Raw genomic sequence first — 138,047 nt, forward strand, 5'->3', positions numbered from 1 at the left:
CTATGAAGGAACTCTACAGAAGGAAAAGCTTGTTTGCTGAAATATGAATTTTTTAAAAAAAAATAAATGGAATTCTTACAAAAAATCTAGTAGTAAGTAAGATTATGGTAAATGAAAATTTGACATTATTTTTCTATAGAATTTTATAATAGATTCTTTTTCTAGATCAGAGGGAATGCACCAATTCAACCATTAATTACGTTGATAACAAGAATCAAACTTTTAACACAATCAATATTTATGCCAAAACATTCAAACCATATTCCTTTTGTCCAAACACCAATTGCAAGAGAATGAAGGCAAAATCTCCCATCGTTTCTTTGACTTTTCTAGTAGTGAAAACACTCTTCTTCTCTTTATAAATGAGAAGATGCATGAATAGGTGTGATTGCTTATATATAGTTTCATGCTCATTCTAAATATCTATACAGATTCAATGTTGAACTCTTTGCTCATCCAATCATTCAAATACTAAATCATATGGTTTAGGTTTATCACACGAAGTAACCTTCATAATTGAGAAATAAACTATTACAAATCGACTTAATTAGAATCTTACTCTATATTCCTTGAGATTTCGATTATTTCAGTTTATTTATATCGTCAAACTTTAGGAGGAAAAAGATCGACGCTAAATTAGATTTTTTTTATACATTTTAGATAAATTTATATACAAGCCTTATATTAAAAAAATGCATGAAATCTCAAATCAGATTATTAATATAGTAATTATGATACGAATTGTATTAAAAATATACAATGAAATCTCAAATCAGATTTATTACTACTATTAATGAATGAATATATTGTTTCCTTTCCTAGGTAGAAAAATTATTATAAATAAGGGTGCATTGTTGAATTAAGCAAGCAAAAGCAGAGATGAATCACAATAATGGTTTTGATTTGTTTAGAGAGCTTCCACTAGAAATCACTATCGATATACTCTCCAGACTTCCGATCGGAACCGTTATCCGGTCCAAGCTCGTCTCCAAGGCATGGCGTGACGTAATCAAGTCTCACGAGTTTGTCGAGGCACATCATTCTAAACGCGAACACAGACACGAACACGACACTTTCTTTGTAAAGACTAGCTCTGGAGGTTCGGAAGCATACAAATTGTTAGAAGGATACGGAAGCAGCACCCCCACCACCACCACCACTATATGCCGCACGGGCACGTTGGCAAAGTATAAGCCCCTCCTCCCGTATAGCTCGTCGGTCATGGGCTTGATGTTGCTTTTAGGCCCTCGTTCCGATGTCTTTTCCATATGCAACCCGGTTACTCGTGAGTATGTCAGAGTTCCCGTCCCTCCGCCTCCTAAGAGTCTCGATCATCTTTACGATATGCGCCTCCCTAAACTTTATAGATGTTTTAGTTACGGAATCGGGGTGAGCAAAAAAAGCAAACAATATAAACTAGTGTTTATATTTGGGTGTCACGGATGCCAAGTATACACTCTAGGAACAGGACAGTGGAGGGTGGGCCCGAGCCCACCCATAACCGAAGATTATTTCTCTGGTGGGGGAAATTGGGCATCCCTGGACGGGAAGCTTTACTGGGTAAAAGATATGGAGAATATTTGCTCATTCGATCTTGAAAGCGAGGTTTTTACCAGTTTCTCGGCCCCGCCTTGTCCCAACCAAGTTGTAGGTGAATCTGTTCATAAAGGTTCTTTCTTGAGGAGAGTGTGTGTTTTGGAAGAGGGCCTGTGTGTATGTGATGCTGCACAATCCTCAACACATGATCTGGATATGCTAATATGGATAATGAGGAGAGAAGGAGTTTGGAGATTGCAATGTAGGATAGTTAAGGCTAACATTAGGGGAGATATGCATATGTCTCTCCCAATTAAAGTGTTGGGTAAGGGAAAAACAATCTTGTTGGCATCCGAAGAAGGCTGTGGAGAACGATATTGGTACGGCACTAACAACGCTTCAATCACTCAAAACCAACAATATACCTATGCATGCCCTTTCACTCAAAACCTTGTTCCAACACCAAGACAAAGATATCATTCACTCCTTTTGATTTTAATTTCTAGGTGTTAGGGAAATTAGTGATTCATTTTCTTGTTAGATGGAATTTATGATGCGTTGCTATTTAATTATATCGAATTAATTATTGAACTTCCATTGAAGGGTTTTATTTTATTTTATGCTCTATTTCATGTGGCAACCATATTCTAATTTGAATATTTTTCTGTTTAATTAGGTGACATTATTTAGCATGAGATTTTCTAAATTATTGGCTTCAAATTAAAATTACTGAATAAATTCCACCACAAATTTCAAAATAAATTTTACACGTACTTAACATAATACAAGAAAAAGTTAAACAAGTAATAAAAGGAAACCACTCAAGTACATTCAACAAGAGATGTCTCATTATTATTATTCATATAAAATAAAATTCTGCTTGTGGTAAAGCATGATCCCACTAATGAATATAAATATACAGGCACCCCTCAGACAAATAAAATAAAAGTATAGGACCTATAAATTATGGTATATGTCTCATTGTATAGTCTTATAAGTTATAAGTATATTACTCCATACTCTACTATATAGTGTAATTGATTTCAGAATTCAATTTTTTCAACTACTGATCTATCTCTCTCCACAAGTAAAATAATAATTTTGTACTATAGGGAACTAAGTGAAACGTATTTTTTTTTTGGTACGTCCCAATTTAAAGAAGACTTTTTTTAACAAAATTAACCCACTTGTCTCTCCTACTTTATCATCTCTCTTATTTTATTCTCTATTTATCTTTCTTACTTTAATCTCTTTCTTATTTTATATATTTTACTATTAATAATTTAATTCATTTAACACCACTACTAAATTTATGTGCCAAAATAGAATGTCTCATTTAGATTGGGACGGAGGGAGTATTTATCGGTGTATAATGGTTATTTTGATTCCTGAAGTGTGAGATTTCAGTGTTTACTTAATTATTTCAATATTAATTAAGTTTTTCTTTTCACAATACTTTTATTTAATCCGCAGTTGTTCCCCAAAAAAAGTCTTTCTTTTCACAATAACTATAATCAGAATAATGTTAAAATTTGTTATAATTAACCAAAGTATGCAACTAATATTTATTTTAAGAAAATTTATAAACGAAACATTTATCAGGATATAATGAATATTGAAATAAATAACCAAAACCACAATTTCACCCATCATGAATCAATATAACCATCACACACTGATAAACATAAAATTACATGGATAAATCTAATTTTTACACGAAAAATCTAGTACTATAATTAAGATTAAGAGCCTTGTAAATGAAAATTTGACATTATTTTTCTATAGAATTCTAAAATATGATACTTTTTCTAGACCAGAGGGAATGCACAAATTCAAGTATTCAGCCATTACTAACAAGAATCAAACTTGTAACACAATCAAGATTTATGCCAAAACATTCGAACCATATTACTTTTGTCCAAACACCAATTGCAAGAGAATGAAGGCAAAATCTCCCATGGTTTCTTTGACTTTTCTATTAGTGAAAACATTCTTCTTCACTTTATAAATGAGAAGATGCATGAATAGGTGTGATTGCTTATATATAGTTTCATGCTCATTCTAAATATCTATACAGATTCAATGTAGAACTCTTTGAACGTCTAATCACTCAAATACTAAAGGGAAATTGGTCTCTAAAACCATGAACTTTGCCCAAAATTTGGTATTTCCCATGAACTTTGAAATTAGTATATAATATCACGAACTTTGCATTTTGTTTGGTATTTCCCATGACATGTTTATTACTATATTTGACTAACTTACGAGGCTTTTATCATACTTGACACAATTAAATCAACGTGGTTTTCAACGTGACTTTTTATGCTACATGTTATGAAATTAAAAAGTGGTTTCAAATATTATATAACATATCACGGTTGCCTATGTTAAATAAGATTTTGATGAAAATATCTTATTTGAGTGAGTTTGGGAAATACCAAACAAAATGCAAAGTTCGTGATATTATATACCAATTTCAAAGTTCATGGGAAATACCAAATTTTGGGCAAAGTTCATGGTTTTAGAGACCAATTTCCCAATACTAAATCATATTACTATGTTTTTGGTTTATCAATTGAATCTAATATATCACATCATAATTGACATATAAATTATTACAAATCGACTTAGAATCTTACACTATATTCCTTGAGATTGCGATTATTACAAATCGACTTAGTTTATTTATATCTGGAGGAGGAAAAAGAAGATCGACACTAAATTAGATTTTTTTATACATTTTAGATAAATTTTAAGATACACATTATGTTAAAAAAATGTATGAAATCTCAAATCAGATTATTATGATAGTAATTCTGATACGAATTGGATTAGAAATATACAATGAAATCTCAAATCAGATTTATTACTACTACTATTTAATGAATGAATATATTGTTTCCTTTCCTAGATAGAAAATTTATTATAAATAAGGGTGCATTGTTGAATGAAGCAAGGCATAAGCAGAGATGAATCACATTAATGGTTTCGATTTCTTTGGAGAGCTTCCACTAGAAATCACTATCGATATACTCTCCAGACTTCCGATCGGAACCGTAATCCGGTCCAAGCTCGTCTCCAAGGCATGGCGTGATGCAATCAAGTCTCACGAGTTTGTCGAGGCCCATCGTTTGAAAGGCGAACACAAACACGAACACGACACTTTCTTTGTAGGGACTAGCTATGGAGACTCTGTAGAGACTAGCTGTGGAGACTCAGAAGGATACAAATTGTTAGAAGGATATGGAAGTAGCATCCCCACCACCACCACTATACCCTGCACGGGCACGTTGGCGGAGTATAAGCCCCTCCTCCCATATAGCTCGTCGGTCATGGGTTTAATGTTGCTTTTTTGCCCTCTTTCCGAAGTTTTTTCCATATGCAATCCGGTCACTCGTGAGTACGTGAGAGTTCCCCTCCCTCCGTCTCCATCTGGTAAGATTCTCGATCGGGTGGGTAGAGTTCTGCACTTCCCTAAATTTCACGTTACATGTTTTAGTTACGGAATCGGGTTGAGCAATAAAAGCAAGCAATATAAACTAGTTTATATCCGCGGGTGTTACGGATGCCACATATACACTCTAGGAACAGGACAATGGAGGGTGGGCCCGAGCCCACCCAAAATTGAAGGTTATAGTCATTTCTTTGGTGGAGGAAATTGGGCATCCCTGGACGGGAAGCTTTACTGGGTAAAAGATAAGGAGAATATTTGCTCATTCGATCTTGAAAGCGAGGTTTTTACCACTTTCTCGGCTCCACTTTGTGCCCGTCAATATTTAGGTGTTCCTGTCGGAAAAATTTGTTACTCGAGGAGAGTGTGTTTTTTGGAGGAGCGGCTCTGCGTATGTGATGTCGCAAGAACATATGTGGATATTGTTATGCTAATATGGACAATGAGGGGAGAAGGAGATTGGAGATTGCTATGTACGATACGTAAGGATGTGTTTAAGGGAGATATGTATATGTCTCTCCCAATCAAAGTGTTGGATAAGGGTAACAAAATCTTGATGGCATCTAGTGAAGGCTGTGGTGAGCGATATTGCTACGACATTAACAATACTTCAATCACTCAAATCGGCTATGTCGCTGGCGACTCCCTCGATCAACAATATACCTATGCATGCCCTTTCAATCCTACTTTTGTTCCACTCAAAACCTTGTTCCAACACCAAGATAAAGATATCATTCACTCCTTTTGATTTGTCTACTACTTTTTCTTAATTTCTAAGTTTTAGGGAAATTCACTAGATGGAATTTATGATTCATTACTATTTAATCATGTTTTGTTATTTATATCAACTTAAGTATTAAACTTACATTGAAGGGTTTCATTTTATTTTATGCTCTATTTCACGTGGCAACCATATTCTAATTTAGATATTTTTTCGGTTAGGTGACATTTTTCCACCACAAATTTCATAGTTATAAATTTTGTACATACTTACCATAATACTTCCTCACGTCTATAAAAATATGTCCTATATTTATATAGTACTCTAGTATAATTGATTTTTTCTGACTACTGATCAGTCTCTCTCCCCACAACTAAACCAATAATTTCGTACAAGGAAATTAATAACATAATAATATTCTAACCAAGTAAAGATGATCAGCTCCAAAATTCGATTTCATCTCTCTATTGCTTCCTTTCATAGTTAGATGATTTTTTTTAATTACTTGAACCAAACCGATTGAAATCACCACTAAGCAGACCACGTCATGTGGGCCACTCTCTCCCATGTAATAGTATTAATTAATGTAATTACATAAAAAGTAAGTTTTAATGGAGTAGGAGTATATTTTTTCACTAATTATTACACCTACAAACAATTAATTTTGTATTAGTATTATTCATAACAATGTGTAAAAAACGCAGCAATAAGGATTTCGAACGCAATACAGGAGCGCGGTGGTATGATTTGATTTAGTTTTGCTTCAGGTAATTAATGAGGAAAAGGAATAAAACTAAAATATGCACAGTTTGGCGTTTCATTCAAATACTAAATGAAATAAGATAATAAATGGCGGGAAGGGAGTTGTATATATGGTGTAGGAAAATATTTCTAGATTTCTTCAAATTTAAATGGTCATGCATGATGCTGGCCTTTGTTAATTGTTTCTATATGTAAAATAATTAATATTATATTTCGATTTTTGATCATCACGTGTTAGTATATTTTAATTGCCATTATTAATACTATTATATCTAAAACAAAATGAAGTGAAATTAAGTTGTTCATGATTTACATATTATATAGCGAATCCAGTGCGCAAAGATTAGATGATCTTCATTGCCGCCGTTGACAAATAGCAGCTTGTTTTAGCCAACAAGGCGGTGGTTGAGATAATTTGAGGCGATGAGAACTTGAGGCGGCAATATGTCCGGCATTACCACCTCCAGCAGGAAGCGGAATTCAAAATTTTTCACTGATAAGATGAGAGAAAACATATTTTAAAATGAGATACAAGAGAAGCAGCGCAACAAGCATGTGCGCGGGTGCATACAACTGACCGCACACAAACAATTCTCTTCTAACTAACTTTAACTAACTCTCTTCTTATTTTCACGAGCACACTCTTCCACTTTATATACTATTTTTCAGCAATTATATTTCAATACATCGAATCAAAAATCTCATACCATTTTTTTCTCCACACCTCAATTTCTCTGCATAATCTCTCCAATGGCTGGAGAAGCTAGCAAATCTGCAGCAACCGGTGAGGGGGGTGAAGGAAAATCATCTGCGGAAGGAAAATCGGGAAAAGCAATCCAAGGTGAAGAAAAATCTGACGTAAAATCGGGAAAAGCAATCGGAGAGGCTTGCAAATCAGCAGCAACTGGTGAAGGTGAAACCTATTCTCAACATGAAGGAAAATCTGAAGTAAAATCGGGAAAAGCAATCGGAGAGGCTTGCAAATCAGCAGCAACTGGTGAAGGAAAATCAGGAACCGCTGAAGCAGAAGCAATGGGTGAATTTGGAGGAAAATTAATCGGCGAGGGGAAAGGGGAATCAATCTGTGCTGATCAGGTAATTTACAGTTATATACTAATTAATTGCAGATTAGTGTAGATTGACGCAGTACAAAACATAGTACCGATTGATGCTAGTTAATTGATTGCAGATTAGTTAATTGATGCTAGTTAATTAAACAGAGTATTGATTGCAGATTAGTCTAGATTGCCTCTGTTTTACCGATTGATGCTAGTTAATTGCAGATTAATATAGATTGACTCATGCCTAAACAGAGTATTGACTGCAGATTAGTCTAGATTTACTCTGTTTTACCAATTGATGCTAATTAACTGCAGATTAGTATAGATTGACTCATGCCAAAACAATATGCTAGTTAATTGCAGTTTACTATAGATTGACTCAGTCCAAAACAGAGTATTGAATGATGCAGTAAATTCATGGTTTTGGGCTGGGCCAAATCAGATGGTCATGTTTGGGCTTTGGTTGGGCTAATATATCAGTTATTGTATTTTACTATTGTTTAATTGCTTGTACTTTGTTTTATATTTTGATATTACAGGGACTTGATCTCATTCCAAATGACATATTTGTCAATATTTTAGAATGCATTCCAGCATTAATGTTATGGAATTTGAGATTACTAAGTAGAAGGTGGAATGATACAATTCAAGATAGAGAATTCGCTAGGCATCATGCTGATAAGAAGATTACACCTCCAGTACTAGCCGTAAGCCTATGGAAATCCCCTCATAAAGGGAAAGAAACAGAGCGTCATCGGGAGACGCTTTTTCAGTTTCGCACTATGAATCCGGAATGTATTAGGAAAACTTGGGATTCTATTAATGAAGTACAACTACAGTTCAGGGTGCCAGGAGTGCATCACATAATATACTCAGTTGATGGATTTCTCATGCTAGCCACAGGTGAGAATGGGTTTAGTCTCTTAAACCCATTAACCCATGAGTTGGTAACGGTTGTTTCTCCTATTAGTAACTGGGACAGGGTTGGATTTGCAAGACTTGGGGATACTTACAAGATTGTGTTTGTGGGTGATTCTTACTGTGCAATCAATCAGTTGGGGACAGATCAGTGGAAATACAAATCTTTTGATAACACTAGGTTTAGTTATGACAAGTTCAATACCTGTCTTCTGGATAAGAGACAATACTGGGTTGGACATGACACAAGCAAGAAGGATGCCATAATTCTGGTGTTTGACTTTGAGTCAGAGGAATTTTCTACTATTTCTCCCCCTCCTCTTATCAATTATCCTGATGGAGTGAGTATACCCGAGTGCAGCCAAATCTCGGAGCAGGATGGGAAGATCACTATTTGTGGGGAACTCTCTCGTGGAATACTCCAAGTATGGGTTAGAGAAGAGCTTGACAAGAATGAGTGGACAAAAGTGGCGACCCTGGCCATGTATTCTCGCTTAGGGCACGATAATGAGGAACATAACTACCGCTTGATTAAGATTTTCGGAGAGAAGGATGAGGGGCAGAGAGATTCTGATTGTTTGCTATTGATTCGTAGACCTGATGTGTTTCACTTTTTGACTGACTTACCATATGTATGGGTATTGAGATATCCTTTCGATAAAAAGCTTGATTGGGATAGCTTCCTCCATCCAGCCCTCCATTCATTCTCCATGAATAGACTGTTTGACATGTGAGTCTAATTTGTTAAATAGAATAAATACAAAGAAGATGTGCTAATGATCTTTTCACTATGCAGGCCAAAGAAAGAAAGAGATTCTGGGAAAGGCTGTGAGTGATTTAAATACTGAAATAGATTGGAGTATGGGTAAGTCTATTTGCTAAATAGAATAAATATACATATGATTGTGCTAAATGCTAATGATTTGCTTCATATGCAGGGCAAAGAAACAGATTCAAGAAAGAGATTTCACAGAGGCAGTGAATGATCAAGAAAGAGATTCACAGAGGCAGTGAATGATCAAATAATTGGATATGACATATTTTGGCATATTTTAGGCATTGTTTTCGAATTGTTTTCGAATAATTGGTTTTTGCTATTAATCAAATATTGGATTTAGATCGAATAATTGGTTATGACATATTTTGGCATATTTTAGGCATTGTTTTCGAATAATTGGTTTTTGCTAGTACCTTATACTTCCCTATGGATGAAGAATAGACCGTTCTTAGATGATAATGCAATTGGTATTGGGAAATGGACTAACACCTGTGGAAGTAGAATGGACAGTTGTCAACTTGTCATTAAGAATAGAATGAAAATATTTTGGGCAGCGCATGATGCAGGGGTTAACGCTACTTGAAAATTAAAATCGACTGCACAGCTATGAAATTAAATATATTCAATATTTATAGGTTTCTTTATTAGATCCTTCAATTTATATAGTACTCCACTAGCCGTATTTAAATTGTACTCCACTAGCAGAAATGCTTAGTCAATTTAAATTGTACTCCACTAGCAGAATCCATTGGAAGATAATAATAATAATAATAATTGTAATTATTTTTTATTCTCTTCTTACTAGTCAATTGACAAATGTGGTATGTGGATTCCATAAGGTTACAGACCAAACAAATGAAACATGATTTCAATATATTTTTGTCAACCACTTTAAAGCATTCAATATAAACTTACAACATTAAAGAAGAGTGGAAGAAAGAAAGACGGATTTTCTCTAACCCTACCATACTTCTTTTCTTCTTGATATAAACAACTACTCTGATCACATTTTATGCCAAAAATCGAGATTAGGGTAAGCGAACTTGATGAAGAAGTGCTAACAACAGCCAAGTCATATTTGGATTATAGCAAGCAAAAGCAGAGATGAACTGCATTAATTAATGGTTTGGATTTATTTGGAGTGCTACTATGAGAAATCACTATAGATATACTCTCCAGACTTCCCATTGTTACCCTTACCCGGTCCAAGCTCGTCTCCAAGGCATGGTGCGACACCATCGAGTCTCACGAGTGTGTTGAGGCCCATCTTTCTAAACACGAACACCAACACAAGGCTCCCTCAACCAACAACATACCTATGCTTGCCCTTTCAATCCAACTTTCTTGATCCAATTTACCTTTGATTGAAGGCTTTAATTTATTTTTAAGCAGTTTAGGTAACATTATTTAGCACGAGATTTTCAATAAATTTCGATCACTCTTGAACAGAGTACAAATGTTTTTTTAGACAAATTTCGATCACTCAATCAAGAGATCCTATATGTGTTAGGGAAATTAGTGATTCATTTTCTTGTTAGATAGAATCATAAATGGACTAACTAATATTAAACTCGTTTGATCATCTAATCCTTCAAATACTAAATCTTATGTTTATCAATAGAGCGAGTATATAACATTAACAACAGCTAAAATTGCCCAAATATATATACTTTCAGTCTATTTTCATAGTTTAACATATACTAACATTTACATACAACAAAGTGCACATTGCATTCTTTCTCCAACTGAACTATATGCCAAAAGTTGTATGCATTTATCTATAAATAACACTCTTCAAAAATTATAACAGCTCTCACACAAAAGGAACGTTAGACCATCAGATGTTAAATCATATAGCAAGCTACGAAGCACAGATGATAGCAAGGGCCAGTGGCGGACGCAGAAAAAAATCATAGTAGGGCCTGAACTATATACTTACTTCGTCCGCGAACAATGGTCTCATTTTTACTTCAATAAGTAGTCTACACATTCCACTAACTCGTCTCAATCACGATTTATTATTAAACTATAACTCATATTCCACTAACTTTCTTTATTCATTGCTAACGTAATTCTTAAAACTCGGACTAAATCAAAGTAAGACACTTAATCACAGATAAACAATATAATTTTTTAAGTACTAATGAATAGCTCAAAATATTGTTATAAGTAGTGGGAAAAAAAAGGTAAAAATATTACTTGAGACAACTACAAAATATTCGATGTGAGCACGTTAAACTTGAAACAAACTATACGTAGAATCCTATATGAATTAAACTACACGGTCAATGCATGACATTTTTTTCATATTTTCATTCTTAATTTTTTTTTTTTAAATAAATATTTGTATAATGGAATTGTAAAGAAATAAAGGAAAAGAAAAGAAAATAAAAAAGTAAAAATTGGAATTTACAATATTAAAGCCACGAAACCTTTTTTTTCCACATAGGTAATTAAAGAATATAGGAAAGGGGATGTATTCAGATTCATAAGTTAAATAGTGTTTAAAATTAAAACGCTTGTAGTCCATTGGATCATGAGACAAAATTGACAATACGTACGACTGAGTATTTGTAGGATTACATGAATGTGCAACCATGGTTTAGTCTATGTTATCTTTATCTAACTATGCGATGACCCAAGGTAGGCACTCCCGAAAAAGAGAAGAGACGAGCATAGGCATCTTTTTTAGTTTTTGAAATGTGTGACTTCATATAGACTGTGACTTCATATATTTTCATGATCATTGCATAAATCTATACAGATCATTACTAATCATTCAAATTCTAAACTATATGGTTTATAGGTTTATCAATTGTATCTAATCTATCACATGAAGTAACAATCATAATTAACATATAAACTATTACTAGTACAGATTATATCGACTAAGAATCTTATTATTTGTTCCTTGAGATTGCCATTATTTCAGTTCGAAATCTACAATGAAATCTCAAATCAGATTTATTACTACTAGTTAATGAATGAATATATTGTTTCCTTATTTTTGTAAATAAGGGTGCATTGTCATGTCAGATTCATTACTAATGAATAAATGAATAAATTGTTTCCTAGTTAGAAAAATTATTATAAATAAAGGGTGCATTGTTGAATGAAGCAAGCAAAAGCAGAGATGAATCACATTAATGGTTTCGATTTCTTTGGAGAGCTTCCACGAGAAATCATCATAGATATACTCTCCAGACTTCCGTTCGGAACCATTATCCGGTCCAAGCTCGTCTCCAAGGCATGGCGTGATGCAATCAAGTCTCACGAGTTTGTCGAGGCTCATCATTCTACAAACACAAACACGACACTTTCTTTGTAGAGACTAGCTTAGGAGATTCAAAAGCATACAAATTGTTGGAAGGATATGGAAGCAGCGCCCGCACCACCACTACTATATGCCGCACGGGCACGTTGGCGGAGTATAATCCCCTCCTCCCATATAGCTCGTCGTTTAATGTTGCTTTTGTGCCCTCGTTTCGAAGTCTTTTCCATATGCAATCCGGTCACTCGTGAGTACGTCAGAGTTCCCCTCCCTCCGTCTCATAAGGTTCTCGATCCGATTGGTAGACTTGACCCCAAATATTGGCATATATGTTGTAGTTACGGAATCAGGGTGAGCAAAAAAGCAAGCAGTATAAACTAGTTTATATCTTCGGGTCTTACGGATGCTATGTATACACTCTAGGAACAGGACAATGGAGGGTGGGCCCGAGCCCACCCATAACCGAAGATTATTTCTCTGGTGGAGGAAATTGGGCAACCCTGGACGGGAAGCTTTACTGGGTAAAAGATATGGAGAATATTTGCTCATTCGATCTTGAAAGCGAGGTTTTTACCACTTTCTCGGCTCCACGTACCAGTCAATTTTTACCTATTCCTTACGGAATAAATCACTCGAGGAGAGTGTGTGTTTTGGAAGAGGGCCTGTGTGTATGTGATGCCGCAAGAGGATATTGGGATATTGATATGCTAATATGGATAATGAGGGGAGAAGGAGATTGGAGATTGCTATGTAGGATACCTAAGGATAAGCTTATGGGAGATATGCGTAGGTCTCTCCCAATCAAAGTGTTGGATAAGGGTAACAAAATCTTGATGGCATCCGAAGAAGGCTGTGGTGAACGATATTGCTACGACATTTACAACGCTTCAACCACTCGAATCAGCTATGTCGCTCTCGGCTCCCTCAATCAACAGTATACCTATGCATGCCCGTTCAATCCTACTTTCGTTCCACTCAAGACCTTGTTCCAACACCAAGATAAAGATATCATTCAATCCTTTTGATTTATCAATGTCTTAGTTAATTTCTAGCTGTTAGGGAAATTAGTGATTCATTTTCTTGTTAGATAGAATCGTAGTAGATGGACTAACTAATATTAAACTCGTTTGATCATCTAATCCTTCAAATACTATATATCATATTGTTTAGGTTTATCAATAGAGTGAGTATATAACATTAACAACAGCTAGAAATGCCCAAATAAAGATATTTTCATAGTTTAACATATACTAGTAATATTTACATACAAAAAAGTGCACATTGCATTCTTTCTCCAACTCAACTATATGCCAAAAGTTGTAGTCTCTACACTTGATGCAGAATTCTTGAATGTATTTATATATAACAGACACTCACACAAAAGGAAGGTTGGATCATCAGATGTTAACAAGCTAAGAAGCATAGATGATAGCAAGGGCTGCAAATACATACACAAGCGATTTTAGGGCGTTCGCAGCATCAGCCTCCGTGGCCTCAGCTTTACCTCCGGTTATGTTGTTCTCTCAGGCTTCGCCCTCTCCTGTACTCAATCTCCGCATCAGAATTGGACGAACCAAACGGATACTTCCGGCTGTTTCTAGGAGCCCCCATCTTCGAGTATATGTCTTCATCATCGCTTGGGATGTGGCTACTTGGCAACCCTTGCTGCTTTTGCGGGGCTTGATCTGAGAAAAGAAAGAAAAGATAGCAATTTTCTTGTCAACAAGGCATCATTAAGAGGTGGCGTTGGATCATTTTATACGATAAATTAGATTGACAATACGTATGATTGAGTATTTGTAGGATTAAGTAAATGTGTAACCATGGTTTAGTCTAAGTTATCTTTGTCTAACTATGCTAGTATGACCCAAGGTAGACACTCCCGAAAAAGAAAAGAGACGAGCAAATTCACACAACGAATCGACCATGCACGGTGTAATCGAACCTAGTCAGCATCCAATGAGGAAACATAGGCATGTATGACTTCATATAGACTGTGGCTAAGTGAAGATACAAAGAGGTAAGCATATTTACCTTCGGGGCTGTTGTACGAGCCGGGATGAGTCAATCCTGCATCTCCAAGCTGCAGAGCAGGAAAGCCTTCTTGCCTCTTGCCTGTCTCCGTCCCCTCTCTTGATGGTGCATTTAAGATGTTTCCTTCCCCGGGGGGTTTGTCGGGGGTTAGCGGCGTCATGCTGAAGGAGTCGTCCGACACGTTTGATATCTCAACATAATGTGCTGTGGTGACAATTTCATCAGCACTGAACCCGAAAGAAGCCCTATAAGCCTCCAGTTCCTCGGGATCAGGTTTGGAAACCTTCGCCTGCCTGTTTTGGTGCACGTTTCCTCCGTTCGAGTAAGCATCCGATTCTCGGGAGATACTTAGCCTACCACCGGATTGAGAAAGCGAGGACTGGTCAAGATAGAACTGCGCAAATGTCTCGGGACAGAAGAAATTGGAATCTTGCCGCGACTTTCCACCGCCATCAGCATCAAGCCCGATATACTGGCCCGGCCCGGATTTCGAATACCCAGGCTCTTTTGAAGGGGTCGAAGGACTCCACTGAGAGGGATACTCTTTCTCTGGCGTCATAGAAACCGGCGACCTGAGGGCACTTGCCGGGCTTCCTGGGTAGAGCGAATACGTAGCGTGCAGATCATTTGCAGCGAAATAACTGTGCCTATCAGCGCCTTTCATATTGGTGGAAGACGAGAGGAAATGGGCGTAAGGCACGTCGGGAGAAGACGGGGTGGTCAAATGCGCCAACTCCGGCGGAGGTGTATAAGGAGCTGTGGATGGCTCGGTTGTGAAAGTCGAGAACACGGGAGGGGATACCAGCTGCGTCTCGTGGGCATATGGGCCCGTGACGAACATAGTAGACGAAGGACCGCTGGGAGAGTTAGCAGACAAGAAACAGTTGGGAGACGGAGCTGTAGACGGGAGTGCAGAATTCGAGAAAGAAGCAGGTGAAGATGGCGGAGCATAAAGAGACTGGGGGATTCCGGTCGTCTGATTAGGCAGCCCAATGGCTTGGGGGCCGTTCGGCTGATTCGATACTTGGTTCCCTTCGGGCATTCTTGATGCGGGCACGATCCGTTTTCCGCCTTTGTTTTTACCAAAACAAGAAAGTCCAGTCCAACAACCTCCCCACCTCTTGCGCTGCAAATAAAGTGATACCATTAGCAACAATGTTCCATCAAATAAAGAGATGCTTTAAAAGGGAAACACAATCCTAATGAAAGAATCAAGCAAAGAATTTGGAAGAGGAGCCATAGAAAACAGGCGTTTTTCGAGGCATGGATTATGTAAACTTCTAATAATATGAAATGATATGGTCACATAATAATTATGTGAAAGTAAAGTAGAAGACTAGAAGTGATCAAGAATAAATAACTAAGTCATACTAATTGATAGATTGATGCATGTTCAAGAACTTATGGCCGTTTACATCACAAGAACTCGGATTTAAAAAAGATTAACTGATGGATTAGCAGTGAAATATACATCTATCATCGCAGTACAATGACAGTTGATATATCATACATCCGACTACTTAAGCCACAGCTGCACAGAGTCACGCGGCATAAGTTAAAACGACTATCTCTAAAACCGTGCACCATATTAATATCACTTACCAAATCAGGATGCCAATCAAACCTGAGAAAATATTTTCTTCTTTTTTGTATCTTTATGAGTTTAATATCTCAAACAAGTTAACGATTAGGCCATTGGCAGTTCTACAGTATCTAACGCAACACCATATCAACGTCCCAAATACTAAAATGGATAAAAGCATATATGACACTCCACCAAGCTCAAGATCACTAAAGCATCGAAGCAAGACAGTCGTAAATTCCACCCCAGGCATGCAATCAATCACAGGCGGAGACGATAAAAGCTTAGGGTTCATAATGCAATATACCCGGGAAGCCGGTGCTTGCTGTGGCTGCAGAAACCTAATCTGCTCTGACGCCATGGCCAAGTTGGGTTCGAAGGCACAACACAACCAAAATCTTTCGTCTTAACTCCTAATAATGGGAATAGAATCCACCCAACTCACAAATTGTTGAGGACACTTTGCAACTCTTTTAATATCTCCGCTCTGTTATTCAAAACACAAGAAACCAATATTACATATGAAGAATGCACTAAACAAGCATACTTATTTTCAAGAAAACCAATGCTAGTAAGATAGCCTCTATAAATGTTACCTAATATAAAGAATTGGCCAACAAAGACAGTTCTAAAGAATCATTTTTTTTTTTACTTTTTTTAAAAAATTTACTTTACACCTTGAACTCCCACAATAGAAGCTCACATACTTCCAATTCTAACCCATCCAGATATTGGAACTTGTCATTGAGTTTTTGTCAGTTGTAACAACAAATAATTCCATTCCAATTTTGGACCCAAATATATGCATAATTTTTTTGTTTCAAATATGCTGAAAGCGACCCCACTAGAAATTAAAAGGAATAAAATTGTTGTTGCCACTACTGAGGTTGACAATATTCACCAACCTCCCAACAAATTCTCCACAGCATCACATCATTATCCAAACAGCACCAACAAGAACACACACACTGAGTAAAACTCCAAGCTTCAAACTTGCAACAGAAAATAGTAAAATGAAAGAAACCCATTACAATCAACACGAAAATAGCAAGGCCCATCAAATTAAAACTACCAAATTGGAAATATCAGAGACGAATTTCAGTACCTGAGCTAAAAGAAAATGCTCACATTTCCATTGTTGAGATCTGCGGAAGCTCACTGATGAATTAATCAGCTAATGAAGGAAATTCTGTGTGTGTGTATGTGAAGAAGGTATGTGTGAAAGGCAAAAGGAAAAGCAATGGCTAGATCTAATCTGCAATCTGATTTCTTTCTTTTTCTCTTTCTTTTTGTTCTTTTTGATGAATTGTCTTAGTGTTTGGGAAAACTGCTTTGCTTTTACTTTTCTTTTTGTAAGAACAAAAATTAAAGTGAAAAAAAGGTAAAGACAAAGGGATGGATGACATAACGGCGTTACTGAATCTCTACCTTTTTCTACGTTGGTGGGATAATGAGTGACGTGGCAGTTCATGATTGGCTGGTTTTGTCTGTGGAGAATCATCTAGTACATGTTTTTTAGCCTTTTCTTTTTACTCGTGGATTATTTTTTATTTTTTTTGGATGATTCATCGTGAAACATTTTCATTTCGGTACGAGATATTTTGAGTATAAGAAATACTCCGACATTCAAATGAGATGACGCATAAAAGAAATCGAGTCACTATAAATGAGACGAAGGAGTATATCTGATATGCACATGTCAATATTTTTTGGCAAAATACATTCTTAGGTCCTTATACTTTAGTCAAAGTGTTCATTAAGTCCTTGTACAATTTTTTCGCTTTAATAGGTCCTTATACTTTTTACAATATTTTTATCAAGTCCGCGTACAATTTTTCGCTTTAGTAGGTTCTTATACTTTTATCATAACTTTCATTAGGTCCTTGTACAATTTTTTATTTTAGGGACTTTTTTACATTTATCTTGGATAATAATCTAAATTTAATTAAACTTAATGAACTTTTTAATATTCCATTATTTAACTTAGCATAGTCTATAAAGATAATATCATCTTGTTATCCAATAATCTCTATAAGTTGTAGAGAATAATAAAAAGATTAACCGTGATGATTGAAGATTAAAATCGAAGTTTTTTTTAGAATAACTATCTGAATTTTCAATTGATTATTTATATTTACATTGAAAGATACATTTTCCTAAATATTTATAATTATAAGATAAGTTAAATAATAAAATTAAAAGGTTTATTAAATTTAATTAAATATAAATTATTATCTAAGAAAAAAGTAAAAGAATATCTTAAAAAAAAATTATATAAGGACCTAATAAAAGTTATTATCAAAGTATAAGGACCTACTAAAACGAAAAAATTGTACGAGGATGTGATGAAATTTATGAGAAATGTATAAGGACCTATTAAAATGAAAAAATTGTACGAGGATCTAATGAACATTTTAATTAAAGTATAAGGACCTAAGAATGTGTTTTGCCATATTTTTTTCTTAGCATGCATACAACAAATCTTAAATGCTCAAATATGGCATACAAAACACCACAATAAATGTATGTTATGCAATGCCAAAAAAGGGAGTACAAAGTCTTTATTAGAGTGATATTAGATTGAGCATGGCAGTTCACAAAAGACATCAAAATTAATTGAAGTCGTGTGATATCTTTACACTATTGAACATCGAAAGTTGACAATGAATATCTGAATAAGTCAAGTATTCCCTCCGTCTCACTTAAAATGAAACATTTGGGAATCGGCACGGGATTTTATGCAGTGTTGTTGTGTGAGTTAATGAAAAGAGAGTAAAGTAAGAGAGATGAAAAAGTAGAGATAGAGTTGTTTCCATTTTAGGAAACGTTTCATTTTTAATGGGACAACCAAAAAAGGAAAACGTTTCATATTTAATGGGACAGAGGGAGTATATGATATCTCTACCGTACTGAAACACTTGATAGTAGATATCCGAAATAAATAGAAGTTTATATAATGCCGGATAGGGGAGTGATCAATTGCTAACTCATCATTTAATTGCTAACTACAACTAATTCAAGGCCACATGATTTTAAAAACGTGTGGTCTACAATTTGCCACGTGTAATTTGCGTTTTTATTAATTAAATCGAAAAAAATTTAAAAAAAACGTCAAATTAGGGTTTTGGATGAAAATGTCAATATAGTGTTTCAAAATATCAACACAATGCTTTGAAAATGTCACTATAGTGTTTCGAAAATATCAACACAATGCTTTGAAAAATACGAAAATTCTAATTTTTTTTTCAAATTTTGACGTCGGAACATATGCATGTAGTATATCGTTGGAATCCTTATAAAATTATCTTTAATTTGATATATGTTATATGAATTTAAAGTTTTGGAATTTCATTTAAAAGTTAATTATAACTAACTTGACATTAATACCCCTATTGATTTTTATTGGAATTTCTATAGCCTTATTGACGTTTTTTGTTGATCGTATTGACATTTTGTGATTAATGATCTAGGCCTTTAATTTGAATATCTAATGGCTATTATTGAGTTGTAGTTAGCAATTAAGGATTGAGTTAACAATATAAGACTCCCCGTGCCGGATATCTTTACAACATCGAAATAGCCCTTGAATCTTGATATTAGATATCGAAATAAATTGAACTTGTAATCAATATTCATCTCTAAAATTAGTTAACAATGGTCACGCAGCTCATGTGGGCTTGGACCATAGGAGTATGATTTATACTTGCTGGCCCATTTAGGCCCATTCATTTAAGGCTGAGGCCCACAGTAAATTCAGAACGAGGCCCAAACCAAATTCAAAGGGATACGCAAAAGAAGCGCGCATTTTCAAATTGAATTTTCCCGCCAAATTGCGCATCTCTTCTCTCTTTCTCACTTTCACACGCTCAAGCAATCGCCGGATGCGAAAATGCCGATCTCTTTCATCGCCGTCCAGTGTTTCGAGTGCTCCACCATGCAGGCAATCTCTCCCTCTCTCTCTCTCTCTATCTATCTGTTGTTGTGTGTGAAGATGAATATTAGAGAAATTTCAAAGCAGGTGAAGCAGCAGAAGAAGAGCAGCAACAAATGGATCTGCGTGGTGTGCAATCAGAAGCAATCCGTTCAGAAGGTGTTCGCGCAGTCGTTCATGGCGAAGGATGTGCGAAAAGTCGTCCAGAATTTCAACATGTCTCGCCAAATTGCCGATCAGCAGCATCCGATCTCCGGCGAAGAGCCTCAGATCACCGGAGACTCTCCAAAAAAGGAAGAACAGAAGAGGAAAAGGAGCGATTGGACGGAGTACATCGACAACGACGATCAGGAGGAATGCTCTGCGAAATTCGAGCTAGGGGTGAATTCTGCACAAGGTGTTCGATGAAATGGTTACAAGAGCAATCGCTCGATCTGTGATTTTGCTGTTTTTTTGTTTGTGTTTTTTGATGTTTGAATTTAGCAGGGGATGGTGGAATCGAGCCATTGGTTGTGACGGAGATGCCGAAAGCGACGTTCTCGAAGCCTAAAGTGAGGAACTACTCTTGCAGAGGGGAAAAGCTTTTGAGACCTTCGTTTCCAAACAGAAGAGATGGCAAACTGCAGCAAAATGAAGGTAAATTTAGTTAAATTCTTCGCCGTTATGAATTTTGAGATGGAAATGTTAGTTATTCTCGTTATCATCTAATGATATGCAACGGAAATAAAGAATACTATCCATTAGATGGATTTTTGCTCTATAAAACTGCAGTTTTGAGTTAGACTTTTGAGCAATTGATGTTTTTGTGCAGATTTGGGAAGAAATTCCAATGTGGTAAATGCTAAAGAAAAGGGTTTGGATTTGAAATGGAACAGTTTCATGGCACAAATTCGAGAAAAACGCGATTTAGTTGGGGGAGAGAAACCAGAGAAACGCGATTCAGCAGGCAAGAACACGGTTTCAAAGTGGAGTAGCTACATAACTGCAGAGGACGAGGACGAGGATCATCAAACCTCGAAGAGTATTGAGAAGAGAAAAGATGGTGAAGATCATTTCCAACAGTTGTGGATGAACGATGAGAGATTAGAGGAAGATATCCACCCTGATTTCCTCTGAAAATTCATCAACATTCAACATTTTAAACATCCTGTTTGCTTATATCTGCTTATTTTAAACCGTTTTTGGAGTTCAAAATATGCTGTGAGCCTTGCCCGGAACCGATACGAAACAGGTAGGGAATTATGTGATGGTTGAGTGAATGATGCCACGGACGAGATGAAATCTCGAAATAGTATAAATCAATAAACTATTTCAAGAACGAACATTTTGCTATAAGTAATCGAAATGGCGTATGCAAGCATAAACTTGACCCAAAACACATGAACTAGTTTGAACTAGTTTTGATCATAGATGAAAGGGAAATTAATATATCTATCTAGACAGGGACTAAGGCTAGGTAAGCAGCATAAAAAAAGAATTTTGAGTTTAGAATAAATAAAGACCTTAGCAAAGGCAAAAAAATGGGTGGTTTGCTTATTGGTTTTAAGACAAGGATCCAAGTTGATCGCTGATGTCGGACCCGCTCGATGCCAAACGGAGCACGTTCATCGCCTCGACGACTTTCTTCTTGAGGGCGTCCGGTGACTCTATCAGGTGAAGCACCTCAGTTTGGTCCATCTCCAGCAGCATGCCAGTGACTTTTCCCGCGTGGTTGCGCTCAAGACGCTCGACCAGAGGGTAGAGTTGTTCGCCGAGCATCTGCAGTGTTTGAATCTATGAGATGAAAAGGGTAAAGAGAGGAGATGGTGCGATGGAAATGGACTAACCATGCGCTGATTTTCCGGTGATGCAGACGCCAAGGCTGAGGCGAGGGTTGGTCGAGGCAATGGTAGTGATATCGGGACGTCTAGAGAAGCTCCCGATGTTGGAGATGATGCATCGAGAGGTAGTGGCATCATTGGTCCCATTAGGCCTTGTGGAACCATGGAGGGGTTGACGCCGTTTCGCGCATTCGGCATGTATCTGTTGAAACCTTGATTTCCGTACACCTGCACACAAACGCGCGCACACATCACATTAGTACAGATATACGAACGAGCCATCATTGAAGAGACACGTGATGGACGAAGAAACCTGTTGCTGAGGCTGTGGAGAATTTGCACCTCTCCTAGGATCCGGGCGGGGACCGGGCTGAGTTTGCTGCTGAAGTTGGAATGGCAAGACGAAATTTGATGGGACTCCCGGCTGTAGAGCGGGCATGTGCTGCTGCTGAAATCCATACCCGGGCGTCTGAGGGATGAGCCCGGGACCAACTTGACCGAAGTAAACTTGCTGATGAGCAAGCCTCGGTGAGGTGGAGTGGAACCCCGGCATAAGTGGAGACATGCTGCCAGAGGATCGCGTCTGAGCAAAATGTGCCTGAACAATCGTAATGAAAAACGTCGTGCAAATTTCAAACTCACTTCTACATACGGACAAATGATCTTGCAACGAGACTATCATACACGAAAAGTATGCATACTATGCAAAGGTAGTGATTAGTGAATTTACCTGCAACCAAGCTTTCCTTTCATCTTTTCTTTGAGCCACTGCAACATATAAAGGTTTCCTCCCAATAATCTTCCCATTCATTTCATTCAACTGCAATTGAATGAAGAGCTCTTAACAACTCAAGAAAAAATAAACTGAAATGTAATGAACTCCAATAAAAGCTTTAAATCTAAAAACACAAGATTGAAGAATGGCCTTACAGCTTTGGTCGCTTCTTCAGGACTCGCGAATGCCACAAAACCCGAGCCCTTGCTCAGTCCATTCAAATCACGCACGAGCTAACACAGAGGCAGAAAACATATCAGCAACATTTGAAACAATAATATCAAATCTAAAAAGTACCTTGCTTGATGTAATGTTTCCAAACTCTGAAAATAGTTCCTTCAGCCTCTCTTCATTCACACTATCATCAAGATTCTTCAAATAAAGGTTAGCACCCTTTAATTTCTCGAACCGACTGTTCCTCTCCTGCTCGAACTGAGACTTGAGTTCCGCCTCTCTTTCCGCCTTCTTCTCAGCCCTTGCAACATACAACACCTTATCATCCGATGAGGATCCGTTCAGATTCTCAACTGCAGCAGCTGCAGAGTCAGGGCTCTCGAAATTCACGAAGCCAAAGCATTTCGACTTCCCATTGCCATCTCTCATGATCACCGCGCTAGTGATCCCTCCAAACTTTTCGAACATTTTCCTAAGGCTCTCATCCGTGGCACTCTCGGGCAGGTTTTTCACGTAAACGTTCGTGAATTTGGGCGATCCTTTCCCCCGGTTTCTCTCCTGTCGACGCACAAAAATCCCCACGTAGACTTTCTTGTCGTTTATCAGCATGCCATTCAGCCTTTGGATGGCGTTTTGCGCGGCTTCCTCCTTGTCGAACTGCACGAAGCCATAGCCCCTCGAGTTCTCGTTGTGGTCGACCGCGATCTTGCAAGAGAGCACGGTTCCGAAGGCAGAGAAGGTCTCGAAGAGCGCCTTTGTGTCGATTGCTTGATCCAAATTCTTGATGAAGAGATTAGCATATCCACTCTTCCGGAGGCTAGGATCTCTGTGAGAGTACATGATCCGGATTGGCTTTCCATTGACATGAGTGAAATTCAAAGCATCCTTTGCATTAGAAGCTGCACATTGTCACAATTTTAAGCCATCAAACATAAAACATTTCATTCAGGATATTTTATCTAAGCTAAATGAGAATCATAAGGAAATACGAATTGGAAAATTGTACGCACACAATTCGGGGTAAATACATAATTCACACAAAATGTTTCACATTTGTTTCAGATTAGTACAAAAAGTTTGAAGTGTACATATATCCAATAAAAGTTTATTCGTGATTCAATTTAGTACATTCCGTTTTTTTGTTTAAACGACTCTAACTTTGTACTTATGTGGCACACCAACCATAAAACGATGAAATTTTTTGAACCAATGTAAAACAGTGATAATACTTTTTCTACTAACATAAAACAATTATGAAATATTTTGTAAAGAGTTAACGTCGTTTAAACAAAAATTGTTTATACAGGAATATACTAAATTAAACACGAATGAAATTTTTTGAATGATTTATGTAAACTTCAAACTTTGTGTACTAATATGAAACAAATGTAAAACATTTTGTATGAGTTATATATTTACGCCCATACAATTCAGATTGGGGATCCGAATAATCAAATCACACCATCATCACTATTAATTCAATCATATTCCAAAAAAAAAAACGTGGAGGAATGAATCGGAGATGCATGCTAATGAAAAACAGAATGAATTGCGATCACCGTCGATCGGAGAATTGAAATTGACGTAGGCATATCCGAGCGACGATCGGCGCGTGACATCTCTGCAAATCCTGACGGAGGCGACGGGCGCCACGTGGCTGAACAGATCGTAGAGCTTGCTCTCGTCCACCGCGGCGTCCAGATCGCCGACGTAGAGCGACGAGTTAGGGAAAACAGCGCCCGGCACGGCCACCGCCGGAGCTGCCGCCATCAACGCCGGTGGCGGAATCGCCGTCGCCGCCATGCCGAAAGCCTAACTCTTAATCTAGGATTGCGATCGACAGCTGGTAACGGTGTAGGAATCACATGTGATCTAGAATTCCGATCGATTCGAATAACAAGCCTCTCATCTTTCTCTCTCTAGAAATTCCAAAATTTGAAGGCGAAGGAAGAACGTTGTGGTTGGTGTTTTATACGGTTGAGTTGCAACTAACTGATTCAAACAAGAGGCTGGGGAGTGATGACATGGCATTCTGTTATGTGATTTGTTTTTCTATTGATATAGTCAAAATATGATTATTACTCATTTTACACTAGATTTTTTTTGAATAAATTGGGTTAATCATTTTTTCATAATATTTTCAGTTTTAAAACTCTTATCAAATCTATTAATCAGATAAATCAGTTTCTAGTATAACATTGATGATATTAAATGAAATGTGGCATGATATGTCAAAAACAAAATTGAAGAAGATAGATTTGATAAAAGATTGGATATAAAATTGATAGTGTTTTACAAAGATTAGAGTAGATTTGAAAATAGGGAAATTGGCCCGTGTATGATGGAACTTTAAAAAAAATTGGGCTTTTTTTCACGAATTTTAAAATTGGTAATAATATCAAGAACTTTATCCTGGTTTATTATTTTCCACCAACATAAAAAATTCCGTATATATTAATGGATTGAAGAATAATTTTGGAGGGTGTACTTCAAGAAAAACTATTCTCAAATATTGAAGAACTTAGAACTCTCAAAGTTGTCTAGAAATTAGGAAAAGTATCAGTATCATGATATTATTTTCCATAACTTTTTCAACAGTGGAAATAACAAATTTGAGTAAAGTTCATGATATTATTTGTTAATTTTAAAGTTTGTGGAAAAAATTCAACTTTTTAAAAATTTTATGATATTACGGACTAATATCCCTTGAAAATATTGTAAAAGATCACAAATCCCTCTAGCTAGCAAGCAATAAATTCCTTAACACTAACAAATAAGACAAAATTTGGGTAACATTTTACATGTGTCCCTTATGAGTAATAGCCACATTACTACTCATATAATTTTTTAAAAATATACATAAATCAATAATTCTAACAATAGCCAAAATCTATTTAATTATTCTATCTTAAAAGGAGTAAATGAACTCTTTGTGTTCAAGCAAAGTTTTAAGCGAAACAAAGGATGGCTTGAAATGGCATGCAATGCTATCTTGATTGAAAGAGCCAAAACCATGGCAAACTCGAGTAGTTTTGGTGGTGTTGTCGTAGCAATATCGTTCTTCTCTAGCCTCCATCAAGATCATGTCATTACCCAACGCTTTGATTGGAAGAGACCTCTTCATATCTCTCACAACCATATTCTTAGGTATCACAAATTGCACACTCCAATCCCCTTCTCCCCTCATTATCCACATTCTTATCCCATCCTGATTACAATCACACACACACAAACAATCCTCCAAAACACATAGTCTCCGAAAGCCATTGGAACGAGGCGGAGCTGGGAAACTGGTGAAAACCTCGCTTTCAAGATCGAACGAGCAAACTCTCTCGCAATGTTGTAGCCAGTGAAGCTTCCCGCTCACGGATGCACAATTTTGTTTACCTATGATTATGGGTGGGCTCTGGCCCACCCTCCAGTGTCCTGTCCCTAGAGTGTGTACCTGACATTTTTGGCCTTGGATTATCCAAACTAGTTTAAATTGCTTGCTTTTCTTGCTCAATCCGAATCCATAGTTAATGTCGTAGCGCTCCACCTGACGTCTATGGGTGACCGGATACCTAACATTCGCAAATGTACACTGATGAGTTCAAACAAATAAAACAACGGATATTGGTCCATAAAACCTTAAACTTTGGTGAAATTATGGTATTTCTCGTGAACTTTATTATTTTGTCTAAAATATCACAATCTTTACACCACATGTCAATCACCATACTCGATTAACGTATGTTACTTTTTTTATCCTTTTTGGCACAAATAAATCAAACATGGCTTTCTACGTGGCTTTTTATATTACGTAGCACAAACTTAAAAAGTAATTTAAAATACCATATACGTTTCATGGTTGCCCATATAAAATAAGTTTTTGCCGAAAATATCATATTGGGTCAGTCTGGTAAATAACAAACAAAATGTATTGTTTGTGATATTTTAGACCAATTTTAAAGTTCATGGTAAATAACAAAATTTATCCAAAGTTTATAGTTTTAGAAACCAATATCCCATAAAATAACGCCAGCGTGTGGAACGGGGGCAACGGGACGGGGGTGGCGGTGGTGGTGGTGGTGGTTCCGTTTTTCATCAAATCCACGATTTTGAACGAGTGTGAGCCGGTGTGGTTTACGAGGACGTGGCCGTGCTCGGGGTCGTGGACGACGTTGCGCGACAATTCCACGCATACGAAGACAGTGTCGTGTTCGTGTTCGTGTTTGGAATGATGGAGCCCGGGGAAGTCCCGGGATTCGACAGCGTCACGGAATGCCTTGGACGCAAGCTTGGATCGGATGATGCTACCGTAGGGAAGTCTGGAGATTATATTTATAGTGATTTCTTGTGGAAGATTTTCAAACACATTGAAACCATTGTTGCGTTTCATCTTTGATTGCTTCTTTCAACAATAAGCCTTAACTTATTAATAATTCAAGTAACTATATATCCGATTTTAAATTTGAGATGTAATATATATAATAATATACCTTATTCTAATTAGGAAACTATATAAATATATACCTATAGAATCTAATTTGGAGTTGATCTAATTTACTTGTTTAGAAAATCATATTTCCATTTTACGATCGTGCATCGAGAGTGATTAGTCATTATGTTTATTTTGTTTTCAATCTATATTCCCTTATTTTAAATTGGATTGAGATAAATTGATTACAATAAAAATGATCAATCCTTAGAATTATTGAAATCAAATTTAACTCACTCAAAACAGTTTAATTAAATCAATCTTCTCGTCCAAGAAAAGAACATATTTATACCTTGTGTATATGAAACTCGTCATCCAACAAACTTACGTATTTCTCTCTCGAATGTATGGGATTAAAAAGATGAACTATTTTGGAATCTACTTTTTATAATATTTCAACTTTGTCATCCAGAATTAAAGAGCATTGTTAATTAAGGGTCCAATATATATAAAAATATCAAAAGTATTTGCATTAAAGTAAATCAAGAAGTTAGTGACAGAAATATGACAGAATTCATACGTGAACAAATTCGGAGTTTGTCTTCTTTACTTGAATAGAATTTTTATTACTATGTTATTAGTTTCCTTGTGAAATTACTAATTGCTTTTTTTAGTCCATTTCCTAAAATTAGAAACTCATATTTTGAGAATTTTTTTCTTTCAAATAAAGTGGAACATATTTTCCATTAACACATTTTTTTCTCTCTCTTCTACTTTACCAATTTTACATTAATTCATATTGTTTCAAATATTTCTATTTTTAAGAAACGGAACGAGTATTAATTTACTTGTGGGGTGGGCAATAAGCCAGCCTTCCGCGCTTCACACTATGCGCACAGTACTTACCAGTCAATCCGACTACCCACTCAGACAAGGTTGTAAAGGTATGCAATGGTTTCTTCATTGAAAAAGCCAAAATCATGGCTAATTTGATTAGTTGTGGTGTTGGGATCCTTCAAGATTATGTCACCCAACAATATTATGTCACCCAACACTTTGAATATGGGAGACATACCTCTCTCATCCTTATCCTTAGGTATCATAAATTCCAGACTCCATTCTCCTTCTTCTCCACTCATCATCCATATTAGGATATTGTCTTCATCATCATAATCACATACACACAAACAATCCTCCAAAACACATAGTCTCCTCTTGTAACAATGCTTTAGATATTGAGGCGGAGCCGCGAATCTTGTAAAAACCTCTGTTTCTAGATCGAAGGAACGAACTTTCTTACAATCATGCAGCCAGTAAAGCTTCCCGCCCGCGGATGCACATTTGTTTTGACCACGGATTTTGGGTGGGCTCGGGCCCACCCTCCATTGTCCTGTCCCTAGAGTGTATACTAGACATTCGTGATGACGGAAGATCCAAACTATTTTATATTGCTTGGTTTCTCTGCTCACCCCGAATCCGTAATTAACATCTCCACACTCCACCGGAGGAACGGGGACATGCATGGATTTACCGGTGGTCGGATCGCTGACAATCATGGATAGGGGACTAATATACCCCGGAGGAGGCGGAGGGATGGCGACTCTCACGTACTCACGAGTGACTGGATTGCATATGGAAAGGCTTTGCGATTGCGGGCTAAACAGCAAGATTAGGCCGTTCACCGGGGAGCTATGTTTGAGGGGCTTATACTCTGACAACGCGTGCCCGGGGCACATGGTGGTGGTGGTGGTTTCATCCTCTTCTATTTCAAGGATTTTGTATGATGACTTTCCACCTACGAAGAAAGTGTCGTACTTGTGTTCGTAGAGCATTGCATCGGTGGTGTATACGAAGAAAGTGTCGTGTTTGTGTTTGTGTTCGTGTTTAGAGAGATGGGAGTCTGCGAACTCTAGGGACTTGACCGCGTCGCGGCATGCCTTGGACGCAAGCTTGGAGCGGAGAATGCTACCGATCGGAAGTCTGGAGATTATATCTATGATGATTTCTTGTGGTAGCTCTCCAAAGAAATCGAAACCATTAGTGTGATTCATCTCTATGTTTGCTTGCTTCATTCAACAATGCACCCTTTATTTATAATATTACCATTTATTTATTCCATCTAACTAGAAAAAGGAAAAAATATAGAGATATGGAAATCGAAATTTGGAGTTGATCTCCTTTACTTGATTAGAAAATTCATTAGTCATGGAAATTAACATATACCGTATATTCGTTATTTTAAAATAAGAAACCTTTCCTATAAATTTATGATCATAGGAAAATATATGTAAATTATGCATTGACCGCAACTTTTTTACCCTTATTAATTAGTTTCACTACATTTTATTTTAGGAGAACTATGAATATATGTAATATAGTATTACAAACGGAAATTAAAACATAAAGTGTTGATAATAAGTCCATTTCCTCGCATATAGTGATAGAGATTCTATGTTTTATATATGTGAAAGAAGAAGTTTTACTTTGGTCAAACACTAATCTCAAAAAAATCCACTTTTTATGGATTTCTAAACAAAATTTGCACAATGTCCTTGTTGGGTATTTATTTTTCATCTCCAATAAATGCAATTTGATCTAACTAGGGAAAGGGAAATCTTCTTTACTTGATTAGAATATTGTTATGTTATTAGTATCCTTGTATGAATATATTAGATTGCTTGTGGAGTGGACAAAAAATTCATTAGTCATGGAAATTAAATTTATATCCTAATATTGTACGTATGTGTAAATTACTATATGTAATACTACTATTATTCACCGCAACTTTTTTACCCTTATTAATAAATTTCACTACATTTTATTTTTAGGAGAGTTACTAGTATTACAACTGGAGATTAAAATATAAAGTGTCGATTATAAAGTGATGATCCAAATAAAAGAAAACAGTATTTTAAATTTCAAAATCATAACAAAGGCATCATGCATGACCATTCATATAGGGAAGAAATCGAGAGATATATTTGTGCACCATATATACTGGTAGTAGTTAGTTTTTTTTACCATCAATTAATTAATGTGGCTATGAAAGTTGCGGTGAAGCATAAAATATGTATACCATAAAATAATGAATATATTGGGTGGAGTGTAATTCCATTTCGTTTTATAGAGTTCTTGGAAAGAAGACGTTTGATTTTTGTTGAGTTTCAGTGTAGTATTTCTAAGTAAACTTGTAATAGTTTATATCTCAATTATGATGGTTACTTCATGTGATAGATTAGATTCGATTGATAAACCTAAACCATATGATTTAATTAATATTTGAATGAATAGATGTTCAAAGAGTTCAACATTGAATCTGTATAGATTTATACAATGAGCTAAGCAATCACACCTATTCATTAATCTGGCTCCAAGTAAAACCACAGAATTATTGCCTGTAGTTAATGGGTATACCTCTTTCATTTCATTACAAATATGCATTTCGAAGTTCATTTGTAGATTTTGAAGTTAAAAAAAAAACATGATTAAATAGTATTGCCTCATAAATTCCATCTAACAAGAGAATGAATCACTAATTTTCCCTAACACCTAGAAATTAAAATCAAAAGGAGTAAATGATATCTTTGTCTTGGTGTTGGAACAAGGTCTTGAGTGGAACAAAAGTAGGATTGAAAGGGCATGCATAGGTATATTGTTGACTGAGGGAGCCAAGAGCGAGATAGCCGATTTGAGTGGTTGAAGCGTTGTTAGTGTCGTACCAATATCGTTTACCACAGCCATCTTCGGATGCCATCAAGATTGTGTTACCCTTACCCAATACTTTGATTGGGAGAGACATAAGCATATCCACACTATATTGTGAGGATTTTGCAACATCACATACACACAGGCCCTCTTCCAAAACACACACTCTCCTCGAGATATAAACTATTTGATTGGGACAAAGCGGGGCCGAGAAATTGGTAAAAACCTCGCTTTCAAGATCGAATGAGCAAATATTCTCATTATCTTCTACCCAGTAAAGCTTCCCGTCCAAGGATGCCCAATTTCCTCCACCAAAGGAAAAAAACATTGATTATGGGTGGGCTCGGGCCCACCCTCCATTGTCCTGTTCCTAGAGTGTATATGTAGCATCCGTAACACCCGTCCATATAAACTAGTTTATATTGCTTGCTTTTATTGCTCACCCCGATTCCGTAACTTAAACATCTATGAAATTTAGGGAGGTGCATATCGAAAAGATGATCGAGAATCTTATGAGGCAGAGGCGGGGGAATTCTCACGTACTCACGAGTGACCGGATTGCATGTTAAAAGGACTTCCGAACGAGGGCCCAAAAGCAACATTAAGCCCATGACCGACGAGCTATATGGGAGGATGGGCTTATACTTTGCCAACGTGCCCGTGCGGGATATAGTGGTGGCGGTGGGGGTGCTGCTTCCGTATCCTTCTAACAATTTGTATGCTTTTGGACCTCCAAAGCTATTCCGCACAAAAAAAGTGTCGTGTTTGTGTTTGTGTCCGTGTTTAGAAAGGTAGGTCTCGGCAAACTCGTGAGACTTGATTACGTCACGCCATGCCTTGGAGACGAGCTTGGACCGGATAATGGTTCCGATCGGAAGTCTGGAGAGTATATCGATAGTGATTATGATTTTTTCAACCATAAACAACCTTCAAAATCTTATCTTAAATAAAACTTATGAAGCATTCAGTAGAAACTTACAACATTAAAGAAGAGTGGAAGAAAGAAAAGAGGGATTTTCTCTAACACTATTATGCTTCTTTTTTTCTTGATATAAACAACTATCACATTTTATGCAAAAAATTCAAGATTAGGGTATGAACAGCTCGATTTATGAGAACCGGGGAAGGGGTTGTTGCGCGAGTGAGTCCCTTCTCGCCTTGATGAAGAATGCACTAACAACAGCAGAGTCATTTGGACTGTAGCGACAGCCGTCTTGATGAACACCTCCTCAGCGTGTTGAACGAGGAAGGAGAGGAGTCTCGTACGAGACAGCCCTCCTTCCTTCTTCTTTTGATGGTTCTCGTTCCACCCGAATTTCTGGAGTACTCACGGGTTGAGCTCGTTGTTTCTCTCAAACCTGAACCATTGCCAGTTAGCATAGAGCTTCTCTTCATCTCCGAATGGCAGGCCGTCCACAGGGAGGGCTTCTATCTTTCTTTTGGTGGAGACGGTTGCCATCCTCCGTCTGTACTTCTTCGCCATATCCTCAGCTTCCGATAATACTTTCTGCACGGAAAAGAAAGGGATTATCGACAAATGCCTCAAGTTGTTTTTTTCTTCAGAACATAAAAATAATACCTCCTTGTTCGACAGGAATAGACCGGGCTCGCTTTCGAGATCAGCAATGCTGCATGAAAAAGATTCAATATAAGAGGATAAAAGAGAAGAAGCTAAGTACCAATCGTGCAAAGAAAGATTCCAACATAGAAATCGAGCATTGTAAGTACGACTTTTGGACGAGGAAATACGACTCCTCAATAGAAAAGCTACCAAATACAACTTCGTCTGGCTCAAACTTAAAGCCTCTCTTTCTCGATTACTAAGGGCTCGTTTTGCTTGAAAGTCCAATTAAACAACTATTAGTGATAATTTAGGCCAATTCGTTGATTATCTGTAATAACAGAATCTAATGAAGCTATGAGGTTTCCTACATCATATGCAACAACAAAGACTTCGGCAAATTGTAGACGTGAAGTAAGAAATGCGGCATACCTCAGAGAAATTTTCCCAGGAAACATTGACTTTATAACAAGAACTTTAACCTCGTCGTCAATTGCAAGATAGTCGCTGACAGAAGTGGTATGCCCTCGAGATATGTTTGAAATATGCAGCAATCCACTGCCAAACACGGCAATCATTTGGAAAGAAGAAAATAAATGTCGAGATTTCGAGAAGTTAGGAAATCACATTCAAGAAATATCATATTCAGTAATGCAGTGATCACCTCCTATTTGTATCACCTATCCTTATCTGTGCACCATACGGGAAAATCTTCTTGACCGTTCCATTTAGAAGTGTTCCCTCTTGAAGATTCATCATCGCCTGCACAATTGGAAACGAAGCGGAACAGTATCAGGCAAAAAGTTGTTGCTTCAGAGCAATAAATAAACATTAAAACGAGAAATGCAAACCCAAGCCTCCTTCTCGCTGAGTATCAAGTCGTTGGTGTTTTCATTGATTCTAGTAATCTGCACGTAGAGCCTCCTTCCAACCTGCATCATCGAGATATCTCCCTTATCTTCTAGTAATATAACAATACATGCCAAGAAAAGAGAGTTGTAATTGATCATACATTCTCTTTAAGTTCTGTGTAATTGTTAACTCTGTTGATCAATTCGGCTTTTGGAAGAAAAGCCCTCAGCCCCTGTACAGACAGAAATCATGTATAACCGTTGAATTAGATAAGGTGGTTTCTAGCTAAGCGCGAATCTGAGATATAGACAGATGGAGCTCACCTCCAGTCTTGTAAGGAGGCCGCCAGTATTCCACTCCGTGATTTTAACCAGAATCGGTTCATTTAGTTGCATAATCTGCCAAGAAAGGCCAATATAAACTTCAAGAATGGTGAAGTGATTTTACAGCTAAGTTGAGCTACTGTTCTAATATTGTGATTTAAGCAATACTAGCAATGTGGGTGGAAAATGGACATTTCTCCTCGAAAATGATTTACCACAAAGTAACTACAACAAATAAACAATACACATGATTATGAAGGGAAAGTCGAAGAACTGAGACTCTCAACTAGATGCAGCTAAGCTGAGCTACTTTCCTAATATTGTGGTGATTTAAGCAATGCTATATATATTTGCACAAATCAATAGAGCAGATGAGTTCTTGACAATGGCTCTCTAAGTGAACGAACCAGTATTAATATCGATCACCTAAATATTAAATTCGTTAAAAGACAAAATTTACATTCTTAAGTTCACGTAATGATAGAAATGGTCTAAACTATTATATGTTCAGTGAAAATGAACCCTAATTTTATTGTATTTCGAGGCACCAAACAGCTGACTAGAGATATACACCGATTGCTAAAAGAAGGTAATGGTGGTAAAGTACAAGGTTGTATTAAGCACAAATGGAGTTGTTACGTTTAGAAAGAAAACTAGCGAACCATAGGATCAAACCAGCGAACACAAGAACTAGGGGGCCTGAGCACAGGAGCAATACCCTTGAGACGCCACCTCTCAATTCAGTACTAGTCTTTAGTAATCTAAACATGGTACCAGTACTCCCGATGACAATATCATTTAAGAGCTGTCCATTCTTCTTCCAAATTAGGTATTAACATTACATAATTAATATTCAATACCATCACACATAAGCAACAAACATTGAAAAAGTAAGGTAGCAAAAACTCAATTCCCTAATATTTTAATCTACAAAACTCAGAAACAACATCCAAAATATGCCCCAAAATTCACTTATACATGAAACAATGTGAAAACACAACATCTTGACAACTCTCCATTCTTCTTCCAAACCAGCCATTACTTCAATCCCCCAATTTCAATACCATTAGCAATTTAGCATCACCACTCCCTCTCTAACCCTCTAATACTTCATGAAACACAATCCACAAGCATAAAAAGCAGCAAAAACACAAATCAAGAATCCACATTCTAGCAATCAGATCAGCAAGAAAAAAACCTGCCTCACTCGGTGCCACGCAATCCGCCTAAATAGCTTCCTACACGAAAGCAACGGCCTCCCACCAAGTGTCCTCCCCAAGACCTCAGCAAACAGAACAGTCCCCACATCCACCACAGGCCTCCCCGGCAAAGCCACACCGCCCATCGCCTCGTCGTTCCTCAGAATCCCCATCTTCCCACGAACCAAAAACTCCTCAGCATCCTTCTCCACATCACACAGCAAATCCCCCATCTCCTTATCATACAAAGGCAGCACATCCTTTGTCAGCATTATCCCCAGCATATCTGCTCCCACATTCACATCAAGCTTATTCTCATTGCCAGAAACCACCACCCCCACCACAAAATCCCCTTGCTTAGGCTCATAATACTCCACACCAAATTCCCCCAATTTCCCCTCAATTTCACCCTCAATTTCCCTATCAATTTGATCAATTTCTTCCTCTGGTGACCTAAACAGCTTGTAGAAAGGGGCTAAAATCTCATCAGCATCGACCTTCTTCACCTCTTCCTCTTCCACGGCCTCGAAATCGCTCACTGGCTTCGGAGAGGGCTTGTTGAGCAGCTCAAGCTCTTCTAGCTCTTCATCGTTCTCAGCCTTTTTGGGAAAAGGGGCTTCCTTGGATCGCTCAAAGACTCCATTTTTAGTGCAGAGAGGGACGTGGGCGCGTCTGAGTTTTGGTAATTTTAAATTTGTGGTGGAATTTGAACGGGAGAAGGAGGAGAGCGGGGAAATGGCGGTGGAGAGAGAAGGATTGGTGAAGAGAGATGAGTTATTACAAGAGGAGTGGTGAGTCAGTTGCATCGCTGCTTATCCTGCGCACCTCGTCGACGGCGTATTTTCTTTGCCGCTTCTTTTTATCCGTTTCTAGGGAGTTATTTCGTGCGCCGTGGGTGCATTGCACCCACTTTTTGGATTGGAAAAATGTTTTGTTATTAATTTAGTATATTCTGATTTATTCATTTATATTTTGATTGCCATGCTTCAATAGTACGCAACCCTCTAAGAAATAAACGAAATAAAGATAATAGAATTGTGTATCTAGATTGTTACTACAATGTGTATTTATATTTGGAATGTACCAAATTAGAATTTCAATTATTTGGGACAGATTCATATACATAAGCAAAAATAAAAAATCCTAATTTCAGTCAATAACAGCGATAACCACAATGAACTCACCATTGACCATTGAGTTAGATCATTGTTATTGTTGATTTATTCACTTTACGTATTTGGGAACATTCATTCTCAGATATATTCTTTGTGGATTCTTTGCGGTCAATTTAGTGTTAAAATGTGAGAATTTTCTATAGTTAGAAAGAAAGTTTATTTTTTTTTTGCCACATACGTATCGAATTTATCTTTGGCAAGATTCGACTAATCTTGTTGCTTGATCAGCTTTGCAGATCAAAGTCGAAAAGCCTCCAATAAATGGTGGGGTTTGAACATATGACCTCAAGATCACCAGTGATCACAGCTTCGCGCCGTCAACTTTCTATGTGCATAGATACCACATGGCTATAAAATGGGCTTGGCCCAATCTCATAAATTTACAATGGGTGAGCTAACTCCTATAATCTTGCTGGCTCAATTACTTTATCAAAATAGCCCATTGTATAAATATCGTTTCTATCGAAAAAATGATTTGTCAAAAGTCTTCTTCCATATAGAAACATTCGAGATCGCTAAATGTTAAGGAATTCTTCAATTGAATAATTTACACCAATTGATTTCACTCTTGAAAAACTTATCATAATTATGGTGAAGGGGAGAAAAAAAAATATTTTTTCTATGATTTCAAAGTAATAATAGGATCACGTCGATATCACTAAATAATTATTATCGGAGATCTAATGAATATTAAAATGAAAATAAATAAGGTTACGTTGAATTTCACTTTCACGGTCACCGTCCACAACTTTTCTCCGAATCATAGTCAATACTATTATTCTTCTTTTTTTTTTTTGTCATACTCCTATAAATTTAATTTTGTCTAATTACAAGTTGTAAAATATTAACGTCACAGTAACATATGAAAAGTTCAATTTTTTCACATTTCAACTTTGATTTTGATGTATTTTGTAAATTAATATTAACATAACAATTTTTACTACTAGTATGATGTATCCAAGCTATTTAATTAATTCCCTCGAAAAGAATGACACATCATTCGTAATTGTAGTGTTAAAAAAATAAGTATGTGCATATTTTCAACTAAATATAAACAGCTATAATTAATACTGCCAATAAATAAAAAAGATAAGTATTTTGCATTAAATTAGGGTCTAGTGTTATTGGTATATTTCCTATAAAAAAAATGTTACAACTGGTTCATTTTAATTCTGTCATAACTCAATTAAATCTCATGGTCGTACGCGCGTACTCAATTAAATAATTATCTACAATCAAGTTGTATCTTGTCAAATAGTATGGATAGTATATAACTAATCTCAACTAAATGTAATTCAAATTTTCCAATTTTATTATCCATACTGTTTTTAGATAATCATGCATTAGTAAATAACAAAAAATAAAAAAACTAATTATTTTCTGAGCCGACACAAAAAATCTACAAGCTTAGTCCCAGCTAAGGCCATCCTCAACGCTGTCTCTTATCCGTCTCTTAACCGTCTCATCTCTTCACTATTCATGGACCCCACTGTACTTTTCAGCTCATCTCTTAACTAAGAGACAGCACCTGCATCCCTACATCTCTTAACCATCTCTTAACTATTCATTCAATTTTATTTTTATTTTTAATTCCAACAAATTCAATTAATAAAAACACACTTCATTAAAATAAAATAAATATTACAATTTAAAAGCCTATAAAATAAAATAAAAATACATAATTTAAAATTCTAAAAAATAAAAAAAAATACATAATTAAAATACTCTGAATTAAACCATAAAAACTACTCCGCCGGCGAATCATCATCCCCCGAAGTCGGCGGTGCACCTATACCAAGTTGAGCTCTCATATACACAATTCCGGCCAAATGGGCTGAAACTTGGCCAGGAGTCATTTTTGAAAGGTCCGCCATCGTGGCGACCAGGTACATGGACATTAGGGTGTGCGAGCCCATGCCCGTGCCGGAGCCCGAGCCCTCGCCCGCCTGGCTTGATTCGCCGCGGCCCCTCCTCTCCCTCTCCCTCTCCCTCTCCCTCCTCGCTCTAGCCTCCTTCGCCGCCTTGTTCCCTTGCGGCCGACGTCGTGTACCGGAAGAAGACCCCCCTGCACATCGGTTGGTGTGCCCTCACGTGAGGTATTGCCTTCGCCGCCATCACTAGACGAGTAGTGGCCACGCGCCGTGCTTCGTGCGTTTCGAGCCCGACTCGACACCGCCAGCCCACCTTTCAAGGTGGTGGACTTGCGACCAAACATCGACAAGCTTGAAATCTTTGCCGACGTCGTCTTTGAAGACCCGCAACGCCGCTCTCAGAATGTCGGCTCCACTGGCTCCGCTCTGATAATTCGCCTCTTCTCCCTGTATATCGCGCAAAAAATTTTGACATCTCTGTCGCATCGGTCCCAATGACTGTCGAGCATCTTCACGTTGCGGGCAACGGTATTCTTCGGCCTTCGTGCATTGTAAACTTCGGTGACTTTTAGCCAAAAACACTTGTGGGTTTGTTGATTCCCGACGACAGGGATCGTACGAGACGCTGATCCAAGCGTCGTACAGAGCCAACGTCTCGGCTTGGCTTGTATGGATGACGGGTGCCGTCTCCCACAACCTCTGCCTCCGCTTCATCCTCTTCCTCCTCGGCATTGACGCCGAGCCTGAGGCCGATCCTACCAGAGCCGGAGCCGGAGCCTCCACCAATTGGCCAGTCGGGCAAACTGCGTTCAGGCACCAAAAACTTCTCCGGAATTCGGGATAATCCCGGCAATTGCCCGTACCTCTGGGGGGGAGGACGATAGTATGCATACACATCAAAATGTGGTGTTTGGTACGCCGGCGGGGTGGTCGAGCCTTGGGTGCCCGGCGACGAACCGGGAGTACCCAAACAGTTGTACATGCTCGCCCAATCGTCGAACGAGTTCAAGTCGAACCCGCCGGAGCCGCCGCCGCTGGAGTTTCCATCGCCGGACATTTTTTCAACAATTTGAGAGTAGTGTTTGTGTGTAAAATGGAAGAGGAATGAGAGTAGTGTTTGTGTATAAAATGGTGAATGAAGTATGAAGTATATTTATAGAATAATAAAAGAAATTTTTTTAAAAAAAATTCGACCATTTGTTCCCAACGGTCATAATTTGAATTTTTTTTTTATTAAATTCGAATTTTTCAAATTTATAAAAAAAAAATTTATTACGTCATAATTCCGACGCCCACTCGCGGGCCGACGAGTGGGCGTCACGCAATGCTCCAGCGCGCGCCACGTGGGCGCACGCGTCGTCTCGCCGGCAGGCGTCGCGCAACGAGATGTCTCGTCTCGTCGAGACGAGACGAGCCTCGCAACGCTGTCTCGATGCTGGCTCGTCTCATCGAGACGAGACCGAGCCCGCATCGAGTCAGCGATGCGGATGCTCTAATATTCAGGTATTTATCTTCTTAATTTACTTATGATTTCATTAATCGGTGGCTTGGTTTAAGATGATTAAACACTGATTCTTGAATCAAGAATTTAATTAATTATTAGAGAAGTTTGTATATTCATAATTTGTACTCCCTCCATCCCACAAAAGATATCACACTTTCCTTTTTAGTTTGTCTCATAAAAGATGTCATATTTCTCTTTTTGAAAAAAGTTCTCTCTCATATGAATATAAAAATTATATTTTCTCTCTCCATTTAACACACAAAACAAAACCTCTTAAAATCATGTGTCGTTCAATAAGTATGACATCTTTTGTGAGACGGAGGAAGAATTTGACTACGATTGCGAAGTTCAATGTTTTCTGATATTTTTGGAATAAACAGCTGTACTCTGAAATGGATGCAATATTGAATTTAAAAATTGATTTTAGGGCTGCTTTTTTTTCTTGTTTCTTATCATCATTTCATGGACGAGGTAGCATAACTATGATATCATTTATATCCATATTTTTAGAAAATACATACACTATGTCTGCATGTTTGGATATATGTATGGATTACATTAAAAAAAAAATTGTGTGTGCATAAAATTCAGGTTGATTGTATCATCGAATTATTATTACGTATTACGTGCATGTGCATGACGTGTATGCTGAGTTTTAAATTGTACATTAGTACTATAAAATAAAATCATTCATAGTATATTATCTTAAGTGTAATCCGTAGAATTTTGTTAAGTTGCTATTTTCCTAATTCATCAATATAATATATTAAAAATGTCAATTCGATGGCATTGAAACGCCGACATAAACTTGGTTGATATTTTAATACATTATGCTGACATTTAAAACAATGTATTAAAATATCAACACAAATTTATGTTGTCATTTTAATGTGGTCGTATTGACATTTTTTATACACTATGTTGATAAGTTAGTAAGTTGAAATTTAAGAAAAATTAGCATTATAATGGATTACATAATCTCTCTCTCTCTCAGATTTAGCTTAATAATAATTTGATAATTTCTACTCACGTTCTATAATCTAAATAGTAATTATCATTATAAACATGCCATTAATTGGCTTTTCCACATTTATTAAACAAATAAAAAATAGTTACTTCAAATGATCAATATCTTTTTCTTATTATATTTTAAAGAAATCAGACATGACATATGGTAAAATTATTCAATATTCCACTCATATACATCTAATCAAACACAAGACCCCAGATTTCCATTCTTGTGCCATGAAAAGATGTCACAAAAAAAAATATTTATAAGGACTATTTTCTTGAGGGTTTGAGGAATATGGGACCAAATTTAAATTTTGGCAGAAAACATATTCTTAAATTATTTATAAATTATTAATAAGGACTATTGTCTTGTACTCTTATGTTGGAGCATATGTTTGGCTACATTTCCTATCTAAGGGCATATAGATACAATGATTAATTATTTTTGGTCCAATTATTATTATGCGGCTGCTAAACAATATTCGAAGGGTCAATGATCAATTATATGTACTCATGCATGATTCACTTAAAAATAAATTGGACTAATTATTCATTTGGATTTGAAAAATGTCTCGTCGGTGGAAATTGTCTTTAGCTAAGACAAGATTTATGTTTCAACCTGTTTTTCATTTTCTTTGTTTTGGTTTATTTATTTATTAATTAATCTATTTTGAGACAAACCTTGGGCGCTTATGAAGTCAAGGAGTATTGTCGGATTCTCTGAGGAAATTTGAAGATGGTTATAAATATATGAGAATATTTATTTACAAATTGACAAAATTTAATGCTTAATAATATGAATTAATTAGTTGACGATATTGATTGGTCAATTTTATTTTTTAAATGAAAGATTCTAATTAATATTGGGTTTATCATGTTTAAATGATTAAATTGGATCATATAAAATACAAAAACTATTATAACAAAAAACTATTAGTATTAGACTAAAATAATGGAATACGTTTGTAAAAGTTGTTTGGAGTTTTTATGACTATTAATTAGTAAATTAATATTATTGTTTTTAAGACTAATATACGTGGATGTATGTAGAGATGTAGTTGTGAAATTTATAATGTACGTATGTGGATAATAATGAGATTCCAAGAAAGTATGTGAACATGTAACTAAATGTAACATGGTATGTGAGGTGTTTCCTCTTTTATTAATAGAAGAATAATAATAATGTGTCTCGATCGACATCTTGCGATGATTATTGGACAATTCATATGTATGTATGTTTGTAGGAGTATGATATAATTGGAAGAGATCGAATTGATTTCTCCCAAGAAAAATTAACTAAAATTTGAGTTTATCTTGAACCTATTAAATAAAATGCACCTACTATACAATACCTATTATAAATTTGATAATATATAAAGAGATGACCGAATATAGTAACATATATATTTTTTAATACCTTATATAATAAATTTGGATCATCGATTATCCACGATATTTATATAATAATATTATAATATACTATATTATCATAAAACAATTAATTAAGCCTTATTATATATATGTGAAAATATATTAAGTAAAACTAGAAATTTTTAATTTAAAATTAACAATTACATTTAATGTTTAAATTAGTTGTACTTTCTACACATCCCTATGGTTATAAATACAAGTAACAACACTATTTATTTATTAATTTTTTTTTATTGTCTCACAAATTAAATATATACACGCATAAGTAAGTAACCCCACTTTGCGTAGGATATGCACTATGTGGTGTTGGTGAGTAAAAAAGTGGTCTACCTTTTTAACCAAATACAATAAGTAATTAACAAAATAAATAGCACGCCTCTTTTAGATTAATTATATTAAAATTAATATTCATTTTATATTAAAGTCTTGGGTCACACTCGAATTTTTCTAATGTAAAAAAAATGTAAGTCTTGTAATAAGAATAAACTAAGGATATGTGGTGTACTATTTGAGACCAAAGATCCCAGATTTGAATCTTGCCGACTTTTAAATTTAACTGTATTTACTAAGTAGGGCCTATGAACTCAGCCTGGATCACCTACAATTTTTCCTAAAATATCCTCTACTCCACTCCTTACAAACATAAATAATGGGCCTATTTTTATATTTTATGTTTGTGAGGAATGGAGTAGAGAATATTGTAGAAAAAGTTGTAGGTGATCCAGACAGGGAACTATCCATATCATAAATGAATAATGCATGAAATAACACAAGTTGTGTTAACAAAAAATTAAAGTAATTTACATGTTACTGAGAGAACCATTTGGTTACATTATACTTTTCCTCATTTCATTTCAATTCAATGGAACCATTTTAATCTATGTATTAGGTATAAATATTAGGAATAAATGAAGTTTATGATCTTAATTTTAGAAATTTTGAAATGGCCCGAATTTTTGTTTATTCTTAAATTTTAGAACTTTCTACAATGTTCGAAAGGCTCAAAAGAATAACAAAAAAATCATTGTTAACAAATCCTCAAATTTTGAGTTATAAAATAAACGTCACCCTAAAGTTCCCTTTTCGATCAAATAATTTGTAGCCACACAAAAAACTTTACTAAAGTGCACAATGAATTACTAATAGCCAACGTGAAATATATGTGATGATAAAAAATAGACATCTTCAATTTTTAGGAATATTTATTTTGCACAAAAGTAGGGTAATTTGTCGTTCCCAGTTCCCACTATCACATAAATTATCTTTAACCCACTAATTAGCTCATAACAATACAATTTTCATGATTAATTAAACCTTAAGCTGTCATTAATTAAAATTAATCACTGGGATATTGGAATTTGGAACACTACAACTAACCCACTATAATACAATAACTATATCCTATTTGGACATAGGCACGATTCTAATTTACCAAGAATTCACCAATCACACCAATGCAATGTATATTAGGTATCTTTTTCGTACAAAAGTGTAAACAACACCTCCTAAATTCTTATGCCAAAAGAAATGAGTCTAATATCTTGAGACAGAGGAAATATTTATTGTGAGATTATTTAGTACGAGGGGGTTGGCTCTGACTACTTATCACATGACTATCATTCAGAATTAAGTCATAAGATTCAATCTCATGAACCAAGCATAATACAAATTTAATCATGAGATGTAATTTTGCAAACCGAATACCGTACAAATTACTATTCATTCCGTCTCATCCCAAATGACACATTTTTTTTGGGGACGTCCCACCCTAAACAGTGAAACATCATTCTCCCTATTTTTTTATTGCTCTTACTTTTTCCTTTCTCTACTTTATTCACAAAACAACGTTACATGAAATCTCGTGCCGAAAAGGAAATGCTCTATTTATAGCGCACGGGGGAGTATAATATTAATAATAATTTGCTCTCTATATATAATGATAGATTGTGAGGTGGAGAAAGAAGAGTGAAGATAATAGTAATAGCAAAAGATTTCCCAAATTGTTTAGTGGCGCCAAGCTAACTGTTGAGTGTCACAATTCCTATTTAGGAGTTGTATAAATCTGCTAGCTGTTTCGGTTGCTATATTGGTCCACATTTACACGGTTAGTCATCATAATCCACCGCCGCCCCCACCGAGATCGGCAGCTCAATTCTCCCCCTAAATTTATCATTTTCGATTTTTGTTGATTCAATTCGCATTCTAGAATCTTCAATTTTATTGATTATTTCGATATGAGGAAGATCAACTCCAGAACTCATCATCCGCATCAGCAGCAGCAGCATGAGGTATTATCTCTCTCTCTTCACTCTCTATCTAGCCGGAATGCGAGTGTTTTTTATTTTCCTGTGGTTTTTGGTGGTTACCTGTGGAGAATTGCAGAAAAATTGGGCTGAAATATTGTGTTTCGCTTGCGCGTGCCTACAGCTATCGTGGAAGCGTCTCGTGGTGCGGAAGTGGCTCAACATCGCCACCAGCAACTCTGATTACTCTGCGGATACTGATACCGACTCCGATTCGGAATCAGGTGTGCGCCTCTCCGATCCGTCGTCGTTTTGCTCGCACTTTTTTATGACTGTGTGTAATTTTGTTTTGTATTTGTGCAGAAATTACTGATTATGTGGGAGAATCGCGGTTCAAAAATGAAAAACTGATCGGACTTCAGGTTGATGCTGCTGGTAACGTGCTTCCGATTATCGTCGTTGCGATTTTTCAATTCTCGGTGTTTATTTGGTCAAAGTTAGACAATTTGTTTGAGTCGAAGCATGTGGATGTGGTGGTGTTTCCTACATCGTGAGGCAGAGTATCGGTTTTTATAATATAAAAGTCTTGCTTGGAGTTGGTGCATTACTTTACATTTAATGAATTCTGGATAAGGATTTGGTTGAGTCATAATGACTTGTGCCAAACTACTTTGATAGTTCAGAGAGTTTATTTTGTAATCTACTGGAAATATGTGAAGTCTATATCTATTTTCCTATTGTTCAAATTTGTCTTGTTTATTGATTTGACTCTAGAGTGATGAAGGGTAAATGGTCTCCTCTCCGGGAAACATGTATCAGCTGGAAATATGTGATGTCTAGTTTACCAGCCACTGTAATAAACATATGTCAAATGAGCAGTTTGGTGTCATCTAATTGATCTATCCTTGGCTGTTATGTTTTCCTATTAATAAACAAGAATGGCCTATTTAGGCATAAAATTTGGTATGTGGCATTGACGAATAAGTTATTCTCCTTAGGTAATTTTATGGAACCTACATATTCCAAATCAATATTAGAATTAGATAGATTGCTTCAAGTGGTAAAAAAAACATATTTTGCTATTGCTTTTTCCAGGAATCACTTGGTTGGCTGTTTAGATGATTTTACTGCCTGCATATATGGAAACAGGATTGCTTCTATTAGAAAAATTACACCCTGATAAGCTCTTTATTTGTTTTTGACATGATCTGAGCCGATCAACTTTTTTAATTCTGTTGTCTTACAGTTGAGTATAATACTTGAGATGTTATTGAGTTTGGTGTGTAAACCATCAAAGAGAACATATTTGAGTGTGTGATGGCGCTTTCAGATGCTGAGTTTATGACACACATTTGTAGTTAATTTGTTATAACAAACTTAACAAAGACATGCTCTCTTAGACTGCCTTAAATGGTTTGAGCAATTTTTCTTATTCATGGCAGTTTTTCTTCATCTCATGCCATCAATGCTATTATGGCTCGAGCTTTGAACTAGTTGTTTATAGAGGTATTTAATTGTTCTCTCTGTCACATTTTCTCGATCAGATGCTCTTGACGCTCTTCCCAGGTTAAGAAGACGAAAATCAGAGACATTTCGAGCTCAGTATATAGACACAAAGGAAATCAGGTAGGTAGCTTTTTGCATTTTCTTTGTGAAAGCAGCTTATTGATGTAGCAAACTAATCATCTGCTAATCATAAGGTTAAGTTAGAAATGTGGGTACTGAATTCTATTATCTTCTTTCTTTGTCTTTATTAGAGTATGTGCTGCCACATGGAATGTTGGGGGCAGAATTCCACCTGATGACATAGACCTCGATGATTGGTTAGATATTGATAATCCTGCCGATGTTTATGTAATTGGGTGAGTTCATTATATGCTTTTAAATACGCCTTTTGTTACTTATCCAACATTTCATTATGTAATTATGTAGTCATGACATTTGTCTCTGATCCTTTTGTATATGTTATCCTCCTTATCACATATTGAACAGATTGTGAGGTTTCTGAATTATATCATAGTACAATTTCATTTTGTGGTTCTTTTGCCAAAACGTACCTGTAATGCATAATAGGTGAAATCCTAATTTATGTGAATTTAATAATGTCACATTTGATTTGTTATGCATGTCTAGCCTTCAGGAGATTATCCCCTTAAATGCTGGAAATATATTTGGAGCTGAAGACAACCGCCCAGTTTCAAAATGGGAAAATTTAATCCGTGAAACTCTGAATCAAGTTCCGCCAGCGACTAAGTTTAAGAGCTACAGTGATCCACCTTCACCATCAAAGTATAAGCCATCTGAGGATGCCCCCGACATTGAAGAGGAAATTTTGCTTGAATCTGACAGTGATGTTGAGGAGGAAATCCACCCACTGAATGAAGACCCTAATGTTTTTGAGGAAATTGAGGATAGAAGGGTTATAGGAGATGATTTTGTCTGTGCTGATCCATCTGTCTCTAATGGCCATAACAACTCGAGGAATTCCGTTAACAGAGATTTACAGCGGCAGTTATCCTCTCCAAAGATGCTGGACAGATTGTATTTCTCCAGAACAGGAGATTCTGAAGAAAGTGCAGACGTAACAGATACCAACTATAATAAAAAATTAACGAGAACAATCAGTGGGACAGAAAGGATAGGCTTAAGCTGGCCAGAGCCACCACTTAATCTCTTAGGTCAGCATGTTTTTGACAGACACAACTCCTTCAAATCCTCCAAGTCTTTCAAGACATCCAAGTCTTTCAGAACATATAGTTCTTTCAAATCAACCGCATTCAATGATAACAGAATACGAGCGGAGTTAGCTTCACTAGCAGAACTTGACCTTGAATCTCTAATTAACCGGAAGAGAAGGCCATCATATGTTAGAATTATAAGCAAGCAAATGGTTGGCATCTTTGTTACCATATGGGTTCGCAGGAGCTTGCGGAAGCATATACAAAACTTGAAAGTATCTACCGTTGGTGTTGGTATTATGGGCTACATCGGCAACAAGGTTTGTTCTTTTGATATTTATCTAGCCTTTTGGTAAATACCAGGGTCTGTAATTACAGTTTCTGTATTCACTATTTAGAACACATGTTTGTGAACTTTCAGTAGATCCAAACTCGTACTTCCATTTTTTCTTTTTCTTTACTTCATGTGTGGCACAGCAGTCATGAAATCAATGTGTATGCATATTCCTCTTTATTATTCAGCTTTTTTCTCTTGATACTGTTCATGAATTTTCTCCGGACCATCTCTCGTCTTCAGGATGTGTAGTGCTTAGATCTTCCACTTGCCTTTTTCTTTTGGTGATAGATAGATGTCAAGTGGCATGACTCTCTCACTTTTTCATATAGGGATCGATATCAGTGAGCATGTCTATTCATCAGACATTCTTCTGTTTTATATGTACCCATCTAACATCTGGCGAAAAAGAGGGAGATGCTAACAAAAGGAATAATGATGTGCATGAAATTCATCGACGGACACACTTTAATTCACTTGCTGGTTTGGGGCATCCCAAGAAAATATATGACCATGAGTAAGTATGACTGTCCTTTTTCTCATTCTTTTTTGTTATAGAATTAAGTGTTAAAATTAAATTGGTCATAAAATATGATGTGTAAGAACCATGAACATTATCAATAATTGTTTAAAATAAGCTTGAAGTAATGAGCACAGATACTTGGCTCAAATTGTTTAGTTAAATTGCAATTCCTGATTAATAGCCTGATGTAAGGTTAAATAAGAGATTTTTTTTATGGGATCCTAGTAGTATTACTATGCATTACAGTTCCAAATGGTAATGCATTTGAAATGAATATATGTGACATAAATTCTCACTGGTTGTAGGAGAATAATCTGGCTGGGTGACCTAAACTATCGAATCAATTTGCCCTTTGAGCGGACTAGAGAACTTATTTCCAAAAAGGACTGGTCCAAGTTAGTCGAGCGGGATCAGGTGAGACTTCATGTTCTTACTCTTTCTTCTTTTAAATTTGGTACAGTAAAATACTAAAATCTGACTTTGTTAAGTACCTTCCTTATGTTTTCACCTGTGTAAGCTGTGCCCATAATTGGTTCAATAAGATTTCATGATGGAAACATTGTTTCCCCAAAATTTTCTCAGTCTATCTATTTATTTTACACTAACTATCTATTTATTTTAAATCTAGCTTTCTTAACTCTTATTAAAACCTCGACAAGTAAATCTTATACGTTGTTCTGGGGAAAGATGGAGCATTAGTAAGAGTGTAAACTCTACAGTTTTTTTTTTTCTTTTTAGCTTCTCTGTTTGCTCATTGTTGCAGAAAGTGAAATTGTTGGAATTTATTTTACTGGACTCCCTTTTGCAGCTATCGAAGGAGTTCAGAAAAGGGCGTGCATTTGACGGATGGTCTGAAGGTACTTTGACCTTCGCTCCGACATACAAATATGAATTCAACTCAGATTCTTACAGTGCCGAGGAGCCAAAGGCTGGCAGGCGAACTCCAGCCTGGTATACACCATCCTCTTCAAAAAATTCCTTTTCGTTCATAATATGGCTCTTATATTTCTATTAAAGTTCATTTGGTTTGTTTATTGATACGGCCTTATAATTTCACGAGCGGATCCCGTTTAAGCTTCTATTCTTTCTACGTAGTAGTTTTCAAGTGAAAATACATAAATCTTGACAAGTTGATGAAGAAACTGTGGTTGTATGAAATTTGTATGTCTCTTTTTAGTTATACACTGAAAATTTTGTACTTTGTTAACGTTCTCTATATGCAATTCATGCAGGTGTGATCGTATACTATCATACGGAACAGGAATGAAGTTACTAAGTTATAAGCGGTCAGAATGTAAGCTATCAGACCATCGCCCTGTGACAGCCTCTTACATGGTCGAGGTCGAAGTATTTTCACCTCGAAAGTTGCAGCGAGCGCTCACCTATACTGATGCAGAAATTGAACAAAATGAGATCGTGACAGAAATGGGACTTGGTGCTGATTTAAACCAGTTTCTCTTGGAAGAGGTATATAACTCACCACTCGATAAATCCATAAAATGAACAAAAAACATCTTTTTCTTGATTTGTTTAGTATAAACTCCAGGCAACATATCATCACCAGAAAATGATAGGTCTCGACTTGGTAATATGACTATGAATGAAGTTACATAGTCGTGATGTGTTCGTGTACAGGATAAGACATACTGGGAGCGGTGAAGGGCCTCAACCTCCTGAAGAAACGCGTAATAGAGGTCCCATTGACTCGTGCGAGAAAGTTTCGAACGAGTCACTGGTAACAAACACATCCATTCTTTTGATTCTTTGCCAGATATGTTGGGAGTTTTCTAGTGTGGTGTTTGGTGTGTATATGTATTTTTTTTATGTGCAGTTGTTTTTTCAGTGAGATGAGGAGTAGAGAGAGATAGGATAGATGTAGGCAGAAATGGTTAATAGAGCCAATGCCTCATTCTTCATGTTTGGGATTACAATTCATTTACTGGAATTGATTGTAGTTTTTAAGCATCTTATTTAGTTAAAACTACTGATGAATTATTGTAATTATAAAGAATTATTTTATGTGCAGTTATTTTTAGGTGAAGTATTAACCAATCACACACATCCCACACTGACAGCTCGTTGTAAAGATTCTTTGATTACATTACAACATCATCCATGACTTCTAATTAGAAGATTAATATCAACACAAAAAATATGTAAGTAGATGCCTCAGAAATCATCTGGAATTACTTAATGCAACAGAAAAAAAGGGTACAACAGAAATAGGCAATTTATGAAGAAAGGAGATGCCTCATAAATCATCACATGTAAATTTAAGCACAAAATTGTCTTAAGATAACTATATAGCCTGAACAAAAAAGACTTGTTTGATGAAGCAAAACAACCTCTCAAAATGTTTACTACTATTCCAAAACCTAGTTCATCCTTCTGATGAGCTCGTTGATATAGTCTTCGCGGTTTCCAGCATCTCCTCCTTCGACGTAGTGATTCCTCTTCCTCTGCAGACCACCCAAGGGTGCAGAGAGTTGGAATGGCCAGAGGAAGTTGTTGGCTTCCTTGAAGTGAGGCCCAACTGTCAAGATCTCATGGATAAGATCTTCGATGCAGATGATCCCGTGCTTGCCAAGGGTCTGGGAATGAATGGCAGGTATCAGTGAAAAATTGAAAATAGTCAAAGCTAGGGAGTTGAAGGAATAAGCTACTAACCTGTTCTATGATTGAGTTGTCTGTCAAAGCAAAACGCTGCTTGTTCACTTTGCCAAAACCCCTCTTGTATATCAATTCTTTCACGCTCTTCAAGTTCGGGTAACCAAAAGTCACATATGGTTCGACCCTGTGTAACATGTTCACTGTTGCCTTGTTAACCTTTAGGAACACTCCATTAAAAATCTGCATCCACAAGTTTGAAATTGAAATCGTATTAGAGTTACACAAAAAGGTTCAAAGGCAATAGGTCCAACACAAGAGATATAAACACAAAATCGGTATGCATTGATGAACTTAACGTTTCGAGGTAACACTATCAGAAAATAGCTATTCTGAGCTATTTGAACAGATCACAGACCATCAAGCAAGACATCAATTTATAGAGCTACAGTTTCACAAAAAGGCTATCTATCTAATCAGCAACTTTAAGAAATTGATCATGAACACTAAGTAGAGAGAACCACAACCACGAAACCAATATCTTAGACAGCTGTAAAGGAACATAAAAGAGACGCATCATAACCTGACGCAGACGCAGAAGCTGCAAAATCTTCTTGGTTGTGGGATGCATCGCATTAATACTGAGTGATCAAGGAAGAAAGAAATGTGAGTTAGACAATATCAATCACACAAAACCACTCACATCACTCCACATAACAAAATGTGCATACCCACGAATGCGAATGATGAACAGCAACTTAGCTTCCGGATTCACATAGAATCCTCCTTTCAACCTCGCCTCACGCTTCAACTGAATGAGTTCCCTTTCCTAAGGCACCAATAATCATCACAGAGATAGTGAGCAAAACCAAACAGTAACACAACCCACATCAGATGGCAACAGTCTCTGGTAACACACACCTGTGCCGCGTATTCCTTCGCGTAGTCCTTAGCTCTGTTGTAGATCAGCTTCCTGTTTGCAGATTTCTTTTCCTTGAGAGCTGCAACCTCCTGCTTTTTCGCCAAAGCCCATTCCTCGGCTCTCTTCTGTTTCTTCAAAACAGACTCCGGAACAATTTGTGCTCCCTTCTCAGCCATCTACACCAAAACCAAACATCCCTGATCAGTTCTTCAAATAACAAACACATCTTTTCAAAAAAAATACAGCCTAAAACTCAAACAAGAATGACTGACACAACCTGATGCAGAAATAAACTACTTCTACAGTCAGATATCTATCTATATATAAGGCAATTAGTGTCCAATTGGCACCAAACAGGCACACACCATAAGCAATTTTGCAAGCACTGGTCACTAATTTATAATTTTTTTTATCTATAAAAGCCACTAAATATGATGAAAACTGTTTTTCAGCTGTAAACACTCGTTATCAACAAAATAAAGTATGAGCTATCAAGGAAGAATATGGGAAGATCAGGCCAAAGAAGAAGGAAGGCGATTTATTTCATTTTTCATTTTGCAATAGTCAATCACAGCTATCAAATATCTAAAAAGACTCAACCTTTTTACACTTTGAGGAGTTTGAGCATTATCTTTGCTAATTTCTAGTACAATTTATGCTTCAACTCATGCTAGCCAATATGAATTTCTGTTGCGCCCGATTATTAAAGAGCAATAAAGAACATAATCATGAATCATTTCAAATTACGCACATCGATCATATATTCTATGCAGTCGTTATTCCAAAATGAAATGCACCCAAACAAATCGGAACTGTAAAAGAGGAAAAAAATCTTACTTGAATCGTAGCTGAATCAGAAAAATGCAGAGGAATGAGAAGAAGAAGTAGCTACCGCGCTGCTGGCTGAGTGAAATTAGGGTTTCTATTGTTTCCTTTTAATTTATTGAACTCCCAATAGGCCCTAAATGGCTAATTCATTAAGGCCCAAAAGAGTATATATTTTGTGGGTTATTATTTAGTTTGGTAAATTTATTCCTTTACTATACCCAAAATGAAATTTCTACTTCAAATGTACAGTATAAATATAGTTTTTCAAATTTCGAAAGAAATAAGGTTATAATCGATGATATCGTGTTGTAGTGCTTGATGGGCCTCCTTCTGGTGTATGTCCATGAACGCCTGAAACCGTTCATGTTCGTTGTGCGGTACACCCTGGCGGGCGGACTCAGTTGAGACACCGTGACTCGATGATGCAACACTTGGGTCGTTGGTGACGTCGAGGACGCCTTCGTGTTCATCATCGATGATCATGTTATGCATGATGATGCACGCATACATGATATCGGCAATTAGAATATGACCGTTGAGGAAGAGGATGAAATATTTATAGGGGTGGAAATTAGAATATGACCGTTGAGGAAAAAAAAAAAAAAATTTGATCATCGCCGAAAAATCGCCGAACAGCTCCCCACAGTGGCCGGCGATGATCCGGCGATAGCCCGGCGTTAAAACGCCGCTTGGCGTAAAATCGCTAGGAATTTCGCCGAAAAATCGCCGAACTCCTCCCAATGGCCGGCGATAAGTCGGCGATATCCGGCGAAAAATCGCCGGATTTTCGCCCTGAAAACAAAGGATTGATCACCGCTCTGTCTACGTGGTTGCATATTAGCCAATAGCACCGGAGCTCTATGCTAGCAGTGATGCACGCTATCATTTCTTAGTCTACTCCCAATTCATGGGAAAATCCGATTTTTCAATTCACATTCAAATTCGTATTTCAATTTCATCAGTCGCCATGTTTCTTCTCAAGGTAAAGGAAAAAATAGAAAATTTTAGCTTCCCTTTAATTTAATTTTTTTTAGCTTTGATACATTGTCGTTTTGGTGCTGTGATTGCAGACATGGAGATCAGTAGCATTTGGGGTATATGGTTACCAGAATTTCACCAAAACGGGTTTTTTGTGAGTCCCATTTTCCTAATTCTGTAAAAAAAAAAACTAATCTTTTTTGGGGGTTGTGTATTCTGCTCTGAATATTTAGGAATATTTTAGCTGCGTTTATTTGTTTGTCAACCCTTGATTTGTTTTGTGGAGACTAAGTTGACTCATATTGCTGAAATTGAGCTGTGTTTATGTCTGAATTTATATAAATTTTGGTCTTTTTTAGTGAATGAATTCATGAACTTTTTATCAGTTGAAACTTGAAAGCATCACTGTATTGCTTCATCTAAGGTGCGTGTGTGTGTGTTGCAATTCTTTGTCAACTCTTGATTTTGCTTTATGAAGACAAAGTTGCTGAAATTGAGCTTGTTATGTCAAAATTAATCAACTTCACTTTTACTTGGTAAAATGAGTTTATGATCAAATTTGCTGACAGGTTGAAAGCATCACTATTCTGCTCCATCTAAGTTGGGTGTGAGATCTCTTTGTGAAATCTTGATTTGGGATATTTCTGATTTTGAGCTGTGTTGTGTCAAAATGAATCAACTTTACTCTTTTTAGTAAATGCTCTAATGATCAAACTTGTTGACTGTTTGAAAGCATCATTGCTCTACTCCTTCTAAGTTGTGTGTGAGATTTTAAATTCTTTGTCAAATCTTGATTTGGGATATTTCTGAAATTGAGTTGTGTTTTGTCAAAATTATTTAACTTTGCTCTTGTTAGTGAATGAATTCATGATCAAATTTGTTGACAGTTTGAAGGCATAATTGTTCTACGTCTTCTAAGCTTTGTGTGTATATGTGTGTGTGTGAGTTAACATTCTTTGTCAAATATTGATTTGGGACATTGCTGAATTTGAGTTGTGTTATGCCAAAGTCAATCAACTTTGCTCTTGTTAGTACAATGAAATTATGATCAAATTTGTTGACAGGAGAAGGCATCATTCATCTGATTATCTAAGTTTTTTTTGTGTTGGAATTCTTTATCAAATCTTAATTTGTTTCAAGTAGACAAAGTTGGCTTAAATTGATCACCTTTTCTCTTTTTGGTAATGGTATACAAAATTATACAATCAAACTTGACACCATCTCTTAGAAATATAATTCTTCACCTTAATAATCTTCCTATGCCAGGGAGCATTCTAAAAACTTCAGATCAGAAGACATGCAAGCACGAATCGAAGGAAAGAACTGCGTTGTGACAGGGGCGAATTCTGGCATTGGCTATGCAACTGCAGAGGGCCTAGCTGCACGGTTCGACTTCCTTGCCAAAGATCTCCCATTCCACAGCCATATCATGCATATCTCATGTGTATCGTGTTTTCGTGTTTCTGCAGTGGAGCAACAGTGTATATAGTGTGCCGGAGCAAGGAGAGGGGCGAGGCCGCACGCTCAAAGATCCAGTCTGCAACGGGCAATCAGAATGTCCATTTGGAGGTATTGTATCCTTTTCTGCATCGTTTCCACGCTTGAATCTGCATTTAAACGCCCCGTTTCTTGCAGATTTGTGATGTTTCTCGCATTGGCGATGTGAAAACTTTGGCTTCGCGATTTTCAGTGAAGGATGAGCCTGTGCATATTCTGGTAAATTTTGATACTTCAACCAACTTTGTTACTTTTTAGTCTCCTAATTTTGGATGATTTGATCCATCTTTGAAGGTTAACAATGCTGGTGTGCTCGAGCAAAACCGTCTCACTACCTCCGAAGGGTAAGCCCGATTCATAACTGTGAGTAGCATAACGTTCCTCCATCTACTAAGACAGTTTTTGCCATTTTAAAAATCTAGGCACGAGATGAATTTCGCGGTGAATGTTCTTGGCACGTACACCATGACCGAGCTCATGCTGCCATTGCTAGAGAAGGCTGCACCCGATGCTCGGGTCATCACGGTTGCATCGGGCGGAATGTACACCTCTCCATTGACGGAAGATCTGCAGGTAACTTGACCTAACTTTTGCAACCTTTTACGTTGTCCATGAAGCTCGTGTCCCTGGCTCGTTACACCGGGTTTATCTTCGCAGTTCAACAGCAAGGAATTCAACGGAGTCGAACAATATGCCCGGAACAAACGAGTGCAGGTGGCATTGACAGAAAAATGGGCACAGACGAACAAGGACAAGGGCATCGGGTTCTACTCAATGCACCCGGGGTGGGCAGAGACGCCCGGAGTCTCCAAGAGTCTGCCCGATTTCTCAAAAACGTAGGCTCGTTTTACCGTCTAATCCTCGCGTCACTCAAAGTAACCGCAACATACTTCCATGTGGACTTTCAACCTAAATCGAGCTCGTGCTTGCAGGTTATCGGGAAACCTAAGAACGAGCGAGGAAGGCGCTGATACGGTTATATGGCTAGCCCTACAACCTAAAGAGAAGCTCGTCTCCGGAGGGTTCTACTTCGACCGGGCTGAGGCGCCTAAGCACCTGCCTTTCACAGCCACAAAGGGCTCACATTCTGCTGTAGACTCCATTATAGTTAAACTCCATAGTATGGCCAATTTATAGTGAAACTATATAATATAGTACTATAGAGAGAGGTTTGATATCTCAGTGAGGAAAATCTGTTTGTATGTCCAATTCATCAAAACTACTAACACTAAATGTATGGGATTGAACACTTAAACTATAGTAGCACTATGGGATACACAAATATTGTGAAAAAGGAGTTCAAGAATGAACAATTTCTTGGCTCAAACTCAATGTGGCTCACATATTCCAGCATTTTTAATGTATTTTTCCCACTAGATAAGGATGAAGATGTTTTAAAAATGAAATAAATAGTCTTTGATATTTATGTCAAATTTGACATAGATGTATTAATTGAGAGAAATAGACACACTTTGGTTCGAAGAAATTAGGACCAGTAATTATTGAAGTTAGCTTGTAATTTTTTATGTACTTTCTTTTGCATTCTAATACTCCTACTTAGGCTTTTATGTTGTGTTTTAAAATAGGTGCTATGTTGCAATTTTATTTGATATGCTAACTCAAAAATATGGAAAAAAAAGATAAAAATAGTAAAATAAGTTGAGGTTATTTTGGTATTTATTGCATGTGTTGGGGCTGAAATGAAAAAAAATAATCCAACCGTTTTTAACTGAAAATATAGGATGATGTATCCACGTGGAAGCATATTAGCCAATTGCAAGGAGCTCTATGCTAACAGTGGTGCACGCCAACATTTCTTTCGAGGGAAAATTGATTTTTCCATTCACATTCAAATTCATATTTCAGTTTCATCAGTCGCCATGTTTCTTCTCAAGGTTAGGAAAAACAGAATTATTTTTATTTATTTTTATACATTTTTTTGCTTTAATACGTTGTCGTTTCGGTGGTGTGATTGCAGGCATGGAGATTAGTAGCATTTGGGGTATATGGATACCAGAAATTTACCAAAAAAGGTTTTTTGTGAGTCCCATTTCGATGATTCATCCTTTTTTGGGGCCTTTTTTATTAGTTAATCAAAGCATGGTTTATTTTGTGGAGTCAAAATTGATCAAGTTTTTGTCTTTTTTAGCTAATGAATTCGTGATCGAACTTGTCATCAGTCGAAAGCATCTATGTTCTGCTTCATCTAAGTTGTGTGTGTGATAATTATTTGTTAAATCTTTGTTAATTAACTTCACTTTTAGTAAAATGAGTTTATGATCAAACTTGTTGACAATTTGAAAGCATCATTGTGTTACTTCATCTAAGTTGTGTGTGTGTGTGAGTTCAATTCTTTGTTAAATCTTGATTTGAGCTAAGTCATGTAACAATTTAATCAACTTCACCTTTTTTAGTACAATGGATTTATTATAAAATTTGTTGACAGTTTGAAAGCAGCATTGTGTGTGTATGTGACTGTGGATTCTTTGTCAAATCTCGATTTAGGCAAAATTAAGCAACTTTGATATTGTTAGTTAATGAATTATTGATCAAACTTGTTGATCTTTTTGAAAAATCTCGATCTGTTCTTTTTGTTATTGGTGAACAAAATCATACTTCTCATCATGTCTTAGAAATATAATCATACATGTGTATTTGTGTGTGTGTGTGTGTGAATTGCACCTTGATAATCTCCTATGTCAGGGAGCATGCAAAGAATTTCAGATCAGAAGACGAGCAAGGACGAATAGAAGGGAAGAAGTGCGTTGTGACAGGGGCGAATTCTGGCATTGGCTATGCAACTGCAGAGGGCCTAGCTGCACGGTTCGACATTCCTCTCAAAGATCTTCAATTCCACAGCCATATCATGCATATATGATTTCTCATGTTTTTTTCGTGTTACTGCAGTGGAGCAACGGTGTATATAGTGTGCCGGAGCAAGGAGAGGGGCGAGGCAGCACGCTCAAAGATCCAGTCTGCAACGGGCAATAAGAATGTCCATTTGGAGGTAATGTATCCTTTTCTGCGTCGCTTCCATGCTTGAATCTGCACTTACTCGCCCCGTTGCAGATTTGTGATATTTCTTCCATTGCCGATGTGAAAACTTTGGCGTCTCGGTTTCGTGCTATGGATGAGCCTGTGCATATTCTGGTAAATTTATTGAGTATTAGTATTATTGAAAAACATGCATTCTTTTATCTTGAGAGTGATATTTACCCTAATTCTAAGTCCCACCATTCCATATTTGATATTTACAAATTTTGATGCTTTGAAGGTGAACAATGCCGGTTTGATCGAGAGAAAGCGTCTCACTACCTCCGAAGGGTAAGCCGGTGTAGCATAACGTTCCTCTATCTACTACGACAGTTTATTCCCTTTTGAAAATCTAGGCACGAGATGAATTTTGCGGTGAATGTTCTTGGCACGTACACCATGACCGAGCTCATGCTGCCGTTGCTAGAAAAGGCTGCAGCCGATGCACGTGTCATCACGGTTTCAACAGGTGCTATATACACCTGTCCATTGATGGAAGATCTGCAGGTAACTTGACCTAACCTTTGCAACCATTTGCCTCTTCTATGAAGCTCGCGCCCCATCTCGTTAAACCGGGTATACTTTCGTAGTTTAACAGCAGGGAATTCAACGGAGTTGAACAATATGCCCGGAACAAACGAGTGCAGGTGGCATTGACAGAAAAGTGGGCAGAGGCAAATACGGACAAGGGCATCGGGTTCTACTCGATGCACCCGGGGTGGGCAGAGACGCCCTTAGTTTCCAAGAGTCTGCCCGATTTCTCAAAATGGTAAGCTTGTTTGCCAAAGTGAACGCGCCCTACTTCCAAGTCTCGGGACTTTTAACCTAAACCGAGCTTGTGCTTGCAGGTTATCGGGCAACCTTAGAACAAGCGATGAAGGCGCTGATACGGTGATATGGCTAGCCCTACAACCTAAAGAGAAGCTTGTCTCGGGAGGGTTCTACTTCGACCGGGCTGAGGCACCTAAGCACCTGCCGTTCTTAGCCACAAAGGGCTCACATTCAGCCATAGACTCCATCGTAGGTAAACTCCATAGTATGGCCAATTTATAGTGAAACTATAGTACTATATATATTAATATATATATATAGAGAGAGAGGTTTAATATCTCACTGAGGAAAATATGTTTGTCCAATTCATCAAAACTACTAAACACTAGATATTGATTGAACATTTGTTACATTTGTATCACTATACACACAAATTTTCTATGTGTTTGTGTTTGGGTGTGTGAGTGAAGTCCAATTCATTATCAAAACTACTAAACACAATATGTATAGATTGAACACTTAAATTATAGTATCACTATACAATACATAATTTTTATGAAAAAGAAGGGGTTCAAGAATGAACACTTTCTTGGCTCTTCCTACACATCTCTAGCCGAGTTCACAGGCGTCTCGTCCCCGCCTCCGCCTTTCAAGATTTCCGGCTTTCTCAACCAGTACTGTTCAAACCTCTGCCTTGCATACTCCTTGTAATCAAACTCAATGTGGCTCACATATGCCTGCATTTTTAATGAAAAAATTCATTAGTTTAGTATGAAATCATGCTATAAATCTGTCGAAAAATCAACACGAAAATCGAGTATATACCGAGATCAGCCCCCACAGCCCCCAGAAGAGGTGGTTTGCAAGAGCGTATCTCTCCACATCATCTGCTAGCTGATCTACTGATGCCTCACTTGCTTCTTTTCCTGTGAAAATTCAATGATAAAATTTGGAAATAAATAAATGAAAGTAGATAAGGATGAAGATGTTTTATAAAAATGAAAGAAATAGTCTTTGATATTTATGTCACGTTTGACTATGAATTGGGAGAAATAGACAGACATTGGATCAAGATTTGACATTTTTCTAATGTGAAAAAGATATATCAACAATGACTTATACCTACTTCTCTTCTATTGGTTTATTGAGTAATCTACTTTTTTGATGTTTTTCTTCGACCGTTCGTAGATGCTACACTCGATGAATAATTCCACCATACACGTGTGATTGGACAACGATCGAATGCACCATCAAGATGTTAAAAGTTCGATTCTTGCTACATATTTGAAAATATTGCCTACTTCTAATGGTTTGTTAAGTATTCTACTTTTTGATTTTTTTCGACTGTTCGTTAGATGTTCCACCGGATGAATAATTCCAACGTACACGTGTGATTGGGCACCCATCAAATACAACATCGAGAGGTTTTAAGTTGTAATCTCTTCTACCATTCGTATATGTTACACCCGATGAATAATTCCACCATACACGTGTGATTGGACAGCCATCGTATGCAACATCGAGAGGTTTCAAGTTCGAGTCCTGGTTTATAAATTTGAAAAGAATAAAAATAAATGAAGAAAACCAACCTGAAGAGCTCAGATACTTCCTTATGAATCTCTTCCTCTCTTCTTCACCTTTTCAACAAATTAAATAGAAAAGATGAATAAACAAACTTTTTAAAAAATGGATCTTGATTCACACACAAACACACACTAACTAACCTGGATAATTAGTGTAGTCCAATATATGAGGTGTATCAGTGTGATAATTTGCAGCCATTTCACAAAAATGATTAGCAATGTCATATGCAATAGGATTATAGCTTGCATATTCATAATCCTGCAAATAAATTTCCACAAAAAGTTAACAAAATAAATAAATGCTACTGCTTATTGAAGCTCAGAAACTTTGAAGGGAGACGTACGATTATAGTTATGGTCGAGTCGTTGTCATCGATCATGATGTTCCCGTACTGCATATCGTTGTGGCAGAAGCCGATTTCTTGGTGATCCATTGATATGGCCTCCTCTAGCAGGATGATTTCTTGCTCCAAGATGTGTAGTTTGTACTCGTTGGCGTCACCGGGGGAGCACAGGCTCTTGGCCTCAGAGAGCCAGTTTCTGCACGAGGCGAAAACAAGCAATCAGAACAGGTCTCATGAGGTTTACTTTGCATATTGGTGAGTAGTCACAGATTGTTGGTACCTCAGTCTGTTCCATAGGAGTGGCTCTTTTGGAGGTGGCATTTCGAGCTCGTGGAAATCCCTCATCTTCGCTGCTATCAGGGCGGACGTCTCGGGGTCGCGGAGATCAGCGGATGATAGAGTCTGGACAAGTGAACAGATTTTCAACAAGAGGGAAAATGGTATTCAAGAAATTGCAGAAATCTAAAGATGATTATTTGTTGATTTTAATCTTAGTTTTCTTCTTGATTCAAACTTCTCAGAAAAGATCAAATTATAAGCAAGAATCACTCTCAAAACTCTACTCATTCAACATTTTCACAAAAAGCTCAAAGAAATGAAGAAAATCAAGATCAGAAATTTCTTCAGTGAGAGAAGCTCAAATTCAAAGGCATAAACATGAACAAGAATCAACATCATGAGAAGCTCAAATCGAAGGCGAAAACACGAACAAGATCAATAATTTAGATCAACAATCAGAATTAGGCCACAACAACAGAAGAATTAGCATATTGAATCAAATTGAAAGCTAAAAATGGAACAAAAATAAAGCCCTCAAGATCAAGAATCATGTCAATGAGAAGCTTCACATGAAAAAGAATTAACATCAGGAATAATTCAATGAAAAGCTCAAAATTGAAAGCTAAAAATGGAACAAAAAAAAAGTCATCAAGATCAAGAATCATGTCAATGAGAAGCTTCACATGAAAAAGAATCAACATCAAGAATAATCCAATGAAAAGCCCAAAATTGAAAGCAAAAACACTTCAACCTCAAGAATCACTCAAAATATAAATAAACAAGAAATCACCACATCCAAAAATGTGAAACAACTACATACCCTTGCATAGATGAACTCCTCAACTCTTCCCACTTTGAAATGCCCCAAGAGCTTAGGCCCGTAACCATGCTCCGACAAGCACTCGAACGTCCTAATCTCCTCCTCCCGGTTAAAAAACAGATCGAGCCCATCCCCATAAACCCGAACCAAAACCGTCCTCACTCCACCACCACAATCATCTCCATCAACCTTCTTAATAGGCCAACTAAGTCTATACACCACATTCGTCATCGCACCACTCAAATGAACCACCTTCAAGCCCTCAACATCAAACACTTCGCCCCAATTCGAAGCAAGCGACATCAAAAGCTTCCTCAATCCCTCCGGCCAAATTCCCTCCACAAATCCATTCGTCTTCACCGCCATCTCTTTTCTTCACAAACAACAAGATTCATTGGTCAATTCAGCTCCCAACATTTCCAAAACAAAATCAAAGAATTGAAATTTCACAATCAAAAGAATCCATAAATTCAATTCAAATTAAGGAATTTCCATACTCACATGTTAATTCTTCCAAAAATGCTTCAACTTCTGCAAATTCAGCTCAAGTTAGCTCCCACCATTTTCAATTGATACAAAGAAAATCAACGAATTCAATGAAAATCGCACAAACTAATTACTTACCAATTAAGAAAATATATTAAACCCTCGAAAATAAAATAAAAAACAAGTCTTGGAAATGTTTCAACTTCTGCAATATGAAGGGAGAGAAGAGAAGAGTCTGCATTTATAGAGATGAAAACGTTGAAAATATGGGATAAAAATAATTTAAATAATAATGAAAGAATCAATCATAATACACCAAGAATCAGCTTTTGATCTTGCTATAGTTTCTCCTTTTCTCATTCAAAATTAATTTTAAATATATTTTTTAATTATTTGTGACTGAGATTTCAAAAACGGTTAATTTTGTAACAGCGCTAATCACACGCATACATACGCGTGCCGGCATGTGTCCGCCAATAGGGTGAAGACACGTGTGCAGGTGAGCATTTGCCGGGAAAAATGAACTGCCTATTTTATTCAAAGTCAATGAGCCGCTAGATTATTGCCACGTAGCGGATTCGTTTATTTAGTTTTGATTTTGGATATTTTTGTTATTCAAGATTTTTTGGATAAGATTGTAATAAATTGGTTTTTATCTTTTCTCTTCTAGATATGACTGATTCTGTATAAGAGAATCGGGATAAGAGATTCTCTCTATCGTTATCAAGATTCTAAACTATACATGAAATTATATTGGAAGTATTTATTTTCAATGCTTGAAAATTGAGAATGGTTACGTGGTGTAAAAATTTCATGATCCTTTTATACGCCAATAGCCAATAATTTCTTGACAAATGGAAATAAATAATCCCTCCTACCACATCAATTACACACTAATTCAATTAAATTAATTACACAAAATAAACATCCACTAATTTTGGAAAGTAGAATTATATTACTATTATTAACTTTGAAAATTGCCATCATAGAGTAGGCGTGTAATATACTACTAGTACATATATATATACATGTATATTGTCCTCTTAACATAATAGGAGTAATATTTTACATATAAAAAAAATAATCATATTACTGTACATTTCATGTCAAGAAAAAAAAATTATTATTTGATAGTACTAGTTTGAGGTTTTATTGGTGAGAACTTTTTTTATTTTATATTTATATATATACGAAAACTTTACACAAATAAAAATTATGATTATAATATTATATTTTGTTATCACACTCTTAAGTTATCGTCATAATTTTTATTTGTAAATTATTTTTGTATATATATTATATATAAATATAAAATAAGAAAAAAAGGTCTCACTAATACAATTTTAAAATAGTATTGTCAAAGAGTAGTGTTGTAATATGATTACTTTTTTATGTGATATATGGTAGTATAATATTAAGGAAGTCTATAAATATATATTGTAGAAATAGTATATTGCACGCTTATTATATGAATGTAAATATGTAATCCATATTCTTTGCTACTTTCCGAAATTAGTGGAGGTTTATTTTGTATAATTAGTTTTATTGAATTGGTGTTTAATTGATGTGGCATAAAGGGGCTTAAGTATTTTCATTTGTCAAGAAATTATTAATGAGGACGTGAAGTACATCAAATCACTATGCCAACTTAGTATGAAAGGATAATGGAATTTTTACTCAGTTAAATGATTACAAAACCCATCAATGTGTTTCCATTCTTAGATTACATTCCCTTTTAGCTCAATCTCCTCTAGTATGAAATAATTAAATTATTGAAAATTGACTCGCATTTGAGTAAATTAAGGTGATGTTCGATATGCTTAACAAGAATCTATATATAAAATCATTTTACTTTTTAACTTTTACTTTCATAATTAAGTACTATTATTAAATTATAATATACTCCATATCTCAGTGAATATAAAGATAAGGCTTTAAAATATGTAACGTATATAAATCTATTATGTACCCACCAAAAAGTACTAGTTAAATTATGGTTCTGTTGTGGGAAACATGTATAAACACAGTCCAATTCCAGGAGGTCAAAGTAAGAAAGCAACAAAGTATCGTCATTTATTATTTACTAGTACTATATATTATTCTTGCGTCAATAATTGACTAAAAAAATTGGGAGCAACATTTCTATGTCCCACACGCAAAAAATCAAATAAGTATCTACTTCATTGACTTCTGAGTTTTGATGATTCAATACACTTGCATTAAATATATGTACTTAATATATACACAATTTATACTTTAATTTTTGTTTTTAATCTTCAAATAATTAAATAAATGTAGTAGGTTATCAATGGCGGCGAGTGAGGTGCATAAATTTTCCACTCTTTAAAATCAGCTAAATATTTCGAATTCGTTATTTTTGTGGAATTTTTTGCTAAGTGGAGCATGCACGATTTAAGTTAGATTACAACGTAACTATAAAAAATTTCATTAGAATGTTGTTATATATATAAACCACCCAACTGATTACAAATCAGGATAGAGCTAGTCAAATAAAGAAAGTTTGTATATATGTAGATAGAATTTCAATTTTCAAGATTGACAATTTCAACATGATTAGACAATTAGAGGCATGTAGATCAAAAATAGAATGAAGAAAAAATTAAGAAATTAAGTACTCAAAATATTCGACTTAACATGACTTGTTTATAACCTAAATTAAAAGGCTATAATTCTTTATATGTGATGCAAAATGATTGCTTTTTATTAGTGGTAGAATAACTGTCTTTATTCTAAAGAAACCCCATTAATATAGAAATTATTTCTCGCGTAAAAAAAAGCAATGGTTTCCATTTTTGTGACAATTATGAGTTTAGTGTTATTAATACACCTTTTGTATATAACAATCTAAAATCATGCTTTTAGAATAAAATACAAACACAAAATCTTGATGATTCCAAATTAAATTTTTGGACCACCACCACCATCACCACCATGATCGATGATTAATCAATCATTTAAATATATTAGAAATCTTATAAAGTTGAACTGGATCTCTAAATAATAGGACAATATAAAACTTTATTCAAGGCCATTACGTTTTCTTTGAATATTGCTTGACCAAAATAATGTAGTTCTTATTATAAAAAAATAGTGGCATTGAAATATTAATGCCTGTCACCTGTTCATAAATGATTTTATCCATATATATCTTAATATAATAGTATTATACTAATACTCCTTTAGTCTGAACTATGTCGAGTCAAATCTTTTAGGCATGAAGACTAAAAAATTGTGTTTAAAAATAGGAGAAGAAAATAAAATAGGAAAGATAAATAAAGAGTAAAGTAAGTGATTGAATAAAATAAAAGTGATTGAAATGTTTTGTCTTTTTTTTTTCAAAAAATAAGTACGACTCAACTAATTAATTAAAACTTAGTACGAATGAAATATAAACAGTAGCAAATTTGCACTAACTACAAAAAGTTAGCGATTTGTTAGTTTTTAAATAAAAAGAGTGATCATTGTAAGATGCAAATTGCTGCCTTTATTGTTGTATGTTGATCGTATTGGAAATATTTATATTAATGACTTAAGAAAAGAGAAGATTCCAAAGTATATGTTCTAGCTATCATTGTTTGGGAATCACTATCAACGGACTATATTTTTGCAATTTGTATGGTTTCGTACAATCCACCATTGTGAAACGTTGCATCATAAAATTAGTGCTTATTCTCCATAAATTATTTATAAAATTTAATATCTCTAATAATCGACTAGTACTCTTAAACTATACAAGTATCGAATTGTATAAAAATAAAGTTATGTGTGGTGTGATTTGGTCAAAGTATCATAAAGTGGGACATATATCATATGCTACCTTTCTCAATAAGGTGCCAGCTCTATTGGTGTCGCACCAATTAATTTGCCCTCCCAAAATAATAATACTAAGTTACTACTATTATTATATTGTTATTACTAGTACGTAACTAATTGCTAAATTTTCTTACCCAATTTGAATACTTTAAAAATCTCTAAAATCATTGTTCATGAAAATTGAAAAGACATGAATGTGCTCTAAAATAATTTTTCATGAAAATTGAAAAGACGTGAATGTGCAATATAGCTATTACAGGGTTTGAATTTGATAATGTGTATGAAGGCTATTGGCCGTTAAATTATAAACCGTAGATATATTTAGATATTTTTCATGAATTTAAATTGTGAATTCTACCAAGTCGAATTGATGCGACGCTTACGTGTCAATGACATTGACAATTGTATGTATATAAATATTTTTTTTCTCTCATTGATCTCTCTCTTCTCACTTCGCACATTCCTACATCCACCACCGATCGTATTTCCACCAACAACGACAATGACTATGCCGCCGCCAACCAATGTGCGGAATCCTAAAATGTGGAAGATTGCCTATATCGTCAGAATACATGATTTTTTATCCTAATTTGAGTACGTGGGTAAACCAAAATTTAACCTAGTTTGTAATTTTAAAGACCAATAGCCATTTTCATAAGGTAAGCTTATTTTGTTGGATTCATATCTTGTTAAAAAAATAAAATTAGAGACATTTCATTAATGCAAATGAAATTACTCCATTAAAAGTTATAACATATTAAACACAAGTTAGCACCGCCCAACTAGAGGCCCAACAATCGGGTGAGCCCAACCCGAATTGTTTTTGGGCATAGCGACTCGGCCCGAGTTATCGGCCCGTTTAGTATTTGAAATGATTTTTTTTACTCCATAATTTTGGTGAAATATATTTTGATCTAAATAAAAATAAAGCGAATAAATCGGTGGACAGTTATAACCGTCAATCGTTGTGAGTTATGATGTTCGATCATTCTCTTCGCGTGCTCTCTCTCTCTCTCTCAAACACACACACACAGCTGAATTATTGTTGAAATTCATGGACATATGCTTCAATGGCGGTGATGAACTGGCATAATATCGAATCTGTTCCGTTGAGTTCGTAACGCCTCGGATTGGAAGCCTAAACGTAAACTTTCGTCGATTATAGTTTGACAGGGCGCTGCGTTTCTATACGAGCGAGTCGCGATTGAAATGTGAGTTGAATTCTCTGAATTCAGCCAATTGTCCGTACATTTTCTCGGAATTTGATTGATTTGAGGGATTGTTTTCGTAGATAACAAGATGATGGCGGAGGATTTAGGGGTGGAGGCGAAGGAGGCGTCGGTGAGGGAGGTGGCGAAGCTTCTGCCGCTGCCGGAGCTCTTGCAGTCCATTGCTTCGATTAAAGCTGATTACATTGCCCGTCAACAGGTTGTTTTCAATGATTAGTTGATGGATTCTGCATTTTGTACAGTGAAATTTATGTCCATTATCTGGTAATTGATGAGTTTGTATGAATTACTTATGTGAATAAGTGATTTTGCTTGGAAAATTCTGAATTCATGGTTGTAATTGGAATCAGTTTGTTAAGGAATAGTAATTCTTAAAATGTAGATTTAAAGACCAATGGCTGAAGAGATAAATTGAAGGTTTGTAGAAGGATCATTACTTGTTTTGTATTCATAGCTTTGTCAGACATATTGATGGATGCTGTTTATTTAGTGTTGGAATTTTTGGTTCCTTCTTGAATTATTTTTGTTTCTTGCTGATGTTACTATAGTGAGTATATTTAGTTGACTTGTTTACCATTGTTTGGTGTCAGGCAAACGATGCACAACTCAGTACAATGGTTGCTGAACAGGTATAGATGGACCATGTACCATAACATTCTTACTTGTGTGTTGAATTCCCAACCTAAAATCTAAATCCTTCCATTTTTAGCTTTCTTTTAACTGTCCTGTAATCAATTATTGAGTGATTCTTGGATATAGTACTAATCTTTATTTGGTAATGGCTTGATTCAGGTTGAGCAGGCACAGTCGGGTCTAAAATCACTGAACTGGTCCCAAACGACGATAAATCAGCTCAGAGAAAATTTCTCTAATATTGAAAAGTACGAATATGATTTAACATACCCTACAACTCTCTCTTTCCCCAGTTTTTTGTCTTGAATTATGGAATTTTAAGGCTGACGAGAAATCATCTTTATCACAGGCTATGTCAACAATGTCAAACATTGATAGAAAATCATGACCAAATAAAGATCCTTAGTAATGTGAGGAACAACCTAAACACAACATTGAAGGTGAGCAGCACCTAAACACAACATTAAATCTTTACAATTGCATGATTGCAGTATACCTAGAAGTGTAAGGAACTTGTTTCTTGGCACTTTCACAGCTTGTGCTTCCATTTGTCTCTGTTAAAATTAAAACGTCTCATATTATGCCATATTATTTCATTGTGCTTTTGCAGGATGTGCAAGGCATGATGTCCATCTCTACTGAGGCTGCTGCTGCACGCAGTTCTTTGAATGATGACAATGAACTTATCAACACCTATGAGGTTGATATATCTGTGTGCTTCTATAACTTTTTCTAATTAGTCAAATATGAAAAATTATGCTACTGAACTAGCTTTGTCACAACTCTAGAGATTAACTAAACTGGATGGGAAACGAAGGTTTGCATTGGCAGCTGTATCATCAAATGAAGAAGAGGTTGGCCGGCTGAGGTCAGAAAGTGTGCTTGAATTTTTATCATAAGGTTTTTATGCAAAAGAATGCGTTTTAACTAATCATAACTGGACATATTTTTTTATCAGTATATATATAAACATTAAATAGACTAATTGGCAATACCTGCATATTTTGTTAGAAGCCAGACTGTAACCTTCAACGTAAATGGTTTACTCCATAGAATGGTGTCAATTCTAGGTTTTGTTTGTTTGTGAGTTTCTATAATGGGCCTTACTATAACTGAAGGATAAAAGTTAAGGCTCCGTGTATAGAATGAATTCATGTAGTCCTAATCCCATTAAAAGAATCTGAAATGTAGTTGAGACTTCCACTCATTCTTTTCTTTGTATGCATAAAGGATTTTATTCATATTTGTAAAAAAGTGTACTTTTACCTCTTTATGATGGTTATTCCGAATTCAACAGTGAATACTTTGAAGATATTGATCGCACATGGGAGACATTCGAGAAGACATTATGGGGTCATGTTTCGAACTTCATTAATCTTTCCAAAGAAAGGTATGCCTGCCTTTTGCTATTATAGAAACTCCGTTTTCTTGCCTCTTTGGTGTCTACATTTCTGGGTGACATAGTGCAGCGAACTTCCACTGAACTGCTCTCACTAGTTTGCAAAAACTTGTTTCAGGAAGACTTCAAATTGTAAATGACATGGCAGTTTTAAAAATTAAAGCCATGACTTGCTGGCTTGCCTAAACGTTTTAGTGGTCATTTACCAAAAGACATGATGAATTATACGTCAAATTTGAAATGTATACAAAATAAGTTTGAAAATTTAGGCTAGGACAGTTCTATTTGATCAATCATCTTTTACAGTAATACTTAAAAAAATATGCCACAATATTTCGCATTCCTTTCCAGATCTTTGACTAGAATTTAACCACTCTCCCAAGCATATCTTTTTTCTGATTATCACTGGAGTTTATTTTGATTTGCAGCCCTAAAACACTAGTTCGGGCATTGAGGTATGTATAATCTGAGTGAAACAATTTCCACATGAACTTTTGACCAGGATCGTCTGCATATTAATTCATCTTTTTTTCATAATGCTTAAAATGGAAAGGATTGTCGAAATGCAAGAAATCTTGGATCTAGAAATAGCTACTGAAGCAGCAGAGGCTGAAGGAGATGGTGGAATGCAGTCTCAAAGAAATACCGAGTATGTAGCGTTGGCCTAGGAGTTTATTTTGGAACTCGATATATTGTTCATGTTAATGCATAAAAACAACAGAAGTTGTTAATCTAAGTTTTTCCTTTATTAATAAAAACGGGAACCTGCATGTTCTTGCATATAGGAACACTAAAGGTAAAGGCTACAAAGATAAATGCTATGAGGAAGTAAGGACATCTATTGAGTCACGTTTCGAGCGATTGCTCTCTGAGGTTCATGTTTTCCTTGCTTCTATACATAAGTCTACATTTATATGTTAGTTCTCATTTAACTAGCAATGAAATGTGGTTTCAGCTTTTATTTGAGGATGTGAAGGGAGCTATAGAGGAGGCTAAAACGGTATATATTTACTTCCTGCCATATATATTCCTTTGCAATACTAATTTTTCTTTTCTCTATTTGGTCTCTTACATTTTTTTTCCTTTGGACATATGGCATTCACATTATAGAGCAAAAAGTTTTAAAGAATTTCTGATTCTGTGGAGTTTTCTGGTTATTGTCAGATTGGCGATGAACTTGGAGACATATATGACCATGCCACCCCTTGCTTTCCTCCCAGGTTTGCTATTTTTATTTGCAAACATGACTTTGTTCATTGGGATTGTTTAGTCACCCCCTTGAAGAGGCCTATTTGGCTATTTTTTTGTTTCTTCTCGATGAAAAAAGTAGCTTGGTTATTGAAATTTTTGTTCCTTCAGATTTGAAATCTTCCAGCTCGCTGTAAATCTTTATACTGAGAGGTTTGTCCAGTGGCTGAGGTTACTCAGTGACAGGGCCAATGATCTGACAAATATAGAAATATTAAAGGTACATTCATCTGAACCTACAGATTTTGGTGCAAAACTTAAAACGATAATATAAAATATCGATTATTTTATTATCTGTTCTCTACTTTGAACGCATACTTGCTTCAGGTAACTGGCTGGATACTTCGTTACCAAAATAATCTAGTTGAACTTGGTGTTGATGAGACTTTTGCCCAAGTTTGTTCTGAGAGTGGTGCAATGGACCCACTTATGAATGCTTATGTAGAACGAATGCAAGCCACAACACAGGTAACTGAGAGAGCATTTCTGATGCTTTCTTTCATATCAGATCGCCATTATCTGGCCAAGCTAAAGGCTTCTTGCGTTTTGTAGAAATGGTATATGAACATATTAGAGGCGGACAAAGTACAGGCACCAAAGAAAACAGAGAGTGGAAAGTTGTACACCCCAGCTGCAGTGGATTTGTTTCGTATCCTTGGAGAACAAGTACAGATAGTACGAGAAAATAGCACTACCCTCATGCTATACAGAATTGCTCTATCCATCATCCAGGTAGGTTCAACTTGAGTAGCTTACGAACCTTGACAAAGCTGTTATTTTGTCACACTGGCTTTACTGATTCCATTAACTATGACTGTTTAGAATGAAAATCTGTTTTTGATCATCTCCAATTTATGCACCTGTTATATTTGCTTATGTTACTACATAGAGAAGCTATTATCCCTTTGAAAAAAATATGATTCATTAAGAAAGAGAAAGAGATCTTTTGAAATGTGCAGTATACTGTCTTTTCAGATCTGAATACATGTATACCAAAGAGCCTTATTTTACAACATTGGTTTTCCTGATATATTCCAATTATATTATCTAAGCTAAGGGCAATTGTATTATCCATTACTATTATAAACGGGTGTATGAAGAGGTACTTCTGAACATCAACTCAATGGTAATTGCCAACGGTTTTGCTTTTCTTCTCCTTGCAGGTAATGATTGATTTTCAAGCAGCTGAAATGAAGAGCTTAGAACAACCTCCTTCTGAAGTTGGTCTAGAAGTTTTGTGTGCCATGGTATGTGAATTATGCAAACACATAATATGTGATAGTGACATCAAACACTTATCCGAGCTTCTCATTCCTATCATTTTATGACAGATAAATAACAATCTCCGCTGCTATGATCTTGCCTCGGAGCTAAGTACTACCACACTTGAGGCTCTGCCAGAGAATTATGCCGAGCAGGTAAATATGTGATAGGGAACTTTTACCTCAGTACAGAGTTTCAGCAAAATTCAAAGTTTACTATCTATGCCACCTATAACTTATCCTTTAGTCCTAAATGTGAAAGTCAAACCTTCTAAATTCGTAATCACACTTAGGTGGATGAACTTTATCCTTTGAACTTGTGCTACATCCACTTAGTTAAGGCTTATGGGCCACCTTAGTCTAGTATGAGATAATTTACTAATAAGTCGCTCGTTCTGTACTTTTTATTTTTATTTAACTCATAAACGTCTTAGTCAAGATAACTAGACTGGTTTACTTATCACATTATCTAGCAATTAAGTCTAATTAAATGAATTAGAGAAACAATACAATATGCTAGTTTTCTTCTCTACAACATTCTTCAGCTTCTATTTTTCCATGTTCGATAGGAAACACTTTATGCCTTTCTAGTATTGTGCGGTGAGGTTTACTCCACAATTCTTTTACATTGAGTACTAAACCTAGGAAATATTTCCATAGCATTACTTTCAAATTTATTGTTCTTTTCATTCAACTGTCATAGTTCATTCTACACTTCTGATGTATCGAACGAGTGCATTGTTCTCTTAAAGAAAATCAGGAAGTAGCACAATGCTCCTTCATCTCTACATTTGATCTTGGCAGGGCCCTCCTTTAAGCGTGATATTAACACCAGAAAAGCAGAAGGCATGGTCTAATAGAGTGATATTCTTTGATTTTTGTTGATTTGACAAAGCTCTAGTCACTTCTATATTGACATATACTTAGAAGAACCAAACATTAATATGGTTTCTTGATACATGATCTTACCATAATGGATAACAAGTCTTGATGATTCTTTGAGCTGATTCTTTGTCATGTGTACAGATAAGTTTTGATGAATCTAGCAAAGGCTTCCTCTTGGTTGCAAAGGTGCGATAGTAATTTTAATCTTCTGAGTGAAAGACTACTTTATGGTATTTTTATCATCTGTCTAGCATCAATATTTTTCTGGCCTTACTTCTCTTCTCAGAACTCCCTTCCATTGGACAAATATTGTCTGCATGAGTAATAAGTATGCCATATCTTTTTTTATGATCGTAAAGTGGTATAATGTATAATAACTAGGAAGCTGTACGCCAAACGGTTACTGTCATTTTTGAAGATCCGGGAGTTCAGGAGCTACTTGTAAAGTTGTATCAGAAAGGTATGCCTCATATGAAGTCAGTGGATTATCTGTTTGCACATGGTACATTTTGGCTCCTTTTGTTCTTATGCTGATATTTCAACTTGCACACTTAGAAAAGGATAATTTTGAAAACAACACACCTTAATCAGATAAACTCGACCGAAGAGAACCTGCTTCAAGAATGGAGTAACTTCCTTATGATTATAGTTTCGACCACTTAAAGTATTTACTTCAAGAAAGGATAATATTTTCATTGTGAACTGTATCGTGCCAATGGTCTTCTCCAAGTGATCCAGAAGGAGTATGGATTCACTATATGTGGAAAAGTAATTTCACAGGATGTTAGTTAAAGCACAATCTTAACAGGCTAAATTTGTAACAATTGCACTTATTCAGATAGTGTCTTTTTTCATTTACAGATTGGATGGAGGGACAGGTAACCGAATACCTAATTGCTACATTTCGTGATTACTTCTCCGATGTCAAGACGTGAGTTATTTACTTGGTTCAGGTAGTCGACTTATCTGTTCCTGGATGATTCGGTTTATTCATTATCCCTTTGTGATCACATAAAAGGTATATTGAAGAAAGATCATTTAGGCGATTTCTTGAGGCCTGCCTTGAAGAGACTGTCATCGTCTATGCTGACCGTCTGCTCATACAGGTTCCAATCATTTACCAATTAACTTTCAACAATCTGTGAACATGCCAATTCCCTTGATTCTTCTCTGTAGAAAAACTATATCAAAGAAGATACAGTTGAACGGATGAAGCTCGATGAAGATGTCATCATGGAATTCTTCTTGGAGTATATGACCAACACTGTAAGCACTATTTTACTAAGCAACTCTCTCTTTTTGTACCATGATGGTAAAACAGGCCTCACCATATGTTGAACGTTCTTGCTTTCGGGTCTTGTTACTTATGAACGTTTTGGATGCTGGATTTTTATACTGATTTCAACCTTACAATTGTAAGATAACTTGTGGAATTGCAGAAAGTTGAAACCAGGGTGAAGGTACTTGCTGAATTAAGAGAACTTGCTTCAGCAGAAAGCCCAGATACCTTCACACTTGTATACACAAATATTCTCGACCACCAACCAGACTGCCCTGTAAGTCCCACATTCATTTATTTTGTTGAAATCAAATCAAAATAGGATTGATTATTAATTCAATACATCTACATTTGTATTTTACTTTTGCAGCCGGAAGTTGTCGAAAAATTGGTGAGCTTAAGAGAAGGCATACCTCGAAAGGATGCTAAAGAGGTACAATGATATAACTCACTTCTTCTATACTGTGACAGCCGATATAGAAATGTAGAGGTCGACACTATTAAGTATAATCGACACTTTTCTTTAGGAGACACGTCTGCACGGTGCAGACAGATCTGAAATCGTACTATCAATATAACCAACACAATTTTTAGGATTGACACTTCAATGTCATTTTTATGATAATTGACACTTTTAAGAGGTCTGCACGCCCGATCGTACGTGCAGATGTCCTCACATGAGTCTGAGCGAACTCAGCTTCGAGTGATCTGATGTTTTGGCTACTCTGTGAAACAGGTGATTCAGGAATGCAAAGAGATATACGAACATTCTCTCGTTGACGGAGTTCCTCCAAAACGAGGCTTCGTTTTCTCTAAAGTGAAGTGTCTGCAAGCTTCCTCCAAAGGAGGCATATGGCGAAAACTCACTTAGTCCCAAAATAGTTACTCTACTTACTCTTTTTTTCACTTTTTTGTCATGATCTTTGTAAAATGATTTCAATTAATCTCGTCATATTACAAATTTACAATGTAATTTGCACTTTCACGATGATAATAGTACTACTTGCACAATAAAAATTACTCCTACTACTAAATCTTGTAATAAACTCAATATTAAATACTTCGGCTATAATTTGTTTGGAGCTACGCACAATTGTCCACGCTCTTGTTACGGTTCGTATATAAATGAAGTAAATTTGTACGATAACAAATATATATGCAAAATATAAAAAGAATTTAAATAGGATTTTGTATAGATTGAATACAACTAAAACGACATTTTTAAACTTTATTTGGAACCAAAACGTTGTAGTTTCCCATTTGCATGTGCGATGTCTAAAAATAATATTATCTTCATCCCCAAAAAAATACTAGAAAATTTAACAATGGCATAAATTCTAGTACACAATTGATGAAATAGAAGAAATATATAAATAAAATGAGGCCACTTCAATAGAAAGTGACAAGAAAGAGAGAGGAAGGACTTGTCTTCAAACGACTTTAGATTTAGAAAAAAAATCCCAATGTGGAAAATATGTCTTAAGCTGGCAATCGAGAAAGTTGAGATTCATGAGGTATTTCATACAGTGAGTATTCCATCCATTCCACATTCATTTCATTTCTGCACTCAGTTTTGATAAAATAATAATAATAGTTAAAATGATGAGAGAATAATGTAGAGAAGAATCACAGAAGGAGTATTTTTGAAGCAGAGAATGCTTTGTATTTCTTGTACTACAGTATGTATTTGAGAAGCACATCACCCCAGTATTTATAGAGTTATTTGAGACTCTTTAATACACTATTCAATGTAGTTGGCAATACATGACAACCTTAATCAATGTAGTAGGAACTCTACAATACGTTAGAACCTTAAAAGTATTAATGTGTTCTAGGAACTCTAGCATAATAAATGTAATTGTGGCTAATTATTGCTTACTTTGACAATAGGTTCATTACTTTTCTACACAAACCACAGATATAAAATTCCACACTAATTAATCAATAGCGTTATCTTATCTATAATCAATAGATGTCCAAGAAAAATGAAGTTCACGTGTGTTATCTTCTCACGTAATCGAATTATATTTATTTCAATAATAGCATTTTTTATTAACATTGATTGATATTATATGCTATATACATATATTAAAAGTGTATTAGTTTCACCATTGCATGATATATTAATTAGTCAAAATGACGTGATAATGAATTTCTTAGCTTGATTCGCTCTTGCAATTTCATGCCCTAATATTCTCACGTGATAATCGAGGATAAGAATTCCACTTGCTTTCTCAAAAACAAAAAATATCTCTGACTTTGTGGTCCGAATTTTTTTCCTTCACATAAATTCTGTTCATTGTTTCAGCTTGATACTGTTTATTCAACAGAAAAAATAAAAAAAATATTATATTCTTAACCCACTTGCTATTCATCCATCCAACTTTTCTCCATAATTAGTCAAAAATATACTCGATCAATCTATTTAAATAGTGAACCAAGAAAGTTCTACGATGAAAATGAAAATTAGTAACAAAAATACCTTGTTTATTACTACCATTTAGAAAAAAATCAATATCAAAGTCTACATGCTTTTCATGACCACCAACTTTTCTATAGTCATGATATCAATTAAATGAAATAGACAAGTACAAGTCGTCAAATTTTGGGTTGAAAATTCAAATAAAAATATAAGGATTTTTCATTTTTTTTTTATAAATTAAGATAGTTTTCATCAACATAAATAGTATTTATTGTCAATAAAAAAGTCAAGGTGGGGCTACATATATAGTCCAATAGATTTTCTTATAAAAGAAATAATGAATTTCTCCATATAAGGCTACAATTTATTATAGTAAGAGAAAAAGAAAAGGAGAGATATTAAGGTCCATGGTTATGGGTGGAAAGGGAAAGAGTTATTGTTGGTTGAGTTTGTGTTTATTGGGTTCTACAATTGTTAATATATACTTTTTGAGTGATTTATATATTGATGGGAAGGGGAAGGTGAGTTGGAGTGAAGAAGGTGCAGCAAAAGCAGAAGAAGTTGCATCTATATATTGTTCAAATCATGGAAGGGCTTATTTGGATGGAGTTATTGGTGAAGATGGGAAGCCTGTTTGTGAGTGCCACACTTGCTATGCTGGCTCTGATTGCTCTTTGTTATTACCTCATTGTGCAGCTGATGTTGACAGGTTCTCTCTCTCTCTCTCTTATTTCTTTATGTAGTTTGAAGTAAATCATGTTGTATGATGGATCATATGAGGATATGGAATGTCTTGTAGATGGTATAATTAGTCTCTCTATGTATTGTCTTGTAGAAGATATAAAACAGTTAAAACATGTTTGGTAGGATAGATAACTTATCGTTATTTGGAATTCAATGGCTATTATGTAGCTCAATTATGTTCTGAATTTTATGATCAAAAATATCGGATAAGTTTTCTACCCTACCAAACATGTTAGAATGATGGTGGTCATATGATGGAGAACGCAATATGGACAGTCTTGCAGATGTTATTATATGGTGACTGTATATATGCATAATACATACTACTTCTGTCCCAAAATAAGAGTTATATTTAGTGTGGACACGAATTTTAAGAAATATAAAGAAAAATGGGTTAAATAAGTTAGTTAACTATGGTATTAGTTTTATAAAATAATGTGAGCTGAATAAATTGATGGAATGTGAGGCATACTTATCATTTATGGTAAAAGTGAACTGTGACTCTTATCCTGAAATGGATTAAAATGATAAAATGTGATTTTTATCGTGGGACGGGGGTAGTAGTTATATCATTATGGATGGTTGTGAATTGTGATAGAGGTTTGAGAAAACCGATAATTCAACTAGGGATTGCTAGTAGGTTAGAGTCTTGGTCAAATAGAGAATATATGATCAACTAATAAAAGAGCCACCAAAATAAATCAATAAAATAATTTCATTGAAAATGACGATCACAATGGTTTTCTCTTGCAACTTCCGCCAAAACAATAAATACGATGCATGGGATTTTGGGTGTACAAATTTTAAAGCATATGAGGGAATTTAATTTTTATTTCATGATTATTCATGTAGTAGCATACATTATGCAAATCTTTATGTGGAGTGTCACTATGAAAAATAAATAACTTAGGTAATACATTAGTTTAACTTCATAAATTGATTACTAATTATTGTATTATTCAATCTAGAGGTGCCCACGGTTCCAGAATCGACGGTTACGGTTCAGAACCGCAGGTTTCGGTTTTGAAAATTTCCGAACCGGAACCAAACTGCGAGGGTGTTTTGCGGTTATGGTTTCGGTTCCAAAACCGCCGGTTTCGGTTTTGGTTCCGAACCGGTGGTTTTCCGACGGTTTTTCACAGTTCTAAATCGCCGGTTTTTGGCGGTTCCGGCTCGATTTCACAGTTCCGGTAAGGTTTCGGTTCAAAAATTTTGGAATCTGAACCGAACCACGGTTCTATAATCGACGGTTTCGGTTCGGGTAAATTCTCACGATTTCGTGGTTAACTGCCGGAACCGTAAACCTTGAGCACCTCTAATTCAATCCTCACAAATACTTAAATAGGCTTGGTGCCAATTCTATGCCATTGTGATTTTCGAACGGTAAAACCTAGTTGGTAGTCCGACACCCATATATACATTAGCGAGATATTTTATGGTAGCAAAATTAGTGGAGTACTACTATTGTTTTAATTTTTCTTGTCCAATTAATGTATTAAGAAAATGAACGATGATAAAAAACTGACTTCGGACCGTTAGGTCCGAAACTGCCCTTTATGTTTCAGAGGCTTCAAAACGTCGGTTTGGCCTGGCCGATGGCTCGGCCAGGCCAATAGGAGAATTCCGACCGGGTCATGTTATTATGGCCCATCACAACTCAAAACCAACAATTTTGCTTGTGCTTTTTCATCTACTATGATCTTTTAACTCTTTATACTATTTGTTTTGTCCAAGTGTAGTGGTGATCCACTATTCTTGGAGCCCTTCTGGATGCACCATGCATCCAGCAGTGCAGTTCTTATCTCAGGTTGGCATAGAATGAGCTACAGCTTCCCCGGCCCGACCCCCATCTCCGAGGTGCTCGACAGCCACATCCGACGCATCCACCACGTGGCCAAAAACGCCCTAACCGATGGCAAATACATAGTCTTTGGTGCCGGATCCACACAGCTCCTCAACGCAGCCGTCTACGCCCTCTCCGCCAACCTCTCCTCCCCAGCAAGCGTCGTTGCATCCGCACCTTTCTACCCGGTTCGTCTCCCTTCGTAACCTTAAATGGATCCTCTAAAAACACTCTCACCTCTACCCTTGCTTTTTTCCACCTTGTAGATTTACAAGAGTCAGACAGACTTCTTCCAAAACGAGAACTACGCGTTCAAAGGGGAAGCCTCGTTGATGAGCAACGCCTCGTATGCAAACACGAACGTGATCGAGTTCGTGACCTCCCCCAACAATCCAGATGGGAATCTGAAGGAGGCTGTGTGCAAAGGGCCTAATGTGAGAGCTATTTATGATCATGCCTATTTTTGGCCTCATTTTACAGCAATTCCTTCCCCTGCTGATGAGGATGTCATGATTTTTACCATGTCTAAGCTCACCGGTCACGCGGGAAGCAGATTCGGGTAATGATTCATCCTTCATTTTCCCATTTTTTCAAGAATCAAAACCAAATTATTCAAGAATAGGACAGTAAGTAGGCTGCAATCTCCCCTGTTTCACCACATTGCTTTATATATAACATGAGCAATTTCAATCTTTTTCAAGATTCCATTTTTATTTTAGTAAATAAAATATCATGTCACATCTACCACAAAATCATCAGCCAAACACTATTGTTATAATTTGGAAAGAATCACTATTGTTAGTTCTAACTTGTAAGCAAGGCTGCAATCTCCCCTGTTTCACCACATTGCTTATCAATCTTTTTCAAGATTCCATTTTTATTTTAGCAAATAAAATGTTATGTCACATTCTACCACAAAATCAGCAGCCAAATCATACTAGAATACCATTTAATAATTTTAAAAAATTACTATTGTTAGTTCTAACTTGTAAGTAAGGCTGCAATCTCCCCTGTTTCACCGCAATGAAAACCTCAGATTTCTCGATGTCTAACGACAGATGGGCTCTCGTGAAAGATGAGGAAGTATACAACAACATGATGACGTACATATCAGTAGCAGAGATTGGAATCTCAAGAGAGACTCAGCTTAGAGCTCTGCAGCTTATGAAAGCAATTCTTCGTGGAGATGGCAAGGAGATCTTCGATTATGCATTCGAGAAGATGAGTGATCGTTGGGGAAAAATAAGCCGAGTTTTCTCAAAGTCGAAGCGTTTCTCCATTCAAGAAATCCCACCATTGTACTGCAACTTCTTTGATAAAGTTAGGGGACCTTCTCCAGGTGATCATTTGGACTCAAATCTTGAATATTATTATGCTTATAGATGTTAATTTAAAAGAAAAATAAATAAATAATGGTTTCTTGCATCTTTGAATTTGATGGAGGATTTAAGATTGTGTTGTTGCTATGATCAAACTATATGTAGTGGTGTTATTGAAAACATTTCAAAAGTTGTTTCAGAAGTATTCAAGATTGATCAAAAGTTACATTAATATAACATACTATAATGTTGTTAGGTTATGCATGGGTGAAATGTGAAAGAGAAGAAGACCTAAATTGCACAAGAGTTCTCGGGGAAGCAAACATCATCGGTCGGGCAGGCAGCAGGTTCAGCGTCGCTGACCGCCACGTCCGTCTCAGCCTGCTCAAGGGCGACGATGATTTCAATCTATTGTTGAATCGTCTCGAGACACTAGTGGACGAGGAAGGCGGGCCGGAGGCCGTGTCAAGCTTTTAACGATCAATCTCATAGTTGATCTTGATTTAATAGGAGCTGTATGTTATATTCTACATAATGTTGTACAAAATCATTCAACTTGAAATTGCTTCTCATTGCCTATTTAATTCAAAATATCAAATTAAGACTCCACATTATCAATTTATTTGCAATGGACCCAGTTAAATTTATCGTTTTGATATTAGTTAACATTAAGATAAAACGGAATATTATTCTTAACCCACTTGCTATTCATCCAACTTTTCTCCATAATTAGTCAAAAATATACTCGATCAATCTATTTAAATAGTGAACCAGGAAAGTTCTATGATAAAAATGAAAATTAGTAGTAACAAAAGTACCTTGTTTATTACTACCATTTAGAAAAAATTCAATGTCAAAGTCTACATTCTTTCATGGACCATTTTGTGACTTTTAACCATGTTTAAGTAGCTTTCATCAACATAATAGTATTGTCAATAAAAAAAGCATGCAGCATATAGTATATGATAATGAAGTCAAGGTAGGGCTACATATTTCATATAGTCCAATAGATTTTCTTATAAAAGAAATAATGAATTTCTCCATATAAGGCTGCAATTTATTATAGTAAGAGAAAAAGAAAAGGAGAGATATTAAGGTCCATGGTTATGGGTGGAAAGGGAAAGAGTTATTGTTGGTTGAGTTTGTGTTTATTGGGTTCTACAATTGTTAATATATACTTTTTGAGTGATTTATATATTGATGGGAAGGGGAAGGTGAGTTGGAGTGAAGAAGGTGCAGCAAAAGCAGAAGAAGTTGCATCTATATATTGTTCAAATCATGGAAGGGCTTATTTGGATGGAGTTGTTTCATCATTTGATGGGAAGCCTGTTTGTGAGTGTCACACTTGCTATGCTGGTTCTGATTGCTCTTTATTATCACCTGATTGTGCTGCTGATGCTGATAGGTTCTCTCTCTTCTGTCTTCTCTCTTCTTTCTTTGGGGACTGGATCATCTGCTGTGCAAAATTGCACAGCATCTCGTGCTGTTTCTAATACACAAATAAAATAATATATATTTATAGTATTAATTTATTAATTTAATTTATTTGATTTTTTTATTCCTTTGTCACCACCTTCTGCTGTGCAAAATTGCGCAACATAGGATTCATATCCCTTTCTTTGTGTAGTTTGAAGTAAATCATGTCGTATGAATTTGTCTCTCTCTCTCTCCAAATTGCAACTAATTAATCATGTTATTTATGAAAACTTTTACTTTCTGATGAAATGAGTATTATTTTTCACTAACAATACTTCAATCACTTTTCTTTTTATCTCTCTCCTACTTTACAAATTGTATATTAAAGCCAGTACCGTTTTAAATGTTGTCTATTTTTTATTTTGGGAGATTAGATTAATATAATAGATTGCTTGAATTCTATGGTGTCTTGGTCAAATAGAGAATATATGAAGTGATCAACTAATCAAAGAGACACTAAAGTTAAATATCAATATAATAATTTCATTGAAAATGAGACTTTACCTTCATAAATTGGAACTTCATGCACGTCCCACGGAAGGGGTCAAATATGAATATAATACTTATTTCATTGTAAATGAGACTTTACCTTCATAATAAAAACTAATATACTCCTCATAAATACTTACATAGGCTTGGTGCCAATTTTAGCCTTGTCAGTGATTTTCGGTGTTGTAAAGCCTAGTTGGGATTTTATACGTAACGTTTTCACCCGTATTTAAAAACGTGAAAAAGTGAGATATTTCACCGTAACAAAATTATACTTCTCGTAAAATTTGATACACTTTTCTTTTTTGTCCATTTCATAAAAGTAGTTTATTTCTATTAATGTCCATTCTCATATATATTAATTTATTTGAAATTTATACCTAGGGCCCACCATTCTCACTATCCATTAATACTATTTTAACTACCCTTCTCCTTCTTTTGTCTTTTACTTTATTAATTATGCAGTAATTCGCATGCAGTTCCATATGTCTCTATTTTTATGGGTGGTGGAGCACTGTTTTAGTTTTTCTTCTAAAATAAATGTTAAGAAAAGGAAGGTAAAGAAAGCCTGACTTCGGACCATTTATGGTTAAGAGCCGTGAAAGCATCGGTCCGACCTGGCCAATGGCTCGGCCAAGCCAATAGGAGAAATCGGACCGAAAAATTCCGATCGGGTCATGTTGTTATGGCCCATCACAATTCAAAACCAACAATTTTGCCTCTAAAGTTATTTTTTTGTCCAAGTGTAGTGGTGATCCACTATTCCTGGAGCCCTTTTGGATGCACCATGCATCCAGCAGTGCAGTTCTTATCTCAGGTTGCCACAGAATGAGCTACAGCTTCCCCGGCTCGACCGCCATCTCCGAGGTGCTCGATAGCCACATCCGACGCCTCCACCACGTGGCCAAAAACGCCCTAACCGATGGCAAATACATCGTCTTTGGTGGCGGATCCACACAGCTCCTCAACGCAGCCGTCTACGCCCTCTCCGCCAACCTCTCCTCCCCAGCAAGCGTCGTTGCATCCGCGCCTTTCTACCCGGTTCGCCTCCCTTGACAACCCTAAATGGCTAACTAAATCCATCCTCTAATAAACTTTGTTTCCATCTTGTAGCTTTACAAGACTCAAACAGATTTCTTCCAAAACAAGAACTACGCGTTCAAAGGGGAAGCCTCGTTGATGAGCAACGCCTCGTATGCAAACACGAACGTGATCGAGTTCGTGACCTCCCCCAACAATCCAGATGGGAATCTGAAGGAGGCTGTGTGCAAAGGACCTAATGTCAGAGCTATTTATGATCATGCCTATTTTTGGCCTCATTTTACAGCAATTCCTTCCCCTGCTGATGAGGATGTCATGATTTTTACCATGTCTAAGCTCACCGGTCATGCAGGAAGCAGATTCGGGTAACGATTCATCCTTCATTTTCCCATTTTTTTTCAAGAATGGGCTGCAATCTCCCCTGTTTCACCACATTGCTTATCACTCTTTTTCAAGATTCCTTTTTTATTTTAGTAAATAAAAAAATATCATGTCACATTCTTGATTCTACCACAAAATCAGCAATTAAATCATACTAGAATAATCCATTCAATAATTTGGAAAGATCACAATTGTTAATTCTAACTTGTAACCAACAAGGCTGCAACCTCCCCTGTTTCACCACAACGAAAACCTCAGATTTCTCGATGTCTGACGACAGATGGGCTCTCGTGAAAGATGAGGAAGTATACAACAACATGATGATGTACATATCAGTAGCAGAGATGGGAATCTCAAGAGAGACTCAACTTAGAGCTCTGCAGCTTATGAAAGCAATTCTTCGTGGAGATGGCAAGGAGATCTTCGATTATGCATTTGAGAAGATGAGTGCTCGTTGGGGAAAAATAAGCCGGATTTTCTCAAAGTCGAAGCGTTTCTCCATCCAAGAAATCCCACCATTGTACTGCAACTTCTTTGATAAAGTTCGGGGGCCTTCTCCAGGTGATCATCTGGACTTAAATCTTGAATATTACTTGGATGTTTATTTAAAAGAATAATAAATAAAAATTGGTTTCTTGCATTCCTGAATTTGATGGAGAATTCAAGATTGTGTTGTTGCTATGATCAAACTATATGTAGTGGTGTTATTGAAACATTTCAAAAATTGTCTCAAAACTATTTATTTGTTTATTATTCATTCACCCTCTTTTTAAAAAATAGCTATATTAATATAACATAATAATATTGTTAGGTTATGCATGGGTGAAATGTGAAAGAGAAGAAGACCTAGATTGCACAAGAGTTCTCCGGGAAGCAAACATCATCGGTCGGGCCGGCAGCAGGTTCAGCGTCGATGACCACTACGTTCGTCTCAGCCTGCTCAAAGGCGACGATGACTTCAATCTATTGTTGAACCATCTCGAGACACTAGTGGACGAGGAAGGCGGGCTGGAGGCCGTGTCAAGCTTTTAACGATCAATCTCATAGTTGATCTTGATTTAACAATGTGGATATAGTGAGGAAGCTGTATGTTATAGTATGCTATATAATGTTGTACAAAATTATTCAACTTGAAATTGCTTCTCATTGCCTATTTCATTCAATACACTATCAAATTAAGACTCCACATTTCCACTGTCTTCCACACACAAAAAAAATACTTAATTTGTTGGATATGAATTCATAACTCTTTGAAAGTGAGGTGATTATTGCCAAATAAAGTGTAAAAAAATCATTATTTACACACACACACACCAGAGAGAGAGAGAGAGAGAATGAGTTATCCAAACAATAAGAACTGATATGGATACATGGGAGTAGTCTAGAAAATTATTACAAGAAGAGTGAGTGGTAATATCTATTTTGCAGTCTGAGTCAGAGTTGTGTTTCTTTAGCTCAAACAAACATCAAACGATAATGGAACTTAGCCCCAACTATAGTACCTTTTGCTTCCTTTCATCAATTTCAGCCTCTACTTTCACACAGATATAGCACACCCTAATTCCTTCGCAGCCGAACCCACAAACTCGATGGGCAGCCCCGTTGCGAGCCGGCTGTGCGCTTCCCACGTCAAGCACTTCTCGATGTCAGCTTGCCAGTCAATGGTGCCTATCTTGTTCAAGTACTGCTGGTACCGCGGGTTGTGGATTATGTTCACATCCGGTGGTTTGGTCTTTGGCTTCAGTGAACCGTTGTGTAGGATTGCGCGGAGAACCGAGGTGCTGAGCGCGCGGACATGGGCGCTCGGGTGAGAAACGCAGCGAACTGTGGCTGGGAGGCGACACTGCAAAATAAATTACCCATGCTGTGATCAGAAACAAGTGTAGGAACACGTCGTTTTCTATGAATTCGCGTTTATGCATTGGACACGAGACGTGATGAAGAAGAGTTTTTAGTACCTTCAAGAGGTTTGAGAGGCCATCTACAACTGCTAATCCTGACTCTCCCCATTCAAGCACGGCTTGAACTGCTCTTGCCGTTACTTCCAGAAGCTGTTCGATATTTCAGGTAACGAAGAAGTGAGTAATACAACAAACGGGCATTATTTCTTAGAGATGGGAATTCCTATCCGAAGAAATTTTACCTCCAGCTGAGGTAAAGTGCATGCTTCTCCATCAACAAGCATCCCGTCCGTGGCACGGAGGAGGACGTCTGATGCACTAGCAAGAATTACTAGCGACTCTGCGGCCTCGTGATTCCTCATTAACTCGACAATCACTTTCACAATTCTCTGGTTGACTCTCCACATCTTTTGCCCAAGATCGTCGTCCTTAGCAATCCAAGGTTTCAATTCCCTCTCCGCCTGACAAACAAATAAAATCCAGGAAAGTGACTAAACAGATGGTATGTAATTGATAAAACAAACACAACTGAAATGCATATAATAACTATTGACTCTAGCGAAAGAGAGTTCACAATAAATTGAGAGCAGAAATTCAAGTAAAACAAAATCGGGACCTGAAGGACAACGGCTGTTGCAGCTTTTGCTGGTGATGCCGATACTACATTGCAGAGTGCAGCCACCACCTGTAAATTTTTTCAATGGAAACAAATAAACACTGTATTAGGCTTACAATCAAAGGGAGGCGAAAAAAAAGTACACAATTAGGAAAGGCGAACGAGAAGTTCAATTCATACCTGTCTCCATCCTTGCTGGGCAGACGTGCTCTCAGCACTGGGTTGTGTCTCAGGTGAAACAATCAGTTTGTGCCAAAGCAGTGAAACAACAGAAAAACATAGTTCTTGCTTTTCAGCAAGGACAGACCTCAGAAGAACATTCCCACTGCAATTAAATCCTATATGCCTATCCATCGTCAAGAAGTTGGCCAAATCCGAAGCATCTATAGGGAAATTTGCAATTCCTTTGTCCATTGAACATCTTCCAGCTTCGCCAGAATCATACTTCCTATGAATAACTAAATCTTCAGAACGAGGCAAGTTTTCACATGGTGACAAAGAGGGACGATCTGGTTCTGATTGGCGACAGCTACCACAATTTTTAAGCTTTTTACCATGAAAACATGAAGATATTTCCTTCAGTGATGGCGCATGGAGTAGGTGAGCCTCCAATGGCTCAGCTTTGTTGACTATAGACGCAACAACTTTGCTGTGAATATCAATCAGATTGAAGAGGGACGACGCCCTAGAATAAATTTCACTGTCCCACTTGCATCTCACCAGGGTGGAAAGAGCACGCATGCATGCCTTTGAACGTCTAAACAAATCAGAAACATGAGCTGCAACCATAGCGGCAGCCACTATTTCATTTGAACTGTAGCTCCAAGAAGTGCCAATCGAAGATGGTTTCAAAGAGAAAAGGGCCTCTAGGATTGCTAATATTCTGCGAGTGTGATCAACTGCTGAATCAATACCACTCTGCAACTGACTGGACAGGTCATTCACTTTCGCAGGCTTAGCAATGTCAGAAACATTTCTCGCACCTACGCCGTTACTTCCTTTTGAGATCAAAGGGAAGAGCTGGAGTTCACATGATAAGGCACAAACAGCAGCAATAACGTAAGAATCAAATGCTGCTACAGGCCCCTGTTTCTTGCACTGTTTATCAATTTCTGATTCCCTTTCCTTCCACCCGTCTTCACCTACATATTCAGAATGAGATTTTTCACCTTTGGGGCGCTTGCTGCTATTGGGCTGCGCTTCATGGCTGACACAGACAGTTAAGACAACAAAAAGAAGGCGGGAGGCAAGCTCTACAGAAGCACACGACTCTAAGAATAGTGCGTGAACCATTGTGCGAAGCTCCGCCACAGCAAGATTCTTGGATGCAGACCCAAAAATATATCTGGTCTTCCTAGTTTGTTCTCTAGAGGACTCAGGTGGGAATGTCCTTTGTAGAATTGCTTCAACGGTAGCAACAAATATTTTCATAAGACAGGTTTCGGATGGGCTTCCACGAGGAAGATATTCAAGTACTTTAAGAAGAGGAATGTACAAGTTCCATGATAGTACGGGAGGCTGCAGTGGTGTTGCGACTATGATATCTGGAAGATCAACTGCAGAAGAACTTAAAGGTATCAAACCGTAAGCAGCTTCCCATATCGTACAAATTCGCCATTCAACCTCTGGACCATGTGCACAAAGCATAGATACAATCCCTTGGGCAGTAGCTTCTACTGTAGCTTCTGCTGCTGGCAATTCTCGTTGCTGAAAATAATAAGCAGCTGCTGGTTAAAATGCACGAATGATTGACAAACAAAATTATGTCAAGATTACGGCCATTCTGAGCCTTTAGCAGATGAAGTACCTGCTTTCTTTCAGACGAAATATAACCACCTAGAGGCTGGTGCTGAAGTTCAATACCATCAACTTGTCTCAATGGGGGAAAAAGTAAAGCTGGTTGAGAAAGTATTCGGAAAAGTAAGGCAGCTGCAGCATCTGCAGCAATTCCAGCTCGCATAGACATCGCAATCCCAATTGCTCGTAGGAAATGCAAGTGCATCCAATTCCTTGGGAGCTGGATCATAATAGCAAACAATCAAGATTTTCATGCAGATTAATCAGAGACAGATCTTCCCATTTACAATAGACCTAGAGCTTTTTAAGTGCCAACATATCTATATTCAGATTAGTCACACATAAATCTTTTGACTTTATATCTAATATTCTTTGGATTGCAACTTCGCTCATTGATCCTATAATTTTCAATTGATTGTTAGAAGTTTGTAGATTGAGAGAAAGAGAAGAGTAAGTATAATATACCCTCATGCCTGTGGCATAGTCTTCTGCTGCTCGAAGAAGTTCCACTAGTTGTACAGCAGCATCAAGAGCATCTGGAGCCCAGGAGGGCGGAGCCTCTAGAAGTCCAAGAAGGAGCCTTTGGGTGGCACTTGGACTAGCAATTGCATAGTATCTAAAACCAGAAAGGAAAATTAACCTCATGATAGAATCCTTGTATCTACTAAAACACGAATACAGAAACAAACCTGTGAAAGAGACGTGCATAAGGTTCAAGTGCTGGCAGACCAGCGACTAGATGTTCATCCATAGGTGTTGTTGGAGGTGGAAGAAGAAGTGCAGGGACGGCGGCTGCAGTCAAAGTAGCAGTTTCATATCGAGCTACTTCCTCGTCACATACACTAAGTATAACTCCAGCGCCATTAGCAACGGCCCACCTCGGAGTTGATGGCATAAGCTGGGGATGCTTCCCAGATCCACGAGAAGTGGCTGAGATTATAAGTGGTAATAATTATTGTCAGGAAAATTGGTTGTGCTTCAGCTCTACTAAAACGTCAGAAAGACAAACCAGAGTTTCAAATAGCTGTAAATTTAGTATGGTAGTGAGCATTATAAAGAGCATTTAAGGTGCAAAAACAAAAATCTTACGGAGCATTATTTGATTTAATATGAGATAACACATTATTTTTCCATTGATGCTCTGCAGACATATCAATATTACTCCATAACAGATGTATCCAATCTGCTATAAAAAAATATTGTAGTGACACTTGCTTCCATAAATTACTAAACCAAACTTATGGTAATAAGCTCTTTTTCCAAATGATTTTGTGGAAAGTCCCAAACTTACCAAATCTGTCAAGCAATACGGCAGTGAATGTGATTAAGCTATTTATAATGCAAAACAGAAGAATTTCTGGCAACAAGAGTGACTTTATTTTTAATAGTTAAAAGAATGTTCAACATAGACTTGTTGATGAAAACACGACTTACCAGTAATAGGCGGTTTTAACTCTCCAGCAGCATATTTTCCCATAACACCACCGCACCTACAAAATATGTTGAAAAGAGTCAGACATTTATGTAGCTACCTTGGATGCAAACCAATTTAATTCAATAAAAGATGCATAATGAAAGGAGTACATGATCATGCATGCAAAATTTGCATATCGGGAAGAAATATTTTTAAAAATTTGAGGATACATAATAATGAGGTATACAGTCGCAATCTTTAGTTTCTTTCGAACAGTAAGGTGTAATTTCGAATTTGGATAATAATGTAATAAGTGCTGGCGTGCAACAGTCCATTCGTGGCACTACTTACCATCGAAAATAATCACTCCTTATACCAAGAGGTGTGGCAAGCAAAATATCAGTGATCCAGGGAGACAGTGGCCTCAAAGGTTTCCTCTCTGCCAGCGAGGAGGGTGAAGAAGAAGGCTCTCCATCTATTGACTTGCTAGTTGATGCATGATCTCCACTGCTACTTCTATCGGGTAAATTTTCATGGCGTTCCAATTTGTAAATTGGCCTGTTATAGTGGGTCAATATTCTTAGTATCTCACCACATGCAAGGGCCCACTGCTCCGAATACTCATTCTGCAATTAAAGATGATATAATCACTGCCATGTATCTTTTTGAATTTTGAGTATTTAAAATCAGTTCAAATATTAAAAAGAAAATAATGCCATCAGGAGACAATATAAAAGAAATACTAGCTGATAGTGGAGAGAAATCACACATACATCACATCAGTACATAAAAATGAAATCAAAGCAAATTCAGAGTAATAACAGGCAGTAAATTGGTAAACTCGTAGTACCTCGCTGTTTGGACAAAACAAGGAAATGAAAGAAGCAAATGGTGGACCACTTCTGTCATATTCAAGTGTGCAATCGATAATACATGAAATAATAGGAAGTAGAACAGCATGGCCATGCTCCGGATGGTGAAGAACAAAAGTAGCTGTAAAGAAGGAAAATAAAAGTTAAAAGGGAATCACGAAGCAACATGAACTTTATATAACAATTCAACCATTATATGAAAAATACCAAGAACATCGTCAAAAAGTCTGTTCTCCTTGGACGGATACCGGCTACGGATTAACTGCAAAACAAGCATTAAAATTTTATTAAGAAAATTTTGCTTCAGCAAACAAACAAACTGTAAGAAAAAAGAAAACGGTTTCCCCTTTAGGTTGTTTCTATTTAGATAACAATAACATGTCATAGTGAAAAGAAAATACCTCTGCTATGTCATCAGCAAATTGTTCTGAGGTGAACTGTCCGAAATATTCAACATATGCAGTAATTTGAGCCTACAATGAAGTTCATAATTCATTTAGGATGTTAGTATCTGAAAGGAAAAATATTCACAAACTTTAGAAACAAATATTACATGTATACGAGATCAATAGTTATAAAATAAATCGTAACAAATTATAATATGAATAAAATAGTGAAAATATCTGTTACCAAAAAGGGTTAATTAAACCATGCACTATTTATAACCCAAAAAGAGAAGAAAAATGAAAGACTGCAGCTTATCAGGATGTGGAGCCACAATTGTTTAATTTTGGAAATACACCTTTCGTTGTTCTGCATCTTGTGGAGGCGGCCAAAATAATGAAGAGAACTGCAAACTGTCGATCCACTTCTCATTTGATGTTGCCATAAACCTATCTATTTAAGCAAGGTGCAAGCAGTAAGTAAAGCAACGATTTCCATAAAAGCTCTACCAATCCAGGATCAACAGACTATAATTCAGCATTTTATGAATCCAAATTAAAAGGATAGCTCGTTCAAACATTGATTATGGATGCAACATAGCTCCAAGTTTAGAGTCAAATAGTGGAAGAAATTTACAGCATGCAAGCTTGCACACGAAATAATCTGAGTGTACAGAGTGTGCCCTGCAAGACCACAAAATCATGGAAGTTCGAATTAACCACTTTACGTGGGGGGTGGTCAAACCAGCTCAGAACCAACTTGATTATGTCAAAGAGTAAACCTCATCCAAATAGTCAAACTTTGGCACCTTAAGAAGAAGAAGAAGAAGAACGTAATTTTATCCACCAGAAATTAGAAAATTAAGCTCAACTGCACTTTTTTCTCTTATACTTAATCTTTGATTTTTATAAAGATTACATCTTACCAATTATGAATTAAACATACTTTCCTAAAAAACAGTATATAAACTAAAATGATTTATATAATCTGAGTTAAAACCCAAATAAGTTCAATTATGATGAGGATCCACATGTATAAATCTCCTCGTGTTCAATTATTTTCCTAATTAAGAAGCACTTATTATAACGAACATAATCAAATCCAAAGCTACTAAATACAAACTCTGTGCCAGCTGAGTTAAATAATTTCCTAAAATCCTCCAAAACTCAACACCTAAAAAATTACTGCATTTTTCTAGCCACAGTATAACAACTCCTTCACTTAATTTCTTTTCCCTTTCCCTTTAGGAATAAATCATCATCCTCAAAAGTAAATCTAAATTCTGAAGCAATCAAAACACAAGCTCTGCCTGAGCACAGTTCCGTAATTTTCCTCAATCATCCGATACCTAATCCTCTCAGGAAGCTTAAATCACAGCATTTTCTAGAGCTAAACAAATTTAAATCACAAATCACTAACACAAACAATACTAATTATGAAAGCAGAGACAGTCGCACCTGGATTGAGTGTTAAATCAGAGCGAAACAAGGGGAGTAATTACTGTATCCTGAGACGAAGAGGCTGCAGTTTCCGAGGTAGGATTTTTTGGGTGGAGAGAGATTAGAGAGAGAAAACAGAGAGAGAGGTTAGAGAGAGAAATGGGAGAGAGAATGAGATCTTTAACTGGAATCTCCCTTCTGCATACGTGGCTATGATATTTTCCTCATGCCTCAGCTAAGCCATGTGGCATGCCATGTACATCAATTAATCATGTCAATCACCATGCATGTCATCATCATGAGAATTAAATCCAATAGGTTGGAGATTCATCATTTAATAAATTAAATAAGACTGCTTCAAGAAACACTACCACCGTCTCACAATAAGTATCACATTTTGTCATTCTGGTTCGTCCCATAATAAGAGTCACATTCCACTTTTACCATAAATGGTAAGTATTCCACCAACCAATTCTACTCACACTTTTTATTATAAAATTAATATCTTGTATAAGTGAGACTCATAATCCACTAACTTATTCAACCCACTTTTCTTTATGTTTCTAAAACTCGTGTTCGCACTAAATGTAACACTTAATGTTGGACGAAGGTAGTAAGATTTAAAAATCGACTATGTAGTGCAGCACTTCTCCTCTATTCAATAGATTGGAGATTCTAGTCGTCGTGGTGTAAATGAGAATACTAAAAATATCTACTAAGATTTTAAAGCAACAAGCAAAATTTTTCTCATGCAATAGAACTTTTTTATTCCAATACTAAAAATATACTATATTTTAATTTGTGTAATAATATACTATGATAGAGAAAATTTTAGATGTTATTTTGATGGATATTAAATCATAACTTGAGCACATTTATAAGTTGTACAGAGTGTATACTTTCTTTATTAATACTTATTATACTCCGTTATCATCAAGTTCGAAATTATTCCCACAATATTTAATTTTTTGAGAGTTGAGACTTGAGAGCACCTGAGCACTAAATTGATTTTGATAATTTATTACAAAATCAAACTACGACCTCGACAATCAACATATATTGTTTGTTAATTTGTTTCCAAGAAAATCTAAAACATTTTTCACAAAAAAAATAACCTATAACTAAATTAATTAGCTAAATGACGTCTTTAATGGAGTACTATTACTTATTAAATAAATGAAATGTATATGTAACTAAACTAACTAAATAACTTCTTTCGATGTTTGGTCAGTTTGTGCATAGTTGGTTTATGTCTATATACTTTCAGCCAAATAGTTTGGTAAACAATAGTGTCAAATATCTAATAAATTAAAAAAAGCAAACCATGTTGTCAACTTGTATTTCCCATCTTTTTTCCTAAATCATATAGATATATACGTGATGCTAAATTATTGTTTTTAAGAGAAAAAAAGCGTAAGTACTTTTGAATTTATAGTTATAAATAATACTTCGTATAGTTTTAATTATAGGTGATCAAATATAATCGTATACGCAATGGGGAATGTGATCAAATGAAAACTCTAAATATTGTGCAAACTCAAAACCATGATCTGGACCATTGAAAAATGTCAACGGATCACAAAAAACATCAACAGGAAAATGTCAACAGAATTTCAACATTGGTCAATGATTGATGCTGTGTTGATATTGTGTTGATACTGTGTTGACATTAAAATCTTGAAATTTTGCACTGTGTTGATATTGTATTGAAATTGTGTTGAAACTGTGTTGATGAGTTTTGAGTTTGTACAATATATAAGTTCGCATTTTATCACTACCAAGTGATGGATGGTTACTAATGTAAATAAATATTGTGGGAACTAACCAGGTCCATTAATATTCCTCACTATATGTCGGAAAATATATCTAATTGTTTTATTTAAATTAGGTTTACCATAAGGTCCATAACAGCATGGTGTGTCTCACACATAACTGAAAAACTAAAGGAGTTTTAAATCTTGAAAGTGGTTATTAAGTAAAAGGTAGAAAATAAATAATATTCTGAGTATGAAAATAAGAAGATATTCCACATCTTTCGCAAGTGTTATTGGGTTGACTTAAAATCCACTAATTTTTATTTTAATGTGCCAGTGCAATTATATAAGTTTCATTTTGATTTGACTTTCTTTGATACTATGCATGGATGTGTCATGTGTAGTGTGAGTAATTGTTCTTCATATATTGGTATTTTTTGATTTGTTTCATTGATGGTTTAATATACATAAATCTCAATTTGCAATTTGCAATTTGCACAGTGTTTGAAGCACTCTCTTGCTCCAATTTTAAGTAGATTGCAATCATTGTACTTTTACTTTTAATCGTTTTCATGATCCAAGCGTCGCGTGTAACATTTTTCTTCGTTGATACACTTGAATTCAAATATCCGAAGAACCAGAAGTGTAATAAGTCGTGAGACAATAAATAAGTAATATAAGCAAATATTTATACGAAATCGCCCCACCTTAAAATAATTGAATTTCAAATTCAATCAGTATCCAATGATCTATCAGCCGAAATACAAATCCTAGCCTTGATCTATTTCATGTTCGTGGAGTAACATTTTTCGTCGTTGATACGTGCTTAATTTCGAATATTCCAAGAATCCACTCAAATATATTCACCTTAATTAAAAAAAAAAGAAAAAAAAAAGAGATGAAAGAGTAGCTGTAGATAGATATATAAACATGTAAAAAGGAATAGTTTGGCCTAGTGGTGGGTGTCCATGTCGGGAAACACGGGCAGCAGCTGCCCGAGGCAAAAAGCCTAGCGAGCCAATGAGAATTCGGTGGCTGCGATTGAAACGGGCAGCTCAAAATATCTGGTCACTACTCCTTGGATATTTTCGCATCCAATAGGGATTAAGCTTTAGATATAAAAGAATATTTCTTTATTTTAATTACGAGTTTTTAATCCATAATAATAATTACGAAGACGTGGCTCAACCAAATTCTTGTTTTATATCTTCATAGTATCATTTCTGATCTGATTATTTATTTCCTTTTTTCCTTTCCCAACTTGCCCATAGGCTGGTGGGACCCACTCTCATGGGTATGCTTCATGTCTATGATGCTTTTCTACACTACATGCATGTGTATATATGTATGTATGGGGTTATGCATGTATGCTCTATCATCATAGTTTTATGTGATTATTACATGTCACGAGCAACCAAATATTTGAGCATGCACTATACTAATATGTAAAGAATATATATTTATTTTTGAAGAGTCTTGTGACACATGGTGGCTTTGAGTCGTAATTCGATGGACGGGTCGAGACTTGGGCGTTGAGTCGTAATTCGATGGCTAGGTCGAGACTTGGGAGTTGAGTCTGTAATCCCATAATGACATTAGAATTATAGATATATATGTCATGGATTCACACACGTATACTTTATGATTAGATCTTTGTGCGAGTTTTTGTTATATTTTTTGGATGAAAACCGTTGTGCATTCATAATCGTGAGCAATGCATTACTGTCACGTGCAAATATAATGTTCATGTGAGTAGTCGTATTTAATGCCACGTGGTTCAATGACACATTCGTTAAAGCTAAAGATTAAATTTTAGACCTTACCCCTTTTCATACTAGTCACACTATCAAAAAATACTATAGAGTTTACCACAGTCCCAAATGAGAATCCTTAACTTATATACTTGGCCTTAGTAATGGACAATGTAGATTTTAATGTAAAATTGATAAAATAGAAAGAGTTATGAGAGAAAGAATTGATTGGAAGTATTCTGAAAAATGAAATTTGCAAAGAAAAATCTACCCTAAATACTAAATAAATAGATAGTATTACTAATTTTGGTGAACGAACTAAAATTGACATTAGTTCATCACCCCACGGAAAATCATAATCTTAAGATATGGTAAAATATGAAATTAACCTATCTGAAAATTTATAACATGAATAAGTTTCAAGCCCAAAAATAAAGAAAATAAAAATAGAGAAATGGACATGCCTTTAAATAATTATTTTCTCCCACTTTCGTGGGTTTGCGGTGGAAATATAATACTGTCACCCAAAAATATTTTTATTTGGTGGGGGAGGGGGGGTGCAGACCTTTACAATGTAATGTATAAATATATCAATGTCCTAATCATATAATTAATAAATTAATCAATCGAAATTTGCTTTTTATAATTCCTAAAACTCAATATATACTAAGTTAATTTTTAATGTAATTAAACATAAAATCTATATTTACAACTAGACCCTATATCAAATATAAAATGTAATTAGCCCCAATATTTTAACCTTGTGACATATGATTTTCATAGTCAGAAATTAATTGCGTGTAGTAATTGTATAATGTCTCATAGTAAAAAATCACATATTATAATAATATATATGCTTGTGTTAGAAAAGGTATATACCTCGTGAGTCATAATCCATGAAAGTAACGTTACTTTATTTTATCCAATCTAACATTTTTATCTTTCTCGTGATAACGATGAAAAAAATGTTACGTTACAATGCATATTAACTATATTTCAATCTTTAATTATGTCCGAAGTGAGATAGTATTATTTAATGTTTGGAACAGAAGAAATCTTAGTAAGTATAGTTTCTCGAAGTTTCCTTAATGATGTCATTGAACACGTAATGTTATCCAACACTCAATTGTTTAAGTTATTGCAAGAATTATCATAGTACTATAAATTATTTGATAGATTGTTTTATTAGGCTTCTCAAAACTTTACAAATTAAAAATAATTAAAGTAATATTATAAATAATGTAATCTCTAGTACCCACACCCAAATGTTGCGTGCTAGCTAGGTCGGCTCGGACCTTCCTGACTCCCCCGACCCATGGGTCATATCCACAATCTGTTGTATAGAAGTTACATTTGTTATAAATCAAAATTACATAACAATCGTGAAAATTATCGTTAATATAACCAAAAGTTATTATGATTATACATAAAACAAAGAGAAATCAATTCAGAATCGAGAGTCACGAGATCCTTCCGAGTCCGATCCGGTCCGACAACACACTGTGAGTGAGTCCTCACAGGAGTGTGACTCTATATAAATTTGAGAAAATGATTTCTATTTTGAGCTATACAAGGTATCACAAGTTGTTAAGTTATCGTCCCACCAATAAAGTGACACTTTACAACAATGTATTAACATCAAAAAACATAGTAGTAGAAAAGAATCATCTTTATTTTATTGGGGCCACAAGGCCAAGCTTTTGGAACAATCTGGAATGAAAATGGGTCATGGAATAAAGGGTCGTTTCATTTTTATATAGTTAAAATTTGTCAACTACGTAAAATAAAAAATAAAATCAAAAAAATTTGTGTGTCAATTTATCATTGATAGTTACTCTATTAATTACCAAGTAGGAGTAGCATGAAACACTAATTTAATAGGAAAGAAAATCTAGGACCGTCCAATGCCCACGTGGCGCAACCAAAGCCGTCGATGGTGTCATTGTCGGAGCTGTGTGGGACCCATGCTAACTGAACTAGTGGACAAGTTTTGGTCGGTTTGAAATTTGAAAGCATGACAATATTCTATTTGTATGATGTGATTTAGCACTAAACTAAACTAATTAATTACATTTAAGAAGTAGACTACCCTATGATTCTATGAACATATGATGTGTTGTGATGAGGGTTCAACATTATTTCAAATAATTAAAAACCTTCGAATGCAAAAATATTTTGGGCTTTCTTGGAAGAAGATTGTGAATATGAAAAATGGGTTCAAATTAAATCCCAAGCCTACCCCTTTTAATTATAGAAAACCAATTCATAGCCCAAAAAAACTAAAAGAATTAAATAGAAAAGATATTCTTCCACTCTTGGAGCTATGAAAGGAGACTAAACAATTATGTGTAAAAATAATGTAATCAATATAAAGTATGAAGGTTTCGAGAAAAATGTCCTACAAGTAATTTTGCATAATTTATCATAGTTTTGGTATTAATTAAGGGTAGAATTGAAACATTGATAATAATTTGAGATGTAGTAGTATTCGACTCTGTAAATATATCAGCATATTTAAAAAGCAATCAACAATTCTCAAAATACAATAAAAGGGGCAAAAAATCTCTCTTGGTTTCTTACACATTACAACGTGAAACTCATACAAATTTTACATGAAAACATAATGCACAATAGGCCTTACAACACCAGTAAAATAATCACCCCTTCTGATATAAACGACACTATAAATTATGAGGAATTAATGTCACTATTTATCAGAAATACAAAATTTCCTGTTCTTGTTTAATCCTCAGTTGTGCTTTTGTATGAGCAGACTCTACTAAGGACCAATTTTGGAGTTTCCACTGTATCTAGAGTCAGACCATAAAAGAATCGCGGAGTGAGCTAACCTTTTTTCGTGTGCTAACATGTAGACTGTTCGAGAGCCTTACACCTTTTCATCGGCTTCAGAAGATTCTGGCGACCCTCCGTGCTTCTGCTGACCGTTTCTAGGCATTGAGTGGCTGCGTCGTTCTTTGCCACCGGGTTTTGATGAGGCATTGCCATACCAGACCATCCCAATGACGGCAATGATCATGCCAACCACCACTTGTATGTTCAGACCCTCTTTCCCGAAGAATAGGAAGCCGAGGATCAGCACAAGGATAGTCTTCATGTGGCCGAGGACTTGGAAGGAAACGGCAGTAAATCTGCCTATGCAGATGAACTGGCTGAGATTCGTTCCCACTGCAATAGAACATGACAGGATCAAGAACACCTGAAAAGGAAAATATTAAGGTTATATTGTATGTTGACTCAGTTTGGCAATGTTTTACAGCCTTCACCACCCTGAGGCGAAGTGATCCAGACATGCAACAATTTTCATGGCAAGTTGGTAGGGAAAATTGACAACAATAAAGAACAACAAATGGACAAGGCTGTGGGGATACTTACGAGAGATGGAAGATGAAATTGAAACTCATCAATTCTCTTGCTTGTCAACCAATAGTCTAGAAACGGGCCTAACAACAATAGTGATCCAGCCTGGGCTGGGGCCGTGTGGCCCAGTAGATTGAAGGAAGTAAGGGAATACTTCCTTTGGAGGTAATGAACATACTGCAAATACAAATCACAATCATATAATTGTCAAATAATGCATACAAAAAGAGCACAAAATAGTTATCGGGTATCGGCACAGACAGAGATTGACATTCTGTAAAACTGGAAGCATATTATAGCACTCAAGGGCATATTTCACTCGACATGTAACTCACTACAATTTAAGAGTAAAGTATAACTGTTGCAGTAGAATGTGACGATTTCACAAACCAAGTATACGTAGGTAGTCACTTTCTTGCTCAAATCCATACATCTAAGAAGAAATATGATACTACTTAGAAAGAAAGTATGGCATTACGATAGTGAATAAAGTGAAACTTACATACTGTTGCAGTGCTGTACTCCAGACTGCAATAAATGCAGCAGCAAATCCTTTGGCATTAACACTCACATCAGTAACTGTGCAGACTGCAACACCCAGGAGAACAATCAAGATGCTGAGCTTTGTGTCTCTTGAATACCGGATCTTGTCAAACACGACTTCCAACAAGCAGGAGACAGGTATCATAGTCAGTTTTGCGATCTGAAAGTATGCAAGAGAAGCAAGAATTATTGATCTAGTGAATGATAAATTTTCACTAAGGATGAACGGCGAACATATTCACGTCCATATAATCCACAGATACACCCGAACTACTAGGTACCCAAATTATTTTTAATAGCAAAACATTAAAATACCCCAAATTCATCTCCTCTCCCTTTTCAACTCCACAGCCCACCATCATCAGATTCATCACTCCTACTCTGCCATCCACCATCCCTTTGACCCAAACAACCCAATAGCTGGATCAATTTTGTCTCATAATGAGAACATTGAGAAGAAAAACAAATACACTAAGATCACCCAACCGCCACCAGAAACAGGTGCAGATTGCGGCCAGAATCAAGAGATGAATTCAGGGTAATTTAGTCATTAGCATCAAAATTATAACTATAAAATTGGTCAGGGTGTATTCATAAATCTTAAGGACAAATATACACACCCATGAAAGAATTTCATCAATAAATAAATACCTGGTAGAATCCCACTGAATTCCACATTAAGCTGACATTCATCCCAACAATGGAAAAATTTGCAAAGAAGATAAACTTAAGAAGCTCCGAGTACGGTAGATGAGAAGGTTGAATGTAACCTAACCATCTTAGAACAACCGTCATCAAGGTTGTGGTAGCAAAATGCAAACCAGTTAAAGTTGTTGCTGCACAAGTGGAACTAGTTAAGTACCTTGCATTATAATGGAACCACAATAAACAGAAACTGAAAAGTTGAAGCATTTTCCATAAAATTCACCATTAAAACCAGAAAATATCATTGTTATAGTTCAGCTAGGCTACCTCCTTGTTTTAATTCGTGGCGAAAACATAGTTGCTATCTGTTTATCACTTGTTTCTTCATAGAGAGTGCAATTTTTGTTTGAAATTATCAAGATGAATAACATTGTCTATAACTTCTAAACTAGAGACAAAAGTAGCTTCGGAGCAGGACTATTAATAAAATTCAGTAGCAAGAAGGAACATTCCTCTTCCTTTTTACACCCAAGGAATCCACAGAAGTTAATAATCGAAATCATACATCATTATCCTAAGAACATAAGCTACAGAAATCACTAACAAATGTTCATGAGAATATGCATGTCTCAAGCGATAGTTAAATTTTGATCACGAATGTGCATGCTAAGCCCAACCAATGCAAAATGGAAATAATTGCTCTTGATAAATGACTGAAATTATACCAAAGCTGAAGCCGTAAGTAGCCATTAGTGCTTTGTTGACGATTATGATCCCAACTGAAGTGACTACATTGAACATCCATGCTGCTGCATCAACTGCAGCCTTCTTATCAGCTTTGCTTGTTGATGGCATCTTGTTTTCTTTTATATTTCCCTTCTTCGTGTCGCAAGGGGCCGATATTTACCCTGATAGGACCATAAAGTAGCAACAAGACCACCGCATCCAACCAAAGATCTTTCCACTAAATATCCTGTATGGTCACTGTTTCAGTCAGAAGGTCTAAGCCAACTATTAAACATTTCATTGATATAATTACCCCAATGTAAAAGCTGCAACAAATTAAACAGATTCAGCATAAATAAATCTCAGAAAACAATTTTCTGAGCTAAAAAACAGCTATAGAATAAGTACCCAGTTGGACACATTTTCTACTACTACTATAGTGTATCAATGAAAAAATATATATATAGCCATGGTTGTATGCAGCAGTTTTTAATTCCATACTTGATCAATCTAGAAATTTATAAGACAATAATGGAACAGAATTTTAAAAAAAAATCCAAATCTTAGTGATGAAAAAGTATTTATCACATAAATCAGATCACCAAATCAATCGCCATCTAAAACTCCAAACTGGTAACACAATCCTAAATCGATTAGCAAATCAAGAAGAATTTAAACTCTCATCTTCAACACAGATGCCTAGATTCACATATGAAGCACAAAACATCAACCATTTTCCGCAATTCAAATTCATTCAAATGCCACCACCATCAGATCTAACGTCCCAATCCCAAAACCCTTAAATTCTCCCAGATCGCATTCAGTCCCGCAAAAACACGCCAAAATCACAGATCTAACATCAAATTCAGCTGAAACGGAAGCAAAATCCAACTCCGCATCACTTGAAAAATCACCACGGATCAAAATGCAGTTAAAAAAATTGGAAAACTAAATTTACCCCTTTGGAATTCTGCAACGGAATTAGAAGGGCGAAATTGAGCTCTCCACCAGATCCTCACGACTCTTGAATTAATAATGGGCGAACGTGTTTGCATGTGATGTATATATGCAAGTGTACGTATAGGTGTATGTAACTGCGTGTTGATGAGAGTAGAAATCGAGCCAAGTACAGAGTGAATGAATGTTAATTTGGGGGAAAATGAGATTTGTGTTTTTAGGGTTTGACCACTGAATTATATGAACATGTAAATGCAAGTTAAACACATCTTTTTCTTCTCTACTCCAAAAATCATGCTAATTAAATTAATAATATTCCAGATCTGTTAAGTTAATATTCAATTTCTTTAAAAATGATTCAATTTCATTCCATTCATGAAAATTGGATCACAATTTACTTTTTCGGCCATCTACAAATACTTTCAAAATACTATTATACGGAAAACATAACTCTCAAATTCGACGATGAATCTAATATTACGTGTAACAAAATTAAGAGATTGGTGGTATAAGAAAAGCATTTATTTTGTCAACTAAATTAATTATGGCACCTGAAATGTCACTCTCAAAGTAGTAATGTAATTTATGAATTGGGTTTTAAATTTATGAATGAGATTTTCTTTCTCAATATGATCAATTAGGTTCAAATACTTTGACTTAATTACACATATTCCTTTTAGGCTGTGAAATTTAAGCCAATAACGAGTATTCGATGCATTAGATATTTATGGAGTTCGGCTAATATTTGAAATTTCAAATTTAAGTTACTTATTACTCCCTCCGTCCCACAAAGATTGTCCCATTTTTCCATTTTCGTCCGTCCCACAAAGTTTGTCCCATTTCCTTTTTACCATTTTTGGTAGTGGACCTCCATATTCCACTAACTTATTCCTACTCACATTTTATTATAAAACTAATACTTTAAAAGTAGGACCCAAATCCCACCAACTTTTTCAACTCACTTTTCATTACATTTCTTAAAACTCGTGCCAGGTCAAAGTGGGACTATCTTTGTGGGACGGAGGGAGTAATTACCAAAGGAATAAAATTAAACTCAAAGTCTAAGCAATTGGAAGATCGTGTGAAATCATACAAGTAGTATTTTTTACTCAAAGGAATAAAATTAACTCAAAGTCTATAATCTTAAAATCATACAAATGTTGTATGGAAATATATTTGGAGATATATATTTTTTAGATATAACATTTATTAGTCCAATTCTCACTTAATTTGATTTATTCACTTAATATGTTTATCAGCTGATCAACCACTTATATCCTATCTATGTATATATAAATATCGTTGTTGGTAAATTTCCATTTATAATTAAGAAAATAATTACTTATAAATATAAACGATTCTGTAATATAACAACTTAAGCTAAAGTCTTATTAATTGCAAAACTTTTATTATACTTATTTCTTTAAATCGGTCATTTACCTTTTTCTTAAGAAATAATTTAATGTTATTGTTATACGCAATAAATAAGGAAACTATTTAATGTAATTAGGTGAGTTGAACCGTAATTAGACCACTAAGTGACCACTAACTGCTTTGGTTTTGACCATTAATCCGATTATAAATGCATCAAATCAATATACTACTACTATTATTGATTTGATTATGTGCCAAACTAGTAATCAATTTATTTCAACTCCCATTTCAGAAATTGAGTAATTTTGAAATAATTTTATTTTTTAAAATTATCATATCTTTATTGAAAGAATTTAGATATTATATATGTAGTCGCGCGATATAAATATGTAGATTGATTATTCTGCGAATTTTTTTTCTTTTAAATAGTAAATACTATAATGTGTTTAGCAAATTTATGATATGATGTGATCTTATATCATAAAAACACATAGAATGAATTTAAAACTTTTTCTATATTACGTTAACTCCCTGAAATAATGCAACATTTATCTTGATATACAATTTTCACATAACTTTCCAACAGATCTGTATGTATAAATTAAAAATATGATATGTCATACAACTTTCGAAACGTTAAAATCACAGCAATGATTTCATGGTGATTTAATTATTGGAACAATTACATGTTTAGTCAAATTTTGATTTGTGTGTCTTTTAAATTTCAAACAAATCACAATCTTTAAAAATTCATAATTTGCTCGTATAGATGAATAGTGTCGCAAACGTGTATTATTGTGAGTCGTGACTATCCAGATGTCTGAATAATGCTATTTTGGGACTGAAAACTAAAAACTGAATAAAAATAAAATAAATTTAGTTAGATGAGACAATCGGAAATTTTGAAAGTCGATGATTCGTCGTTTAAATTTTAAAGGGTTATTGGCATCTAATATCATAAAACTTTCAAAAAGTTGGATTTTTCCACGAACTTTAAAATTGACAAATAATATCACGAACTTTACCCCGTGTTTATTTTTTTCCACGAATAAAAAAATTCATGTTATTTTAATAGATTGAAAAACAATTTTGGAGGGTGTGCTTTAAGAAAAACTATCTTCAAAAATTGAAAAACTTGAAACTTTCAAAATTGTTGTCGAGAAATTACGAAAAAAAATCGGTATCATAATATTATTTTTGGGAATTTTTTCATTAGTGGGAAAAAACAAACACGGGGTAAAGTTCGTGATATTATTTGCCAATTTTAAAGTTCGGGGAAAAATCCAACTTTTTGAAAGTTTCATGATATTAGATGTCAATATCCCAATTTTAAAATACGCTAGACAAACTCATTTCATAATTAAATAGGCAATTAACCATTTCTACAATTCGAATAACATCCATAAAATAAAATAAAAACAACTCATAAATCTGCATAATCTGAAGGGTGATAAGGAGAGAACATTTCAGAAAAAAACCAATTCTTCCTCATTGGATTGTTCCCTATATCTCTACATATCTTATCGTTGCAATGCAGCTGCAGCATCACACCAACGCAAGCCCTCTTGTAGTTTTCGCGGCTGTAGCAATGCGCGTTCGCCTCCCATCTCCTCACGTTCGCCTCCATCTCCACCACCGGAGGCAGCCGGAACTTCCTCGCTAGGAAATGCGCCAGCCACTTGCTCCTCATCTCGAACGTGAACAATGTTGCCGGGCTCTTCGAGTATCCTAGGATCGCGAGCTGCGGGATCCTAGGATGTATGCATTCCCTGTTACAAAATGTCTGTAGTGACATAATTTTTGAAGAATTGTCCTAAATAAAATCGTGACATCTTGTGACAGGTAACTATGTCACATTTGAACAAATTAGATAAATACAATATAAGTTCATTGTATTTTTAAGTTTGGGCTATAGTTCAATAGCGGTCCGGCCCATAAAAATAGGCCCAAAAACATGTAACAATGCCAAATCGGTTGGTTACCTATAAAAGGGAGCTGAGGATCCAGTGATGCCAAAAACAGTTGCTGGTTTTTGTAATTTAAATTAGAATATAATTCATAATAGAAATATTTTGAAATAAATAGAATACGTTAAAAATAAATAGAATCTAATACTTTTGAAATTCTAGAATCTAAGATGTGTTCGGTTTCCAAGATAAAATAATACAAGATACAATCTAGGATTGAGTTGTGAGATTATTTTAGTCAAAGGGGGTTAGCTATGACTAATTATCCCATGATTATCCATCTAGGATTGAGTTGTGAGGTTAAATCTCATGAACCAAACGCACTACAAATTTAATCCCGAATACAATCTTGCAAACCGAACACCCCCTAACAGTACAAAAATAGTAGTGAAATAAGTTGTGAGATTATTTAGTTGGACGGGTTTGTTAAAATATGATCCATAATGTCTTCTCAATGTCTCCCATGTCGATCAATATCTTCAAAGTATTCACTGTTGAATTTGGAATAAGTCCATAATAAAGAGGTAAAAAAATACTCCTTTTAACAAATACTACTATGAAGAAAATCATGTATGCATACAGAGAAAAATACTAGTGAAAGTCTCAACTGCATTTCAGATTCTTTTGGCACTGACTACATGAACTCATTCTGTACTCGAGCTGTAAGTTGTATCCTTCGATTCCAATAAAATAATACTATCAACCTTATGCCCATTATTAAAACTCACAAGCAAACGGACATTGTTATATGATCAATTCTAGTTAGTGGATACTACTATACTAATATAGGGGGCACATAGTAAAATGCATGTGACATGTGATATGCATCAGAAATAAATTAGTGAAATCGAGATTTTTTTGTTAATATTGATAGAAAAATTAAACAATCCCTAAAAATATTCAAGTTTTCCTAGTTATTAGTGAATCTGTTGTTTCAAGAGCAATCAGAAAGGAGTAATAGAGAGACTTTTATACAATTGGGAAGAAAATACACACAACAAAATAAAGGAGTAAGAGACTTTGTATACAATTGGGAAGAAAATACACACAACAAACTATCTTTGGGAATCATATAATTAAATCAAACATGTTTTCCAATAAAATGCACTAAAAGAATCAAGAAAAGGGCATACTACATTAAATAATGCACTTTTATTTGAAATCATCTCAGAATTTGCAGTTGTTATTCATGATAACATAAACATTTCTTCTTTTGAACTTTACTTTATCATATACTCCCTCCGTTCCATAGTAATGAAGGCAAAACTTTTCGGCATGGAGATTAAGAAAAATTGTGTTAGGTGAGTTATGTAAAGAGAGAATAAAGTGGAAAATGAAAAAGGTAGAGAGATGGAGATAGAAAAAAGTAAGAGAGAGTAAAGTAGGTGTGGAAAAATGTGTTGACTTTTACTAAAAAGGGAAATGACTCTATTACTATGGAACGGACGGAAATGGAAAAACGCCCCTATTACTATGGAACGAAGGGAGTACTTAACTACCCACTCAAAATCATATGCCATTCAAGATGTTCAGAGAGTAATATTTATGAAAAATTTACGGTCAAAACGCTAGAAATTTTAACTAATCAAGAATTATGCGTTTACAAACTTATTTCAAATGGGGTCCATGTTTCAACAGTGTACAAATTTTAGAGCTCAGAATATCTTGGATGAAGTTAGAATTAAACAACACATTTAACTTTCACATTTCAACAACCTATTTTTTTTCATAAAAGAGGCCTATGTTTTGTATGCGACTATACTTTTTCATGTCTATCTCTCTCTTCTCTCATACACTCAAACACACACGCACACAAAAAAAAACACAAAGCGACGCGTTTCTTTTTCGTACACGTTTAGGAAAAATGATACTATAAAATTATTAGAGTGGAGAAAGCTAAAAGCAAGAGAGAGAATAATATAAATAAGACTGGAACATATAAATGTTTGGAACGCGCCTCCCTCCCACAGCCGCGGCTCAGCTATAGTGGATGCTCAAGTTGTATAAATGTTTGGAATATACGTTTCAAAATGAATCAGCTATATATATCTCATCAATCATAAAATTAAGCTGAACAAATTAAGATCTATATATCACATCTATATTCAAACTAAGCGAGGTTATAATGAATAGAAAGGCATCAAACAAAGCATGTAAAGGAATTTATGAAAAACTATTAAAGTGAATAATATTTATGTCTATAATATTTAGACTCCCCACAGCAATTAGTCGGAATACCACTTATTCTCTATCTCATACTTGTGCAACTCAGCCCGTCCACTAAAACTAGAACCCGTGTCATAATGGACGAAGGGAGCGTGTCGAAAATCATGACGTGCACGAGCTAATGTCACTTGGTCACAGGACATGACAGTTAGTTTCTTGAGAGCTTTAGCATTATTGATGACGTCCAAAGCCAATTTACGTTGCCAAGAAGAGCCAAAATATCCCGTGATTTCCAAATACTTTACGGGCAATTTTACCCCCGGTTGTCGTTCCAAATATCCTGGTATGAATTTTTGACGTCGACACCCACTACACTCTGCAGTAGCAGCAGGTTGATCAATGCCCATCACTTCCCTACACCCCTCACACATTGCTTGTTGATCAATAATGTCCACTTCCCTACACTCTTCACACATTGCAGGTTGATCCATGTCCATCCATTCCCCACCTCCTCACACATTGCATGCATCACTTCCCTTGTCTCATGCATAAACTGCAACACAAATTGAAAAAAATGCATCAAACAACGTAATGACTGCCCCAAATTAAAATTGATGTTTAAGTTAATGGATACCTTTATCACAAGTTTTTCCAATGAACCACATGCTTCAATCAAACGGCGCACATAGCGTTGAAAAGGCCCCTCATAAAAAAGATAATCTTTCGTCTCAATCACCAACTCTAGATGTTTTATACTTACAAGATCAACCCACAACAACTCATGATGATCAAGATCCATCTGCAAATTAAATTCACATTTATAAATATTTGCTATAGCCTATATATATGAAGTATATAAAGAGAAAAAAGAGACTGAAGAAAAGTTATTACCCGAGACATATGAGAATGAGACTCAAATGTAGTTGACAGGCATAGTAGTTGTAGTTGGTCGCGTACGCAAGATGGAATTTTGACAAGGAGCTCAGCAAGCATGTGTAAATTAAAACTTTCTTCAAAATTGAGTTTGGTAAGCTTCGGAATATTACTAAGTTGGACGGCACATCCAATTCCCAAATCATATAACGTCAAGGAAATAAGGTTTGTTGCATCGCCAATCACAATGGATTCAACGTACCGAGCACATGATAAGGTTACGTGCTTTAGTTTTGTGTGCCCAACAATTGAGACATTTTTCAAGTTGGTACATGCTCCAATTCTCAAGCATTCAAGAGCACAGCAATTGGTAACCAAAAGCTCAAAATCTTGATCAGTCATTTCAATTATACTCCCTAGATAGATGTAAATCTTTAAGGCATTTAATACCATTTGTAATTGGAAGTCTAAGAATTGGACCCTTATTATTAAAACAACCACGTAAACAAATTATTTCAGCTTCCTTACTTAGGGCAAAATTGAACCACCTATCAAAATTGTCACATTTATGAATGAATATGTCCACCACCAACTCTTTTATTTGAGTGCCTCTATGGGAATTCAAGACATGATCAATCATACCTATGTAATTTGACTTTGTGTTAATCGGAAATCTATACTTTGGGAAATTGAGATGGCTCACGTAGGTATGGAGATGTCGCCAACGAGTTGAAAGTATGCAAGTCGAAGTAGCTTCTTTCAAAGTCAGTCGAGATATTATAGATATCAAAATTTTATTAGATAATTTGCTAATTCTATCTTCATGCAACATCTGCAATATTTCACGTATTATAATTACTCTACATCCAATTAAAAACAAGAGCAGAAGATTAAAAAAAAAAAAAAACCATCTGCAATAATTCACCATATTATTGTTACTCTATAATATTTAAAAAAGAATAAGAGAAAAAGAGACGCAAAAAAATCTTCACTAAAAAAACATAAACATCAGTTTGATTGAGTAAAACATACCGTTTGCGTCATAGATTTAGTGTACTCGAAGAAACAATAAAAAGGGGGGAAAACACGACGGCGAAAAGGTGAAAACTCTAAAGAGAGAGCAGATTAATTTTTTTATCGAAATAAATAAATTGGTTATATTAATTGACCTTTTATAGGTATATTAGATCGATCCTTTCCTTTCACAATATGGGAACAAAAAAAAAATCTTTAATCGAATAAAATAAAATAAAAAAGGTTGTATTAATGGCACCCATTCACAATATGGAAACAAATAAACAACCCTAATCTCAAGGATGAAATATTTATAAAACACAAAAATACTTACCTAATCTAAAAAAGTCCTATATTAGAAACTGATAATTTTAAAAAATAAAGAAGGAATTGATACAATTATTGTATAAATTTTAAATATCGATACAATTAAAGAAGGAATTGATACAATTATTGTATCAATTTTAAATATTGATACAAATAAAGAAGGAATTGATACATTATTGTATCAATTTTAAATATCGATACAATTAAAGAAGGAATTGATACAATTATTAAATGTCAAAGATAAATTTTAAAAGCTCCTTGATAGAGAAAATATAAGTACAAATAGATTGTGTTAAAATGCAAAATCTAAATATTGTACAAATTTCAAACTATAATTTGAATTATTAAAAAATATTAACGAATGACAAAATATTGATATTCTGTTTACACTGTACTGACATTTTTTAGTTGTTATTATTATTTTGTCACGTGATGACTTTTTAATGGTAAAGATTATGCATATGGATAACACGTGGATTATGGACATAATATAATTGGGCTTAGCCCAATCTCGAACTTTACAGTGGGCGAGCTAATTCTTTAAAGCCACTTAGGCTTTACGGCCCATTTAATTTATAAACGTGGTTTTAATTATGACATGCTTATTTCTCCATCTCAAAAAAATTTATTCATCAAAATAATGAGTCAGACTTTGATTATAACTAGCATTAGCACCCGTGCTATACACGGACTAAATAATTTCCGGCTAATGAATATAAATTATAAATAATTAAAAAAAAATTATCCATCTCTCCTTCACTTAGGCCCATAAAGAGCATTGAACCATTGAATCTATTTGTCTCATCATTGGATCTTGGAAAATACTGTATATTTTTGGATTTAAAAAAAATCATCTCCAATAATGCAGACCCATATTTGGGTGTACTCCTAAAAATTGTAATCCAAACCCAACCCTGTCTATTTTGGAAATGGTATGAGGGAATTAAAGGAAAATAGTTTAACAAAAAAGGAGAAGATGATCGAATACGAAAACAAAAGCAGCGCTTTTAATTTGGTTTAAATTTTGTATTTGTTTATTTATTTAATTAAAGTGGGCCTTAAAAGTTTTGCTAAGTTCGATCTTATTAGGATAGTTTCGTAGTCATGATGTTTAAAAAATAAAAACCATGTTAGTAATTTGGCTTATTTATGTGCTTGGCCATGTCAATGTGAAAGAATTGAGGTGGACGGAAAAATATTTACCCACAGTTAAAACAGATTATGATAATTAGTTAGTGTTGGACTTCTTAAATTGGTCCTATTGGTAAAATTATTTTATTGATATTTATTAAATATTGGTCCTAAGCAATGAATATTGTTAAAATATTGATACTATTAATATTTGTTATTTCTACACTGATCAAATTATTTTTGGAAAATTAATACATTTCAAGTAATTACTTTACTAATGATAAAATAAACTAAATCAGAAGTTTGTTCATAGAAAGCGATATTGGTCAGATTTGTTACATACATGAACTTACATTTATTATTTGGGTGTGTGTAGAGGGAGAGAACAAAATATACTATTTAGAACACAAACAAGTAACACATATCAATAACCCCAACTAATTGATTCCCAATATTATTATGGCTATCACACAAAATAGGAAAAAGAAAAAGAAAAGGAATTGTACTACTGCTGATCATGTGCACACACGTATGACCATATTATAGTGTAAATGTTATCAATAATATTAATCTCTCTATTGAATCTTGATTTACCATATTGCTATAGTAATGGATAACGACAATGCATTTTAAATTAATTTAAGGTCCTTTCACATTTTTTTTGAGAATGCAATTATGTACACTTGGTTAAAATAGATGATTGGTTAATGGTCAGTGTTGGATTTCTTAATTTGGTCCTATCAGCATCAATGGATACTGCTAAAATATATTTTTCTTCTACACTGATCGCATCCCGTGAAGAAAGACAAAAATGGAGCTGAGATATAAAATGGGAGATAATGAAAAAAAAGTGTATTTTAGAAATGTGTAAGTGGAAGAGGTCAGCTTCTCCCTCTCCTAAATGGAAATAAAGCAGCTGTAATTTCTAATCTCTCTCTCCCAGTATTATTATTATAGTATTCCAATTCTTATTAATATTTTAATTTGATAATCAAATTTAAAACTTAAATGAATAAACTAGTAGGAGTACTTTTTTAAGTAATGGGAGAATTGAAGCATCTCCCATGACAGTTTCACCATACGTTATGATTATGAGTATTGGACAATATTATATATAATCTGCACAAAATTGATCATAGTAATGTATCTGAAATTGTAATTTGAGATTACTTATTTACTTATGCAATTGGGTGTATCACTGTATTGTATGGTCAACATATTTGAGCTCATAAGAATTTACTTATATAATTTCTTGTTAGTAATTTTTTTTTTAATTTTTGGAGATAGTTATTATATTTAATTTTTAAAATACAGAAATAAATTGAAGTTGGAATATAATTTTGGTGTTTGATTTGACACCAGTGCTTGATTCATTTGTATTTAGAATAATCTGTGTCAATAAAACTCTAAAAATGTAAAATATATTTACATAAATCGAAGATTGGGTATTAGAGCTCAGATACGATCATCAATTCTTTGTGATGATAATTAATGCTTTGACTGTTTCTACGTGTAAGCTCAAAAATTCAGTGTATTTTTTGCCTATTTTTCTTCCAAAATTTCAGAGAATGAGTAACAATGTATTTTAACCATGGACCATAATTCGTTCTAGACTTCATAGTCTTAAGTGGATAATAATTAATAAAGTCATGCATGTTCTCCATTCCTTTTAGTTACAACATGAAGAGGAGTTCTTGTGACAATGAATAGTCTTTCACTATTCATCACTATTCCTTACTATTCACACCACTCATGAATAGATACACATACACATATATTTACACATATATATATATATATATACTCTCGTGTGCATTGATGTCACTTTCAAGTGCATAGTGCCATCTTTGTCTTTGATCATCATTCATAGTGACTAGATTGGATAAAAGTGAAACCATTTTTTTACTAGTATTTTTCTCACTTGTAGAGAAGAGACTCTGTTATATGTAAATGGACATTTAATATCCATTTGGACTAAACTTGTACACGAACAATTATTTCACCATTTCTCGTATGTTCTTGCACATCAAACTCTTAGATCAATTTTTCTTTCTCACATCAACACTTGATTACTAATACAAAATCAGGAACAAAACATAAAGTATAAAATAATACTTTATTTATTTGACACGTCGAAATATATATATATTTTTTTGTTCTGGGATGTTACACAAATATGGTAAATTCTAAATGTTACTCCAAATGTGGAACGAATTTTTATGGCAAAATGTTACTACAAATCTGAGACGGAAGGAGTAAAATATAGATATTACCTCTATTTTTTTACCATTGACACGTCTAAAGTTTTACCGTCTATAGTAGGAGTACTATAGAGTAGTATGTATTGAATATAAAAATCAGCTCTTGTCTTCCCTATTCATCTTTCTTCTCCAACGCTCCCTTTTCTTCTTTCCATAATTCATCTCTTTGCATACATGATACACATTTACAACCATTTCTCTCGGTCCTCTTCTCCACTTGGTCGCCCAAGTTTGTGTTCTCCTTCCTAATTAAATTTTCAATTTTAGAAAATCAGGCGGCGGGATTCGTTGGCTCTTGAGGACGGCCATGTAATGGGGAGTCAAAGTCTGAGGCCAGCCCATGTAGTTCCTTCTTTTTCTCTCTTTTCACCACTCCCTCTTTACCTCTCACTTCTATCTCTTTCTATCTTTTTCACACATCTCCCTAAAGCTCACACATATTGAAATGCATAATCTCTCATTTCTACCACCTATCACCGAGCACTGGAAAACGGTGCACGGTATCAAAAGTAACCGCAGCCGTGATTTCTGTAAACACTGCGAAAATTACAAGCACGGGTCCACCTGTGCAAGTTTATGGACCCGTGTCCGTTCAAGGCGGGTGAGCCTCGACCACACTATGGCCCCATCTTTTTACCTCGCTCACAAACTACTGTATAGGAGTAGTACATACTATACATTGTTTACATTTCTCTCTAAAAGAATCTCTCATTTCAACACAATGGCGAACAGGGAAAATGATTTGAGAAAGCTCACGGGCCACTTTTTAACTTTGCTCCCTTCTCTTTATTATTTATAGGTGGCTTTCTCCTCTTTACTCGCACCACTCCACCTCAGTACCCATACACTCTTCTTCCTCATGGATCTGAGTAAATGGAGTGTTACTAAATTGATTCAACTAGGAATCCCTCTAGAGCAGAAGCTGGGGGAATCGTTCCAAGCTAAAGTATTTGGTCGGATGTTGAGTACAGATGTCCGTCTGGCATCCACCCTCACCTTCATACGAGTAGGGGACTTGCATGAGGCGGAATGCTTTAAAGTCCTCATGAATGAAAATGCCGACTGGAAGGGCACCGTGTATATGCCTAGAGGCGTTGACCAGGATGTGATGGATATTGTTAGCAAGGTGCTTGAGCATCACACTGACAATATCACAATTGTGTCCGATTAAGGTATAATTGATTTTCTTGGTATTTATATTTGCCTATATTGTGTTCTCATTTCCTCTTTTTCTCGGTTCGGTTAATACAGGGACATGGAAGAGGGAAGGCTCTATGCATCCCCTCGGCAGTAGTAATAATGACTGAAACTAGGTTATTATGGATCTGTAGCTCTCCTAGATTCTAACCTTACTTCTCTCATCTTTCCGTTTGGATTCTCCACTTTGTGTGTTTTCCTACTTTGTCTCTATGCAGTGTTTTCTAGTAATAATATACTATATGTTTGTGTTCCTACTTTACAGTACTAAACAAAACTGTTAATTAATTAAGGGACGAATTTCCCAATTATAAGTAGAGAAATAAATAAGGTTTTTTCAAGAGAAATGCTTTTCGTAAATAAATACTATGCCAAAAAATTAAAGTAGAGGAGATTAGGAGAATCCTCTCGTTTTTACCTTCCTGCTCAACACCTACTACGCTATTATTTTTTCTTAATAATAATTGAATGGAAATTAGTGATTAAAATAAATCGAAAATGGGTTTAATTGGAATTTGAAATTGTTTATTCTTGGAATCAACATGTGAAATCAAAATTCCTCTGCCCATACTACGATCATTTGTATGTGTGTATATCGGTGTGTGTGAGAGAAAAGGGAGAGAGAGACAACAAATTGGTATGGTCGAGTACAAAAGCATACAATCATTTTTCAGAAAAAACAGATTCTTAAAATGGAATGCAAGAAATTGAATGTTTGCTAGCTGGTTGTGCAGTTGCTACTAATTAAGAATGCCTAAATTAGGACGAGTGCTGGTTTGTGTATAAAATGATTGTCGGCCCTGTGAAGGAGTTTTGAGTATGAGATACTGAGGACATTAACATGTTGTGTGAAAGGGGAAAAACCCTATAGAGGGAGTAAACAAAAGATATTAATCGCAATAAAAAAAATTACTACAGGTACCCATGTTTAAAAAAATGCATTGTAAGCCTCTACGTATGAGGTATAATATCATTTCAGACCCCTTTTCACTATTTTGAGACTTTTATACCCTTTTCCCCTCACTTTTAACATAAATGAAATACCAAGGATGTTTGTCTTTCTCATTTTTATTACTATATATTTTTTATTTTATATTAAAATATTATTTTCATTTAATCCATAAATATTGTAAATTTAATTAGATTGATAAATTAAAATACTTATCAATAGTTATCATAAGAATGATTTATGTTTTTATTTTAGTTAACCTAAATAGAAGATGGATTGTCGAAATACTAGGATTTATGTTTAATATTTTAGTTAAACATCTTCTATTTAATTTTAATATTAACCTAATTGAGAAATTAGAATTTATTTTAGTTTAACTAAAATATTTTACTTCTTTTCAATAGTTATTATAAGAATGATTTATGTTTTTAGTTTAGTTATTATAAGAAATATTAGAGGTCAATTTTGTAGTTCACTCTAAAATTTAAAGACTCGGAAATATTTGACCGAGAAAAGATAAATACACTTAATTGTATATATTTAATGACCCTCAATTTTTTACCTTCTTTGGTTAAAATTTTCACTCCATTACTATTTTTGCCTTGCTTCTTTTTTTTTCTAATCTTTTCATTATATGTATGTTCATAATTAGTACTTACATACTAATTTGTGAGCACAATTTCTGAACATAATTAATTTAAGCCAATATTTGTTTCTAGTATTCTAGTGTTATAAATAGGAGATATTGTATTCATTCATTCATTCAACCAATTAATGAATTATTATTATTATTTCTCCCCAAAGATAACGTATGTTTTCCAATCCTAATTTGGATTCCTTCCGCCGATCCTGATTAGACGCCGGAGTATTCTATCAGCAGCCTAGTTATCGCGTTGCCCGACGGGAGGAACTCGCGCACAACTCGAAACTATTATTTCCACCAACCCGACGAAGGGCGCCGGAACACTTTTCGATCGCCGCAGACACACTGCAGATCGCAGTTAAGGAAAGGAGAAGGTCCTTAACAAATTGGTGCTTTCATTCTATGTACTCATGAGAAGATTTAACAACAACAGGGCAGTGTGGGGATCGTCCAGCTCGGACAATTTCCAGCAGGGCCATTCGCGACGTCAACATCCGGTGGGCCATCGAGATTTTGGAGGGTTTAATCGCCCTTCGTTTGATGATACAGAACTGGAGATTCGCCCATCCGATGAGACGCGTAAGGATGAATCGGTGGGCAACAAATTGGACCGTCTATTGGATCGATTCAACAAGTTGGAGGTTTGGAGGGATTAGACAGATCGGAGGTTCGGATATCTCGGCTCCGCTCTTTCTCGCGAGACTGAACCGCCCTTAGCTTATGAGGAGGGTGGCGATGGTGATGATGATGGTTTCCGTCGAAAGAGTACAGGGGATTGGGGGATAAGCCCCCGACGACAATTTTCTAGTTTTCGCGACAGCCCGTCAGGGGAACGCGGGCGACGCGAAGAAGGGAACCGCTATGGCCGAGAAGGGAGAGATCGGTACAGCGGGAGAGATGAGACTGATCGGCGGTTTGAGAACCGGGAACTCGCTTTGTCTCGTGATATAGAACCTGCGCTGGGATACGAGGATGGAGAGGAATTCAATGATGTTAATTTTCGCCAACAGAAACCTTGGGAAAGGGGTTATTGCTCCCGAGACCCTAATGGTAACTTCCGTTTGATCATGGAATTTATACTCCGTACTAACTTGATTCGACTGATTCAAGAACTAACGTCCATAAAATAAAATACTAAAAACAATTCACAAATGTGCATAATCTGAAGGGTGATAAGGAGAGAACATTTCCGAAAAAAACCAATTTTTCCTCTTTGGATTGCTCCCTATATCTCTACATATCTCATCGTTGCAATGCAGCTGCAGCATCACACCAACGCAAGCCCTCTTGTAGTTTTCGCGGCTGTAGCGACGCGCGTTTGCCTCCCATCTCCTCACGTTCGCCTCCATCTCCGCCACCGGAGGCAGCCGGAACTTCCTCGCTAGGAAATGCGCCAGCCACTTGCTCCTCATCTCGAACGTGAACAACGTTGCCGGGCTCTCCGAGTATCCTAGGATCGCGAGCTGCGGGATCCTAGGATGTATGCACTCCCTGGGACAAAAATGTTAGTAGTGACATAATTTTTGAAGAATTAAATAAAATCGTGACATCTTGTGACAGGTAACTATGTCACATTCGAACAAATTAGATTAATACAATATAAGTTCATTGTATTTTTAAGTTTGGACTTAAAATCACTACGAGATTAAAGTTTGGGCTATAGTTCAACAGCGGTCCGGCCCATAAAAATAGGCCCAAAAACATGTAACAATGCCAAATCGGTTGGTTACCTATAAAAGGGAGCTGAGGATCCAGTGATGCATTTCTTGAACTCGAGCGACGAGAAGATCCCAGCAATCTTCTCGTCGCTCTTATACCCAGTGGCAAAGATGACAACGTCCGTCTCCAAATGGGTCGTCCCACCATCGAGGACGAGGCCCTTCTCGTAGAATCCTACCACATTGGATTTCCTCAAGATGAGGCTCCCTTCCCTCACTCGACCGTAGAAATCTCGAGGCAAGATCATGAACATGCACGAGCAAATTTGCTTGAGGAACGAGTGCTCGGGGATCATGTTGTACTTGTTGAGAGGGTAGATCCATCGGAGGTAGCATTCTACGAGCTTCGAGAAGATCCAACGCTGCGGGATACGTGGACGGGTTAGTGTCACGATTCCTAGTTTTTTACCCGAACTTTTAATTTGGCCTTTTCTTGAAAAAAAATGTGACCAATTTGTGTCTATTTTTGTATAGTTTTGAAGTTGAAGAAAACTTTGATTATGGTATAAATCGACTCGATTGACTATCGTGTGGATTTTATGTGGAATTATTTTCCATGAAAAAAAGTTAAAAATCAAAATTTTTAGATAAAAGAAGATAAAAATAGGGGCAAATCGGAATTTTTTGCATGAAATCCACATAAATTTTTTTCGAGGCGATTCATTTTTATATCGCCAAACTTTTTCTTGACAAATTTTCTAAAGATAAGGTAAATTGAAAATGTTTTTCAAAAATAAGCCAAAGTTCGAAATAAAAAGCAAAATACTTATCCCAAAAATAAGCTACTACATTTGAAAAAAAGTTGGAGGATAGTTACCAAAGGTGAGAGTATAAGGGCTAAAAACCATAGAATTAGCCCTTCTTCAGGTTTATGAACCATTAGTTCGGAAAATCTGGTTAAATTCTTGAATGTGAATTTGACCATATCTTCTGAACCAGCCCAGTGCACTCTTCTGAAGAGCAGAGTGCACGGATGCTTCGGACCTAAAAAATAAAAAAATACAAACAAGGGTTAAAAACATTGGTCTTATGCTGAAAAAATGCTCGATTTTGGGTGATCTTACCGTTGTTTTTGGCGATCTCAGCTGCAGTGTCAACTGCGGACTTTTGGAAACCAACAACAACAACTCTGTTGTTCTCCGTGAACTTTGCTGCATGGATTTTCTCCATTGCAGCATAGTTCATGGAGTGAAGGACCTCGCCTTTGAACAAGGCACGCGTGCTTGGGGCGAAATCTGGGATGTTTGGGACATCGCTGAACTTGCCGATGCAAAGGATCACAAAGTCCATCTCATACACCTTCAAAAAAATTCATCAACACAAAAAATATTCTTGGTCATGGATGACTTAATTTATAGATAGATCAATGAACTTCCCCAACAAACAAAATAAAAAAAATTCTTCATATATAAAAGAAACACACACACTAAAAAACATGCCATAACTGAACTTTTACATACTGCAATTCATAAACACATAAAACTCCAATATCTAAACTTACTTCAATTTTTAAAAAAAATCACAAATTTTCATCCTATAATTAACACATATCTTACACACACATAGAGAAAGAGAGAAGTCTAGAGCCTTTGTCCTAGCAGAAGGAGCTTAAACATTATTGTATTAGGTGCCGAGTTCGAGCCCTCTTGACATCATTTGTAATTTCCTCCTATATGTAGGATTTTATTTAAAATAAAAATAAAAGAAAAAAACATAGAGAAAGAGAGAATTAGCACCATAGGTGGCTGTAGAGGCTGCAAAACATTCTCAACAACAACCTTCCATTTCCCTTTACATGAGAATGCCTCACCACTCCCACCCCACAATCTCCAATCACCACCACCACCGTCACCATCAGACGACAAGCAATAGTCGAGAGAAGAAACCTTGGAGCCGAACCTGATCCTTGGAACAACCTCAAAATGGATAGCATAGGACCTAACATAGTCCAGCACTTGGCTGTGATCCGGGAACGCTTCCGCCACAGAATCCGGCCAAGCAAAATCCGAAAACTCGAAATACTCCTTGGGAGTCTGCAGCCTGGTCGAGTCTATGGTGCTGCACCACACTCCCCCAACGCAGCTTCTTGCCTCGAAAACAACGGGATCAAGCCCCTTTTCGAGAGCATGCTTGCAAGCGAGAATGCCGCTTATCCCGGCTCCAATGATCGCCACTTTCTTCGCAGCCATGCCGGATTAATTAGGGCAAGCTAGTTTTTTTTTTTTTTTTTGGCTTGGTTTAGTCCGTGTTGTGTGTGAAGATGAAGAAAAAAATGATATTGCACGTTCCACCAGTGCATGTGCTTGTTTAGATGGTTGAATTTATTGACTCTTTTCTGCATGCTTGCAGATTGACACTTTGCAAAAGGTCAATGAGAATTTAATTTCATGAATTCTGCTCCAAGGGTGGAATGAGTTCAAATTTAATTATTTGTGAGATTAAATAAAAAATACGCTTCATTATTCAATTCACTTCTATTGATTCGTCCCTTCCAAAATTTTATCATGATTCACTATTAGTTGCAAGAATAATTGGTGTGTGGTATATAGATTAAATGAACTCTCTATTCCACTAGGTCAATCTTTTGGATTGAGTTCTCTTGTTTAATCAATAGGACCAACTAAAACTAGTTGCAAGAGATGGGATTTTTGGCACTTAAGAAGGGTCAAATATTATGGTATGAAATCAGTTGCAAGATAAGAGATTTGTCCCATGTCACTTTTTGGCACTTAAGTAGAGCCAGAATTTCAAGATATGAATCTAATTGCGATATTTGTCATATCGATTGCATTGATTTAATTAGTTCTTGTTGTTTTGAACTATGTTTGTGTTGCTACTATATTGGTCACCACTTTTTGGTTTTACGCATTTATTTATAATACATTAATACTCCATATAAAAAAGTTTCTAAACTTAAGAAACTTTTCTAGACACGACAAACTCCTCAATACTTAATTCGTTAGAGGTGAAAAGAAGCATATGGATATTGAGACAATGTTATAAATGCATCGACTGAATTTGAGGTGATATTTAATAGTTTTAGTTATTTATAGAAATATCAAATTTTCCAATGGTATGTTACAAACTCAACTAATCTGAGGATCAACGGTGCAGAGATCAATGTCACGGCATTGATTAATTTTATAAATAACATTATTGTCGGTCTCACAATTAGTAAATTAAAACTTATGTGATGTAATTGTAAACTAAGAAAATATTAGTATATTGTTTGGCTAATAAGAGGATTTAATCTCTATTTTTATGAACGTAGGAATTATATTGTGATAGCAATTTATAAGTATATTGTGATAGCAATATTTGAAGACCTTTTATGTCAAAGAAAATGATCGAATTCTCTTATTGACTTTATTATGGAAATAAATTGCTGAAATAAATGTGCATTTGCTAAAAAGTTGACTTGATATTTTGCAAAGGTCGGATACATGCATGTCGGATGCAGAGACGTCTTTAAATTTTATTTTTATTTTGCAAAAGGTCGGATAACATATAAATAAAAATAGTTAGAGCACATTTATGTTGAGTGAAGCAACAATGTTTGCAAATTTAATTTTATTTTTCAAGTTGAAAATGTTAGCAATTTGTTATTTATGTGTATTATAATTTTCTGTTGTATAGCTATGTAGTAGTTCATTTTTTGTAATAAATAAATATTTGCTGTGCGTTAGTGCGTTACATAGACGGTTTTAAAATTTAAAATATTCATACCCTAAATTCAACAGTTTTTTTAATCTAAGTTCTGCAGTTTTAGCTTTACGAATTCAGGAAAAGTTTGTCATATAATAATCGAGAAAAATGAAGATATGTACTACAAAATTCTAGTACTCCATGTAATAGTAGTATTAAATTTTTATTCTGACAATTAGGATTCCAAATTTTCAAAATATTATTTACTTAATTAAATTAAATGGACTGTTTTTGTCTTTGGATTATTAAATTACAAACTACTTATTCAGTAATAAACTTGGGATTTGCAAATAATTACAATTAGTAACAAATTAAACCCTAATTAAAGCACGTAACAATCGCCGCCCGTTTCAAAATGGATCAATCTCAGCCGTTCGATCAATAAAATGACCGTTGAAACGCTCCCCCCAATTAAAAATTCAAACTGCCGACGAATATATATATATAAAAACGCAAAAATAAAATAGTAAATCCCTCACCATTCTCTCTCTTCTCAATCTCTCTCTCTCTGAAGAATTCGTTGAATTTTCGCTGTGATTTAACATTTCAAAGATGATGTTGAGGTCAAGCGCTAAGCCGCCACTCGCAAGGTCTCCGATTCGCCTCCGTTCACGGCGCAAGCCTCTGCAGCCCGCCGCCGACAACGTCGCCCGCACTCCGCCAGGTTGATTTTTGAAGAATTGGTTGAATTTCGTATTTTTTTGGAATGCTTTTTAGGTTTTTGTGTGTAGTCGATTTGTGCGATTGTTTAAGAGGAGATTGTGTTTAATGAAGAATTTAGTGTTGTGTTTTTGAAAGGCAGAAACGCATAATTTTTTCGATCCGAGCTGTGGTTTTAGCTCGGTGAGTGTGGGGATGTTATTCATTTGATACGATCTGTTTTCTTCTTTAATTTATCTGATAATTTGTGATTTTCGAAGAATTTGTGGATTTTGTTTATTGGAATGCTTTTTTTAGGTTTTGTATGTAATCAATTTGTGCGATTGTTTAATAAGAGAGGAATCGGTTTATGTTTTCGTGAAACTCTTAATTTAATCCAAGCTGAGGTTTTCTGTGAGGGAGTGTGGTTTATTGATTTGATTCGATCATTTTTCTTGAATTTGTCCCTGAAACTGTGTGATTTGATCAATAGTTATGAGGGGGAAAAGTTCAAAACAAGAAATGTTCATCTTGTCATGAATAAAAACTGCAAATACTGAGATGATTTCAAATAAAAGTGCACAATTGAATCATTTTATTTTGGTTCTGCCTAAACTCAATGTCCTTTTTCTTGATTCTTTTATTGCCTTTTATTGGAACAACTCCTTTCTGATTGCTTTTGAAACACAGGTTCACTCACAAAATCCCAGATTCCCAACCGCAGCTGGGACATGGAACAGTCGTCCGGGCTTCGACCCGAATACCACACTATTTCTTGTGAGCTAAGGGCCCTAGCACAAATGGTGCACCAAGAGCTTGGAACAAAAGGGAGCTCCTCGTTCAACGATGGAGGTGCTCTCGGGGGTCGAAGGAGCCCTCTGTTTGAGAGGGGCAGGATGTATGATGAGTACTCTGCAAGAAGAAATGAGAGGCTCTTCAAGAGAAAGGCAAAGGGTGAAGTTGAGGGGTATGAGAAGAAGCCTGCCTATGACCTTGGTGTTAGAGTTGAGTCTGCAAAGAAGAGGGTGGAGGCCACCAAGTTCGACAGCCGGAGGAAGGCGGCCGTGGCAGCTGCTGCTGCTACCACCACGCCGGTGGCCGAGAGGCGGGAGGCACGGACCCCGAGGTATTCGCTGAGGAGCACTAACAAGGAGAACAAGAAGCCTCCAATCCCAATGGCTGCTGCTCTGAGTATGGAGAAGTCTGTGGGGATTACTGAGAGGAAAGTTAGGAGGTCAACTAGGAAAGCTTGAATCTTGTTATGGATTGTTTTATTTTGGTTATGTGTCTTGGTTTTACTTTGGATATTATTTGTGGGATTTATGGTTATGTGCTGAAATAGCCTATTATTTTTATTCTGGTTATGTAGTAATGAGGCTTATGGTTTGTATTTTGCTTCAACAAATGCTAGTACTTGGATTTGATGGAATGTTATTACTTGGTCAATAGTAGTTTAATATATATACCAATAACTTTCTTTATTTGTGTTGAACAAATTATTATATTGAACATAAGAATGGGCCATGGACACTATATGGCAAGATTAAATTTGATTTATTCGAATTTGAATAGTGTGAATAAGAAAATTCTATAGTTAAATAAAAGAAATAAAATTGAAAGTAATAGGGGATATAAATATAACTATTTGTATATTTATAGAAATATGTTGGTAAATAAATATATTAGTCAATATTTTTTTTTGATATTTATAAATTTGTTTTAGTAATTTATTATTAATATCTTTTTAACATCATCATATTTTTATTTAAATAAACCATTCATCAAAAAATTAGGTACGTTTTTGTATGAAAAAATTTAACATAAATATGTGAAGAATAATTATAGAGAAGATTATAAGGATCATGATTAATTTCCTTAAATAATGAAAGTGCAAATTACTAATGGAGTAAATATTTCTCTATCAAATATTTACCAGTCTTTAAATTATAAGTTTCTAATATAGGACTTTTTTTAGATTAGGTAATTATTTTTGTGTTTTATAAGTATTTCATCCTTAATTAGGATTGTTTATTGTTTCCATGTTGTGAAAGGTTGCCATTCATACGGTTCTTAGAACCTTTTCTATTTAATTCAATTAAAGATAGTTTTTTTTTCCCATGTTGTGAAAGGAAAGAGTAGATGTAATATACCTATAAAAGGTCAATTAATACAACCATTTTTCTTTATTTCGATTGAAAAAACAATTGCTCTCTCTCTTACTATTTGCACCTTTTAGCCATCGTTTTTTTCACCGATTTTTGTTTCTTCGAGTACACTAAATCTACGTCGAAACGTAGCAGACCAAGCGTGCAAACGGTATGTTTTACTCAATCAAACTGATGTTTATGTTTTTTTAGTGAAGATTTTTATGCGTCTCTTTTTCTCTTATTCTTTTTTAAATATTATAGAGTAACTATAATAACTGTGAATTATTGCAGATGATTTTTTTTTTTTTATCTTCTGCTTTTGTTTTTAATTGGATGTAGAGTAATTATAATATGTGAAATATTGCAGATGTTGCATGAAGATAGTATCAGCGAATCAATCTCTCGACTGCAATTGAATGAAGCTACTTGGACTTGCGCATGTGAAGATAGAATCAGCCAACTACCTAGCGATATTCTGATATCTATAATCTCTCGACTGACTCTGAAAGAAGCTACTTCGACTTGTATACTTTCAACTTATTGGCGATATCTCCGTACCTATATGAGTCATCTCAATTTCCCAGAGTATAGAGATGGGATTGACACAAAATCAAAGTATGCAAGTATGATCAATCATGTCTTGGATTCACATAGAGGCACTCAAATAAAAGAGTTGGTGGTCAATCTGTCCATTCCAGATTGTGGCAATTTTGAGAAGTGGTTTGAGTTTGCCACAACTAAGAAAGCTGAAATAATTCGTTTACATGTTCCCTATCGAAATAAGGGTACAATTCATTGTCATTCTTATAATAAGGGTCCAATTTTTAGACTTCCAACTACAAATGGTATTTACTGCCTTAAAGATTTGTATCTACGTAGAAACATTAAAATGACCGATCAAAATTTTGAGATTTTGATTTCCAATTGCCTTGCCCTTGAATGCTTGAGATTTGATGAAGATCTATCAACTTGAAAAACATCTCAATTGTTGGTCACTCAAAACTGAAGCATGTAACCTTATCAGAAGCTCGGGAAGTTGAATCCACTGTGATTAGCAACGCAATAAACCTTATTTCTTTGATGTTCTATAATTTGACAACTGGATCTTCCATCGAACTAAGCATTATTCGGAAGCTTACCAAACTCAATTTTCAAGAAACTTTTGAACTACTCGTGCTTGCTGAGCTCCTTGTCAAAATTCGATCTTGCATACGCAACCAACTACAACTATTGCGCCTCTCAACTACATTAGAAACTTCCATGGAGACTCAGAAACAGAATCATCATCGTCCCTAACCCTTCTCGGCCTTCAGCCTTACCCTTTCTAACCCAGAACCTGCAAATCAACCAACCAAAACCATGTCAGATTCCAAACCAGAAACTCCCAAAAAAACCTCAACCGGGGACAGCCAAAAAGGCTTTCCACCCAAATTTCCTGCTCAACTTGCGGAGTTCATGAAACAAAACTTTGATATGCCACCAGAAAGAAAGTCGGTAACACCACCGGCAACAACTCAACCTGTTCAACCCGACCACCCCGAGAATTTCGGGGAAGTCTCCGTGAAAACCAAACTGGATGGAGTTGTCTATCCCCTGTGGATGACCCTCATGAAACGAGCAATCAGGGGAAAAGGTTTGGCGTCTCACATAATTGGAGTTTCAAACCCCCCCCCCCCGATTGAGGATCCCGGCTACGCAAAATGGCAACAACGGGATGATCTGGTGTTCAATTGGATCATTAACAACCTCGCGACAAGCCTGGTAAACTAGGTATCCCAGTATGATACGGCGAGAGACCTATGGGACGGATTTTCCGTCACAACGGGAGCAGTTCTGATCCTGTCCAAATATGGGATCTGCACCAACAAGCATATGATATGAGACAAGGAACACGGACATTAGAGGAGTTATGGAATAAGTTTCAGGACTTATGGATCATGATTGACACCCGAGACCCGAATCCAATGAGTTACCCAACGGAGATTGAGAAATACAACCAGAGAGAACAAAGGTTTTGATTGTACCAGTTCCTGCGAGCCCTTGATCACAAATACGATGCTGTCAAGAAGGAAATCATCAACAAGGATCCTCTACCAACAGTGAAACAGGCGTATGGAATTGTTCGAAGAGAGGCCATCAATTCGGGAGTCCTCAAACCTGAATCGAAGGAGCCGCCACCGACGGGAGGCATCAGCGCTGGATTAGCCGCCATAAATTTCGTGGAGTAAAAAGTGGCATAACAGAAATCTTATGGCTACGAAGGTTACTTTCAGAAATGAGTTTTCCACCTACCCAAAGTAGTCGACTATACTGCGACAACAAGACAGCAATCAGTATCTCCGGAAATCCTTTTCTAAGAGAAAATACACATAGAAATAAAAATGAATCCTTCCCTTCCACATCTTTTCTTCTCGGTTGAAATCCTTTTCTAAGAGATGCACCTGCAATGTGCGAGGAGTGTAGGGAAGTGTGACTTTATTGGTCAACATGTAATGTGTGAGGGGTGTAGGGAAGTGAAGGGCTTGGATCAACCTACTCCTGCTGCAGAGTGTAGTGGGTGTCGACATCTAAAATCCGCACCAGGATATTTGGAACAACAACTGGGGGCAAAGTTGCCAGTAAAATATATGGAAATCACGGGATATTTTGGCTCTTCTTGGCAACGGAAACTGGCTTTGGACGTCATCAATAATGCTAAAGCTCTCCAGAAACTGACTGTCGTGTCCTGTGACCAAGTGGCATTAGCTCGTGCACGTCATGATTTTTCAACACACTCCCTTCGTCCATTATGACACGGGTTCTAGTTTTATTAGATGGTGGGAGTTGCACAAGTATGAGATAGAGAATAAGTGGTATTCCGACTAACTATTGTGAAGGGCTGGATTAGTAGTTATAGACATAAATATTATGCACTTTAATAGTTTTCCATAACTTCCTTTACATGCTTTGTTTGATGCCTTTCTATTGATTATAACCTCGCTTAGTTTGAATATTGATATGATAAATAGATTTTAATTTGTCCAGCTTAATTTCGTGGCTCAAATCTAATGACATTATTTCTTACAATTACATGAATTATATTATTATTTTATTAAATAAATATTAATATTTGTCTCTTGTGTAATTAGTTTGAAAGAATCAAATTATATGAAGAAATTTTAAAAGACACAAAAATTAATAGACAAAATTTAAATATTCGAGATTCGACAACTCAAGACAGAGCATGTTTCAACATAAAATCACTCACATAACACGATATATATGTTCATCTTGTCAAGAAAAAAGTTCAAAAGAAGAAAGGTTCATCTTGTCGTGAATAACCACTGCAAATACTGAGATGATTTCAAATAAAAGTGCATAATTGAATCATTTTATCATGGTCCTGCCTAAATGCAAGTACGCCCTTTTTCTTGATTCTTTTATAGCATTTTGTAGGAAAACATGTTTGATTTAATTACACGTTTAATGGTCTTTAAATTAAATATATTTAATTTAATATAATTTTTAAAATTAAATAGCAATCTTCTAAATTTCTCCAAAACTCCCCTTTTTTATATATTGTATAGACAGTAAAATTTTTACGTTTAACAAATACTCCGTATGTTAATCCATACAAGTAATCATAGTTTAATTAAAGTAATTTGTTGTTGACAGTGATAAATTTATTAATTGAGTAACTCTTATTTAAGTATAACATTGTAAGTTTAGTAAAAAGTAGAACTATATATCAATGTCCGATTTATAGTAAATGTAATTGAATTTATTATGCAAAGAAGAAATTTTAAATCTAAACATTTATTAAAACAAAAAAGTATAGCTTATTCTTATATATCTTCAGGCTCTGATTTGCAACTCTTGACAACTAATGCGACACTGATTGGAAATAAATAAACAATTAGCTATAAATAAAATTACGTATTCATTTAATTAATAGATTACGCCCTATTAATTTCGTAAATAACCCAAGTTTTATATGAGTTCATGAGGCTGTTCAGCGAATGTTATTTTTAGACATTGCACATAAAAAAAAACATATATGGGAAAACTACAATTTTATAAATTGTAGTGTTATAAGGATCATGCAATTTCAGTCCTATTAAATTGTTTTATGTTTTCACATTCGGTTCTTGTAATCAATCTTATGAAATTAAAGACAACACAAATTCACATTTTCATTATAGAGAATTATTTAACGAGCGAGGGCGATTGTGTGTATCTCTTATCATACGTTTTTATAGCCAAGTGTTTAATGTCGAGGCTAATTTATTACTCCCTCTGTTCCACAGTAGTGGAGACATTTCTTTTCGGCACCTAGATTAAGAAAAATTGTGTTAAGCGAGTTAAATAAATGAAGAATAAAGTAAGAGGGAGTAAAGTAAGAGAGGCGAAATATGTTAACTTTTATCTAAAAGGTAAATGACTCCACTACTATGGAACACACCAAAATGACAAAATGACTCCAATAATATGGAACGGATGGAGTATTTTTTGCATGTAGTACTATTTATCACCGTCAAATTGAAATCGCATTGTATATCCTCCCTCCTTCCTATTTCATGTGAGGCAAATCTTTTGGGCACATGTTTTTAGGAGTGAAAAAAATTAAAGAGAAAAAAGTAGGAGAAACGAGAGAGGACGAAGTAAGAGAGGCGTTAGATCTATCTGCACCGTGCAGGCATCTTAGAAGTGTCAAATATCATTAAAAATGACCTTTTATTCTTATACTACCATGTAATTTTGAAAGTGTCAATCCTAACAAAAAGTGTTAATCTATTATCTATGACCTTCACCAAGCTAAGGTATGCTAAATGCTCGTGTTTTTCCAGTATGAAGGTCACATGCAAGAGAAACTTCAAAGCAATCTACATGATTGTTTTGATTTATCCCTCAAAAGAGCTCAATTCAAATTTACACTACAATTATGTGTGTAGATATATAAGGTTAATGAATTAAACCAACCTTCTGAATATCCAATAACCATACATTTTAGAATAAATATACTAATATACAATATCTTTTTCAAGTTATACAAAAATGGAAGAAAAAAAAAAGTTAAATCAAGACTCTAATATCGAAACAATACTTTTGCCTCAATGATCTAATATGTTACATGTGTGCGTTGCCAATAAATGAATAAAAACTAAGCTGGAACTCAAAATATGTTAATAAATAATGTATGCATTACATATATCACAAAATGCAAAAGATTAAAAATTTTAATGATTACTCGTAAAATTTAGGTCAAAATGCAAAAGATTAAAAAAATTTGTATATTTTTTGACAAAAAAAAAATGGTTTCGTTTAAAAACCAAAATCAATACTATAAACATCGTGAATATAGATACAATGAAAATCATAAATAAGATGTAGGATGGACAGAACATGTGCTGGATATTTCCATCTCCTAAAATTTGGATTTCATTGCAATTAGTTAATGGCAAAAAAGTTCATCGGTCAATATGTAATACTCCTATATTACAAATATTTTTTAATTGAACAATGTTATTTTTTGTATGAATAGATGATTTTTTTTAATTCACCCACAATGATGTCTACATATTATCATTCGACTATGACCATATCAAATCAATATTACCAAATTGCAAACAAATTTAAACTTAATGAATTTTCTGATTAAGTTTTAAATGCAGAACGAATCAAAATTTATTCAAATTTCATGATTTTTCAACGCAAAAAAAAAAAAAAAAAAGGTAAAACAATAGTCAATCTTGATTTATTAAATTATAATCCCGAGTTACATTTGTTTTGAAATTGGTACGGTATATCACACCAAGAATGTCATAACGTATCGTATCAAAAGTTGTGTTATGATAATTTTTTAACACCGTTACCATATCGTTACTCCGGTATACCGTATTTTAAATAGTAAATCAGAATTTGGGGATATATTGGAGGTATGTTAAACGTAATCTTGCAATCTTGTTGAGTCAGATTTGTTGGGATTGTGGTCTTATGTTCTTGGTGGGCTGTGGACCTATCGGCTGATGAATTAGGTCCGGCGGTGCTGAATATGGAATATAAATATAGGTGTATATAGATATAACTATTTGTATAAATTATTATTAATATCTTTTTAACATCATCATATTTTTTATTTAAATAAACCATTCATCAAAAGATTAGGTAGGAGTACGTTTTTGTATAAACAAAATTAACATAAATATGTGAAGAATAATTATAGAGAAGATTATAAGGATCGTGATTAATTTCCTTAAATAATGAAAGGGCAAATTAATGTAACACAAATTTAAAAAAATGCATCAAATTACGTAACGACTGCCCCATAAATTAATGTAATGATGATTTTACTTGCACTATAAAATATTCCCACCGTCTCATAATAGATGGTACATTCTCGCTTTAATTTATTATATAACGTCTAGTTATGACAATATAAGCTTAATATTAAATTTATAATTTTAAAAAATAAATATACTGAAGGTGGACAAAATTGATAATATGATGTCGCGTGAGACTAATGATTAAAAATAAACATAATAATTATATAGTATCATTTTTCTCTCTCTGAGCCGCGGCTGTGGGAGGGAGGCGCGTTCCAAACATTTATATGTTCCAGTCTTATTTATATTATTCTCTCTCTTGCTTTTAGCTTTCTCCACTCTAATAATTATATAGTATCATTTTTCCTAAACGTGTACGAAAAAGAAACGCTTCGCTTTGTTATTTTTTTTTTTTTTTGTGTGCGTGTGTTTGTGTGTATGAGAGAAGAGAGAGATAGACATGAAAAACTATAGTCGCATACAAAACATAGGCCTCTTTTATGAAAAAATAGGTTGTTGAAATGTGAAAATTAAATGTGTTGTTTAATTCTAACTTCATCCAAGATATTCTGAGCTCTAAAATTTGTACACTATTGAAACATGGACCCCATTTGAAATAAGTTTGTAAACGCATAACTCTTGATTAGTTAAAATTTCTAGCGTTTTGACTGTAAATTTTTATAAATATTACTCTCTGAACATCTTGAATGGCATATGATTTTAAGCATCTTGATGTAGTATGCCCTTTTCTTGATTCTTTTAGTGCATTTTATTGGAAAACATGTTTGATTTAATTATATGATTCCCAAAGATAGTTTGTTGTGTGTATTTTCTTTCCAATTGTATACAAAGTCTCTTACTCCTTTTAGTTTGTTGTGTGTATTTTCTTCCCAATTGTATAAAAGTCTCTCTCTTACTCCTTTCTGATTGCTCTTGAAACAACAGGTTCACTAATAACTAGGAAAGCTTGAATATTTTTATGGATTGTTTAATTTTTCTATCAATATTATCAAAAAAAATCTCAATTTCACTAATTTATTTCTGATGTATATCACATGTCACATACATTTTATTATGTGCCCCCTGTATTAGTATAGTAGTATCCACTAACTAGAATTGATCATATAACAATGTCCGTTTGCCTCTGAGTTTTAATAATGGGCCTAATGTTGATAGTATTATTTTATTGGAATCGAAGGATACAACTTAATTAATTTTATGATTGACGAGATATGTATCACTGATTCATTTCAAAATGTATATTCCATTTATACAACTTGAGCATTCACTATAGATGAGCCGCGGCTGTGGGAAGGAGGCGCGGCTGAGCAGCGGCATATGGTTATGTTTATTCTGGTTATGTAGTAATGAGGATTCTGGTTTGCATTTTGCTTCAACCTAATGCAAGTTGGATTTGATGGAAGTTATTACCTTATGAATAGTTAATATACACAACAATAACTTTCTTTATTTGTGTTGAACAAATTATTCTAATATAGTAGAATTGAATAAAAGAATGGGCCAGGTCCAATCCACTTAAATGATGTCGCCTTTCATTTATTTTTCACATCAATATGTCGAGCTAATAAATTGTGAATAATTTAAGATATATAAAAAAATTGATTGTTATTGGACATTTATTTTGATTCCTGATTAAATCATGAAATTGAGTTAGTAAATTTGCATAAATTTCACATCCTTAATTGCACATTTTATACATTTTTACCTTAATAAGATAAATTTATGATGATTAATTAATAAAATATAATGATATATTTACCGTTCAACGTTTATTTAGAAAAGGATTTCATTCGAATTTCTGTATAATGATGCTGTATTGACACACCCCTAAATACTAGTGTGTGAATAATTATATTATTGAAAAAATTGATATTGTAATTTGGAATTAATAATATATATTGTGACACATTATTTATAATTCAAAATCAATTCGATAAAAATATCTCCTCAAAAATTGGGTAAAATATTATTTATAATATAGAGCTAACATCGTAAATGTAATCAATTTGATAATAAACATCATAATTATGAAATTTTTACTAATATATTAAAAGTGGATTAACATCACTGCAAAAATATAAATATTGTATTGATTTATTTGCTTCAAATTTAATTTCTATTTAGAGTTTGCATTTGATTACATCGATACATATTAGTCTAATTATTTATTTTAGCAAATAATTCAATACGTGACCAGTTTAAGTGTATATTAAACATATTTGCATATTAAATTTCAAATTTTATTTTTATATTTCAATTGGCTAGTATTTCTCTATTACGAAAAAAAAAATGTTTTAATACAAATTCCAAAATTCTGAAAAGTGCAAAATAAGAGAAATTTAAAAAATTACGGTTCCAATTCAATATACTAGCAGCTTTGAACTGAAAACATTGAAGTTAAAGTAAATAATAATTTAATTAAGCTATCATAATGTTAATAATAATGTATGTATATTTTTTCCAAAATCACCCATCAATATATTTGTGTGTTATTTTTTTTCTTTGTTTGATTATATATTTTTTAATAATTATTTTTAATTTTATATATTTTTATGATTTTAAATTTTATATAATGATATTTTTATAGATTTTTAAAATTATTTTACATTATAATATAAGTTTAAATAAAAAAAAATGAATCGCGTGGGTAATACTAGTTGATGAAATAGAAAGGGACTTGGTCTTTGGGCTTGTGATAGAATATAAAAGATAATGGACCAACTTTTATTAACAGCTTCAGCCCATTCCATTAATCATTGAAAAAAAACAAGTGCATGTTTATTATTAGGAGTAATACCTCATGGTACTTTTTCATCTGGGGTAATATTAAAATATTAATAATCAGCTAAAAAGGTTTTAGTCAACAGCCATTGAAACAACAGAATAAATTTGTTATGTATTGAGACAATGCTATATTCAAGTCTTGTGCTCATATTAGGGGTGACAAATCGTGTGTGTCGGGTCGTTATCGTGTCGACACGATAACGACACGAACACGACTCGTTAAGAAAACCTCAAACACGAACACGAACACGACCCGCTACCCTCAGACACGAACACGACACGAACCCATTAACGACACGAACCGTTTCGGGTCAACACGACACGAACCCATTAATGACACAAAAATAAGTATTGAAAAATGAAAATAATAATAATAATACTATTAAAACATTATGTGTTAATAAGAATAATAGTATTAAAATATTATGTGTTAACGGATAACACGAACACGCATTGTTAACGGATAACACGAACCCGACACGAACACGACACGAAATTTTCGTGTCCTTAATGGGTCGACCCGATAAGGACACGAACACGATAAGATCTGACCCAAACCCATTAATTTCGTGTCGGTTCGTGGGTGTTATCGTGTCGTGTCAAAAATTGCCAGCCCTAGCTCATACCTCTTTGTGTAATGATGTTTGCTTTTCTTTACAAGTTTTACCTTTCATATACTCCATATTATACCATGGTGGAAATCGAGGAGGAGGTGATGCATTTCCAAGAAGAAGATAATAATTCACTTACCTTCTTTACGTCTTAAATATGTTTTTTTTTTAATATTTTCAAATCTCAATTAACATTGTTTCCCAAAATCATTTTATGGAGGATATTTTTTCCCTTACCATAGTTTCTTGTTTTATCCCACTACTACTCGTGGGATCCGCATTTTGATAATAAACTACACTAATAATAGTTTGACTGCCCAACAGATCATAAAATTATTTTATTCAATTTTCTCATTACTAATTCATTTGTCTATTAAATAATTTATTTTTTATACTCATAGTTAGTAATTAATTAATTAATTAATACTCCCTCCGTCCCCTATTAGGAGTCACTCGGGCATGGATTTTAAGAAATGTAAAGAAAAGTTGGTTACAAAAATTAGTGGAATGTGGGACCATTTTTTATATTGGTTTTATAATAAAATGTGAGTGAATTGAGTTAGTGGAATGTAGGACCTACTTACTATTTATAGTAAAAATGAAGTGTGACTCTTAATTGGGGACGGACCGAAATGGAAAAGTGTGACTCTCTTAATGGGGGACGGAGGGAGTACTTTTTTATTTTCTGACACTAGTAATTTGGTACTTATAATTTTTGTTTATTTGTTCATTGATGGTCATTGATGTTGCTTAATACTCCATCTGTCCCGCTTTAGCAGTCTCATTGACTTTTCTGCCTTCTTTTTGTAAAAATGATAAAAAATAGTTAAAGAGGTGAAATGGTAAATTAAGAGAGAGAATAATATAGAGAAGAGTCATATCTACATTATTGTGTCTCTTACTTTACCATTTCTCCACTTTAACTATTTTTTATTATTTTTACAAAAAGATGGCAGAAAAGTCAATGGGACTGCTAAAGCGGGACGGAGGGAGTAGTACTTGTTAAAACAGTCATATATATTGTTATTGTATGCATCTTTAATTTATATTATTATCATAACTTTTCAAATTTTTCTCGTACTGCCGATATTAAAAATATGCAATAATTTTAATAATAGTGTGAAACCCCAATATAAAAATATTGGCTACGCCATTGAGTGAAATATTAATATACTTATAATTTTTCTTAATTAAGTAACCTACCTGAAATATATCAAGTAAATGATGAAGAGTCTTTGAACAACAAATAATAGGGATCTCGAAGCTTTGGATACCATCTAAAGACTTGTACCTAAATCTGATGTATGGTCGTGGAGGGCCTTGTACTAAAATACAAAGGTCGTAATCTTGACCCAATCTTGGCCGAACCCGTGAGTACCTAAAAGAGAATAAACGAAAAGCAAAGTAAAAAATATGACCCCATCTTGTTTGGTTTTGAATTCCAATTGGGTAGAAATTGTACAAGTCTTCTTCCATTTCCATGGCATGTGAGTTATGGCCCCATCTTATTCCTCACTACTTTCACTCCAATTCCATTATCACCAAACCATACTACCTTACTTAAAAATATCTGATGTAACATAGCATTAGCAATACATCTATACAATATATATTTTGTTTTATTTACTGGAAATTTAGTCCTTAATATATCATCACGATCCGTCCAAAAATTAGACAACATTTAAATCAACCCGTGTTTTAATGTGCAATCGGTAAGTAAGATAGAGGTAGAAAGAAAACGTGATTGAAGTATTGTTAGTGAAGAATGAGATCCACCTCATTTGTCATTAGTGAAAAAAAATACTCCTTCCGTCCCACAAAAGATGTCACACTTGTGGGACGACACGAGATTTTAGGAGGTTCTATTTTGTGTGTTAAATGGAGAGAAAAAATATAATTTTAATATTTATGTGATAGAGAACATTTTCTAAAAAGGGAAATGTGACATCTTTTATGGGACAAACTAAAAAGGAAAGTGTGACATCTTTTGTGGGACGGAGAAAATAGTTTTTTTTTTTACGTAAAAGTGGTATATTTTTAACGACGTCCTAAAATGGTAAAAATATGATCGATTTTTAAAATGACCGATGAAGTATTACTTCCTCCGTCCCCTATTAAGAGTCACACTTTTCCATTTTGGTCCGTCCCCAATTAAGAGTCACACTTCATTTTTACCATAAATGGTAAGTAGGTCCCACATTCCACTAACTCCATTCACTCACATTTTATTATAAAACTAATATAAAAACATGGGTCCCACATTCCACTAACTTTTTCAAACTTCTTTACATTTCTTAAAACTTGTGCCCGGTCAAAGTGTGACTCCTAATGGGGGACGGAGGGAGTATAATTTTAAACATGATGCATAATGGTACAATATAGTACTATTATTCTACAGTAATTGATTAAAAAGGCATGTACAAATGAAATTTGATTAATATGAGTAAGAGAAATAAAATTGAAAGTTAAACCCACGGCCCACGGCCCACAGGCCCGACACTCTCCTGAAGCTCTATATAATAAGCTAAAACCTAGTAGGAGTAGTATTATTTGGTGTTCACCGCTGCAAAATGGATCCAAGCAATGTGAGCCATCAATTGAAATTGTTGAGTAAGGCTGCGGAAGAAGTGCGTGAATTAGAAGAGAAAATTGAAAGGGAAGAAGCACTTCTGCAAATGATTTGTGAGACTTTGAGGTCAAGACCTTCTTTGACGCTGTCGGGGCCTCGTCAGGTTGAATTCTTCAACCGTCACTTGCAGCCCTATGATGGTGTTGTCAGAGTTAGCTCTAATATCTAACTCAAATGTAATTGCTTTTCGGATGGATGTAATTGCGGTTTGAATGTATTAAATCAAATGTAATTGCAGATTCTTGCAATTATCTCTAATTCTACCTTTTCCTCTTTGTTTTTTACATATGGCAGATATTTTTAATTCATGATTTTTGTGTGGAATTGCACTTGCATAATTTTGGAATTTATATTAGTTAAAGTTGGGCTTGCATAATTGAGTTTATAATTTTTTATACGATGTAATAATCTATAATTTCAGTCTAGCTAATAATCAAGTATACAGAGAAAATTTAGTGAAGTGTCTACTATGTAGACATTTTTAGAGTAGCAAAGCAAACTCTTCGTAGTGCCTCTTCATGTGGTAGTAAGTATTAGGAACTGAGAACTGGCATGATTTCAATTAAAAGTGCATTAATTTGGTTATTTTTTCTTGGTTCTGCCTAAATGCTTTGATTTTGATTATATGATTCTGATTATATGATGTTGGTTGATATCTCATTTTTCTGCAATGAAAATACAGTACATTGTTACAACTTTCACATCATAAGAATATGATACATTATCACAACTTTCACGTTACAAGAATCTGTTTCAGAAAAGAGTAGTACTATTATATTATATCTCTGTCTTTCTTATACATACACACCCCTTTTCTTTCACACTTTTAAATACTAAAATCAAGCATGCACATTTTCTACAAATCAGTTAGTAACTTAATTAGTAATTCTTCTTCCTCTACTTCTAAATCAGTTTCATTTACTTCCAATTTCACATCATCAAATGTATGAGGAAATCTTTGCTTATTTCGGTTTTTGATTGAGGCTGAATTTCTGGATTTTTGACTGATTAATTTGTGGAATGCTTGGTTTTAGAGAGATAGAGATGGGAAGATTTGATTAAATGAGTGGATATTACTATATAACTATAAAATGTCCAATTATGGATATAAAATTTATGTAAATTTATCACTAACTCTATTCCATGATTTAATTAGGAATCAAAATAAGAGTGATGCTAAATGGTCACATTATGGCCAGCCATAATCTTAAAATATTATTAAAATTCTGTATAATTAATGCTCAATTGTTGAAATTTATGCATCTAGAGAATAACAACTTTTTAAAGACTAATATGTCCTCAAATATTAATGCTAGTACTTTGTAGTAGAATATATTTACTTACTATAGTAGTAGAATATATTGTATTTGTATCTTAAATAAGTAGTACTCGTATATTTGTATATATCCGACTAATAATACGACAATTTGGACTCCACATACATATATAATCTAAAAAACATTTGAAGTAGATAAAAATTAAATTTAAAATAAGTTTTGTAAAATGGCTGTGAAATCACCGAATAAAAGCATCAAATATATGTACATTGTACCCTCTAATATTTTGACATATATTTTTGCTTAAAACAAAACTACTTATGCCAAGAGAGATTAATAAGAGGAAAGTGTGGATTTCTTGAAGTTTTATTATTGTTTTAGTTAATAAGGGAATAGAGATTGGAATAATGCGTATATGTTTTTTGACTTTTAGTAATTTGTTTTTGTATAGCGTGAATTAAATATTGTATATTGTAAAGATATTACAATTTTCATACTAATAATCAGTATACACACAAATCTCCGTAATATATAAATAAGTTAATTTTAAGTTATCTTTGATTTTAAATGCTAATATGAAAGTATCTAAAATAAATAAATTATGATAAATTAAAACTTTAACTAAAACTAACTTTATACTATCTCCATTTTGCCGTTTCAATATTTCACGCCATTTCCAAAAAGTATATTAAAGAATTTTTTAATATTGGTCAAGGGTTGTTTAGTAAAAGTACATAAACATTAAATAGTGTTACTTAATTTATGATCTGCTTGTTACTTATAATTACCATAATGCCCTATTATGGCCAGCCAAATTATGGCCACATAGCTTTATCCTCAAAAGAAATGTCCAATAACA

The 138,047-nt window shown here is 35.2% G+C and overlaps 21 protein-coding genes across 38 annotated transcripts; 12 read left to right on the top strand and 9 right to left on the bottom strand.

Annotated features, from left to right (window-relative positions):
• The first annotated feature begins 879 nt into the window (after positions 1–879).
• Positions 880–2,049, top strand: LOC125200519 (putative F-box protein At2g02030). Its single transcript, XM_048098154.1, has one exon. It carries the CDS (start codon positions 880–882, stop codon positions 2,047–2,049), a length of 1,170 nt encoding a protein of 389 aa, XP_047954111.1.
• A 2,456-nt stretch (positions 2,050–4,505) lies between these two features.
• On the top strand, positions 4,506–5,735 carry LOC125200520 (F-box protein At1g11270-like). The gene has a single exon (XM_048098155.1). It carries the CDS (start codon positions 4,506–4,508, stop codon positions 5,733–5,735), a length of 1,230 nt encoding a protein of 409 aa, XP_047954112.1.
• Positions 5,736–8,223: 2,488 nt separating this feature from the next.
• Positions 8,224–9,571, top strand: LOC125203360. The gene is made up of 3 exons (XM_048101689.1): positions 8,224–9,179; positions 9,246–9,314; positions 9,388–9,571. Exons 1-2 carry the CDS (start codon positions 8,314–8,316, stop codon positions 9,283–9,285), a joined length of 906 nt encoding a protein of 301 aa, XP_047957646.1. The 5' UTR covers positions 8,224–8,313; the 3' UTR covers positions 9,286–9,314; positions 9,388–9,571.
• Positions 9,572–13,712: 4,141 nt separating this feature from the next.
• LOC125201637 (uncharacterized protein At1g76660-like) lies at positions 13,713–17,476 on the bottom strand. 3 transcript variants are annotated; one of them, XM_048099827.1, is made up of 5 exons: positions 17,220–17,476; positions 17,020–17,106; positions 16,422–16,601; positions 14,533–15,658; positions 13,713–14,183 (listed from the first exon to the last, which is right to left on the bottom strand). In XM_048099827.1, exons 3-5 carry the CDS (start codon positions 16,473–16,475, stop codon positions 13,999–14,001), a joined length of 1,365 nt encoding a protein of 454 aa, XP_047955784.1. In that variant the 5' UTR covers positions 16,476–16,601; positions 17,020–17,106; positions 17,220–17,476; the 3' UTR covers positions 13,713–13,998. The 3 variants fall into 3 exon arrangements, with proteins under 3 accessions (XP_047955784.1, XP_047955785.1, XP_047955783.1); XM_048099828.1 differs by lacking the exon at positions 17,020–17,106 and having other exon boundaries at positions 17,243–17,476; XM_048099826.1 differs by lacking the exon at positions 17,020–17,106.
• A 2,478-nt stretch (positions 17,477–19,954) lies between these two features.
• On the top strand, positions 19,955–21,319 carry LOC125201638. 2 transcript variants are annotated; one of them, XM_048099829.1, is made up of 4 exons: positions 19,955–20,054; positions 20,133–20,442; positions 20,529–20,681; positions 20,857–21,319. In XM_048099829.1, exons 1-4 carry the CDS (start codon positions 20,004–20,006, stop codon positions 21,159–21,161), a joined length of 819 nt encoding a protein of 272 aa, XP_047955786.1. In that variant the 5' UTR covers positions 19,955–20,003; the 3' UTR covers positions 21,162–21,319. The 2 variants fall into 2 exon arrangements, with proteins under 2 accessions (XP_047955786.1, XP_047955787.1); XM_048099830.1 differs by having other exon boundaries at positions 20,532–20,681.
• Positions 21,320–21,355: 36 nt separating this feature from the next.
• Positions 21,356–24,721, bottom strand: LOC125201636 (polyadenylate-binding protein 3). The gene is made up of 7 exons (XM_048099825.1): positions 24,374–24,721; positions 22,938–23,713; positions 22,796–22,873; positions 22,596–22,685; positions 22,179–22,463; positions 21,872–22,093; positions 21,356–21,803 (listed from the first exon to the last, which is right to left on the bottom strand). The coding sequence occupies exons 1-7, from the start codon at positions 24,615–24,617 to the stop codon at positions 21,588–21,590; spliced, it is 1,911 nt and encodes a 636-aa protein (XP_047955782.1). The 5' UTR covers positions 24,618–24,721; the 3' UTR covers positions 21,356–21,587.
• Positions 24,722–28,160: 3,439 nt separating this feature from the next.
• On the bottom strand, positions 28,161–29,285 carry LOC125200521 (F-box protein At1g11270-like). The gene has a single exon (XM_048098156.1). It carries the CDS (start codon positions 29,283–29,285, stop codon positions 28,161–28,163), a length of 1,125 nt encoding a protein of 374 aa, XP_047954113.1.
• A 2,575-nt stretch (positions 29,286–31,860) lies between these two features.
• LOC125202478 (protein PIGMENT DEFECTIVE 338, chloroplastic) lies at positions 31,861–35,781 on the bottom strand. Its single transcript, XM_048100878.1, has 8 exons — positions 34,874–35,781; positions 33,676–33,750; positions 33,513–33,584; positions 33,352–33,432; positions 33,165–33,262; positions 32,933–33,058; positions 32,519–32,567; positions 31,861–32,446 (listed from the first exon to the last, which is right to left on the bottom strand). Exons 1-8 carry the CDS (start codon positions 35,678–35,680, stop codon positions 32,267–32,269), a joined length of 1,488 nt encoding a protein of 495 aa, XP_047956835.1. The 5' UTR covers positions 35,681–35,781; the 3' UTR covers positions 31,861–32,266.
• An 8,066-nt stretch (positions 35,782–43,847) lies between these two features.
• On the top strand, positions 43,848–49,609 carry LOC125202244 (type IV inositol polyphosphate 5-phosphatase 3). 5 transcript variants are annotated; one of them, XM_048100607.1, is made up of 12 exons: positions 43,866–43,970; positions 44,073–44,154; positions 44,249–44,393; positions 44,473–44,544; positions 45,654–45,735; positions 45,867–45,971; positions 46,243–47,107; positions 47,454–47,638; positions 47,950–48,058; positions 48,453–48,595; positions 48,877–49,111; positions 49,191–49,609. In XM_048100607.1, the coding sequence occupies exons 2-12, from the start codon at positions 44,101–44,103 to the stop codon at positions 49,236–49,238; spliced, it is 2,043 nt and encodes a 680-aa protein (XP_047956564.1). In that variant the 5' UTR covers positions 43,866–43,970; positions 44,073–44,100; the 3' UTR covers positions 49,239–49,609. The 5 variants fall into 5 exon arrangements, with proteins under 5 accessions (XP_047956563.1, XP_047956566.1, XP_047956565.1 ...); XM_048100610.1 differs by having other exon boundaries at positions 43,867–43,970; positions 44,294–44,393; XM_048100606.1 differs by having other exon boundaries at positions 43,848–44,154.
• A 200-nt stretch (positions 49,610–49,809) lies between these two features.
• Positions 49,810–52,133, bottom strand: LOC125202246 (60S ribosomal protein L7-4-like). Its single transcript, XM_048100611.1, has 6 exons — positions 52,011–52,133; positions 51,173–51,349; positions 50,983–51,080; positions 50,835–50,892; positions 50,312–50,494; positions 49,810–50,235 (listed from the first exon to the last, which is right to left on the bottom strand). The coding sequence occupies exons 2-6, from the start codon at positions 51,347–51,349 to the stop codon at positions 50,020–50,022; spliced, it is 732 nt and encodes a 243-aa protein (XP_047956568.1). The 5' UTR covers positions 52,011–52,133; the 3' UTR covers positions 49,810–50,019.
• Positions 52,134–52,856: 723 nt separating this feature from the next.
• LOC125219783 (dehydrogenase/reductase SDR family member 12-like) lies at positions 52,857–55,857 on the top strand. The gene is made up of 9 exons (XM_048121850.1): positions 52,857–52,983; positions 53,072–53,133; positions 54,246–54,365; positions 54,449–54,548; positions 54,615–54,695; positions 54,771–54,820; positions 54,899–55,049; positions 55,134–55,312; positions 55,409–55,857. The coding sequence occupies exons 1-9, from the start codon at positions 52,909–52,911 to the stop codon at positions 55,611–55,613; spliced, it is 1,023 nt and encodes a 340-aa protein (XP_047977807.1). The 5' UTR covers positions 52,857–52,908; the 3' UTR covers positions 55,614–55,857.
• A 389-nt stretch (positions 55,858–56,246) lies between these two features.
• On the top strand, positions 56,247–58,721 carry LOC125219791 (dehydrogenase/reductase SDR family member 12-like). Of its 3 annotated transcripts, none has more exons than XM_048121870.1 (9): positions 56,247–56,371; positions 56,455–56,509; positions 57,180–57,299; positions 57,384–57,483; positions 57,546–57,626; positions 57,751–57,800; positions 57,866–58,016; positions 58,100–58,278; positions 58,358–58,721. In XM_048121870.1, exons 2-9 carry the CDS (start codon positions 56,457–56,459, stop codon positions 58,560–58,562), a joined length of 939 nt encoding a protein of 312 aa, XP_047977827.1. In that variant the 5' UTR covers positions 56,247–56,371; positions 56,455–56,456; the 3' UTR covers positions 58,563–58,721. The 3 variants fall into 3 exon arrangements, with proteins under 3 accessions (XP_047977827.1, XP_047977819.1, XP_047977835.1); XM_048121862.1 differs by having other exon boundaries at positions 56,253–56,371; positions 56,455–56,516; XM_048121878.1 differs by lacking the exon at positions 56,247–56,371 and having other exon boundaries at positions 56,387–56,509.
• Positions 58,722–58,759: 38 nt separating this feature from the next.
• Positions 58,760–62,085, bottom strand: LOC125219769 (probable choline kinase 1). Of its 2 annotated transcripts, none has more exons than XM_048121837.1 (9): positions 61,931–62,085; positions 61,808–61,837; positions 61,307–61,674; positions 60,488–60,609; positions 60,208–60,403; positions 60,005–60,122; positions 59,870–59,917; positions 59,106–59,206; positions 58,760–59,017 (listed from the first exon to the last, which is right to left on the bottom strand). In XM_048121837.1, the coding sequence occupies exons 3-9, from the start codon at positions 61,670–61,672 to the stop codon at positions 58,880–58,882; spliced, it is 1,089 nt and encodes a 362-aa protein (XP_047977794.1). In that variant the 5' UTR covers positions 61,673–61,674; positions 61,808–61,837; positions 61,931–62,085; the 3' UTR covers positions 58,760–58,879. The 2 variants fall into 2 exon arrangements, with proteins under 2 accessions (XP_047977794.1, XP_047977787.1); XM_048121830.1 differs by having other exon boundaries at positions 61,307–61,679.
• Positions 62,086–66,607: 4,522 nt separating this feature from the next.
• On the top strand, positions 66,608–74,534 carry LOC125206838 (exocyst complex component SEC6-like). Its single transcript, XM_048106061.1, has 26 exons — positions 66,608–66,837; positions 66,918–67,054; positions 67,446–67,484; positions 67,648–67,736; positions 67,838–67,928; positions 68,099–68,188; positions 68,277–68,356; positions 68,786–68,878; positions 69,316–69,342; positions 69,441–69,536; positions 69,673–69,760; positions 69,843–69,887; positions 70,052–70,107; positions 70,247–70,355; positions 70,463–70,603; positions 70,688–70,867; positions 71,299–71,382; positions 71,467–71,553; positions 72,424–72,468; positions 72,664–72,742; positions 73,144–73,213; positions 73,301–73,388; positions 73,459–73,548; positions 73,722–73,838; positions 73,932–73,994; positions 74,298–74,534. The coding sequence occupies exons 2-26, from the start codon at positions 66,926–66,928 to the stop codon at positions 74,430–74,432; spliced, it is 2,211 nt and encodes a 736-aa protein (XP_047962018.1). The 5' UTR covers positions 66,608–66,837; positions 66,918–66,925; the 3' UTR covers positions 74,433–74,534.
• A 1,799-nt stretch (positions 74,535–76,333) lies between these two features.
• LOC125202268 (tryptophan aminotransferase-related protein 3-like) lies at positions 76,334–80,498 on the top strand. 2 transcript variants are annotated; one of them, XM_048100637.1, is made up of 6 exons: positions 76,334–76,692; positions 77,696–77,917; positions 78,467–78,758; positions 78,837–79,129; positions 79,629–79,909; positions 80,146–80,498. In XM_048100637.1, exons 1-6 carry the CDS (start codon positions 76,391–76,393, stop codon positions 80,364–80,366), a joined length of 1,611 nt encoding a protein of 536 aa, XP_047956594.1. In that variant the 5' UTR covers positions 76,334–76,390; the 3' UTR covers positions 80,367–80,498. The 2 variants fall into 2 exon arrangements, with proteins under 2 accessions (XP_047956594.1, XP_047956595.1); XM_048100638.1 differs by lacking the exon at positions 77,696–77,917 and having other exon boundaries at positions 76,336–76,692.
• Positions 80,499–80,950: 452 nt separating this feature from the next.
• LOC125201828 (tryptophan aminotransferase-related protein 3-like) lies at positions 80,951–84,422 on the top strand. The gene is made up of 5 exons (XM_048100091.1): positions 80,951–81,294; positions 82,604–82,895; positions 82,968–83,260; positions 83,557–83,837; positions 84,088–84,422. The coding sequence occupies exons 1-5, from the start codon at positions 80,990–80,992 to the stop codon at positions 84,306–84,308; spliced, it is 1,392 nt and encodes a 463-aa protein (XP_047956048.1). The 5' UTR covers positions 80,951–80,989; the 3' UTR covers positions 84,309–84,422.
• Positions 84,423–84,611: 189 nt separating this feature from the next.
• On the bottom strand, positions 84,612–91,872 carry LOC125201827 (protein GIGANTEA-like). Of its 5 annotated transcripts, none has more exons than XM_048100086.1 (16): positions 91,718–91,872; positions 90,897–90,943; positions 90,619–90,709; positions 90,278–90,349; positions 90,084–90,138; positions 89,855–89,997; positions 89,356–89,630; positions 89,025–89,080; positions 88,280–88,520; positions 88,056–88,206; positions 87,601–87,810; positions 85,974–87,500; positions 85,794–85,862; positions 85,420–85,638; positions 85,235–85,327; positions 84,612–85,119 (listed from the first exon to the last, which is right to left on the bottom strand). In XM_048100086.1, exons 2-16 carry the CDS (start codon positions 90,899–90,901, stop codon positions 84,814–84,816), a joined length of 3,513 nt encoding a protein of 1,170 aa, XP_047956043.1. In that variant the 5' UTR covers positions 90,902–90,943; positions 91,718–91,872; the 3' UTR covers positions 84,612–84,813. The 5 variants fall into 5 exon arrangements, with proteins under 5 accessions (XP_047956043.1, XP_047956045.1, XP_047956046.1 ...); XM_048100088.1 differs by having other exon boundaries at positions 90,619–90,713; XM_048100089.1 differs by having other exon boundaries at positions 90,619–90,713; positions 90,839–90,943.
• A 5,825-nt stretch (positions 91,873–97,697) lies between these two features.
• On the bottom strand, positions 97,698–101,690 carry LOC125202708 (UDP-rhamnose/UDP-galactose transporter 6-like). 2 transcript variants are annotated; one of them, XM_048101154.1, is made up of 6 exons: positions 101,455–101,690; positions 100,496–100,743; positions 99,777–99,961; positions 99,085–99,285; positions 98,598–98,759; positions 97,698–98,421 (listed from the first exon to the last, which is right to left on the bottom strand). In XM_048101154.1, the coding sequence occupies exons 2-6, from the start codon at positions 100,623–100,625 to the stop codon at positions 98,092–98,094; spliced, it is 1,008 nt and encodes a 335-aa protein (XP_047957111.1). In that variant the 5' UTR covers positions 100,626–100,743; positions 101,455–101,690; the 3' UTR covers positions 97,698–98,091. The 2 variants fall into 2 exon arrangements, with proteins under 2 accessions (XP_047957111.1, XP_047957112.1); XM_048101155.1 differs by having other exon boundaries at positions 100,496–100,754.
• An 11,031-nt stretch (positions 101,691–112,721) lies between these two features.
• Positions 112,722–113,996, top strand: LOC125200672. Of its 2 annotated transcripts, XM_048098395.1 has the most exons (3): positions 112,722–113,167; positions 113,366–113,738; positions 113,818–113,996. In XM_048098395.1, exons 1-2 carry the CDS (start codon positions 113,012–113,014, stop codon positions 113,735–113,737), a joined length of 528 nt encoding a protein of 175 aa, XP_047954352.1. In that variant the 5' UTR covers positions 112,722–113,011; the 3' UTR covers position 113,738; positions 113,818–113,996. The 2 variants fall into 2 exon arrangements, with proteins under 2 accessions (XP_047954352.1, XP_047954360.1); XM_048098403.1 differs by having other exon boundaries at positions 113,366–113,996.
• Positions 113,997–116,465: 2,469 nt separating this feature from the next.
• On the bottom strand, positions 116,466–119,350 carry LOC125205021 (probable flavin-containing monooxygenase 1). The gene is made up of 5 exons (XM_048103822.1): positions 118,810–119,350; positions 118,138–118,372; positions 117,891–118,057; positions 117,086–117,435; positions 116,466–116,846 (listed from the first exon to the last, which is right to left on the bottom strand). The coding sequence occupies exons 1-5, from the start codon at positions 119,260–119,262 to the stop codon at positions 116,501–116,503; spliced, it is 1,551 nt and encodes a 516-aa protein (XP_047959779.1). The 5' UTR covers positions 119,263–119,350; the 3' UTR covers positions 116,466–116,500.
• Positions 119,351–121,321: 1,971 nt separating this feature from the next.
• Positions 121,322–122,898, top strand: LOC125200522 (the record flags this gene model as incomplete). The annotated part of the gene is made up of 2 exons (XM_048098158.1): positions 121,322–121,442; positions 122,108–122,898. Coding segments are annotated over 2 exons (684 nt in total), but the record flags the coding sequence as incomplete, so codon positions are not given.
• Between the last annotated feature and the right edge of the window lie 15,149 nt (positions 122,899–138,047).

This window comes from Salvia hispanica, chromosome 1, assembly GCF_023119035.1.
Source record: "Salvia hispanica cultivar TCC Black 2014 chromosome 1, UniMelb_Shisp_WGS_1.0, whole genome shotgun sequence".
Taxonomy (NCBI): domain Eukaryota; kingdom Viridiplantae; phylum Streptophyta; class Magnoliopsida; order Lamiales; family Lamiaceae; genus Salvia; species Salvia hispanica.

Bases quoted from the DNA above. Each gene is read 5' to 3' on its own strand.
- LOC125200519 (XM_048098154.1), top strand. From the start codon at position 880: ATGAATCACAATAATGGTTTTGATTTGTTTAGAGAGCTTCCACTAGAA.
- LOC125200520 (XM_048098155.1), top strand. From the start codon at position 4,506: ATGAATCACATTAATGGTTTCGATTTCTTTGGAGAGCTTCCACTAGAA.
- LOC125203360 (XM_048101689.1), top strand. From the start codon at position 8,314: ATGAATCCGGAATGTATTAGGAAAACTTGGGATTCTATTAATGAAGTA. The intron at 9,180-9,245 runs GTGAGTCTAATT...TTCACTATGCAG, and splicing joins ATGAATAGACTGTTTGACAT to GCCAAAGAAAGAAAGAGATT.
- LOC125201637 (XM_048099828.1), bottom strand. From the start codon at position 16,475: ATGGCGTCAGAGCAGATTAGGTTTCTGCAGCCACAGCAAGCACCGGCT. The intron at 15,659-16,421 runs GTATATTGCATT...CTTTATTTGCAG, and splicing joins AGCAAGCACCGGCTTCCCGG to CGCAAGAGGTGGGGAGGTTG. The intron at 14,184-14,532 runs GTAAATATGCTT...TTCTTTTCTCAG, and splicing joins CTCGTACAACAGCCCCGAAG to ATCAAGCCCCGCAAAAGCAG.
- LOC125201638 (XM_048099829.1), top strand. From the start codon at position 20,004: ATGCCGATCTCTTTCATCGCCGTCCAGTGTTTCGAGTGCTCCACCATG. The intron at 20,055-20,132 runs GCAATCTCTCCC...ATTTCAAAGCAG, and splicing joins TCGAGTGCTCCACCATGCAG to GTGAAGCAGCAGAAGAAGAG. The intron at 20,443-20,528 runs GTGTTCGATGAA...GTTTGAATTTAG, and splicing joins AGGGGTGAATTCTGCACAAG to CAGGGGATGGTGGAATCGAG.
- LOC125201636 (XM_048099825.1), bottom strand. From the start codon at position 24,617: ATGGCGGCGACGGCGATTCCGCCACCGGCGTTGATGGCGGCAGCTCCG. The intron at 22,464-22,595 runs GTAAATTCACTA...ACGATTGTTCAG, and splicing joins AAAGGAAAGCTTGGTTGCAG to GCACATTTTGCTCAGACGCG. The intron at 22,094-22,178 runs GTTTCTTCGTCC...GTTTGTGTGCAG, and splicing joins CTCCACAGCCTCAGCAACAG to GTGTACGGAAATCAAGGTTT.
- LOC125200521 (XM_048098156.1), bottom strand. From the start codon at position 29,285: ATGAATCACACTAATGGTTTCGATTTCTTTGGAGAGCTACCACAAGAA.
- LOC125202478 (XM_048100878.1), bottom strand. From the start codon at position 35,680: ATGCAACTGACTCACCACTCCTCTTGTAATAACTCATCTCTCTTCACC. The intron at 33,585-33,675 runs GTGAGCTCCATC...CTGTCTGTACAG, and splicing joins GCCTCCTTACAAGACTGGAG to GGGCTGAGGGCTTTTCTTCC. The intron at 32,447-32,518 runs GTATTATTTTTA...TTTTCCGTGCAG, and splicing joins TATTCCTGTCGAACAAGGAG to AAAGTATTATCGGAAGCTGA.
- LOC125202244 (XM_048100606.1), top strand. From the start codon at position 44,101: ATGAGGAAGATCAACTCCAGAACTCATCATCCGCATCAGCAGCAGCAG. The intron at 44,394-44,472 runs GTGTGCGCCTCT...GTATTTGTGCAG, and splicing joins CGACTCCGATTCGGAATCAG to AAATTACTGATTATGTGGGA. The intron at 44,545-45,653 runs GTAACGTGCTTC...TTTCTCGATCAG, and splicing joins ACTTCAGGTTGATGCTGCTG to ATGCTCTTGACGCTCTTCCC.
- LOC125202246 (XM_048100611.1), bottom strand. From the start codon at position 51,349: ATGGCTGAGAAGGGAGCACAAATTGTTCCGGAGTCTGTTTTGAAGAAA. The intron at 51,081-51,172 runs GTGTGTGTTACC...TTGGTGCCTTAG, and splicing joins CGAAGGAATACGCGGCACAG to GAAAGGGAACTCATTCAGTT. The intron at 50,495-50,834 runs GTTATGATGCGT...TTGTGGATGCAG, and splicing joins AGCTTCTGCGTCTGCGTCAG to ATTTTTAATGGAGTGTTCCT.
- LOC125219783 (XM_048121850.1), top strand. From the start codon at position 52,909: ATGGGAAAATCCGATTTTTCAATTCACATTCAAATTCGTATTTCAATT. The intron at 54,549-54,614 runs GTATTGTATCCT...CGTTTCTTGCAG, and splicing joins ATCAGAATGTCCATTTGGAG to ATTTGTGATGTTTCTCGCAT. The intron at 54,821-54,898 runs GTAAGCCCGATT...TTAAAAATCTAG, and splicing joins CGTCTCACTACCTCCGAAGG to GCACGAGATGAATTTCGCGG.
- LOC125219791 (XM_048121862.1), top strand. The intron at 57,300-57,383 runs GTTCGACATTCC...GTGTTACTGCAG, and splicing joins GCAGAGGGCCTAGCTGCACG to TGGAGCAACGGTGTATATAG. The intron at 58,017-58,099 runs GTAACTTGACCT...ATACTTTCGTAG, and splicing joins CATTGATGGAAGATCTGCAG to TTTAACAGCAGGGAATTCAA.
- LOC125219769 (XM_048121837.1), bottom strand. From the start codon at position 61,672: ATGGCGGTGAAGACGAATGGATTTGTGGAGGGAATTTGGCCGGAGGGA. The intron at 60,610-61,306 runs GTATGTAGTTGT...TCACTTGTCCAG, and splicing joins AGGAGTTCATCTATGCAAGG to ACTCTATCATCCGCTGATCT. The intron at 59,207-59,869 runs GTTGGTTTTCTT...GAATTTTCACAG, and splicing joins GAAGTATCTGAGCTCTTCAG to GAAAAGAAGCAAGTGAGGCA.
- LOC125206838 (XM_048106061.1), top strand. From the start codon at position 66,926: ATGATGGCGGAGGATTTAGGGGTGGAGGCGAAGGAGGCGTCGGTGAGG. The intron at 68,879-69,315 runs GTATGCCTGCCT...TTTGATTTGCAG, and splicing joins ATTAATCTTTCCAAAGAAAG to CCCTAAAACACTAGTTCGGG. The intron at 69,537-69,672 runs GTATGTAGCGTT...TCTTGCATATAG, and splicing joins CAGTCTCAAAGAAATACCGA to GAACACTAAAGGTAAAGGCT.
- LOC125202268 (XM_048100637.1), top strand. From the start codon at position 76,391: ATGGTTATGGGTGGAAAGGGAAAGAGTTATTGTTGGTTGAGTTTGTGT. The intron at 78,759-78,836 runs GTTCGTCTCCCT...TCCACCTTGTAG, and splicing joins CATCCGCACCTTTCTACCCG to ATTTACAAGAGTCAGACAGA. The intron at 79,910-80,145 runs GTGATCATTTGG...TAATGTTGTTAG, and splicing joins AGTTAGGGGACCTTCTCCAG to GTTATGCATGGGTGAAATGT.
- LOC125201828 (XM_048100091.1), top strand. From the start codon at position 80,990: ATGGTTATGGGTGGAAAGGGAAAGAGTTATTGTTGGTTGAGTTTGTGT. The intron at 82,896-82,967 runs GTTCGCCTCCCT...TCCATCTTGTAG, and splicing joins CATCCGCGCCTTTCTACCCG to CTTTACAAGACTCAAACAGA. The intron at 83,261-83,556 runs GTAACGATTCAT...GTCTGACGACAG, and splicing joins CATGCAGGAAGCAGATTCGG to ATGGGCTCTCGTGAAAGATG.
- LOC125201827 (XM_048100086.1), bottom strand. The intron at 90,139-90,277 runs GTATTTTCTTTT...CTTGTTTTGCAG, and splicing joins TTGCTGATGACATAGCAGAG to TTAATCCGTAGCCGGTATCC. The intron at 85,120-85,234 runs GTACTAAAAACT...TTTATTTTGCAG, and splicing joins GCCTCTCAAACCTCTTGAAG to TGTCGCCTCCCAGCCACAGT.
- LOC125202708 (XM_048101154.1), bottom strand. From the start codon at position 100,625: ATGCCATCAACAAGCAAAGCTGATAAGAAGGCTGCAGTTGATGCAGCA. The intron at 99,962-100,495 runs GTATAATTTCAG...CCACTTGTGCAG, and splicing joins TACTTACGGCTTCAGCTTTG to CAACAACTTTAACTGGTTTG. The intron at 98,422-98,597 runs GTAAGTATCCCC...TTTCCTTTTCAG, and splicing joins AATTTCATCTTCCATCTCTC to GTGTTCTTGATCCTGTCATG.
- LOC125200672 (XM_048098403.1), top strand. From the start codon at position 113,012: ATGCATAATCTCTCATTTCTACCACCTATCACCGAGCACTGGAAAACG. The intron at 113,168-113,365 runs GTGAGCCTCGAC...TATTATTTATAG, and splicing joins CCCGTGTCCGTTCAAGGCGG to GTGGCTTTCTCCTCTTTACT.
- LOC125205021 (XM_048103822.1), bottom strand. From the start codon at position 119,262: ATGGCTGCGAAGAAAGTGGCGATCATTGGAGCCGGGATAAGCGGCATT. The intron at 117,436-117,890 runs GTAACTATCCTC...CGTATCCCGCAG, and splicing joins CCCTTATACTCTCACCTTTG to CGTTGGATCTTCTCGAAGCT. The intron at 116,847-117,085 runs GTAACCAACCGA...TTTTTGTCCCAG, and splicing joins TCCTCAGCTCCCTTTTATAG to GGAGTGCATACATCCTAGGA.